Source organism: Pygocentrus nattereri, chromosome 9 (genome assembly GCF_015220715.1).
Source record: "Pygocentrus nattereri isolate fPygNat1 chromosome 9, fPygNat1.pri, whole genome shotgun sequence".
Lineage (NCBI taxonomy): Eukaryota > Metazoa > Chordata > Actinopteri > Characiformes > Serrasalmidae > Pygocentrus > Pygocentrus nattereri.
This window is the reverse complement of record NC_051219.1, coordinates 44,726,944-44,848,839: the sequence shown is the minus strand read 5'-3', so window position 1 is coordinate 44,848,839 and position 121,896 is coordinate 44,726,944. Positions and strand designations below refer to the sequence as shown.

At 45.1% G+C, this 121,896-nt stretch overlaps 5 protein-coding genes across 8 annotated transcripts in view; 4 read left to right on the top strand and 1 right to left on the bottom strand.

The window, feature by feature from the left end:
• The first annotated feature begins 557 nt into the window (after window positions 1-557).
• On the top strand, window positions 558-47,183 carry pdzrn3a (PDZ domain containing RING finger 3a). The gene is made up of 10 exons (XM_017715914.2): window positions 558-1,073; window positions 7,674-7,760; window positions 8,931-9,038; window positions 34,563-34,828; window positions 39,653-39,743; window positions 39,870-39,968; window positions 40,062-40,124; window positions 40,218-40,319; window positions 41,419-41,532; window positions 43,099-47,183. The coding sequence occupies exons 1-10, from the start codon at window positions 558-560 to the stop codon at window positions 44,557-44,559; spliced, it is 2,907 nt and encodes a 968-aa protein (XP_017571403.1). The 3' UTR covers window positions 44,560-47,183.
• A 6,256-nt stretch (window positions 47,184-53,439) lies between these two features.
• Window positions 53,440-65,285, bottom strand: ppp4r2a (protein phosphatase 4, regulatory subunit 2a). Its single transcript, XM_037541453.1, has 9 exons — window positions 65,146-65,285; window positions 63,447-63,528; window positions 60,106-60,276; window positions 59,852-59,945; window positions 59,697-59,734; window positions 58,309-58,383; window positions 58,064-58,201; window positions 56,519-56,823; window positions 53,440-54,497 (listed from the first exon to the last, which is right to left on the bottom strand). Exons 1-9 carry the CDS (start codon window positions 65,177-65,179, stop codon window positions 54,154-54,156), a joined length of 1,281 nt encoding a protein of 426 aa, XP_037397350.1. The 5' UTR covers window positions 65,180-65,285; the 3' UTR covers window positions 53,440-54,153.
• On the top strand, window positions 65,152-83,421 carry rybpa (RING1 and YY1 binding protein a). 2 transcript variants are annotated; one of them, XM_017715906.2, is made up of 5 exons: window positions 65,152-65,353; window positions 69,588-69,713; window positions 78,939-79,511; window positions 79,657-79,749; window positions 82,444-83,421. In XM_017715906.2, exons 1-5 carry the CDS (start codon window positions 65,178-65,180, stop codon window positions 82,691-82,693), a joined length of 1,218 nt encoding a protein of 405 aa, XP_017571395.1. In that variant the 5' UTR covers window positions 65,152-65,177; the 3' UTR covers window positions 82,694-83,421. The 2 variants fall into 2 exon arrangements, with proteins under 2 accessions (XP_017571395.1, XP_017571396.1); XM_017715907.2 differs by lacking the exon at window positions 65,152-65,353 and adding an exon at window positions 68,990-69,125.
• Window positions 83,422-86,825: 3,404 nt separating this feature from the next.
• On the top strand, window positions 86,826-101,645 carry eif4e3 (eukaryotic translation initiation factor 4E family member 3). The gene is made up of 7 exons (XM_017715909.2): window positions 86,826-87,220; window positions 89,558-89,630; window positions 93,443-93,537; window positions 96,220-96,280; window positions 96,953-97,019; window positions 97,115-97,270; window positions 100,286-101,645. The coding sequence occupies exons 1-7, from the start codon at window positions 87,042-87,044 to the stop codon at window positions 100,330-100,332; spliced, it is 678 nt and encodes a 225-aa protein (XP_017571398.1). The 5' UTR covers window positions 86,826-87,041; the 3' UTR covers window positions 100,333-101,645.
• A 1,339-nt stretch (window positions 101,646-102,984) lies between these two features.
• Window positions 102,985-121,896, top strand: part of foxp1a (forkhead box P1a) — a 59,488-nt gene continuing 40,576 nt past the window's right edge. For 2 of the 3 annotated variants that reach the window (XM_037541659.1, XM_037541657.1), the window contains exons 1-2: window positions 102,985-103,136; window positions 118,256-118,410. In XM_037541659.1, coding sequence (XP_037397556.1) covers window positions 118,270-118,410 — 141 coding nt within the window. In that variant the 5' untranslated portion in view covers window positions 102,985-103,136; window positions 118,256-118,269. Of the gene's footprint in view, window positions 103,137-118,255; window positions 118,411-121,896 lie in introns of those variants that run through there. The other variant, XM_037541658.1, reaches the window with a different exon arrangement.

Here is a 121,896-nt window from a genome sequence, read left to right as displayed (position 1 = left end):
TGTTGCCACGACTTAGTAAGGAGTAGGAACGAGATCCTAATGCAATCCTAAACAACTTAAGCCGCGATCTTGTTCCCTACCTTACTAAGTCATGGCCACGCATTAGGATCTCGTTCCCACGCTTTATTTTTATTTATACAGGGTGTCACCAGCGGCGCTCCGTACGTCACTAACTTGTAGCCACAAATTATTTTACAAGATGAAATCATCAGGGCTTCGTAACAGATGATGAAGTCGTGGCCACAACTTAGTAAGGTGTAGTAAGTCGTGGCCGTGCGTTAGTAAGTCGTGGCCGTGCGTTAGGATCTCGTTCCCACACCTTACTAAGTTGTGGCCACGCATTATGTTTACTTATACAGGATGTCACCAGCACGGCTCCTCCGGCCCACAGCGCTAACACGGCCCCAGGGTCCTACCTTACACCGCCCCCCGCCCCGCCCCGCCCCCCTGCTCGAGCTCCGCGACGCTGACCGCGGAGGGAAACGTCTGACTGATGAACGTGCGCCGAGGAGCAGCGCGCGCCTCCCTGCCCGGTTCTGAGCGAGCTGCTGAGGGAAATGGGTTTTGAGCTGGACCGCTTCGAAAGCCCCGTAGACCCGGACTTCCTCTGCCAGCTGTGCGGGAAGGTTCTCGAGGAGCCGCTGTCCACTCCGTGCGGACACGTGTTCTGCGCCGGCTGCGTGACTCCGTGGGTGTCCGAGCGGAGCCGCTGTCCGCTGAGGTGCCGCCGCATCTCCGCCGACGAGCTGAACCGCGTCCTCGCGCTCCAGAACCTCGTCCTCAAACTGGCCGTCAAGCGCCGCGAGCGCGACGGAGCGCCGAAGCCCCGGCGCCTCTCTGACCTCTCCTCGGTCCGCCGCGGGGTAACGCGCCACGGCACAGGGACGTCGGAGCAGCCCGCGCGCGTCGAGGCCACGCGGACGCAGAGAGGAGAGAGAGAGGCGAGGCGGCGAGCCGAGAGCGCGAGCGCACGCGAGAAGCGGCTGCAGCTCGCGCACCTCCACCGTGCGCTTCACGCGACGGCGCGAGGACAGTCCGGGGAGCTCAGGGCGAGAAGCGGCTCTCAGATCGAGGTAGGAGACGCGGCTTGTGCTGCATTCAGGACACGGTTTAGAAAACAGGAGAATTCCACCAACTTTTCGGAATTGCCTGCGTTATTAAACGGTTATGACCTAATTAACCGGTAATTAGCCGGTAACGTCACTCGGAGTGGTTTGGTCTGAAGTGCTTTGCTCTTCAAACCTTCCCACCAGACGTCTGAGGACTTTACCTAACACCTCTAAGCGCTTCATGGCTGTGAAAGCGGGGCCTGATGTTCCGAGACGTTCTGTGATGAAGTTTAGGTCCAAAATGCCCTTTAACCCCTTCATCATGGAGGGATACATCAGGGTGTTCTCAGGCAAAATAGTCCCCAGAGAAAACGTGTCTTTCCCACACTGACCATTATTTTGCTGTCACCAGTGTCACAGAAGAACCTCAGAAGGTTCATCGGTGGTTTCACGTAGTAAATATAGCGGCTGGATTTGTATTGCAGGCATCTGGACACCTGGTTCCCGGATCAAAGCAAAGCTGGCCCGGTGTCTTTTTCAAAAACGGCCCAATACCAGAACTGATCCATTTCACGGATCTGCACCAAAACAGATTTAACGCCAGCCCAGATGAGCAAAGAACAGCCCTGAAGTCTGAATATTATCTTCATATCTGGCCCAAATGTGGCACAGACCCGGTTCAGAAGAGATCTAAGCTCGAGTTGATATAAGCAGCTCTGTCTGGAACGGATCCGGTGCAGATGCAACAAGTCAGGGCCGAATGCATCGCTGTTCTTTGCTCATCTGGGCTGGTTTTAAATCTGTTTCGGTGCAGATCTGTAAAACGGGTCAGGGCCTTTGTGCAATAAGACACCGGGCCAGTTCCGGACCGGACGCAGCAGTACATTTGGCCCTAATAGGGCGCAGTGGACATTTGTTGTGTGGGCAAGATATGGAGCAAGAGCTCCTTATCGTACATCAATATTCGCATATCATTAATAATAATAGTAATGCTTTCAGAATGTCAATTCAAAAAGGGAAACATAATCCCAAATACTTCAACCATTGAATTCCACAGAGATTCCGAGAATTCGGTGGCGTTCCCCTTTAAGAAACGGTTTTGGGTTTGGGTTCGTAAATCAAGTGAACTCATTGGCTGTTCTGGTTCTGGTCTAGCTGTGAGTCCTACAAAGCCTTGTGTTCTGTCTGAGATGGAGCGGAACAGTTTACTGGGTCGTTCCGGTGATGCCGAGGGCAAATATTCACAGATACAACACATACAGACCAAAGGGCCGTTGATTAGGCTGTCGGACCGGGCCGAGGGGAGGACACGTGTAAGGAAGAGCTTAAGCGATTTGCATTTCCTCTTGCGTCTACTTGTACTCAATTATACAGCGGCCCCAAAATATTTGGACACTTGTGCCGCAGTTCAAAACGTACTGAAGGGCCTGAATGACATAAAACAAAATTCCCTTCACTTTTCTGAATAAATGAGTTTAATATGGAAAACATTGTTAGATTTGCACCTGCAGCGTCCACGGCAGCGTCCAGGGTACGAGATCCCCCTCATCCAGCAATCTGAGAACGGCAGAAAATCAGATTCGGTCAGTAATCAGTTCAACACGTTTACATGCACTTGAGTAATGTATAAAAGACCTGGAGTTTCACTCCTGCTAAAGTTAATTTTACTTAGATACTCTTAGATACTTCATCTTCATCTTCATCTTCATTTTACCGAAATAACACTAATTTTAGTTGAGTGTGATTTTGGACTCTGCAAACTGTCAATATATCAGACTTTAGTATTTGTTGTCAGAAGGCAGCCTGGTCATTTCTCGGTTTTTGACGTAATTTGAAAACGTCTGTGGTCTTTTACATTGTGCGTCAATTTCATGAAGGGTGGACCAAAAGAAACGACTCAAAATGACCAGGCAAGACGTCTGGTTCCATTGACTTACATTACAAGTAAAGCAGGTTTTTTCCTTCTCCTGTAAAGTGACCATTTTGGAGGTACGAGGTTTTCTTCTGACAACAGCGATGGGCTAAATATATATATGTAATCTCCAATATAATAACTTTATAGGAGAAGGAAAAAAACATGCTATACTTTTAATGTAAGTCAATGGAACCGGACTTTTCTCCGGGTCATTTTGGGTTGTTTCTTTTAGTCCATTCATCATGAAATTTACATACAACGCAAAGTGTGACGGGGATTTTCAAATGAAATCAAAAAGTCAAATGAAGTCAAAAACTGAAAAATGTCCAAAAAATGGAGATGCCAGGTTTTGTTCTAACAGCGATAAGCAGAGAGGACAAAAGCCTGAACCCAGCTTTTCCTCCATGTGGAAAATGAGAAGGAAGATGCTCGGAGGCTGCATGTTTGCCTAATGTCAGAGTTGTCACTTTAGGCTCATTTCTACTGAAATGCCAAGTGATCCTAAGCTGGAGGAGTGGGTAGAGGATAAATGCAATTTGAGAAAAACTAGAACATCTCCCATTAATTTCAAGTTTTGAAAGAAATCTCCTGCCAGGCACACTGAGTACATCGATATAAAAATGCAACATATGCCCATTTTGAATTTTATGCCGGCATCACATTCCAAAAAAGTTGGGACAGGGGAACAAAAGGTTGGGAAAGTTGTGTAATGTTTAAAAAAACACCTGGTGGCTGATTGGCAGCAGGTCAGTAACATGACTGGGTATAAAGAGCATCTCAGAGAGGCGGAGTCTTTCAGAAGTAAAGAGGAGGAGGGGTCACCACTCTGTGAAAGACGGCACCATCAAATAGAGCAACAACTCAAGAAGAACGTTCCTCAACATAAAACAGCAAAGAGCTTCTGCTTTCCATCGTCTACGGTGCAGAATATCATTAAAGACTCAGAGAACCTGGAGAAATCTCTGTCTGTGAGGGACGAGGCTGAACACCAGTATCTGCTGGCCGTGATCTTTGGGCCCTCAGGCAGCGCTGCATTAAAAACAGACATGATTCTGTAGTGGAAATCACTGCATGGGCTCAGAAACACTTCTGAAAACCACTGACTGTGAACACAGTTCATCACTGCATCCACAAACGCTGTTAAACTCTAAAACACAAAGAAGAACCCAAATATAAACAGGATCCAGAAACGCTGCCACCTTCTCTGGGCCTGAGCTCATTTAAAACGGACTGAGGGGAAGTGGAAAAGTGTCTGGCGGTCCGACGAATCAACATTAGAAATTCTTTGTGGAAATCATGGACACTGTGTCCTCCGGGCTGAAGACCACTCAGCTTGTTATCAGTGCTCAGTTGCTGAGGGTTGCTGTTGGCATCACATTCAAAATGGGCACATATCTTTCAAGAAACGAAAGAAATTCTCAGTTTCAAGATTTGATTTGTTGTCTTTGGACTATTTTCAATGAAACGTAGTGTTTAAATGATTTGCACATCATTGGATTTTGTTTTTATTGACGTTTTGCACAGCGTCTCAACTTTTTTGTGAATGGGGTTGTACATCCATAGAACAAGGAAAGCACTTGCGTCTCCCAGACGAAAGGGCCACCCCTCCAAGTGGGAGAAAGTCGCCTCTTGCGTCTGGGGCTCCTGCAGTTGAGTCACGCCTGCTGCGCTAATCAAGACCTCATGACGCTTTCCTGACTCAACGTGACAAACTTCCCCCTGCAGCGGTTTCCACACGCATGCCATAGCTGTGAATTTGCGATGCGTAACGTCCTCTGCTCGAGATGCTTGATACCCTTACCGAGGTGAGGAGTCGCAGGCTTTATCAGTTTTCCACCCTGTCAAACCTTGTTCATCGCTGCTGACAGGGTGCAGGGAGAGCAGGTTGGGTGAAGTCCCCTTTGCCATTTAGATGTCAATCACACAGGGCTGGGGAAGTCAAGTGGAGATGAGACCTATGGAATTCACTGTAACACAGTATGCTTATGCCTGTTGATTCCTCAAACCGAGTGCCTAATGAAGCTTGGCAACAAAGGAGAGTGAGTGTATCATAGCTGATAACGTCACTCCCCCGTCCTGCTTCACACGCAATAGCTGTGAGCGTAGCTAAGGCTGATGGCTGACACGTACAAAACAAATGTGATGGTTGTGCCCTTACTTGCCCTTTTCCTCATACCACAGTCTGCATGTAAAGAAACTTGTTAAAAATAACCGTGAATGTGATATTCGTGATGATTGCACCACAGTCACAGACCAGGCCAGCTTCTACAGCCATCAGAAATTCTGAGATACCCTGAACTGGGCCGTGAAATCGTAGGTGATGATAAACGGCTACGAAAATATTTGTGAAAAACTATTTAATATCTTTTTGTTCACCATAGGCAACTATTACACAAGCCTAAAGGGGCCAGGCTGATTAGCTCTCTTGCTTCCCGGCTGTCGAGTTGGTAGCTCCCAATTGACGAGCTTGAGCTCGAATAAACGAGCATTACACAGTGCCGCCCTCTAAAGATGTTATAGCAGCGTTAGAAGTTCCAGCTTGTGTTGTTATCATTAGCCTGGCTTGGTTACCTGCTGTGTTTTAGCCACTCACACCTGTTGATATTTTAGATCAGGGGTCTTTAATTAAATTCCAGTGAGGTCCAGTTAGAGATCATTTCCTCAAACGAAGGTTCAGAGCATCATGTCTAACTTGCATCATGACTCAGAGCCATATACTGTTTACTGAAGTAGTTGAGTAGGAATATCAACATCTTATACAGTCGAGAGCTGAACATCAGATCAAATAAAGTCCAGTTCGGTCAGATTTCAACAACATTTACTGAACATCAGATCAAATAAAGTCCAGTTCGGTCAGATTTCAACAACATTTACTGAACATCAGATCAAATAAAGTCCAGTTCGGTCAGATTTCAACAACATTTACTGAACATCAGATCAAATAAAGTCCAGTTCGGTCAGATTTCACCAACATTTACTGAACATCAGATCAAATAAAGTCCAGTTCGGTCAGATTTCACCAACATTTACTGAACATCAGATGAAATAAAGTCCAGTTCGGTCAGATTTCAACAACATTTACTGAACATCAGATCAAATAAAGTCCAGTTCGGTCAGATTTCACCAACATTTACTGAACATCAGATCAAATAAAGTCCAGTTCAGTCAGATTTCACCAACATTTACTGACCATCAGATCAAATAAAGTCCAGTTCGGTCAGATTTCACCAACATTTACTGAACATCAGATCAAATAAAGTCCAGTTCAGTCAGATTTCAACAACATTTACTGAACATCAGATCAAATAAAGTCCAGTTCAGTCAGATTTCAACAACATTTACTGAACATCAGATCAAATAAAGTCCAGTTCGGTCAGATTTCAACAACATTTACTGAACATCAGATCAAATAAAGTCCAGTTCGGTCAGATTTCAACAACATTTACTGCCAGTTTTCTCTTTTTAGATCACGTCATGTGGAATAACTTCCCTCTGACTAACTTTCTTCTCTGACCGCTGTTTCTCTCTTGGTCCCTCCCCTGTGTGGGGTCACTGACTCGAGTCTCAGAGCTCATCGTAATGCACAGATCTGATTGGCTGAGTAGCGTCACATGTGATATTTGCAACACATGTGATTGGTCTGTGAGTCTCCGGCTGCAACAGTCCTACAGTAAAGGCTAGAAAAGCTATGCTGATTAAAATAGGACCACCCAGTCAAAATTCTCTATAGGTTATAGGTCCAGGACCGCATAGGTCCGGATGCAGACCATGGTCCACTTATTAGTGACCTCTGTTTTGGATGTTAAAATGCTTATATCACAGTCCACCTCAACAGCCGTATGGTATATCAGTAATGAAGTTCTGCTTTCCTGTGATGTACATCTATTTACCTCAGTCAAATGGATGAAAAGGCAGGAACAATAAACTTTGGTTATGGAATCAAAGAGCTTCGTCTAAAATAACCGCGGTCAGCTGATTATGTAATAGTTGTGACCGGTTTTCAGAGAATGCATCCTGTGACTTATTTGTGAAGTCATGTTCCGTTGTTGCTTACACCAGATCAGGCGTGACATCATGACCACCTCCTCGTTTCTACGCTCACTGTCCACTTTATCAGCTCCACTTACTGTATAGCTGCACTCTGTAGTTCTACAGTTACAGACTGTAGTCCATCTGTTTCTCTGATACTCTGTTACCCTGTTCTTCAGTGGTCAGGACCCCCATGGACCCTCACAGAGCAGGTACTATTTGGGTGGTGGGTCATTCTCAGCACTGCAGTAACACTGACGTGGTGTGTTTGTGTGTGTTGCGCTGGTCTGAGTGGATCAGGCACAGCAGTGCTGCTGGAGTTTTTAAACACTGTTTCTACTCACTGTCCACTCAGTTAGACACTCCTACCTTGTCGTTGTGACCTTGTGTGCTGCGCTGGGTAAAAGGGGGTGAAACAGATGGACTTCAGTCTGTAACTGTAGAACTACAGAGAGCAGCTATACAGTAAGTGGAGCTGATAAAGTGGACAGTGAGTGTAGAAACGAGGAGGTGGTCATGATGTTATGCCTGATCGGTGTAAGTGACCAGCTAGTTAATGGAGAAAGCCTGGCCTTTGCGGGGGAAAGATGTTTAACATCTTAATATGTTTGAATGTTATTGTAGCGAGGCCTTAAATAAATACAGCTCTCTCTCTCTCTTTCTCTGTCACTCTTTCCCAGGGAGAAGAGACAAGGAGGCTGACTGTCAATCTCTACAGAGCCTCTGGGTCACTTGGCTTCAGTATCATCGGTGGAAGGTCGTGTGAGGTAAGCCTGCAAATGTAAATTTGTAATTGCACACCTCATTCATGCTGTGCAAACTTCACTTAACTTAATCGCATAAATCGGCAGTTGCCTTTGCACAAAGGGGGTTTAGAGCAGAGTTCTGCTGGAAGGGCACAGCTGCAGTAGAGGGGCTGCAGATGGTCCTGTATGTTTTTTTATTTTGGGGTTTTTCGTAGTGATCTTGATGCCGCCAGTACCCGCACACTGTCTAAATCCTCCGAGTTGTACAGCACCACCTAGGTGCTGTGAAAGCAAGCGTGTGCTTCCCCCAAGATACAAGAAGCTTCCCATTATGTCTTCTGAGATTAAAGGCCAGCCAAGCATACCTCTGCTTGCCAGCCTTCTCAACATGCTTTGAAGACAATTGGCCAAAAGAAATTTAAGTTCCTTGAATTCTTTGTAGTCTCAATTTCACAAAGCATGCCACTGGAATTCCTTATTATTCTCTTATTATTAATGCTCAATTACTGGGTTTAGAAAGAAAACCCTGAATGTAAAATAAGACAGAAATGACCTTGTCCAAGTCTTGGTTACCAGTTCCGCTCACATCCTTTGATATTTCAGACTCGTAACCCCTGTCTCGACTCTACCTCAACAGCCCTGTGGTGGAGAGGTGAAAAAACTCTGCCCGGTATCCAAGCCAGGATTAAACAAGATAATTACAGCCCTCACACTGTGATTTCCATGCCTTTCTCATCGGTAAACGCTGTGAAACGCAAGAGCAGAACCTATTAATTCCTCTGATAGATTGGGTCCAAGCGGAAAAAAAAGGGTTTGATGTGGTTGGATAGTGAGCTGTGGGCTTGGCGGTGAAAAGCCCTCGTTTGGCCCCGTCTCTCTCATTGGAATAGGATTGGTCCGCTGGCGGAGGCTGCAGGCTCAGGACCAGCACACTCCACTCATCTCAAATCCACTGGAGCAGCATTACAGGATAGGGTGTCTAGTGAGCAGCCGTTCAAAATTCCAGTCTCTATGAAGTCCAAAACTTCCCATTGCCTTCAACGATTTTAGTTCAGTTAATGCATTTATGATGTTTGCTTTTTATCTGAGTGTTAAACCAGCTCAGACTTCTCTATAGGAACATTTGTATTGTTAATATGCAAAATAATTGTTGTTGCTAAAACTTGAAAAGGTTTGTCTCTTTTCTTAAAGGGATCGGAAGTCTGCCGAGATATGAGTGATGGGATTTATGTGTCCAAGATAGTGGAAAATGGACCAGCAGACAGAGGAGGCCTGCAGATACATGATAGGATCATAAAGGTATGGCACGTTTATTAGAGCTTATATCGCACTGTTCGATCTGAGAAGCTGCTCTTAGAAGCATGTCAACCAGGCTAGAGGCTGACAAACACAATTTAGTATGAGGTACTAGTAGTGAAATACTGAGTATTCATCATCATCATCATCATCGTCATCGTCGTTAACTCAAGGCTCAAACGTGCAGAGTTAACCCAAACCGATTGGCGGTGTTCCTCAACACTGCCACTGGACCTAAGGTAGTTAAGTGACCCTTATTAGTCCCACAACAGGGAAAGTTCACCCATCCGTGCAGTGAAACACCACATACACACTTGCTTGGAGTGATGGGCAGCCCTATCCACATCCCTATCCGGGGAGAAGTTGGGGGTTAGGTGTCTTGCTCATGGTCACTTCAGTCACGTGCTGTCGGTTCTGGGGATCAAACCAGTAACCTTCCGGTCAAAAACCCTCTGTCAATCATTTTGTGTTGACTCACGCACACAGTTATGAGCAGACATCTACTTTTAAATTATATTAATTTATATATTGCTGGTCAGCAGAAAACCTTGTATCTCCATCTTTGTCATTTTTCAGTTTTTGACATGATTTGAAAATGCATGTTACTCTTTACATTGTCTGTAAATGTAACTATGAATGGACCAAAGGAAACGGCCCAAAATGGCTTGGGAAAACGTCTGGTTCCATTGACTTACATTAAAAGTAAAGTAGGTTTTCTCCTTCTCCTGTAAAGTCACGATTTTGAGATTTTTGAGGTTTTCTTGCGACAACATCGATATATATACTGCTTGAATATAAACATTTTTCAGTGCCCTATCTTTACTATTATAATAAAAACACAAACATCTGAAACCACGTTGACAGGTTTGTTATGACGTTGTTCATAGTGCTGACTGAATTACTTCAGTACTACAGAGTATCGAATAATTTACGCTTGTAGTATCAAATTTCAGTGCCTAAGTAGTCGAGTATGTGTAAGACAAGAGGCGTGCTTGTTCTAACATCTAGACTGATGATTGTCTGTCTAATTAGCTTCCTGCAAGCGTATTATTAACCCCTGCAGTCCGATACTGTGCTGTAAACATACCCACATCCAGCACATTCATTCCTGGTTGGAGCCACACCCAGTTTCAATTTGTAATTAAAAAGAAGGTATCAGAAAATTAGGGTTCAGAAATTGGCATCAAAATTAAGGTGTCTGTATTGGTATTGATATCAGAAAATATTGTATCAATCCAGAGGCCTGTTAGGTACAAGACTTTGGGGTCTTGCATAAGGAAGACGTCTGTATACACAGCTGCAATCTCCAAGACGGGAGTAACACAGATAGAGCCTCAAAGAGATAAATATCAAATGGAAAGAACAGAACAAAAGGCAGGAAGTTTTCACTCGGCTAGAAGATAAGGAGAACAGCGTGCCTACAGGAAACACATTCAGTGATAACAGATGAGACTAAATCTAGAAAAGAATGGCAAACAGTCTGTTTTATATGAATTATAAGGGTATTATGACTTTACTCAAAGACAGTGCATAGCTTTGAGTAAACTGACAGCGTAACAAACAGTAATCATATCATTGCTGGAATAGGATGCCATCGAAAGCTTCGTAAACTAAAGGAGGCCCTTTAAGCTCCAAGCTGTAAAATACATAAGTAATGTGTGCTCAAGTTGACTGAGTAATAATATGCATGTCAGCAAAAACATGACGGTAAAAGCAAGGCGGTCTATGTTCATACCTCCCTTTCTTTTCCTAGGCTGTGTAGATAGGCAGTAGGGTGAAAGTAGGGCTGGGAGATCAGTGGAAAAGTAATACCGACATTCAGAACCTCTAACTGACGTAATCTTGCCCATATCAGTTACTTAGATTTTTAAAATTCTGTTCATTCTTTTTCCGTCCCCTTCAAAACGTACTCCCGGGCGTGTATCACGTGACGTCTGTGACGTGGAAGATGAGGCCACGTTCACACAGCAGGTAAAAGTGGCCCAAATCTTTTGGTTTGGCTGTTCAGATGATCTTTTAAATGTGGTCTGTAAGTGACGTCAGTCTGACCAGATCAGCTCCTAAACTGACCCACTGGGTAAAAGACCTGAGCGTCACGCTGCGTCACGCGGCTCGTCCAGAGGTAAACAATCACGACTGCCAACGAACGCCAGTCGCTCCCGGAGGATCAGCTTCATCTTCACCAGCATCGCAGGAGCATCACGAGGCTTCACTGACTGACAGCTGGGCTCATCACCCAGAATGTGTTCGAGCCGTAAAAAGGGCCTGGTCACTTCTTTGGTTCACGTCCTCGGATCCTTTAAACTTCGCTTTCAGATTTTTAACTGTTCTTTGACGCTGCGGCCTCGTTCTCCTGTAACCTTGTTCTCCTGCGGCCTCGTTCTCATGCGGCCTCGTTCTCCTGCGGCCTCGTTCTCTTGCGGCTTCGTTCTCCTGCGGCCTCGTTCTCCTGCGGCCTCGTTCTCCAGCGGGCTCGTTCTCCTGCGGCCTCGTTCTCCAGCGGCCTCGTTCTCCAGCGGGCTCGTTCTCCTGCGGCCTCGTTCTCCTGCGGCCTCGTTCTCATGCGGCCTCGTTCTCCTGCGGCCTCGTTCTCCTGCGGCCTCGTTCTCCAGCGGGCTCGTTCTCCTGCTGCCTCGTTCTCCTGCGGCCTCTTTCTCTTGCAACTTCGTTCTCCTGCGGCCTCGTTCTCCTGCGGCCTCGTTCTCCTGCGGCCTCGTTCTCCAGCAGGCTCGTTCTCCTGCGGCCTCGTTCTCCTACGGCCTCGTTCTCCTGCGGCCTCGTTCTCTTGCGGCTTCGTTCTCCTGCGGCCTCGTTCTCCTGCGGCCTCGTTCTCCAGCGGGCACGTTCTCCTGCGGCCTCGTTCTCCAGCGGCCTCGTTCTCCAGCGGCCTCGTTCTCCTGCGGCTTCGTTCTCCTGCGGCCTCGTTCTCCTGCGGCCTCGTTCTCCTGCAGCCTCGTTCTCCAGCGGGCTCGTTCTCCTGCGGCCTCGTTCTCCAGCGGCCTCGTTCTCCAGCGGGCTCGTTCTCCAGCGGGCTCGTTCTCCAGCGGGCTCGTTCTCCTGCGGCCTTGTTCTCCTGCCGCCTCGTTCTCCTGCGGCCTCGTTCTCCAGTGGGCTCGTTCTCCTGCGGCCTCGTTCTCCAGCGGCCTCGTTCTCCAGCGGGCTCGTTCTCCTGCGGCCTCGTTCTCCTGCGGCCTCGTTCTCCTGCGGCCTCGTTCTCCAGCGGGCACGTTCTCCTGCGGCCTCGTTCTCCAGCGGCCTCGTTCTCCAGCGGGCTCGTTCTCCTGCGGCCTCGTTCTCCTGCGGCCTCGTTCTCCTGCGGCCTCGTTCTCCTGCAGCCTCGTTCTCCAGCGGGCTCGTTCTCCTGCGGCCTCGTTCTCCTGCGGCTTCGTTCTCCTGCGGCCTCGTTCTCCTGCGGCCTCGTTCTCCAGCGGGCTCGTTCTCCTGCGGCTTCGTTCTCCTGCGGCCTCGTTCTCCTGCGGCTTCGTTCTCCTGCGGCCTCGTTCTCCTGCGGCCTCATTCTCCAGCGGCCTCGTTCTCCAGCGGGCTCGTTCTCCAGCGGGCTCGTTCTCCTGCGGCCTTGTTCTCCAGCGGGCTCGTTCTCCTGCGGCCTCGTTCTCCAGTGGGCTCGTTCTCCTGCGGCCTCGTTCTCCTGCGGCCTCGTTCTCCTGCCGCCTCGTTCTCCTGCCGCCTCGTTCTCCTGCGGACTCGTTCTCCTGCCGCCTCGCTCTCCTCTGGCCTTGCTCTCCTGCCGCCTCGTTCTCCTGCGGCCCCGTTCTCCTACGGCCTCGTTCTCCTGCGGCCTCGTTCTCTTGCGGCTTCGTTCTCCTGCGGCCTCGTTGTCCTGCGGCCTCGTTCTCCAGCGGGCTCGTTCTCCTGCGGCCTCGTTCTCCAGTGGGCTCGTTCTCCTGTGGCCTCGTTCTCGTGCGGCCTCGTTCTCCAGCGGGCTCGTTCTCCTGCGGCTTCGTTCTCCTGCGGCCTCGTTCTCCAGCGGGCTCGTTCTCCTGCGGCCTCGTTCTCCTGCGGCCTCGTTCTCATGCGGCCTCGTTCTCATGCGGCCTCGTTCTCCTGCGGCCCGTTCTCCTGCCGCCTCGCTCTCCTGCCGCCTCGCTCTCCTGCGGCCTCGTTCTCCTGCGGCCTCGTTCTCCTGCGGCCTCGTTCTCCAGCGGGCTCGTTCTCCTGCGGCCTCGTTCTCCTGCGGCCTCGTTCTCCTGCGGCCTCGTTCTCCAGCGGCCTCGTTCTCCAGCGGGCTCGTTCTCCTGCAGCCTCGTTCTCCTGCAGCCTCGTTCTCCAGCGGCCTCGTTCTCCAGCGGGCTCGTTCTCCTGCAGCCTCGTTCTCCTGCAGCCTCGTTCTCCAGCGGGCTCGTTCTCCTGCAGCCTCGTTCTCCTGCAGCCTCGTTCTCCTGCAGCCGGACATTTCTTTCGAAATCTCTTCAAACACGGAGGGGGTTTGGATACGTCTGTTCTAGTGTTTGTACAGAAATATCACCCCAAACATTTATGAGTTTCAGCAGCACAAAATGATGATGAATGTCAAGTTGGATTGACGTAAAAGTGCAACAGATTTTTAATTTTCAGCAGTTTTCTCTTCCAAGTGTGTTACCCCTTGTGTGTGTGTGTGTGTGTGAGGGTGGACAACATGGACAGGCTGCTGACTGGCTACAGCTGCTAAAGTAGAACCCTACGCTGGCCACTTGTCATATTTTGAACATCTGGTATTTTTACATAATTTTTTATGCCTGTATATATTTTTAAATAAACAATAACGTGGTGAGTCCACCAGACCACTGAGTACAAAGGCTAAGCTGCATTAGCAGCGGTTTGAAAAAGTGACTGGCTTCATGTGACTCCAACATATGCTATCCTCACCCAGCTCGGTAGTACTGTGTCAGAGGGACCTCACTGTTAATAAACACCCCTCAAAGTCCAATATGAATGTCCTACAGCTCTAACAATAAAGTGTGAGCTGTTAGATTTGATGAGAAAGGATTTCAAGTATGAGCTGCTATATGTGTGAAACTTTATTTTCACTTGTTTTAGTTGGGCTGAATGTTCAAGCTCTGTACCGTTAATATTAACTCTGTTTTCTCTGCTGTGATATTATCATATATATGATGCACTCCCATTTCTCTGAGTTATTTATTTGTTTGTCACTGCAGTGATATGTTTAGCTTGGATTACATTGAAGCAGTTCAAATTCACTGAATTCACTGAAAGCCTTCAAGATATTCTGTAGTTTTGAGGGAAAAGTACGTCAGTCTGATGTTCTGGTGTCAGAAACTTCTATACACCAGCACGACTCGAGCGCTCCCGTCGTGTTCCTCCAGCAGAGAAGGTTATGAAAGAAAAGCATTCCTATTGTGATATTTTCATTAAGAGCACTTTACTGACTTAAAGGTTAAGACCACCAGCTGCAGGGGCCCGTCTCAACATACTGTATCATCAAAACTCTCCAAGTTTTGAATGAACTATCCACATGCCTTGACTCCAGTTTTGTGGGTGCAGGGAAATTGCCTACGTTCACATTACAAGCCTCCTTTCCCAAATCCGGTCTCTCTGACTCAATGGTTCTCACTTGTTTAGGTAAGAGACTCAAATCGGTCATTAATGTGATGAACCGGCCCGAAATGACCCTCATGAGCTCCTCCTACTCAGTGACGTCACGTGACTGAATCACTGCATCATCAGCACAAACTAACGAGCAGAACGAGCTTCGCTGAGAAGATCATTAACTCTGATCAGCTCTCAGCTTCATTATTAGAGCCAGACGGAGGAGGAAAAGGTGAGACGAGCTGCTTTTCCACCGTTTACAGGCTTTGACGTCTGTTCGGCGCTGTTACCATGGTAACGCTGAATGATGGCGCATGCGCGGTGGAAAATAGCACATGAAGTCCGATCTGAGCGTCACGTTAAGGTCGCATGGCCACGAATCGGATACGCATCCGATCTAGGACCACATGAAAATGGCTCAGGTCGGCTTTGAGAAGATCAGATTTGTGTCCACACAGCCCTGAAAACACCAGATCTGAGTCACATTAGGATAATAAAATAGAATTTGTGCCACTTCAGCCTGGAAATGTGAACGTAATTAAAATATTTTTAAAGCACTTATTGAAATATGGCTTCTCTATGGCTCTGCAGTGCCTGCTTCACTACAGCTAATCCTCGCTTCGTTGTCCCTGCGTGCTCTGGCTCCATTGAGGACATGCTTGCAGGCGCCCTCTGCTGTTTTGCAGTCCTGTTTTTGATATAACGGGGGAAATAGGAAGTGGCCAGGCTCTTCATAAACCGGCTGTAGTAACGGTTCAACCACTCAGTAACTTGGTCACCAACTGTGCATCACTTACACAACCTTTATTGTTTCCCATTGGTCCACTCCAGTCTGTAAAACGCAAAGATACACAGTCATTCTAGATGATCTCAGTAGCAAGGCTGTTGGGCCAGAGCCAGCCTATGTTCTGACGCATGCTTTGATACTAATAATTGATTAGGAAGAGAAACAGGTTGTATCAGCCAGACTGGATCGAACTTACCATGGAGCGGTCAACTGAGTGACCTAAAGACATTACTGCCCCTGTTAAAGCACTGGGTGTAGATAGCTGTAGGAATGCATCTTCCTCTTTACTGCCTGCATGCTGACTTAGTTACACTTTCTTAAGTGGCCTGGCAACAGGAGCGGTACTTAACACAGGTCTTGTCTTTGAATCTCAGATGTCAGCCTTGAGCGTTTCCTCCAAGAACCATCCTTCAATTCATAGGATCTCCAAAGCATGTCATTATAGGCTGTTCACCCAGGAGTCTGTAAGGAAAATCAGTGCGGCGAAAGCCTTGAGTTTGTTCTCTCTGATCTTCGTTTTTCCACGGTTAAGAGAGTCTCTGGGGGTTAATAGGCGTCAGAGCAGTACAATACACTCCTGTCAGCTTTCTGTCTGGTTCCCGCTCATGACCTGGACACACTGTTTAAAGGTCAGCCCAGCTCCTTTTCTTACACTCTATCCTTTCATGTCACGCACAGTGTTGTGATGGTTTGCTTTGATCTGTATGATCTGTATCTGTGCAAGTTAAGCCAGTGACACTGTTTCATTTGGTCCTCCTCCCCTGTCTTTTTGGCTTAAAGTCTCAAACTGCAGCTCGGAATAATCACAGTGTTCGGCGAGCAAGACAGATTAAAAGAAACGGAGGAAACATCAGAAAGGATAATGAACAGATTAGAGGTGGGAGAATTTGGGGCCACTGGCAGGGCACTTGGCTGGAAAGGGACTGGTTTCCACTGACTGTGCAGTGGGTTCTCGGGACACTGTGCCTGATAGCATGATTTTAACATTACGTAATGCAAATTATGTAACGCAATTTCAGCTGTTATTTTAAAATGAATGGTTTTGCCTAAAGCAGTTTGTGTCACACGTTAGAATGAGCTGGTTATTTATTCTGGCTGTCTTGTTCTAGTACAGCACCTGCTGACCTATGATACAAGAAATAAAGGGGCATTGTATTGTAATAGCATTGTAACAGAATAGATATTAGATGCAATAGGTTTTAATTCCAGGTAAAGCACATCTGTTATACTGAGAAACAAAGTTTGTGGACCATTTGAAGGACATCAAAAAATTCTAAAATGCTATTCATGCGCTGCCCCATTTCCAAAATTGTTGGGACACAAATGTAAACACAAACAAAATGCATTGATGTGCGAATCATTTAAACCCTATATTTCATTAAAAATAGTACAAAGACAACAAATCAAATGTTAAAACTGAGAAATTTTATTGTTTTTTGAAAAATATTTGCCCATGCTGTTAAACTCTGAAACACAAAGAAGAACCCAAATATAAACAGGATCCAGAAACGCTGCCACCTTCTCTGGGCCTGAGCTCATTTAAAATGGACTGAGGGGAGGTGGAAAAGTGTCCAACGGTCCGACGAATCAACATTTGAAATTCTTTGTGGAAATCATGGACACTGTGTCCTCCGGGCTGAAGACCACTCAGCTTGTTATCAGTGCTCAGTTCTAAAGCCAGTATTCATGATGGTTTAGGGGGGCATTAGTGCACATGGCCTGGGTGACGTGCTCATCTGTGAAGGCTCCATTAAAGCTGAATGATATAAACATGTTTTATCAACATCTGCTGCCGTCCAGACGACGTCTTTTTCAGGGAAGGCCTTGATTATTTCAGCAAGAAAGTCTCGAAATAGATTCTGCATGTATTACGTCACATTAAGCATAATATTAACGTCACATGGCCACGAATCGAATTCGTATCTGATCTAGGACCACATATGAAAGTGGCTCAGGTCCGATTTTAAAAGATCAGATTTGGGTCCACACAGCCGTGAAAGCATCAGATCTGAGTCACATTAGGACAAAAAAAATTGAATTTGTGCCACTTCAGCCTGGAAATGTGAACGTAATTAAATTATTTTCAAAGCACTTATTGAAACTCTATGGCTCTGCAATGCCTGCATCACTACAGCAGGTTTCTGCCACTTCAGCTTGATAAGGAGAACATAGCCAAAAACTCAGCTGGCCCATGGATTTGCTGAGATTTTTTAATATGGCCCTTTTAGTGGTTGATTTTAACACCCCTGATCTAAATGGTCTAATTTAATATGGTATTTATTTTGACTTGGCTAACAAGCTGTCAGCCTGCCTCACTTTTCACTTTCCTGCTTTCAAGACACAGGAGGAGGCAAAGCAGTTGTACTGCTGAGACCTGGGGAAATAAAGTAATTAAAATTAAAAACCTCGCAATCAAGTCCATTAAACACTATTGTTGGAGCAATTTCTGTGTTATTAAATAGGACAGGCTTAGATGAGCTCTCATAGGAATGTCCAAACCCTACATAGCCCCGCACCCCCACCTCACCCCCACCTCCATCCGCCTTTTCTCAACCCAAATCTGTGTCCTTCAGCTGGGTTTAGGAAGACCAGGGGTGTAAAGTAAGAATAGTGCTTCATAAGTGTGGAAGTGTCCTTATTAAGCCGTTTTTAACTTATTTTAGTTTATTGATTTATGGTTGCAGGGACTCCCTGCAGGTAAATGTACTTCCTAAATTTGCTAGCTTTCCTTTGGGATCAATAAAGTATCCATCCATCCATCCATCCATCCATCCTCTGTGTGGGTTTTGCAGCTGGCACATTGTATTGTGATGATGTATTGTGTTGTATTGTATTGTGATGATGAACGTCGGAAAATCTGCACTTTTGTCTCTACTTAAACGGCACTCTATGCCAAAGTGTATCTAAAGAAGGAGGGTTACTGAGTTAACGAGCAAACCCAGCATCCTAACCAGACAAGAATCAGTCTGAAGCAGGTCAAAGGAGATGATAGGGCTGTGAAGATGATGACCTGATCATGGGGAATAAACCTTACCCTCATTCTCACTGCTACATAAAGACAGGGGACAAATGTAAAAGTAAAACCAGCATAAAGTGTCTTAACCCTTGTGTGGTGTTGATGTGTGTGTTACTCGGTGGTCTCCTGGACCCACCACATTGTTATTTTAATCAATGCAGCCATAACAATTGATGTAAAAATACCAGATGTTTAAAATGCCACAAGTGTCCAATGTAGGGTTCTACTTTAGCAGCTGTAGCCAGTCAGCAGCCTGTCCATGTTGTCCACCCTCACACACACACTAACAGCAGGCCATGTAGGAGGAGAACAGAGTGAAGGACAGAGCACCTCCACTCTTTTACTCCCCACAGGTTCAGCCCAACACCACCTCTGTGGGGGTGAACAGCGTGAAGATCCGGGGCCCTGCTGGTGACATCCCATATAAATAAAAATGTTGTTGACTTAGCAAGCATGATTTCGTTCCCATGAGTTAGTAAGGCGTGGCCACGACTTAGTAAGGCATGGTACATTTACATTTATGGCATTTGGCTGACGCTCTTATCCAGAGCGACTTACAGTTTGATCATTTTACACAGGCAGGTGAAGGTGGTGTTGGGAGTCTTGCCCAAGGACTCTTATTGGTATAGTGTAGGGTGTTTACCCAGGTGGGGATTGAACCCCAGTCTACAGGGTAGAAGGCAGAGGTGTTAACCACTACACTAACCAACAATAATGGCAATAAGATCATGCTTGCTAAGTGGTGGCCATGGCATAATCATCTTGAGAAACACTGAAAATGGGCAGTTTTACATGTTCTTCACAGAAAATGAGCAAAGGCCAAGAATCTGAGGCTGAAATAACAATAAAGTGCATCATTTATTCTTTTGGTGAACATTGAAAATGAGTCCCACTGACCTGAACACCACACAAGGGTTAGTAAGGTGTTGGGCCACCACGAGCCATTAGAACAGCTCAATGATCCTTGGTGTGGACTCTACAAGTCTGGAACTGTACCTGCGGGATAGAACACCATTCTTTTAAAAGATGTTCCCTAAACTGGTGTATCGGCGGTGGAGAGGCCGAACACAAACGTCCAAAATCTAAGCCATCGCTTATAATTTACATCATCATTATACTCATCAAACCACTCAGGGACCCTCCGTGCCGTGTGGATGACGTCGTCATTCTGGAAGAGACCAGTCTTCAGTTTTTGCACTTAATTGTAATCTTTGCTATTTTCAGGCAAAATTTTCAGTGGCCGAAATTTTAGTTCATCCCTGGTAACCGGATGCTATTCAGACGAAAGTAAGAGAGGTGTGCCGAACATCACTGAAATCAGAGAAGCTGTATTTGTGTTATTTGTTATTATTTCACTGCCAAATGTGGCTGGCTATTTATATTAAAAATATTTTCTGTTTGCATCACAGAAACAAGCTTATTTAAGCTTATAAGTCTGGTTCCACTGACTAAAGTACGTTTTTATGTTTTTCTTTTTTTAAGATTTTGTTCCGATAACAGTGATTATATATAAAATCTTGTTTTTTTGTCATTTTTTTGTTTTTTGCTATAATTGGAATAATGGAAATGGCTGTTGTCCTGTACATTGTCTGTAAATTTCATGAAGAATGGAGCAAGAGAAACGGCCCAAAACAACTTGAAAAAACGTCTGGTTCCATTGACTTCCATTAAAAGTAAAGTAGGTTTTTTCCTTCTCCTGTAAAGTTTAAAGTTGCCAAATTTGGAGATACGAGGTTTTGTTCTGATAACAGTGTTATATATATATATATATATGTATATGTATATATCATGCATACTACATTACATTATCAATAATATAGCTATCAATGTAGTTATATTAGTATTTAAATGAGGTCTCAGATTAAATACAAACATAACTACACTGATGTCAATAAATGCCCTATAGGTTTAGTCTGAGCTTATCTACAGATATTCCACTAGTTTAAACCCCAGAAGTAGTGAGGTTTGTCTAAAAAGTGTAAAGCTTTGTATTTTAGAGTGTGATTTTCCTGCAGAGGGGAGTTTTTGGCTTAAGGCATCATTATCAGAAAAATTGCCCTTCTGTGTCAAACATACACCAAGCCTCTTTCCAGCGAAGAAACCTGAGTGTTTTATTGCATTAAGCTCCGTGTAATCAGAGCCTCTTATTGTTGCTGTAGTAGTGGTGTTGCAGGAGATCTTTGGTGTTGCATAACTGATGTGACTTGTGGAGGAGAGCTGACATGTAGAGGACTTGTTGTGATGCATCTTACAATAAAAGGAAACGCAGCTCTGTTGATGTGGAAGTGAATTCAGTATATTACGCTGTAAGTAAGTTAACGGTGGCGGTCTGTTGTTTTGGCTCTGTCCTCTGCTCTTGTAACATGTGGCGCTTGTGGTTAGAAGACACAACTGAGGCTTTGCTTGTAGAATCAGGGATGTGGAGTGGTCAGGAAACAGGAACAGGTCAATTCCAGTAAACACAGCAGAGTAGGAACGGCAACCATAACGGACCAGGGCAGATCCGAACGGAGTCCACGAACCAAGCGATGGGTCAAAACCATGAATCCAGCAAACCGGGCAGAAGGTCAATAACAAGATAAGCACCTGTGCAGAAGATGCTCGGTAGATTCACAGGGAAACCAATACCTCGCAATACCTAGTCTGAACTAAAGCTCGGGCTTATATACCAATCTAACCAGTCATATGACAAATACACAGCTGGAGATTTAGTACTTGGGTGTTTTGACACTGTTTTGGTACAAAACAATTGGAAGCAAATGTTAAGTAAAATGATGTTTAAGTGTTTTAATTAAAAGCTTTTCAATGTACATGGACCCAACCATATATGATTCATAGCTCTTTTTTACTGAGTTTCATTGCATTCATTTTGCTTTTTGCTGACTTGAAGGCCAAAACGTCTGAAACACCAACGGTAGTATAATAAGTCTCTGTATAAAAAGTGCTGTAATTGCTACATGGGTCAACCTGCCACATCATTTTATGTCCATTTTACCATCTTGGCTATAAACATGTGTCAGTTTGTGCTGAAGTACAGGCTAAAAAACATAACATTAATATTAAGAAAGAGACTGACTTTACGCTCGGCTGTAGCTGCTTTTCTCGCATCTCTGGCAGGAAAATTTTACTCAAAAGTAGAACAGTTTCTTGTAAAATGTCTCTCAACGTTCGACTTTTTACGAGGCTCAAGTCGCTTTTCATTCAAGCTTCTGGTTCAAATTTTCCTGTTCCACCTTAACTGGTGCCTGTGGTGCCAGGATGTAACTCCTGCACCATTTAAGGTGGAACGGGAAAATTAGAACGAGAAGCTTCGAAACTCTTTCAGTGTTTGTCAGTTTCTTGGTGCAGATTAAATGTAACAGGAAGCCAGATGGAGTCTTTATAAATCAATGTCAGTATTGTTAAGTTAAAACTGATGTTCTGTGCTTTAATTTCAAGTTGTTGAACTTCAAACCCAAAATTCCAGAATTCGCTACTTAGTTATTAATAATAATCGATAATAGTAATAATGATCTATATACAATTCTTCATAGGTATCCAGTCCATGCATTCGGATCCTTTTCGGCTTTGATCTGTTTAGTAGTTTGGGTCCTCCAGACACACCCTTGCCAGGACGCTGTGTGTAGTGGGAATATGTATCACTAGGTCTGGAGAAAGTGCCCCCTGCAGACGAGATGCAGGTTTTCCAATTCCATTCTCAGCCTGTGAAATCGGATCCCAGCGTGCAGTCCGGCGTTGCTGTTCTTGGCATGAAGCGCGCTCTTGTGGAGATGAGGGCCGGCCTGTTTTGGTCCGCTTTTGTCCTTCCTCCTTTGTTCCCTTCATCCCGTATGAAAAGATGAAAGCACACTGGAAGGCCTTACTGCAGTTCCCAGAATGATGTGAATGTTAGATTGGTTTCTGTGGAAAGACTGAATCAGGACTTGGATACATGGATTAGCCTGGTTGGAGAGTAACAGTACAGCATATATGTGATTAGACGCTATCCTACATTAAAGTTTTTAGACAGACAGACAGACAGACAGACAGACAGACAGACAGATAGACAGATAGATAGATAGATAGATAGATAGATAGATAGATAGATAGATAGATAGATAGACAGGTAGATAGATAGATAGATAGATAGATAGACAGACAGATAAATAGACAGATAGACAGACAGATAGGCAAATAGGTAAATAGACAGATAGACAGACAGACAGATAAATAGACAGATAAACAGACAGATAGGCAGGTAGATAGACAGACAGATAGACAGACAGGTAGATAGATAGATAGACAGACAGACAGATAAATAGACAGATAGGCAAATAGATAGACAGATAAACAGACAGATAGGCAGGTAGACATACAGACAGACAGGTAGATAGACAGACAGATAGACAGATAAATAGACAGATAGACAGGTAGATAGACAGACAGATAGGCAAATAGGTAAATAGACAGACAGACAGATAAATAGACAGATAAACAGACAGATAGGCAGGTAGATAGACAGACAGATAGACAGACAGGTAGACAGGTAAATAGACAGACAGACAGGTAGATAGATAGACAGACAGACAGATAAATAGACAGATAGGCAAATAGATAGACAGACAGATAAACAGACAGATAGGCAGGTAGATAGACAGACAGACAGGTAGATAGACAGACAGATAGACAGATAAATAGACAGACAGATAGACAGGTAGATAGACAGACAGGTAGATAGAGAGATAGTACTTTATTGATCCCAGGTGAAATTGCAGTGTTTCAGTAGCGACACATATTGCGCATAAACTTATATAAACTATGCAGAAAATCAAAAGTACAAATAAAGTTAGACAGAAACTAAAAACCATAATTACAGCATAAGAGAGTAGAAATAAAAGTATATCTATTTGTTGTAACAGGTTTGTTGTATTTACGGGCAGCAGGCACTGAGTGGTGTGAGGTCTAAAAGCTCACTGTGCTTTTTTTCCCAGACAGGAAAGTCAGAAAACACTCACGTCATCTGAGACATTGACTTTTTTATTGGACAGTCAACAAAGAGGCTGATGTCACATTGGTAGTCAGCTTCCTTCCCCATTTACTTTTTGATGGGTATCTGCATTAAATCACCAGCTGGCCTTGCTGGTCAGCCCGTGAGAGTAGCTGCTCGATTTGAATAGACGTTTTCCAGATGGTGATCAGTATCTGTTTGAATGCCCTCGAACGCTGCTCCGCCACCTCTCATGCTTTGTTCCTCATGCCGTGCTTAAGGTCAGGATCCGAGCAGAACAAGCTGGTGCAGGAGCAGCTTTGGAAATGTTTACCGCTGAGGTACACAAGGCACCACTTAATGTGCTCGATAACATCGTAAAGTTTAGAGTGATGTCACTCATATTAGTCATGTGATGCTGTCTGTAAAGGCCTGTCTGTATAATAGCCTGTTGGCAGAATCAGGGCGTTTTACTAAAAACCATTACACACCACTAACCGATGTTGTTTCTATTGTGTTTAATCTCCCATAAATGAACAGAGGTTTACTCTTCTTCAGGGTTAATGCTCTCCTCATATTGCTGAGTTGATTACACAGCTAAGCCAGGCTAAGGATTTGAATGATCCTCTGATAAGCCAGTACAAGCACTGCAGGCCATGGCTAAGGACAGTTGATCTCACGCATTTGCAGGTTTGCCGCAGAGACAGCCGAGGCTGTTTGAGCAGGTGCTGTTGGTTTTTATCACACCGGTGCAGCGCCGGGTTTATGTGGATGTTTTGTACAAGCTGTCCCCGCCGTACCCGACCGCCTGGCATGTCTTCACGTGTACAGATCCTAAAAATGTTTACAGCGCTGGCTCGTATGGAAAACCCAAGCCAACGTCCCATCCGTGCAACAGTGCTGCTGTGTTATTATTATAATTGTTGTGTTTTTGCAGAAAGAGGAGGTGAAAGTAGTCCCACTCCAGGGTGTAGCACCCCAGCCGGAAAGTGTAGGCAGAACAGAATCAATTATTCAGTGCCTACATTGTGCCTGGATCAGTTTTATCCATACTGTTCTGTTTGCACGTCATGGGCAATGATGTAGAATCCTCTTTACCTTCCATGGGAATTTTGGACCAAAAGATGACCCAAGCACTTTGAGATCCTCCTATCAGCGTTAAGTTAGTTAAGTGAGCCCACAGCGGGGAAATTTCACCTCCGCATTCGAGCCCATCCGTGCAGTGAAGCATCACATACACACTAGTGAATCCTTGCCCGGATTGGGGGGGCACTCGGGGAGCAGTTGGGGGTCAGGTGTCTTGCTCAAGGGCGCTTCAGTACTTTGAGTGTATCCTCACTGAAAAACTCTGCGTTGTCAAGATTTCCTTGTAATTTTCTGTTTATCCTGACGCTGAAAAACGTGGTTATTTTGCCTGGAGATTAAATAAAAGATAGAGTGGTCTCTGACTTCTGCACGGTTCCCTATGTAGGTCAAAATAAAGGAATAGAATAGGACAGAGCAGCAAGGAAGGCAATACAGTGTCTTTACATTAACAAATTCCCATTAACTTGAACTCATTCAAGTTTAAAGAAAGAAATAAGGGATATGTATGGCTGCGTTGAGCTCGATGGCATTTTTCCATAACCTTTCATCATCCGACAGCAGTTGAACTGTTTTGAAATACTCGGTTCACTGATAATGGCCCTGCTAGAGAACTGATTCAATCAATTATGAATCAGCGCTAATGAACTGCATTAACTATAATTGATCTTGATTGCAGCCCCATTAACACTTGGCTTTGTTTTTTTATTGGATGTCAAACGGTGCGTGGTACATTTTCAAGGTACAACAGTTTAGTTTCAGAACCCGGAGCCCGCTGACCTGTCTTGCATTTTCTAGCTTGAGCACCACAAATTCCTTGTACATTTGACAAGAATCTTTGTTTAAACTGGCCTGGCTCTTATCATTGCATGCAAACGCTACAGCAGGCTGTAGTTCAGCCTCTGGGATTTTGTCCAGTGATATATGACTCACAAGCAGAGATCCTCATTAGGGTAATAGAGCACTGAAGCAAACAAGGCAAGACATTAAACACACTGTTGAGATAAAGCCCTGGAGCAAAGGATTCACAATATGTCTGTCAGCAGGAGATAAGCACCAGCAAATATCAGCACTTAAAAAATAAAATTAGTTCTAATTGCTCAGTGAATTTGAAAACGCTTTGCTTATGCTGGCATTAAGCAGTCACAGTAGCATGCAATATACTTTAACTGATCATTTATAAATCATTTTTTCCACAGCAGCCTACGAGGGGAATTATTTCATTCATATATGTGGAATTAATTAATAAGCATGTAATGAGGGTGGCGGTTGAAGGGCCTAAGTGCCTAAACTGTGCAAGGGAGTTTGATGATAAGAGGCGATCTGATCTTTTTGATTGGCTGACAGGTTGATAAAGCCAAAAAACGTCAATAGTTGTTTATTACTGCTGACTACACTGTCAGAAATGAAGGGCTCTTTGGACTGGTGCCATACAAAGACCTTCAAATCTGGACCTTGAATCCAGTTTCCGGTTCTGGATTTTGGAATTACTGACAGTTCTGATTAGGACTGGGCAATTCATCGAAAACTAATCGAAACCGACATTCAGAGCCTTTAACTGATGTAATCTTGCCGTGTGAGTTATTTAGATTTTTTTTTAATTCTGTTAATTCTTTTTCCGTCCCCTTAAAAACGTACTCCCGGGCGTGTATCACGTGACGCCGCCACGTCCAGTCTGTGACGTGGAAGATGAGGCCACGTTCACACAGCAGGTAAAAGTGGCCCAAATCTGATTTTTTGGTTTGGATGTTCAGATGATCTTTTAAATGTGGTCTGTAAGTGACGTACATACACAATATTTCCAAAAGTATTCACTCACGGATCCAAATCATTGAATTCAGGTGTTCCAGTCACTTCCATGGCCACAGGTGTATAAAGCCGAGCCCCTAGGCCTGCAGACTGCTTCTACAGACATTAGTGAAAGAATGGGTCGCTCTCAGGAGCTCAGTGAATTCCAGCGTGGTGCCGTGATCGGACGCCACCTGTGCAGCAAGTCCAGTCGTGAAATTTCCTCACTACTAAATATTCCACAGTCCACTGTCAGTGGGATTATAACAAAGTGGAAGCGATTGGGAACGACAGCAACTCAGCCACGAAGTGGTCGGCCACGTAAAATGACAGAGTGGTCAGCGGATGCTGAGGGGCATAGTGCGCAGAGGTCACCGACTTTCTGCAGAGTCAATCACTACAGACCTCCAAACTTCATGTGGCCTTCAGATCAGCTCAAGAACAGCGTAGAGAGCTTCATGGAATGGGTTTCCATGGCCGAGCAGCTGCATCCAAGCCTTACATCACCAAGTGCAATGCAAAGCTTGGAATGCAGTGGAGTAAAGCGCCGCCACTGGACTCTAGAGCAGTGGAGACGAGTTCTCTGGAGTGACCAATCACGCTTCTCCATCTGGGAATCCAATGGACGAGTCTGGGTTTGGCGGTTGCCAGGAGACGGTACTTGTCTGACTGCATTGTGCTGAGTGTAAAGTTTGGTGGAGGGGGGATCATGGTGTGGGGGTGTTTTTCAGGAGTTGGGCTCGGCCCCTTAGTTCCAGTGAAAGGAACTCTTAAAGCTTCAGCACCAAGAGATTTTGGACAATTTCACGCTCCCAACTTTGTGGGAACAGTTTGGGGACGGCCCCTTCCTGTTCCAACATGACTGCGCACCAGTGCTCAAAGCAGGTCCATAAAGACACGGATGAGCCAGTTTGGTGTTGAAGAACTTGACTGGCCTGCACAGAGTCCTGACCTCAACCCCATAGAACACCTTTGGGATGAATTAGAGCGGAGACTGTGAGCCAGGCCTTCTCGTCCAACATCAGCGTCTGACCTCACAAATGTGCTGTGCACAAACGCACTCCTAACCCTTGAGGAAAGCCTTCCCAGAAGAGCTGACGCTGTTATAGCTGCAAAGGGTGGGTCGACATCATATTAAACCCTATGGATTAAGAATGGGATGTCACTAAATTTCATATGTGTGTGAAGCCAGGCGAGCGAATACTTTTGGAAATATAGTGTATTTAAAGACTTTTACCATAGAAGAACCACCAGATTCTGTCACAGATTGGCGAGGCTGCAGAAGTGGCCAGCAGATGCAGCTCACTGACAGGCAGTATATCTCACATCAGCGCTGTTAGAAGACCAACAAAGAACGACAACACACTCAGGTTTGTGTGTATGTGTGCGTCTGGCTGTGTGTGACAGTGACCATTCATAAAACCTGCAAGCCTTAATTTGAAAAAATTAGATTAAAACTTGGATTGTTTTGTCTGTAAGAGTTTATGCCGCTTGAGTCGAAAAGAGTATGAACCTTATGATTTGGTTAATATCGCACAGTCAGGGAAAGAGAACAGAAAGAAAACTGCATTTGAGTTTAATGGAAGGGTTAAGTCGCACTTAGGCACCTCATAGACACATGGAATCAGCTCAGATCCTGTCCTCTGTGTGGACAGTGTATAGTTGCTATCCATCCATCCATCCATCCATCCATCCATCCATCCATCCACTAAGCCGCTTCTCCGTCAGGGTCGTGGGGGGGTGCTGGAGCCTATCACAGCAGTCTTCGGGCGGAAGGCAGGATACACCCTGGACAGGTCACCAGTCCATCGCAGGGCAGTGTATAGTTGCTATAATATTCCCAAATGTTTTGCCATCATGTGCTGCTTTCCAGAGCTCAGAGCAGCGCTAGAGAGTGTTGCAAAAGATCTGTCAGGTAAATTGCTGAATATTTAATACTTTCTGAATATTTAATGTTGGTTTGTAGGCCCTGATCGCTTTCTTGATCTAATCTGTGCCACTGTGTGGTTGTTTTGTGATCTTTACTTGTTTTCATTCCCATAGCAATTGTACTTAAAACCAGAGTTTGGTAATAATAATGAAAATAATATAATATTTTTAAATTTATATAGCACTTTTCATGCCGCTGGCAGCTCAGAGTGCTTTACAGACAGGTGATAAAACACAATTATACAAGAAATCATTAGTGTTTATTTAGAATCATTAGTATTTAATAACGGAATCCATTTAATGGCATATGTAATAGACGAGCGGGAAACCGTTACTATTAGAGCTAGGCCTTTGTTAGTCTGGCCTTTGGGCCATAAAAGAAAAATCACGATCAAAATTGAGGAAGAATAACCTCCCTATGTTACGCCCTATGGGGTTTTAGTTGTGTGGTAGCAGAAGGCCAGGGGTCGTAACCCAACTGTGAAGAAAAGCCATTTTGTCCTTTCAACAGAAATCAAACCACTTTGGGAGCCACAACAATTTACATTAATTTTACCTTCTTGGCTGTAAATGTGTCTCAGGATGTGCTGATGTATGAAAGTAGAATAAAAAATATAAACAAGGACTCAGACTTACTTTGCTCGGCTTTAAGCTTCAGCTCAGCTGTAGCCGCTTTTCTCGCATCTCCAGCAGGAAACTTTTCCTCAAAAGTTGATCAGTTTCTTGTAAAACGTCTCTCAGCGTTCGACTCTTTGCGAGGCTGAAGTGGCTTCTCATTCGCCAGCTTCTCGTACAGATTTTCCTTTTTCACCTTAAATGGTGCCAGGATGTAGCTAAGTGCTGCACCATTTAAGCTAAAATTTGAGCAAGAAGCTGAGTTTAGTTTCGTGACTAGTGTTTGTCAGTTTCTCCTTGCAGGTTAAACATATCAGGAAACCAGCCGGAGTGATTATAAAAGCAAATCAGTCCATACATCTCCAAACTATCAATGTTCGTCTTAAATCTCTCTCTTTGCCGTTTCATTATCTACTGACTAGGCAAGACTGTTGTCTGCATTGCTATGGTGAGCAGCAGTCTGCGCTGATCTTCAGGGTATAAGGTTGGTGCTATAGCAGCTATGCATTAACGCCAGTGTTCAAGACCATTTATTGTTGAACTGTTCATTTCAAAACCTCTCATCTCCCAAACGGTCACTTTACAGGAGAAGCAAAAAACATACTTTACTTTTAGTGTAAGTCAATGGAACCAGAATTTTCTCCAGGTCATTTTGGGCCCTTTCTTTTGGTCCATTCGTCATGAAGTTTACACAGGCATTTTTGAACTATGTCAAAACTGAAAAGCGCCAAAAATGGAGATACGAGGTTTTGTTCCAGCAGCAGCGATACGTGTACCTTATAGCAGTTTTACAGTGACTCTTTACGTTTATTCTCTCTCTATTATGTTTAGAACCATTAATCTGAGGGTTAATCTGACACAGTAGGCCTTCGGTTCAGCTTCACGAAGAGCAGGCTTGGCTGTGTCCACCTGGAGGCCTCGAAGGCCCTTAAACTACACACACACACACACACACACACACACACACACACACACATAGTCTACGCCGCTTATCCTTCTGGGTCACAAAGGTAGCTGGAACTTATCCCAGTAGTCATTGGGCAGAAAGCTGGAAACCTTAAACCATATATGTCTGAAATATTTCCATATTTTACTCCATTTAGATTGGGCCATGTTGTTAAACGTGTAGACTACTGGGACGCCACCTTGTGTGTCCTCACCTTCTCCGTGATTTATTTGATGTATTACCAATAAACATGCCTTATCCGAATTCCGGTTAACTCCACCGAAACACTTCATGACATTTTTAAGTGGATGTACACGTTGCACCCACGCAGTGCCCCCTACCTGCTTTTCTTTCATACAGCAGTTGCAGATTTCCTCTTTACCTGGAGTCTTTAATTGTTTTAATAGTAGCTAATGAGATTAGATTATTCTAGATTAGGTTCCAGATTATTTTTTTTGCATTTTTATAACAAGTAATCAGCAATTCGTACAGGAAGACGCATGTAGATTTACCCCTCCGACCCTGCTTACACTGTCCGGTACTACTTCGGTCAGCACTCTGCCAGCATGATGTAGGAATTTCAGAGACTGTATACATTTGACGGGGTCATGATAGGGTCACACACAACTGTGAAAGGGAGGTAATGTTTGTGACCCACACAAAATGCTTGGTGTGTTTGTTTGTTTGTTTGTTTATAAGCTTTAGCTCGTTACAGCAGACACTGATTTACTTACAACCCTTATATAAGTGGCTGCCACTGGAATCTAACCTCGGTTTGACCTCACGTGTGTTTACACCGATCAGGCAGAACACTCTGACCACCTCCTCGTTTCTACGCTCACTGTCCACTTTATCAGCTCCACTGACCGTATAGCTGCTCTCTGTAGTTCTACAGTTACAGACTGTAGTCCATCTGTTTCTCTGATACTCTGTTACCCTGTTCTTCAGTGGTCAGGACCCCCATGGACCCTCACAGAGCAGGTACTGTTTGGGTGGTGGGTCATTCTCAGCACTGCAGTGACACTGACTGGTGGTGGTGTGTTAGTGTGTGTTGTGCTGGTCTGAGTGGATCAGACACAGCAGTGCTGCTGGAGTTATTAAACATCTCAGTGTCACTGCTGGACTGAGAATAGTCCACCAACCAAAAACATCCAGCCAGCAGCATCCTGTGACCACTGATGAAGGACTAGAGGATGACCAACACAAACTGTGCAGCAGCAGATGAGCTGTCGTCTCTGACTTTACATCTACAAGGTGGACCGACAAGGTAGGAGTGTCTAATAGAGTGGACAGTGAGTGGACACAGTGTTTAAAACTCCAGCAGCACTGCTGTGTCTGATCCACTCAGTGTGCGTAGAAACGAGGAGGTGGTCATGATGTTACGCCTGATTGGTGCGTATCAGCAAACCACATCATTCACTTTTATGAGCTACTGTTGACCACTTTGTATGAAATTTAGACTGTTTAACTGTTTATTGACTGAAAATGGCTCTGCGCCTGAGCTCTTCTCTGGCTTAATGATGATGAGTGAATCTAAAGCAGGTTGTTAGCTCACACTGAACACAGGCAGAGTACTGAGTTTCTGTGTTATTACTGTGTGAATCAGTCAAAACAGGCAGCTGATTGAACTGCTCAGTCCCCGAGGACATTGCGCTTGGGTTTTGAGTTTCACAGTAAATTGATAAGTAGGATATTTTCCCATTAGTCCTAACTGGCAGGAATCCGTCTCTCAGTCCTGCATTCAAAGGCTTTTCCATGCCTGATTGATGCCAAGTCAAGCACAAACTTGTGTACTTGCTTGATTAAGAGTGACGCAGCTTCTGTTAAATGATATGTTGATTAGGCTGAAATGAAGCCTGGCCAACTGACTGACTAAACTTCAGCCAAGCTGATGGGTCGCCCTCTTGATCTCTTACAAGCCTCCAGTTTAGCTTATGGACTACTATGGTGAACTAGTTCATCCTGTGGTCCATACAGATAAAAAAATATTTGAAAACAAATAAATATTAATACCTTTGATGTTTACAAGGATTATGTGACGATCAGTTTAGACCTAAGGCGTTAATAAAGATAGTAATAAGATAAATGTATCGCAATTGTTGGAAGAAAACCTCGTATCTCCAAAATGGTAACTCACAGGAGAAGGGAAAAACCTACTTTACTTTCAATGTAAGTCAATGGAACCGGACGTCTTTCCAAGCCACTTTGGGCCGTTTCGTTTACTCCGCTCTTCATGAAATTTGCAGGCAGCGTAAAGGGCGACAGGTATTTTAAAATTATGTAAAAAACTGAAAAATGTTAAAAATGGGGATACGAGGTTTATTCCGACAGCAGCGATATACTCACTCATCATTTATGCTGCACTGTAGGGAGGCGGCTTCACCAGACTCCAGTAATTTTTTAAAAAAGATTTTCAAAAATTCACTCACTCACTCTCTCACTCACTCACTCACTCTCTCACTCACTCACTCACTCACTCACTCACTCACACTCACTCTCACTCACTCACTCACACTCACTCACTCACTCACTCTCTCACTCACTCACTCACTCACTCACTCACTCACTCACACTCACTCTCACTCACTCACTCACACTCACTCACTCACTCACTCACTCACTCACTCACTCACTCACTCACTCACTCTCACACTCACTCACACTCACTCTCACTCACTCACTCACTCACTCACTCACTCACTCACACTCACTCTCACTCACTCACTCACACTCACTCACTCACTCACTCACTCACTCACTCACTCACTCTCACACTCACTCACACTCACTCTCACTCACTCACTCACTCACTCACTCACTCACTCACTCACACTCACTCACTCACACTCACTCACTCACTCACTCACTCTCACACTCACTCACACTCACTCTCACTCACTCACTCTCTCACACTCACTCACTCACTCACTCACTCACTCACACTCACTCACTCACTCACTCACTCACTCTCACTCACTCACTCTCTCACACTCACTCACTCACTCTCTCACACTCACTCACACTCACTCTCTCACTCACTCACTCACTCACTCACTCACTCTCTCACTCACTCACTCACTCACTCACACTCACTCTCACTCACTCACACTCACTCACTCACTCACACTCACTCTCACTCACTCACTCACTCACTCTCACTCACTCACTCACACTCACTCACTCACTCACTCTCACTCTCACTCACTCACTCTCTCACACTCACTCACTCACTCACACTCACTCTCACTCACTCACTCACACTCACTCACTCACTCACTCTCACACTCACTCACACTCACTCTCACTCACTCACTCTCTCACACTCACTCACTCACTCACTCTCTCACACTCACTCACACTCACTCTCTCACACTCACTCACTCACTCACTAACACTCTCTCACACTCACTCACACTCACTCTCACACTCACTCACAGTCACTCACTCACTAACACTCACTCACACTCACTCTCACACTCACTCACAGTCACTCACTCACACTCACTCTCTCACACTCACTCACTCACACTCACTCTCTCACACTCACTCACTCACTCACTCTCTCACACTCACTCACTCACTCACTAACACTCTCTCACACTCACTCACACTCACTCACAGTCACTCACTCACACACTCACAGTTAAAGGATGTATAGTGTCAAAGAAAGCTGAGGTAACAGTCAGATCAGTGGGGTAATAAGGCAGGTGAGTGAGGTAACAGTCAGATCAGTGGGGTAATAAGGCAGGTGAGTGAGGTAACAGTCAGATCACTGGGGTAATAATGCAAGTGAGTGAGGTACCGGTCAGATCAGTGGGGTAATAAGGCAAGTGAGTGAGGTACCGGTCAGATCAGTGGGGTAATAAGGCAAGTGAGTGAGGTACCAGTCAGATCAGTGGGGTAATAAGGCAAGTGAGTGAGGTACCGATCAGATCAGTGGGGTAATAAGGCAGGTGAGTGAGGTACCGATCAGATCAGTGGGGTAATAAGGCAAGTGAGTGAGGTACCAGTCAGATCAGTGGGGTAATAAGGCAAGTGAGTGAGGTAACAGTCAGATCAGTGGGGTAATAAGGCAGGTGAGTGAGGTACCGATCAGATCAGTGGGGTAATAAGGCAAGTGAGTGAGGTACCAGTCAGATCAGTGGGGTAATAAGGCAGGTGAGTGAGGTACCGGTCAGATCAGTGGGGTAATAAGGCAGGTGAGTGAGGTACCGGTCAGATCAGTGGGGTAATAAGGTCTGAGGCGGTACTTCCCGAGGATGGACTGTTGAGAGTGATAATGTATTCCAGTATATTTAGTCGTGCAGCTGGAAAATGTTTGGTGTGTTTTTCTATTTTACCTGTTCGAGAGCGACGGCTTGTGGGAAGAAGCTCCTCTGCTGTCATTGTTCAGCGTTAAGAAATGTATTTCCTGCAATAAACTGAACCAGTTTCACTTCTAATGAGAGAGGCTATGACTGCATGTGTGTACAGCTGTTTGTTTGTCTCGCACCGCCTGTGGTTTCTGAGTTATGGTCAAAATTATGCTAAAATGCTCAAACAGTCACGACCAAAACACGAGGTGAAGTCTCAGTGGCGTTATGCTTGTAGTGTTAGTGACAAACTGGAACATTTAATGATCTCTTTCATTAAAATAAAATAATCAGGGCCGCTCGAGGCAGTAGATTTTAGTCCAGTGTCCGAGTCAGCGAAGTCCCGAATAAACTATACGCAGGTCTCTTAATACAAGCCGTCCTTTGTTTAGGACTAAATTGAGATTTTGTCATTCTAACAAAATTCTTGTTTTATTTTTTGTCTCTGTCTGTCTGTCTGCCCTCCACCCCCTCCACCCTCTGTCTCCATGTGCGAAGGCAAATGGAAAGGAACTGTCTTTGGCCACTCATGATGAAGCAGTGGAGGCTTTCCTGATGGCCAGAGACCGCGTTGAGGTTGAAATTCTGCGCAGGGTTGCCCCCAGTAAGACCTCCGTCACTCCACCGTCAGGTGCGAGAGGGGTGGACAGCAGTACGCAGACAGATGTAACTCTGGAGCACCTAAAGGCGACGGCGAATTTAACCTCTTGTACAACACCTTTATGCACGGCCATGGAGGACAGATACAGATGCCTGCGTACCGAGTAAGTGAAACTCATAATGACCTCAAAACACAAACAAAAACACGCAAACATAAACATCCAACATTCCTTAGCAAATAAATGTTACTTCTTGTCTGTTCCTACTTACACCTATGAGGCATATCAAGGAGTGTGTTGTCCTGGTCTGAGTGGATCAGACTTTTTAAACCCCTCAGCGTCCTGTGGGCAACGTCCTGTGACCACTGACAGATGAGCTGTCGTCTCTGACTTTACATCTACAAGGTGGGCCGACAAGTGTCGGAGTGTCTAATAGAGTGGACAGTGAGTGGACACAGTGTTTAAAAACTCCAGCAGCACTGCTGTGTCTGATCCACTCAGACCAGCGCAACACACACTAACACACCACCACCATGTCAGTGTCACTGCAGTGCTGAGAATGACCCACCACCCAAACAGTACCTGCTCTGTGGGGGTCCATGGGGGTCCTGACCACTGAAGAACAGGGTAACAGAGTATCAGAGAAACAGATGGACTACAGTCTGTAACTGTAGAACTACAGAGTGCAGCTATACAGTAAGTGGAGCTGATAAAGTGGACAGTGAGTGTAGAAACGAGGAGGTGGTCAGGATGTCACGCCTGATCGGTTGGTGTTGTACTTTGTTGTTTTGACCAAAAAGATGGCAGCTTTTTATGATACAGGTAGCAGGAAAGCTTCAGTGCTTTTGAAAGCCTTGGCTTGCCGTCATCGTCAGGCACACATCAGTTAAACCATGAACGCAGACTGTCTCCGTCATGTGTTGCCAACAGGGGAGCCGCAGGACGCCCTCTGCTGGACAAACAACACTCACAGCATGGTTGAAGCCTGCCTCCTCCTGCACTGGTACCGATTTATCTGCAGTTAGATCACACCGGCCAATAATATTGGCAACAAATGCCACATGTAAATCAACTGGAGACCTTTCCGTTGGTTCTCCAATGCATAAACTATTGATTCGCCGGCACATACCTGGAAAAGAAACAAGCAAACAGGCTTTTTTTGATCCATAAAGTGGAGAACTGGGCATAAAAAGACACGTGAACTGCTGAGTATCACATCCATGAATTAAAGCTGCTCTCTACACTTTAAATTCATGACAGTTCTTTCATTTTTAAACCAATTTGCCAAAAAGCCGAAGCTACGCAGATTGTGCCGCTGTCAAGTTACTGACTTCTCCGCATGCGTTTGAAGTAAAAAGGAATGTCTGAGACTTTATTGTACAGCTTTTTATTCCATTAGGTGTGATGTAAAATATTCATGAAATGTCTTGGCACCAGACTGCATGGGGTGAGACGTGCTTTCCCCTAACTAGGACGTATTAGTATGCATGAGTTCGGTATTTTGGGCTGATCTGACGATCAGTTTGAAGTAGGACAGTAACTACATCTCTCAGCTGGACATAGACAGACAGACAAAGCTTCTTTGCTGCCTTACTTTGAAGTGGCATTCATTTGAGGTGTTGATATTTGATTGGAGCCTGTTTGAAGTTGTATTTGTTGTGATCAGAGTTACAGAGGATTGATTTCCTAAATGTTTACGGAATAGTTTTTCCTCGTTTCTGCATGTCGCTGTTGGAAGGAAACCTCGTATCTCCAAAATGGTAACTTTAGTCAATTTTGGGCCGCTTCTTTCAGGCCATTCATCAGGAAATTTACACACAACATTTTTTTTCAAATCATGTCCAAAACTGCCGAAAATGGAGATACGAGGTTTTCTCCCGACAGCAGCGACATGCCGGTTGAAACATGAAACAAGTAAACTAAGAAATGATCTGTTACATTAGTATTTAATGGATTTATGCACCACTATAGTGCACATTTTATCCCGATTACCATTTTCGCCTCAATTGTTTCTGTTAATGAGTGCGAGTACGTGCGCTCAGTAATCTGGTCCTATTCGGATTTCTGCAGTTTTCAGATTTTTCAGTTTTCCGATCTAGATATCTGATTAAGAAATCCGATAAAGAGGCTGGGTTTGAGCTCAGGGATCCGATTCCTCAGTGCATGTGAACTCTTACTCGGTGGACGTCGCGAGACCAAACACAAAATAAAGGATATAAATATTCTTCTGTGAGTTTATCGGCTGATTGTAGAGCAGAAATCTGATGACTGTCTGACTCGTGTTGACCCGGAGTTTCCCCATTATCTGATTACTCAAGTGCATGTAGACCTGTTGATGGGATTACTGACCAATTCGGATTTTCCGCAGTTATCGGATTATTGAGTGAACACGTGAACACGCTCAGTGATTCAGACGTTCAGGTTCTCTCAGTCAGGGCAAGGTGACAGCTTTCACACAAAGTTCTGGATGTCCAAAGTTCAGTCTTCTCATAATCCATAACCTCAGTTCCAAATTTCAGTCATCAGTCCATAAAACGTACTCCACATCACAGATGTCCAGTTTTTGGGTTTTAGTTTTCCTTTTTTCATCAACAGCTTCTTGACAGCTCCATGTATTTTCTGACGTATAACCAGTTCTTCTCACAGTGGAAGGATGGACAGAAACACCTGTGGATGTTTTCAGACCTGAAGCAGCTTGATGTTCTCCTCAATTCATGTTCTCAGAGATGAAAGCTTTACGCCAGGGACCCATGAAGATGTCTGGATATCTAGTTTCCAAAACATAGTTTGTATGGAAAATCTCATAGCCAGGTTCAACACAGCAAAGCGGTTAACGCCTGGTAACCAGGAGAATTTAAATGATTCAATCCCAGAACTTTAGTTTGGCATTGGTTCTATTCTGTGCCTTTGACCTGCATGTGCTCCTAATATTATATCGCTGTTGGAACAAAACCTCGTATGTCCAAAATGGGAACTTTACAGGAGAAGGAAAAAACCTTCTTTATTGTTAATGTAAGCCAATGAAACCGGAAGTTTTTCCAGGTCATTTTGAGATGTTTCTTTTGATAAATTCATCATGAAATTTACACACAATGTAAAGAGCAACAGGTATTTTGAAATTATGTCAAAAACTGAAAAACATTTTCTTCCAGAAGCAGCGATATGTTCCCGTTTAGACCATCTGCACTGCGCATTTTGAGGAATGCAATAAAAAGATGATCACAAAAAAATGCATCGTTGAGCGGAAGCTTAATGCCAACACCGATTCGTATTAATGCTAGAGCACACAGACACGGCAGAGCAGGGAAACTGTCTGTAGGATTAGACAGTGATAATATAGAGCAGGTCACTAATAGATGGTCCATGGTCTGAGTCCGGACCCAGACGGTGTCCTATGCAGACCTAGACCTACAAATGATAAACTATGGAGAATTATTTAATTTCGATGGGGTGGTCCTGTTTTAATCAGCTTTTGCGGCCACAGACCAATCGCATGCGTTGTTAAAATCACAGGTGACGCACTCAACCAATCAGATCTGTGCATTACGATGAGCTCTGAGAGTCGAGTCAATGATGCCACACAGGGGAGGGACGAGGAGAGAAACAGCGGTCAGAGAGGAAAGTGAGCCAGAGGGAAGTTATTCCACATGACGTGATCTAAAAAGAGGAAACAGTAAATGTTGTTGAAATCTGACCGAACTGGACTTTATTTGATCTGATGTTCAGTAAATGGTGTTGAAATCTGACCGAACTGGACTTTATTTGATCTGATGTTCAGTAAATATTGTTGAAATCTGACCGAACTGGACTTTATTTGATCTGATGTTCAGTAAATGTTGTTGAAATCTGACCGAACTGGACTTTATTTGATCTGATGTTCAGTAAATGTTGTTGAAATCTGACTGAACTGGACTTTATTTGATCTGATGTTCAGTAAATGTTGGTGAAATCTGACCGAACTGGACATTATTTGATCTGATGTTCAGTAAATGTTGTTGAAATCTGACCGAACTGGACTTTATTTGATCTGATGTTCAGTAAATGTTGTTGAAATCTGACCGAACTGGACTTTATTTGATCTGATGTTCAGTAAATGTTGTTGAAATCTGACTGAACTGGACTTTATTTGATCTGATGGTCAGTAAATGTTGGTGAAATCTGACTGAACTGGACTTTATTTGATCTGATGTTCAGTAAATGTTGGTGAAATCTGACCGAACTGGACTTTATTTGATCTGATGTTCAGTAAATGTTGTTGAAATCTGACCGAACTGGACTTTATTTGATCTGATGTTCAGTAAATGGTGTTGAAATCTGACCGAACTGGACTTTATTTGATCTGATGTTCAGTAAATGTTGGTGAAATCTGACCGAACTGGACTTTATTTGATCTGATGTTCAGTAAATGTTGTTGAAATCTGACCGAACTGGACTTTATTTGATCTGATGTTCAGTAAATGTTGGTGAAATCTGACCGAACTGGACTTTATTTGATCTGATGTTCAGTAAATGTTGTTGAAATCTGACCGAACTGGACTTTATTTGATCTGATGTTCAGTAAATGTTGTTGAAATCTGACCGAACTGGACTTTATTTGATCTGATGTTCAGTAAATGTTGTTGAAATCTGACCGAACTGGACTTTATTTGATCTGATGTTCAGTAAATGTTGTTGAAATCTGACCGAACTGGACTTTATTTGATCTGATGTTCAGTAAATGTTGTTGAAATCTGACCGAACTGGACTTTATTTGACCTGATGTTCAGCTGTCGACTGTATAAGATGCTGATATTCCTGCTCAGCTACTTCAGTAAACAGTATATGGCTCTGAGTCAGGATGCAGATTAGATGTTACGATGTTCTGGACCTTCGCTTGAGGAAATTCTCTCTAACTGGACCTTCTTGAATTTTAATTAAAGACCCCTGCTATAGAGCTTTGGCCTAAAACATGGTGCAGTTCTGAGTTAACCTCTGAATTTCTGACTGCAGGAGTGAAGTAGCTGGCTATGGCTCACTGTACCCCAGCGGCTTCTTTGAAGGCATGACAAAGGACTCCGGAAGAGAAGATCTTGAGTTTGAGGTATTTCTTATGCATGAGCACACAAACACGTTCCTCTGCCACCTAATAAGAGAGCAAACTGAGCTCCAGTGTAAGATCATTAAAGAAAAGTTCAGTTAAAGGACAAATTCTTTGCCTTGTCTTCAGGAGGTGCATCTGCAGAGAGTGACCTATCAGGACAAGCTCGGCCTGACGTTATGCTGCAGGACCGACGACGAAGAGGAGACTGGTATTTATGTGAGTGAGGTGAGAATCAAAAGTGGAATTTCTTATTCTATTTGAATGAGCCCTGAAGGTTTCTAATAATCTGGACATCAATCACCTAAATTCGTCCCTTAGATTGATCCAAAGAGCATTGCAGCGAAGGATGGCAGGGTGAGAGAAGGTGACCGAATTGTTCAGGTATCATTTTCCCCCAGTTTGCTAACTTTTTCTTGGTTATTATGGAAGATGTGCTTGGCAGAACTCATTTTGCACATTGCTTCTGGTTTCAAGATCAATGGTGTGGAGGTACAGAACCACGAGGAAGCACTGGCCGTGCTGTCAAAGGGAAATGCGAGGCACGTACGCCTCCTACTGGCTCGACTTGAAGTCCAGGTCTGTGTTCTACTGCGCTCATTTCTGCGTTTAACTACACTGAGACCCGGTTTACACCTGGTCGTTTCATGTCTCGAGTCTCAAAGATCAGCTTCTTATCTGAATAGGGAAGTTTAAATGCGCCTGAGATGCGTTAAAAACCTTTTAATCCAATCAGCATCCAGTCGAACCACTTCAAAAGCTTTTTTTTTTTTCCATGTTAAGATGCAGACGCTCTTACCAGAGAGGTAGTGTTAGGAGTCTTGCCCAAGGACTCTTAGGTTGAAATCTTGCCCCACGAAAAAAACGACTTCATTAACATTAACAGCTACTAGCGCTGCTCTGTAGGCGACCCCGCCCATCTTCAGTGACAGCAGAGGAGGGTTCAGCAACCTCGCTACTGGGCTCGCTGATGGACCCTCATAGAACAGGTACTATTTGGGTGGTGGGTCATTCTCAGCACTGTAGTAACACTGACGTGGTGGTGGTGTATTAGTGTGCGTTGTGCTGGTCTGAGTGGATCAGACACAGCAGTGCTGCTGGAGTTTTAAACACTGCGTCCACTCACTGTCCACTCTATTAGACACTCCTACCTCGTCGGTCCACCTTGTAGATGTAAAGTCAGAGACGACAGCTCATCTGCTACTGCACAGTTTGTGTTGGTCATCCTCTAGTCCTTCATCAGTGGTCACAGGATGCTGCCCACAGGAAGCTGTTAGCTGGATATTTTTGGTTGGTGGACTATTCTCAGTCCAGCAGTAACACTGAGGTGTTTACAAACTCCAGCAGCACTGCTGTGTCTGATCCACTCAGACCAGCACAACACACACTACCACACCACCACCACGTCAGCGTTACTGCAGCGCTGAGAATGATAATAAGGTCATAATGTTATGCCTGATCGATGTACCTCCAAGATGACCATGTGCAAAGGTCGCTTTGAAGGGAAACATGATGAAAGTGAATGCATGTGGTTTAAAATCTTGTCAGGATACAGTTTAGAAACAGGTCACATGAAAAGACCAGGTGTAACGGGATCTGAGAGAGCTAAGGATGATCATTACCTACTCTCACTGATTACCAGCGTGGAGGGATTTCAGCTTCCTTCTTGCATGTTCAGGATGATGAGTGGTTGGAGGAAGACAGCCACGGTTTCCTTGATGACTTACACATGGGCGTGCTGGAGCAGCAGCCCTGCCAGGCGATGCAGTTCACTGCCAGCATGCTTCACCAGGTATGTCAAAACAGCAGGGGTCTGCTAGCAGGCTTCAAATGGCAAAGCACTACAGGTGCCTTTTAGGTTAAGCATGAAGATTTCTTCTGTTCTTTACTAAAACCAGTTTCCAAATTCATGTTTCTTGGGGGAAAGAAAATGCCATGTCAAAATACCATGAATAAGACATTAGCGCTGTCACAACGTTACACCAGCTGGCGCAGAAAAGACATTCTTTCTTCAATAAAACTGTTAACAGTTACGTCTTGGTTTGCTGGGTGTGTTGAACACAGTTCCTCACCCTTTACACTTCACTTCACTACAGCTTTTAGTAGTTTGAGGGACAAACCACAGCGTCCTGTGGCCACTGATGAAAGACTAGAGAATGACCAGCACAAACTGCAGCAGCAGATGAGCTGTCGTCTCTGGCTTTACATCTACAAGGTGGACTGACAAGGTAGGTGTGAGGGTCTAGCCTGCACCGCCTGCTGCCAGCAGAGGGCGACGACAGCAAGGCATCCAGCCTGCACCTTCTGCTGGAAACAGAGGGCGATGGCAGCAAGGCACCCACCCTGCACTGCCTGCTGCCAGCAGGGGGCGACGACAGCAAGGCACCATGGACTAATCAGGCTAACCTGACACACCTGTGAGCTCCCCTATTTAAGGCTGCACCAAATGCCAGTGTTCATCACACCTTTGTAGAGGTGTGACCAGTATGGTACTTAGTCTTTGAAAAAAGAAAAGAAACAAAACTGCCCCAAAAAGAAAAAGAGGGCTGAGAAAAGAAATTGCCTCAAAAAATAAAAAGAGAGGAGAAGAGGGCTGGAAAAAACAAAAAGCGAGTAAATGCCCCCAAATCACTCACAAAAAAAAAGTAAAAGATCCAAGCCGTGCAAAAGTGTTTACTCCTCAAAGAGCAAAGCAGCTAAACCTAAAGCTGACCTTCCTCTCACAATCGCAGAGGAAGTGTCTTGTTTTCTGATGACCTTTTATTTCACCTTCTTCTAACTCAGCCTTTGTTTGAGCTCGCTGCATTTGGCATTTCCTTGGTTTGCTGTTTTTCCCCGTCTCCTTATTTCCGCCTTCCTTGAGGTGCTTTTCTCATGGCTGCCTGTGCATCCCAGTGGCGCAGCGGCAATGCCACGGACTGCCGACTGTTACCGTTAAACATGCACTCCGTTGCCCCCATATATCTCCTTATTCCCCTTTTTGCTGGCTTTCAGTTCTGCACTTGGGTCCACCAATGAGTGTAGAAACAAGGAGTATATTTGGCAACTCCTTTAACTCCTTCCCATCTCCCTCGGAAAACTCAAAAGTTTTCCAGGTCTGTCGCTAGAACATGGAAGCGTGAGAATGTGGACTATTATATTGAAAATTTCTTATTTTTCTATCAAGGAAAGTTATCACAATAATTATTGGTATCGCTTTATCACCCAACCCTATTTCTAACAGTTCAGATATGGATAATGAAGTAAATATTGTGCATTCCTAATAAGCCTTTCTATCAAATTGCCATGTACAGAGCAGTAGGATGGTCATAATAGCTGCCTTTAATGCATTGCACTCACAGTTTTCTCATCCATCCAGACAGTACATGAAGATGGTGGTACTACAGACACGGCTACCGTTCTCTCCAACCCCCATGAGAAAGACAGTGGTGTGGGTCGTACGGACGAGAGCACCCGCAACGATGAGAGCTCGGAGCAGGAGAACCTGGCAGATGACCACACTTCAACCTCTGACACTCTTCCAAGATCTGGCAAGAGGTGCAGCTACAGCCAGGACATTCCAGGCAGGGAGTCCTTCCTCTCTGCTGATGGTGGCGAGATCTCGAACATACCTGACATCGAGTGCGAACGCTTCCGTGAGCTGCTTGAGCTGAAATGTCTGGTGAACGAAAACAGTCCCTTGATGATTTTAGGAGAAAGTGCCAGGTCGTTTGGGAACAGGATTAACTTGGACTGTGAAGAACAAGAGATTCAGATGCTCAATGAGGAGCTGAGGAACATTGAGCTGGAGTGCCTGAGCATCATACGGTCGCACAGGTTGCAGCAGGAGGTCCAAAGACAGCAGCCAAGCGGGGATTCCAGTGACCAGCAGAGCTGCACCAGTAAAACCAGCACAGGTGAAGGCCAGAGACAGTATAGCATCACTGCTGATGTTCTCGAGCAAATAGACAGCTCTAGCGCCTACAACACTGGAGAGAGCTGTCGCAGTTCATCTCTCGCTCTTGAGCTTCCTTCAGACATTGATTTATCCAGATTTATGCAGAATGGTGGCAGAGGTGCCGTCATGCACAGAGAGAAGCCCATCACAGAAGCCTCTAGGCTTATGCTGCCCCCTATACAGGAGATGAGTCCCAAGAAGAGTCTTTCTACTCTAACGGAGTCTGAGGCCACAAAACGGGCGAAAGAAAAGGAGCAAAGAAAAGGACACTTGAAGAGTTCTCCTCCTCTTCCAGCGTACAGACAGATCGCCCATATCCCAGTACATGCCCAGCACTACCAGAGCTACATGCAGCTAATCCAGCAGAAGTCAGCTGTGGAGTACGGTCAGAGCGAGGTGAGTTTGGTCAGCCTGTGTCGGACCCCCCAGAGCACTTCCAAGCCCAAAATGGAGTGGAAGGTGAAAATCCGAAGCGACGGAACACGCTACATCACCAAGCGGCCCGCCAGGGAACAGCTCCTGAGGGAGAGGGCCCTTCGCATCCGAGAGGAACGCCGCGGAATGACCACAGACGACGATGCCGCAAGCGAGCTGAAGATGGGACGCTACTGGAGCAAGGAGGAGCGCAAGCAGCATGCCGTACGCGCCAAAGAGCAGCGCCAGCGCAGGGAGTTCATGAAGCAGAGCCGCACGGTCAGCACGACCGAGCAGGAAAGACGAGCAGATGATATCATTCAGCTCAGCCACAAGAAGATGATGAAGAAGAGGAACCGGAAGATCTTGGACAGCTGGATGACCATTCAGGAACTGTTGACCCACGGCTCAAAGTCACCAGATGGAACGCGACTGTACAATCCCCTTCTCTCCGTCACCACAGTGTAAGGGTATTTACTAAAGCTGCACAATGTCTTGTTTGTTAATTGTTATATAATTATATTAATACTGGCCTTTGTGGTGCTCATATCACAGAAGGCTTCGATATGCAAATGAGACTGAAAAGATTTGATATTTTATTGTGGTTTGGGCAGTCAGACAAACTGTATGTGTTCCAGGTTAGTGTCTGATTTGGGGTTGTAACGCCACCTAACACAGATTTAATATTCAGTCCTGACACACTGAGGATTCAGCAGGGTAGTTTGATGATCAGGCACCCCTGCCTCGTAATACCTGGTCCAGGAGATCTACCACACTGCAGAGTTTAGGTCCAACGTTAATCAAACAAACCTGATCCAGGTAATTAAGGCCTTCAGGGGCATCTCACTGTGTGAGCCGGCTGTTATGATGATGATGATGATGATGATTTTATATAGCGCCTTTCTCAAATACAAAACAGTACACACACCTCTACATTTCCACTTCACTCCATGACTATGCTGCATCTCGTAGCCCAACACCACCTGTCCAGGCAGCCCCACAGCTGCAGTGCAGCACCATCCAAGCAGCCAGTCCAAGAGCCACGTATCTGTGAAGTCACAACGATCAGGTCTCCAGTTCAGGCAGCCCTGTAGCCACAATACAGCATCACTCCACCAGCCGGTCCAGGCCACACCAGAGCTGTGATGTAGCATCACCAAAACTGCCAGTCCAAGAAGTCTCTGAGCCACAGTTGGAAAATCGCTCTTGGCCACCGTCTCGATGGAATGATGGCAAATTCCTCAGCTGGCAGGGAAACATCAAATAATAATAAGTTCAATTTATGCAGCGCCTTTCACAAACCCAAGGACGCTGTACATCATCATCATAGAGGGAAAAGGAAAAAAATAGTTTCACACTACAGAGAGGAAAAAAGGAAGGTTTTTAGCCGAGATTTGATGGAAGACAAAGAAGGAGCAATTACGAAGAGTGGAAGGTAGAGAATTCCAGAGTTTGGGGGCAGCAGCTCTGAGAGATCAGCCACCCATAGTAGAAAGTCTAGCTGAGGGAACTGTGAGGAGTCCAGCATTAGAAGATCGGAGAGCACGAGAGGGACGATATAAAGAAACGAGATCAGGAAGGAATGTCGGAGCCAGACCACGTAAAGCCTTGAAGGTAAGAAGGAGTTTGTACTTAATCCTAGAACTAACAGGAAGCCAGTGCAGCTGCTGAAGAACAGGAACAGGAGTGGTCTGAGCCGATCGCTTGGTGGAGGTCAGAACCCCGGCTGCTGAGTTTTGGACTGAAGATGGTTGAGTAGTTTAACTGGAAGGCCATAGAAAAGTGAGTTACAGTGATCGATGTGAGCGAAGATGAAGGCATTGATCATTTTAGCACCAGTGTCACTCAGCGAAGGGTCTAAGCCTGCAACGTTACGCAGATGATAAAATGCAGTTTTGGTGACGAGCTTAACGTGAGACTCGAGAATAAGAGAGGAGTCAAGAAGACAGCCGAGGTTCTTAACAAATTGGGCTGGGTTAATACCGACACCATCAATGTTGATGGTGGAATTCAACCAAAACATTCACACAAAACAAAACAAACAAAAAAAGGTGTGATGGAACTGAACTCTCCAGGGTGGTCGATCTCCAGGACCAGGATTGAGCACCTCTGTTAAGGTTGATCAGTCGCAGTATCGGGCGATTATAATTGCAATATGGAATTTCAGCTGTATTGCACAGTCCTACACACAGTAAAGACTTGGTTTAGAGCTGCAGCACCAGTGTGCAAAAGTCAGAGATTCATTGATTTGATTTCCAGTCCAAATGGTGGCAAAGCACAGCTTGTTCATTTTTCAGCCTCAGGAAAAAAGAGAACCAACATTTTAGTGAAATTTCCATAAGATTCAATTAAATCTAATATCAAATGTCCACCGTTTGCCTTCTGCTCTTCCAGCTTGCGTTCGTTTTAAAGGATTTGTCTTCGGTTTTTCAAAGAAATCTCCAGGGATATTTTTTTTCACAGCTTCAGAGTCGGTTCTGAGTAGTTGGTTGCATTTTCACAATCCAAGTGATTCCACATTCACAGTCACGTTCAGTGAAGTTGAGGTCTGGACTCTTGGGAGGCCAGTCCATTGTTCTGAGAAGTCCAGCAGCTTCTTTGTTCTTTCTTTGTCTAGTTCCTTTTCTCAGAAACGGCTTCTTGACCAAAAGGATGAGGTTTTAGTCAGTAGCGCGCCAACACTGAGCGCGTTTACATGCACTTAATAATCCAGTAACGGCAGGAAATCGGATTTTGTCAGTAATCCGATCAACACGTTTACCTCCACTCGAGTAATCTGATAACAGGTCTGCACCAGTCAGTCAGACAGTAATCAGATTTCTGCTTTACAGCCAAACTCAGACGCGTAAAACGTGAAACTCAAACTTCATGCTGTGGATTTTTTTCAAACATCGAGTCCCATTAGATGAAAATATGAACAGGAGATATGAAGCAAGAATGGAGACTGACCTTCTTTCATCTCTCAAAGATGAAAGCTCTCTATCACGGTTAGCAGGAGTCCCATTTTATGTCTTTTAACCTCTTATTGACCAGGGTGTGTTTTGGTTGGTTCATCTGAATTTACATGACCACATCGTAGGGTCAATTATTCAGTAACTGGATTAAATAAATGTACATTTTTATTGTTTATCTATTTTTTTTTTTTTTTTTTTTTTTGTAAAAGCTCCTCAAATGAACAGAACGTGTGTTTCATGATCTCCACACATCACTACACGCTCACAATTTACTGCTAAAGTCCAAAAATCTCCGCCGCTCTTTGTGTTGTTCTCTAAAAGTGATGTTTCCAGAGCAGATCACTGAAGAGACGCCGTCTGTTTATAGTTTAGAGCCCAGATTTGGGGAAAAACGGGTCGACTTTCAGTAGAAAAACAAACTGAGTTCAGCTTCTTTTATTATAAGGGTTTAAAATGACATCACCGTCTATTAGACTGGAGAGAAGAGCTACAGCCTCACACGACGCCCAGCTTCTGAATGGAGCTTATGGAGTATGAACGTTATGGAGAACATGATGAAGAGCGGTTTGGAACCACCGGTGGTCCCGAGGAGCTGAAGAGGTTAATAATTGTTTTAACTCCAGTTAACTTTGCCTTCCTTATGTAAGAGGATCATCTCATCCAGTCTCTTCAGAATAAAAAGCCATTCCTGACCGTGAATAACTTGTGCTTAAGGTCGTTTTACCTGGAGGTTAAATACTGACTTGTATATACCCGACACTGTTTTAGCAGGTTATAGTCACTACTTTGAATCAATTGGTCTGACAACAAGATTCAAGTATTTTTATTGAAGATTATACTTTGAGGCATATTTACAGCCAAATGTAGCTCAAGGCCACATGTTCCCTGCAACTTCCAACCATCACATAATTGCTGAACCACTGTGATAACTCGCCTCTTACGCCACCCGGAGCTTTGTTTGTGTGTGAAATTCACCAGCGAAGTCCTGCATCGCTGCTCTTCCAACGTGGCCGCTTTTGTTATGTGTTCCAAATTCACAGCTTATGAATATTCACTGTTTTTATATGCAAATAAGACCAGGGCTTTTGCAAACATAATGAAATTAAACAAAAGGTTTTTTTATTCTGACAGCGGCTCGTATATCGGAGTACAGCTTGGAATGTCTGTAAATACCTGTGATTGAATGAAATAAGACATTATTTTAACTGTGAAACTGTTGTGACTACAGCATTTGGGGATTCCTTATATCGTACATGCATATAATCAACCATATAAACATGTTGCATATTTTCCATCACTGCTGTGTCTTTGCCTCGAATTCATTTAAGGGGAACTGAACATAGGAGTAAGTTGGTGGGCTTGTCCCGGTAAAACCTGCACTTGCAGTGAACCTCAGTGTTAGGAAGGACTGCTCAGCACTCACCCATCACTCCTGAATCCAGCCCACAGTGGACACCAGGACTACCTGTCCTGCACAATTTCACATTTGTGCTCAAACCCACTCAGACCACCTCAGAAAGCTCTTCGTAATTGGCTGCTGATTTGAAAACGGAATAGAGCAGTATATCCCAAATACTGGACGGAGAGCCTAATTTCAAATACACAGTGATTCAAGAAGATTCGTCCGATTTTCAGACTGATTCATTTGACCTGTAAATCATCCCAGATCAGTGCAGTGAGCTGTAAACGGTTTAAATGAGCATAAAGTTTATTATGTAGTTCTACAAGGTCTCAGTCTGAACCTCCTCCAGCTGGACGGACGACATCAACACCACAGTGAGACTCATCCCAGACTGGACTGAGCGTGTCGGGCGTCGCTGCTCTCACGGCTCTTTCAGTGGGATTTCGGAGATCATCCAGTGCTGTGGAACCAGCGCCGAACGCTCTGAGCTGCTGGAGCTTCACTGCTGATGAAAATCCCGCTGCTCAGTTCTGACGGATTCACTCTGATTGACGTGGAGAACGCAGAACGCTCTGCTAAGGGGTCGCATCTCCTCTCAGACTGAAGGAGCCGGTCAGAAACTCTATGACCCCCTCTTACAGTTGGAGTGTGATTGGTTCCTCGGCGCCTCACGGCTGTAAAAATATGGGGCTTTGAAATCAGACGAATCTTTAGGAATCACCCTGTATTTCTTTCTGGTTCACTAAGACGATCTTGCTTAACCAGCTGACTTTAACCTAATTTGATCTAACTCTGGATTTTTGTCTGATGATGGACCTTTTTACTAGGCCACAACATCCGATACCGCATGCCTAACTTGCTCCAGGGCTGGTTAAGTTCAGGATTTCGGCTCAGAAACAACTCTTGGGCCAATCAGGTTAAGCTTCTCTCCGGTGACGACTTCTTCATGACGTTTGTGGCAGCAATCACATGAAGAATGTGGCTTTTTAGCAGACGGTGCAAATCATATTACATAGATGTTAACCCTTGTATGGTGTTCAGGTTGGTGGGACCCATTTTCAGTGGTCACCAAAAGAATAAATGATGTTGTTTATTATTAGTTCAGCCTCAGATTATGGGTCTCTGCTCATTTTCAGTGAAGAACATATAAAAAAAAACCCGTTTTCAGGGTCTTCACTCTGTTCACCCCCCACACATTTATATTACACAGGTGGTGCTGGGCTGAACCCACGGGGAGTAAAAGAGTGGAGGTGCTGTGTCCTTCACTCGGTTCTCCTCCTACATGGCCTGCTGTTAGTGTGTGTGTGTGTGTGTGTGTGTGTGTGTGTGTGTGTGTGTGGTTCGATAACATGGACAGGCTGCTGACTGGCTACAGCTGCTAAAGTAGAACCCTACACTGGACACCTTGTGATGTTTTAAACATCTGGTATTTTTAGATGAAACATCATCACACAATGGTTAAGAAGATAAAGCAGTAATTACACAAATAGGCATTAATGCCGTGGCAGTGGAGACTAAATGCTTTAATTTCCACATTTATGTAGTTTTCTTTGGTCTTTCTATCCATCAAAAATTATCGCTGTTGTCAGAAGAAAACCTCATATCTCCAAAATGGTAACTTTACCCGAGCAGGGAAAAAACCTACTTTACTTTTAATGGAACCAGAATTTTTTCCCAAGTGACTTTGGGCCATTTCTTTAGTCCATTTACCCTGAAATGTGCACACAATGCAAAAGGTACCAAACATTTTCAAAAACTGAATTTTGTTCTGACAACGGTTTCTTGTGATCGGCGGATTGTCCTGAACACCACGCTGTCGGTGTGGAACCCTGCGTGAGCAGAAAGCGGTTGATCGTGGCTTTTTGTCAGGTTCAGTGAAGCTGAAACTTGGTCAGGAATTCTCATCTATACTGAACCTGATTCAGCTGTTTGCTGAAGAGCCTTAATCTACTTAATTAATCTATTTATAACGAACTGCTTGACATCCCAATTGCCAGAAATCCTGATCTTACAGCACAAAAGGCAGAACGCATTTTCCTTTACGCTGTGCTGTTAGACGGATTTGGAGGTTGTTAACCAGGACGGGGCTCAAAGACGGTCGTCCTGCTGCACTTCCAAAACTCTGAACTTGCACTTTTTCTGCGGAAAGCCAGCTCATGAATTCCTTTCTTGTTTTAAGAACAGAGAAACATCTCTGCGGTTTCCTCGCTCCGACAGTTCATCAGGGACCCATCACAAAGCCCTTCATGATGCCTGCTGGAGTGAAACCGTGGAATAAAGTCTGGAGTGTATGGACAGAACTACGGGCCTGGATACCTCACAGTAGAGCCACACTAACCAAATGTTTTGGTCAATAACACCAACATTGAGTACGTTCACATACTTAATAATCCAATAACTGCACAAAATCAGCTTTGGTCAGAATTCCGATCAACACGTTTATATGTGCTTGAGTAATCCGATAATGTGGAATCTCAGACAGTAATCGGATTTCTGCTGGTCATTCCTGTGAATAACCTCACAGAAGACGTGACGTAAACGTGAGATATATGAACACGCATCATGTGGAAGTTGAAGAATATTTGGTAGCACTTCCCTGTTCGGTGCTGTTCATAAGGCTACATGACACCCACGTCAGCTTCTCATGACAACTGACATAGCCCTACATAACGGCTTATAAATGCTTATTAAAACAGGCGTCATCAGTCATAAAGGCTACTTCAGCAAACTGATCAAAATCGGCAAATGTGACCTCCATATCCAGTGACACTCGCTATAACAAGCATTTATAGTTATATATACAGTTGGGTTGCGTCAGTTGTCACGACAACCTTGCGTAGGTGTCACGTAGCTTTAAAGTGGTACCGAATATTTAAATCCTTTTATTTCATGTTCGGTCCGGCGACGCTGCTCACTTATTTTCAGCACCGCCGTCTGATCTCGCGCATGCTCAGACTGGGAAATCGGAAAGAAATCAGAGTAAGAGTTCACAGCGCTGAGAAATCTGATCCCTGAGCTAAAATCCAGCCTCTCTATTGGATCCGAGTCTGGTTTCTAGATCCGAGTCTGGCGTTCACGTGAGCATCTGAATATTCGGATACCTGCAGAAATCTGATTGCGATCGGATTATCGAGCTCTAACCCAAAGACCTGAGTTGCAAAAGGCATTGGATTCTTGATCTCCGGGCACAAATGAAACAACCCACCTTTTTAAAACGTTAACATTTATTGCTTTATATGAATACTGTATTGAAAGCTCGGGCATTCGGTTCACAGAGAAATCATAAAATTTTAAACTTTTCACAAAAGCCGTGAGCACTTCATTACGACCTACAAAATCTACTTTACAGAAATTTAAAAACCTCTAAATATCAAAAAGGAGCTGTGGAAATGGGTACAGGTGCGTGGGCCTGTACGAACGTCATCTCGGATGTTGGAGAGAAAGAAATAAGAGGAGACAGAAAGAAAGAGGGAGTGTTAACGAGTGGATCACTGACCATATGAACGACTGGCTTTGCTGGGAAAACAATAAATGTGAAAAGCTCATTAGAAACAGCGAATAAGGACGGCGCAATAGTGGTTAAACACAGACACACGATCAACAAGGAATGCTTCGCCATTGGAAATGACCTACATTCGCAACTGACCGCTTGGTTCTCTAATGCAGGGGGAATTACAGTCTATTTACCAGCACCAGGAAAACACGAGAACGTTAACCCAAAACAAAAAAGACCAGAAATAAGAAAAGAAAAAAAAGGAAATCAACTCCTGATGATCCTGTGCACATGACCACAGACCACCCCCACTTCCATTCACAGATGATGCTCTAAAAACCACTGAAAATGAGGGGACGAGGGAGGCCCAGTCCCATTTCTCCCCTCGCCCCTACCACTGAGCCCTTAGCCCTCTGGTTTAGGCGTTCTCGTCTAGGGGTGGGGCGTCTCGATTTCTTGCTGAGATAGAGGGGTGGGGTGAAGTGTTGGGGCTACGTGACCCTCCAAACGGAGGTTTTTCAGAGACTCCAAACAGAGAGATATGAGAAAAACAGGCGAGACGGAGAACAAGAGACCAAAGAAACCCACAAATGTGAGAATAAAAAAAAATAAATAAAAATTACAATAACCATTATTTTAGATTGAAGTGGTTTCTGTGTATTTTGGTCATTTTTTTCTTCATAACAAGCATTTAAAAAAAATTTATGTTAATGTCTCGGTAACTTTCCCGTTCCACCTTAAATAGTCCAGCAGTTCTGACACCTGAAGCGCCAGAATGTAACTGCTGCTCCATTTAAGGTGGAACAGGAAAATTCTCAAGAATCTGGAGAATCTCTGACTTCAGCTTCACACCACTGAAGAATTAGGGGGGGTGATAATAAATAACTGCCCCCCTCTTTGAAGGCGTATGATCCCTAAATGTAACTAAAGCCCAGCAGTGAGGAGCTGAACTTTCCCCTCCTCTGCTGTCCCTGCAGACGGGCAGGGTCGCCTACAGAGCGGCGCTAGTAGCTGTTAATGAAGTGATGCTCTTTTATTAGAGGGTCTCATTCAAGATCAACCACTGCCCTGTAGCTCAGGAACAAGGGGCAACACTCGAAAACAAGGGGTAGGGGTGAAAAGGAGGAACGGGACTGGACTGGAATGTAGACCGATACAAATTTTTTGCAAAGATTGTGGAAAAACACCTGTATAAACTCCATCAGAGGGCGAGATCAACAGTGAAGGCACACGCCGCTCAACTCCACCCCAAACAGGGACATTCGCACTTCTAGGAGATCGAAGGGAAGAGTGAATGAAAAGCTGGCATTTATAAAAACCACAACCGAGCCAGTGGAGTTAAAGCGATACTACGTAAAATCTGAAGAAGCGCTGCAGAGAGCCCAGAGCAGCACACGCCAACTTCACACCCGATTTATTTCTGTCCATAAATCACGTTTAGAAATGCAGGAGTTGGTCCATTAACCATTTGCTTGCTTAAAAAAACCTGAAAATGCAGATTTCACCATTATAAAAAAAAGCTTTATTTCAGTGATGTGTGTTTACATGAGAAATCTCTGTTCCGAGAGTGTGAGATTAGGAACGCTTCACAGTTTCTAGTGGTTTAATCCTACCTAGTATCGCTTTAAGAGGAGGCATGCCCCTGGAATGTTTAACTCCTAATCTGTAGGTTAGAGCTTCTTTCTGACTGCATTAGTCTCGGTCTATCTCAAAGCTAAGGGGATTAAACGAGCTCTCTTACGCTCACACACACACACACACACACCTCCGCCACGCACTTCCATACCGAGACGTTTAATGAAACGTCGCACTGCAACGGATGCAGAACGTGTGGCGATGCGTGATTAGATGAGTACAGAACGTGCCGCGGACAGACACGACTTGCCGGTGAATCCAAAAGCTTCCCAAAAAAAAAATATCGGGGAAATCGACGAGCCTTAAAAGCGTTCTCCAGAACAGTGGACCAGTATGAGACAGTGTGGTCTGAGGAAAGGGTCACACGAGGTGTGGAGAGACGTGAAGGGTGGAGGGGGTTTTGAGGTTCTCTGGGTTGCCACAAGAATGCCCTCCTCAGGTGTGACAGAGATCCACTCTTTACAGAACGGGTGGTTCAGGGCCGTTTTGGTGTGGTTTTCTTTAAAAAAAACAAATAAAACAAAACACAAAAGAAAGAATGAAAGAAAGAAAGAAATTCAGTGTCAAGGACCCCATCTTCAGTCTTGCTCCATGGGGTCATCTGCAGTCTCTGAGCTGTCTGAACTGTTCTCTGCGCTGCTGCTGCCCTCTGCTGTCAGCTCTGTGGAACTGCTCGAACAGGCAGACGCAGGCTCTGCACTGGACACTCCCTCCTCGCTGCTGCTGCTGCTGCTGCTGCTTACTGGGTCGTGCTTCTCCGCATCTTGTTCTTCTGCAGGTTCTTCCCTCCCTGGCTGAGAATTCTGCTCCAATATGTCCGATTCTCCGCCGCCTGTCGGGCTTTGGGAAGGACCTGGAGAATCCTCCGTCCCTGATTTGTGGCCATCTTCGTCTGAAGACTCCAACTGTGTGCTCGAGGGCTCTGCGGAGAGAGGAGTAAATATCAGACCACCAGTTTAATTCTGAGACACTGTCTGGCAAAAAATCCTTCCACGTGAACCCAATCAGATTGAAGTGTTTATATTCTCACTCTACTCAACAATCTGATGAAAACCTCATCCTGTTTACATGCTCACTACAAGCAATCAGATCCAAAATGCTGCGCATGCGCAGAGAACCGCCTAGTGTAGACGTTACCATGACAACCAGCCTCACGTGAGTCCAGTCAGAGTGAGATGAGCAGCAGTGAGCAGTGATTGTGTTTTTAACTGCTTTAAAATGACGTCAGACTCAGGAAAACGTCCTTCACACGTCCTTATTAAAGAAGGCCGAGAGGAAGACGTCGTGCTCTGAGACGCATAAGCTGGACGTCCGTCCCACCGCCGTCTTTTAAAGATCAGAGCATGAACTTCGTCTCCTCTGCAGACCAGTTTCTGCTCCGCCGTGTTGAACGGTATAAACTCTCACTGTGACGCGACGCACAAGCAGAACTGACTGAAACTTTCCGATAGGGAATGTAATCGGATACAGACGCTTACACGGATATTATTCTTCTATTTAACTGATTATTTACAGGATTACCCACCTCGATCCATTGGATAGACACTGTATTCTGAAGGGCCTCAATCGGACTAGACTATTCCGACTGAGGGGTTTACAGGGACGTTTACATCTTTTAAACTTGGTCAATGTCCTGAATCAGCCTTGAATGTTTCCTGGCTTTAAGACTTTCTGTAGCAGCACAAGGTGGATCTTCTTTTCTATATACACATATATAAAAAACAACTGTGAAAGTTTTAGGCATCTAAGCAAGTTTTTAACCAGTTTCCCTCAGCAGTGAGTTTATCACAATATACATTAGAATAAAGTCGTATTCATAATTCAAATAAACAGAAAAACTATAAAAAGTAACAAGAATTTCTTGGGTCCATATTTTTCCTGGACACCTTCACAGCCGCCACAGAGACTCGTTAATATCATCAATTACATCATGAGCTCAATTTACTGAGCACTGATTGGTCAAACCAGGAGCTGCTTTTTAACTACATATAATACTGGACTTCCTCCAGGAGAGGCTTGGAGACGGGTAAACAAACACACCAACATCCAGAACATCACTAGTTATTAGTATATATTATATATTATAATATATAATCGTTTAATTAATAATGTATAAATTTAGTTTATTTAAATATTTACACTTTTCTCAGCAAATAAACAGATTCTGAAAACGTGTCTTGGGTGCCTCAGACTTTCACACAGTGCTGTATAAAAATTAACATTAACTGTAAAACTGTAACTTTTCTGTAAAATAGTACAGAAAAAAAAACCTACTTTACTTTTAATGTAAGTCAATGGAACCAGAATTTTTCGGGGCCGTTTCTTTTGGTTCATTCTTTACAAATTTACACACAACCGATGTTCTCAAATTATGTCAAAACTGAAAAACAGCAAAAGCAAAAGATGCGAGGTTTTCTTCCGACAGCAGCGGAACAGTCAGGATCAGCTTTCTCCTTATCCGACAACGTTTCAGCACGTTTTTCTCACGCCGTCGTTTTGGACACTTGCTGTAAGGAACAACGAATAAACGAGTAACGTGTCTGTTACAAAGCTGGTGGTGTAGCGTAGTGGGCAACACATCTGCCTTGCACACTGTGGAATGGGTTTCAGTGCCCTGCCTGGTAAACCCTACACTATACCATGTCCTTGGGCTAGACTCCAAACTCTACCTTCGCCTACCTGCGTAAAAATGATCAGATTTTAAGCCGCTCTGGGTAAGAGCTCCTGCCCAATATGTAAAAAAAAAAGAGCCATAAAATCAAAAACTGCATAACAATTTAAGAAATATAAAATTTTTAATGAATAAACATTATTATGATTAATTATGCAATGTAAATAGGGAAGCACAGACAACAAGTATCTGCATACTAGTTTAATAGCACAGCTACGGCATCAGTAATAAATCAGCCAGTGTGCTCCGCTAAGCTACAGTGTACATCTCACCTTGGTCTTCAGCAGCTAGACCGTCTGCATCCTTCAGCTCCGTACTGACGTGCAGCGAAGGCTCCGGCACGTCCGACGAGCTCTCTGCTGGAGCAGGACAGGGCTGCTCCTTCACATTCTCCTCCACGTCCTTCTCCTCGTCCTCCACCTCCTCCTCGTCCTCCTCCTCATCTTTTTTGTTGTCCTTATCAAATTTAAGTCGTTTTGCGTCATGCCTGGCCTCTTCCTCCGAGTCCTCATCCTCGTGGTGCTTGTTCTTCTTCGGCCCACTGCTTGAGCCCGCAGCTTCCGACGTCAGGGAGTCGCTGAGGGAAAACAAAGGTGGGTTTGAGAACAGGCATAGAATGGAAAAAAGGGTCCGAGTATCTTTTGGTCATTTTTATTTCAAACCCAGGATTGAAAAAGAGGGAAGAGTGATTATTATGTAATAAATTAATTAAAAAATAATAATAATAATAATAATATTATTATTATTATTATTATTATTATTATTGAGAAATAGCCTCGTTTTACAGTTTCACAAACTACTCATAAAATCAAAAAAATAGAGGAAGAATAAAGGGTCATCTTTTATTTATCCAAAATTAAACATTGTTTATCACTTGAACTGAAAATAGTGTGAAGTGTAAAGTGCCTATGTGGTCTCAGAAGCTCAGAGTCCTAGTCCTAGCATTCCGGGAGGCAGTGGGACATTTTTATAGGTGTTTGAAGATCTGATTCAAGATGCAAGAGGTTTATTGTCATATGCACAGCAGAACAGGCAGTTACACTGTACAATGTAATGTAATCTGATGTTGCTGTTCTATCGGTGCAGCTCTAACGTGCCTCTAAAGCGCCTTTCCCCTAAAACCGGAGGCAGCGCCACCGCCTGAACACAGGACAGCGCACATGACGGGAGTCGTGTCGCTGGTCAGCGCGGTTTATTTGCTAATAGAAGAAAATCAATAAAACACACAAAACATTTATAAAGCCTTCCTTAATGCCGGATCTAGGCTGACCTTTCCATACTCATGCTCGAGCTTTCCTGGCCTCACCATTTTTAACAGCCACAGCCTGATTCTGAGCTCCTGCCTCCACGGGTGCACTCAGCACGATTAGCTTTCTTTAATTTGATTGAAATCGACCGCAAATTCCATTGCTGCTTGTTTGTTAATTGTATTTTTGATTTGTTTGTAAAATGAACCTATTTCTTGTTTCCCGAGCGACAATAACAGAATTAAAAATGAGAATTGACCCATTTGGAAAATCAAACGAACCGAACCGAAGATACACGGCCCAAAAAGACACGGCCCAAAAAGACACACAACACACTGATACTTTCCCTTCCGTGGACAAGCAGCGTCTCGGCTGCAGGAGATGTAGAAACACTGAATGAATAAATAAAAACAACACGTCCCTCATCACGAGACGCACTCCAACCGCTTTACCTTGGAGTTGGTTTGTCCAACACGAATGTCTTCACAAGAGGTGGTGAGCTTCTGATCTTCATCAGATCCACAAGATTGCTAAAAATGTACTGAACAGGGTCAGATGTGTAGGATTTACCCGACTGTTCTGTCCGACGGCTCGAACGCCTGCTCCTTGTTTTCTGTGCTGTCAGGAAGGCCGTTGGTAGCTACACTGCTGGACAGAGGGAGCTTTTGTCTGTTTAACGGCCTGGGTGTTCCGGGACCGTTCACGTTCCTACGAGAGGGACAGGGAGAGAATATTACATAACTGCTCACACTACTAGGAGGACTCAAGCTTGGGCCTGACTTGCGCAACAGGCTGTAAACCTGGTGAACTCTCACCTGTCTGAAAAAGCAGAGGCGTTTCCAGGGAACATGACTCCATTCATTCTGTTCACACAAGTAGATCCATTTTTCCTTCAACAAGACAAAAAGCGAAGGCCATGTTCAGATGCCAGGTACAAATGGTCCAGATACAATTTATTGCCCAGATCTGGTTTTATTGTGTGGTTGGTCACATTAAAAGATAATGTGACCATATATACTGTGTATATACACACACACACACACACACACACACACACACACAGAAATAAAGGTACTCTCTCTACAGTGTAGATGTTCCCTCAAAGCTCCAGCAGTGGGTTTAAGGTCTGATTGTGGAGCTTAAATCAGTTCCTCCAGGTGAAAAGTTGGTGTTTGTTCCTTTTCATAACCGAATGTTTTAAAACAGAGCAGTAGAGTAAAAGCCTGGAGGCGAGGCGAGGCGAGGCGGGGCGTGTGGAGTCAGTCCAGCTTAGAACAGATCATTTCAGTGGATTATGGTTCAGTTATGTTCCCTGACTGAAGGTGCTGAGATGGAGCCCTGAGAGGACTCACAATGACACGAGCTGAACTGCCTGCAGTGTGTATGGGTATATGTATAATGTATATATTTCTCACTGTTGTCAGAAGAAAACCTCCTATCTCCAAAATGACAACTTTACAGGAAAAAGAAAAAACCTACTTTACTTTCAATGCAAGTCAATGGAACCAGAAGTCACTTTGGGCCATTCCCTCATGAAATGTACATAAAAACGTAGAAAAAAGTGCAACATGCATTTTCAAATGAACGCAAAACCGACAAAAAGGGAGATATGAGGTTTTCTTCTGACAGCAGCGAGATGTATACATACACTCACCGGTCACTTTATTAGGTACAACTGATTAACACAAATAACTAATCAGCCGCAGCTCACTGCATTCAGGCCTGTAGAGGTGGTCAAGACGACTTGCTGAAGTGCAGACCGAGCATCAGAACGGGGAAGAAAGGGGATTTAAGGGGCTTTGAACGTGGCGTGGTTGTTGGTGCCAGACGGGCTGGTCTGAGTATTTCAGAAACTGCTGATCTGCTGGGATTTTCACGCTCAACCATCTCTAGGGTTTACAGAGAACGGTCCGAAAAAGAGGAAACATCCAGTGAGCGGTCAGTTGTGTGGACGAAAATGCCTTGTTGGTGTGAGAGGTCAGAGGAGAATGGGCAGACTGGTTCCAGATGATAGAAAGACAGCAGGAACTCAAATAACCAACCAGAATCTCTGAGGAACGTTTCCAACACCTTGTTGAAAGTCTGACACGAAGAATTAAAGCAGTTCTGAAGGCAAAAGGGGGTCCAGCCTTTTACTAGCACCTAATAAAGTGGCCAGTGATAAATATATACGTAAAAACCTAAAGGACAAAGTTGCACTTACTCTGAGGTAGGATACACACAGCTGACCACCATTACATTCTGCAGTAAAGAGAACAGCAAGGTTAATTCTTCTGGGAGAACGCACTGAACAAACTTTCCAACTCCTCCACAGTGTGAAATTGGTGGCTGGCCATCAGCCTCAGGAACACGGCCTACCTTCTCTACGCCTCGGAGGAACTTGTCTGTTCCTGTGTAGTTTCTCTTGGGCTCAGTAAGCAGCTCACACAGACGCTGGATTGTGAAAGGAATCCTAGAGCAAAGCAACAAGCCAAGAAGATCACAAACTCAAACGAAGAGGCTTTACTTTCCATTTTGAGCCACGCACCACCCGACAAGGGGTACCGTCAACTCGCTTAAGAGACACAGAGATGAGCAGTGCATCTAACATGACCAAAGCAACTGTCTCTCACCCATTATAGCCGTCCACAATTTTAAGTATCCTTTCCTTCATTTCCTCAAAGGGAATGTACTCAACGTTTGGATTTGCAGGTCCACGCTGATCAGGAGACGAAGCTTTAAAGTCGTCCATTACTTTCTCCAGTTTGAAGAGAAAGTAGCTTTTAAATTGGGACCACTGAATCCTGAGAGGACAGAACACAGATATAATAAATATTAGAAACAGCACAGCAGTGGAGTCACAGTTACAACATACACCGGTCAGGCAGAACATCATGACCACCTCCTCGTTTCTACCCTCACTGTCCACTTCATCAGCTCCACTTACTGTATAGCTGCACTCTGTAGTTCTACAGTTACAGACTGTAGTCCATCTGTTTCTCTGATACTCTGTTACCCTGTTCTTCAGTGGTCAGGACCCCCATGGACCCTCACAGAGCAGGTGCTATTCGGGTGGTGGGTCATTCTCAGCACTGCAGTGACACTGACGTGGTGGTGGTGTGTTAGTGAGTGTTGTGCTGGTCTGAGCGGATCAGACACAGCAGTGCTGCTGGAATTCTTAAACACCTCAGTGTCGCTGCTGGACTGAGAACCAAAAATCAGCCTTAGTCTGTCTGCACAGGAGGTTCTAGACACTGGAAAGCCGCTGGGTTCACAGAGAGGCCTGTGTGCACCTACTGAGCCAGGGAAGAGGGGCAGGTTGACCTGGAGAGGTGAAGCAGGCTGGTAAAAACCAGCTGAGACCAGTTTTTAGGAGCGAGCTCATCATTCACTCCACTTCCTGCCGTCTCGAAGATATTTTACTGACGCAGCCCACCGCCTACGAGACCACACCGCGTGCTGCGTGGACGTCGACGGCCACTGGATCTTATTGGCAGCAGCGTCTCACGAGCTCCAAACAAGAGCAGCGAATGAGAGCCTTCCAGTTCACTCGCCTCATCACTTCCATTTGATGTGTTAATTAAAGATATTGGAAGTAAATTCATTATGGATCATTACAGATACGTCGCTTTACAAGTGCCAAGTCCTGACACAGTGAGAAAAAAAAAAAAAAACATCTGAAGAGGAAACTTTTCGGCTTCGTCTTGGTAAGACAGGGCCCGTTCCAAACCGCGTACCAGCTCACTAAATAGTGTGTAAAAATATACCTTTAGAAGTGCACTCAGTGTGGTGTGTGAAGTACACAAGTGTGTGATTTGGGACGTGGCGATAGTTGCGCCAGTGAGCTAATGTTGACGTTAAAAGCCGTCCGACTTCATGAGCTGCTCTCTGGAATCCTCAATGTGATTATATTTACATTATATTCACGGAATTTGACCAACGCCGTCATCCAGAGCGACTTAAAATTAGATGGTTTTAAACAGGCAGGCGAAGGTGGTGTTAGGAGTCTTGCCCAAGGACTCTTGGTGGTATAGTGTAGGGTGTTTACGCTGGTGGGGGATTGACCCCCAGTCTACAGTGTAGAAGGCAGAGGTGTTACCCACTACACTAACCAACCACTAGTCGGAACAGAGAAGCAAGTAACTATTATCCACAGCGGCCCTCGAGGCCACCGGTGCGTTCAAATTCGTCGAACTTAAGAAAACTTCCGTAAACAGTTCCGTTTTTCCTTTTGCCGCCCCTCGCAAACAGTTTCAGGAGGTAGTTCTCAGAGAGATGAAGCGTTTACACAAAACTGTTCGAATTTAACTGTTCATAGAGAAGTTCGCCACAATCGTTCGTCGTTTTCCCATCCGCTCCATCGGAGCGCGTCTCCTCCGCGGCGGGGAATATCTGCTCAGAGGAGAGCGAGACGCTCACAGGAGAGCAGACAGATGCTGACTGTCCTCCGTTTCACTCAAGACCTGTGGTAGTAGAGCTGAGCTGCAGCGAAGTGTTGGCAGACAGCAGAATGCACAGAGCACAGACCGCTGCACGGTTTAGACTTCCAGGTTTAATTTAGACTTTAGACTGATGTTTCTACTTACTTGATTGCTGCAGGAAAATTTGGTTGGTTGGTGTAGTGGTTAACACCTCTGCCTTCTACACTGTAGACTGGGGTTCAATCCCCCCACCTGGGTAAACACCCTACACTATACCAATAAGAGTCCTTGGGCAAGACTCCTAACACCACCTTGGCCTCCCTGTGTAAAATGATCAAATTGTAAGTCGCTCTGGACAAGAGCGTCAGCCAAATGCCATAAATGTAAATAAATGTAATTCTGGCGGTTTTTTAATCTTTTGTATTAACAGGAAAGTTCATGAAAACAGTGAATTCTTGAATGTTATTCATCTTTACTGTCTTCATTCGTAGTTAGTAAATGCAGAACACAGCCTCAAGCTAAACACATCTACATAAAGGTTATTTGGTAACGTAGCCATTCATAATCCGAATAATCAGTCGGGGCATAATCGAATAATCGGGACGGTCGTGGGCTGGATGTTAGGGAACCAGCCCTGTTGGCGCCGATTCGATCCCCAGAGCCAACAGTACATGACCGAGGTGTCCTTGAGCAAGACACCTGACCCCCAACAGCTGTGGATAGGGCTGCCCACCGCTCCGGGCAAGTGCTCTCACTGCCCCCTAGTGTGTGTATGTGGGTGTTTCACTGCACGGATGGGTTAAACGCAGAGGTCTAATTCCACAGTGGGCAAACACAGTGACGAAGTTAAGGAATACTTTTTTTAATCCCACAACCGGGAAATTCCACCTCTGCATTTAACCCATCCATGAAGTGAAACACCACATACACACTAGGGGGCATTGAGCACACTTGCCCAGAGCGGTGGGCAGCCCTATCCACGGCACCCAGGGAGCAGTTGGGGGTTAGGTGTCTTGCTCAAGGACACCTCAGTCATGGACTGTCGGCCCTGGGGATCGAACCGGCGACCTTCCGGTCACAGGGCCAGTTCCCTAACCTCCAGCCCACGACTGCCCCCAAATGGTTCTAGGTTCTAATTGATTACTCGTCAGTAATCGATCAATCATTTGCAGCCCTAGTCACCAGTGGTGACTTAAATCAATGCAAATTAACAACAGTGGCTGCAACTGCAATCATTTTTATTCGAACCTTCCTCCTGTCGCAAAATCGGAGACCCATGGAAACGCCAGGCGTAAGCGGCTTTCCTCACTGTACACTTACGGTCAGACGATGCGAGAAAGATGTTATCACCAAACGTGGACAAGGCCTCAGTTCGAGGACCGACTCAGAGTCCTCCAGTGAACTGAAATGGACCATCTGACCATATCGTACCATCACTGTTCTTAGAAGCCAGTAATGAAGCGGTGCATCAAAACCAGAACAAAAACAAAAGCAAAGTCCACATCATTGATTTATTAGTAAGAGAGAAATAAAAAAAAGGGAAAATAACTCACATCGTCTCTCCGGTTTTGGCGATATGGCACAAAAACTGATCCAAAATCGGACAAGTTTCCTTTTTTCCTTTCTTCTCGAAATCTGGAATGAGCAGCAACATGGCAAATTACATCGACTGCAACAAGGAACGTTACAACAACGGTGGCACCCAAAGACATCGCACTGGCACTGACGGAACGACATCAGCGGAGAACGTCGTACTGGACATTGGACGTAAAAAATATAGATATTATTCCGATTCGGCTCTAGAACGAGTCTCTCGGAACTGCACTCGCGCTGTGTGATTTGAAGCGATGTGTATTCTTCCTGCGGGGAAATCAGAGCGTGAGCCATCAGGATTTCAATATCGGTATCGGACAATAAAAATCATACTTGACTGTTCGCTGCTACACACACCCATCGGGCGTGACATCATGACCACCTCCTCGTTTCTCCACTCACTGTCCAGTTTATCAGCTCCACTGACCGTATAGCTGCACTCTGTAGTTCTACAGTTACAGACTGTAGTCCATCTGTTTCTCTGATACTCTGTTACCCTGTTCTTCAGTGGTCAGGACCCCCATGGACCCTCACAGAGCAGGTACTGTTTGGGTGGTGGATTATTCTCAGCACTGCAGTAACACTGACATGGTGGTGGTGTGTTAGTGTGTGTTGTGCTGGTGCGAGTGGATCAGACACAGCAGTGCTGCTGGAGTTTTTAAACACTGTGTCCACTCACTGTCCACTCGACTAGACCCTCCTACCTTGTTGGTCCACCTTGTAGATGTAAAGTCAGAGACGACAGCTCATCTGCTGCTGCACAGTTTGTGTGGGTCATCCTCTCGTCCTTCATCAGTGGTCACAGGACGCTGCCCACAGGACACTGTTGGCTGGATGTTTTTGGTTGGTGGACTATTCTCAGTCCAGCAGTGACACTGAGGTGTTTAAAAACTCCAGCAGCACTGCTGTGTCTGATCCGCTCAGACCAGCACAACACACACTAACACACCACGTCAGTGTCACTGCAGTGCTGAGAATGACCCATCACCCAAATAGCACCTGCTCTGTGAGGGTCCATGGGGGTCCTGACCACTGAAGAACAGGGTAACAGAGTATCAGAGAAACAGATGGACTACAGTCTGTAACTGTAGAACTACAGAGAGCAGCTATACAGTAAGTGGAGCTGATGGAGGAGGTGGTGGTGTTGATGTTGTGCCTGATCGGTGCATGTGGAGCATAATCGGGTCATCTCGGCAGCACGTGAGCTAATGTTTAACTCCAGCTTCTGTAAGCGGGGGTAGACACTGCAGATATCTGGGCTGCTCGTCTTCTAACCTGCTTATCGATCTTCAGGACCAGTAAGTTCATTTACCCAGCCCGGCTAACTTTCAGGGGAACCGAGCCGGGGCGAGACATCCGAGCGGTCGCATAAGCGAAGTTAGCCGGTACCACACGGGACCGTGTTTACAGGGCTTGGACGACCTTTTCCACTAACTGAGCGTCAATAACGGGGCGGAACCGGACCGGCGGCCACACAGAACCACCCAGCGGGTCAAACATCTCGCCTAACTTCCCCCAGCTAGGCTAGTTAGCAGTAGCTGGTTAGCTACAGTCTGCTAGCGGACCGGTCCGGCCCAGTCAGCCGGCGGGGGTTAAACAGCAGGCGGACACACCGCGGAGACTGTCCGCCTCGCTAATGAGAACCGAGGGCCGACGTACCTCTGAAAGCGGCCAGCAGCGAGTCCGCGTCCATGGTGGAGGTCCTGCTTCACCGGCTCCTCCGTCCAGCTGCGAACACGACGACGGCGACGGCGGCTAATATGGCGCCGGTGGCGTCACTACCTGCCGCTGAAGCTCCGCTCGGCGCACAAAGGAGCGCAAAACGCACCGCTACAGACCCGCCGAACCGGGTTAGCCCGGCCCAGCGGTACGGAGCCCCACTGGGGACATTCTGTATCCATAAAAATAACGCGTGGGAACGAGATCCTAACGCGTGGCCGCGACTTGGTAAAGCGTGGGAACGAGATACCAATGCGTGCCCACGGCTTAATCATCTCTTTACTAGGCGTGGGAACGAGATCCTGACGTGTGCCCACAACTTAGTAAAGCGTGGGAACGAGATCCTAACGTGTGGCCACAACTTAGTAAAGCATGGGAACAAGATCCTAATGCATGGCTGTGTCTTATTAACGCGTGGGGACGAGATCCTAATTTGTGCCTGCGTCTTAGTAATGCGTGGGAACGAGATCCTAATGTGTGTCCACAACTTAGTAAAGCGTGGGAACGAGATCCTAATACGTGGCCACACCTTATGTATGTGTGGGAACGAGATCTTAATGTCTGGACATGTCTTATTAACGCGTGGGGATGAGTTCCTAATTTGTGCCCGCCACTCAGTAAAGCATGGGAACGAGATCCTAATGTGTGCCCACGACTTAATCATCTCGTTACTGCGCGTGGGAATGAGATCCTAATGCGTGGCCATGCCTTATTAACGTGTGGGAACGAGATCCTAATGCGTGGCCACGACTTAGTAAAGCATGGGAATAAGGGGCCTAATGTGTGGCCACGACTTAGTAAAGTTCGGGAACGAGATAATGTGTGGCCATGACTTAGTAAAGCATGGGAATGAGAGCCTAATGCATGGCCAGGGCATAGTAAAGTGTGGGAACGAGATCCTAATGTGTGGCCACGGCTTAGTAAAGCATGGGAACGAGATCATACAGAGCCCTGATGATGATGTCCTGTATAACTAAAAACAATGCGTGGCCACGCCTTATTAACATGTGGGAACGAGATCCTAATGCATGGCCACGACATAGTAAAGTGTGGGAACAAGATCCTAATGTGTGGCCACGGCTTAGTAAAGCATGGGAACGAGATCATACAGAGCCCTGATCATGATATCCTGTATAACTAAAAACAGTGCGTGGCCACGCCTTATTAACATGTGGGAACGAGATCCTAATGCATGGCCGTGGCTTAGTAAGGCGTGGGAATGAGATCCTAATGCGTGGCCACGACATAGTAAGCCGTGATCTCATTCCCACGCCTTACTAAGTCGTGGCCACACATTAGGATCCCGTTCCCATGCTTTACTAAGTCGTGGCCACGACTTAATCATCTCGTTCCCACGCCTTACTAAGTTGTGATAAGTTGGAGAGTGAGCGTAGAATCAGGGAGGTGGTCATGATGTTACGCCTGGTCAGTGTAGGTCACAGTATGGTAGATAAATGCCTTGTGATTTCCAGATTCACGTTTTCTTTAATATTTACACGGCGGCTCTGAGGATTACAGGACTCTATGCAGGCCTACTTATCTTCATGCTTCCACTGTAATATTCCCCACGCTGTGTCTCTGCCGTTTTCTTCTGGGTGAGTACATCTCTCAGGCTGATCCCACGGGCTGTCTTGGTTCATTAGACTCTGATAGTCTCCTAACAGAAGCCCCGAGCGATGGGCTCCGGGAGCCGCCAGATAAGACATTAGCTCTGGTTGTCCTTGTCCGCTTGGAGAGAATTGTGTCTTTGATAAGTGCTTCTCCCTGTGCTGAGACTGAGCCTGGGGATTTTCCTGTTAGGCCTACATAGGAGAGAACAAATCACCGTGACATGCTATCAGTTCACGACTTGTTAGCTGCTTTCATATGCAGCCTTTTCCAGATCTGCGTTCAGTAAATTCTTTCGTTAAGAAATAGAGCCGTATTCACAAGTCACCCTCAGGTGTGAACGTCTGAAGTCAGACTACATAAAAAATCAAACAACTAAATAATGCACTAGACAAAATGATGGTCGTGATTAAATAGCTGTCTTAAAAATGATGAATTGGTCAGTTTATTAATGCACAAAATTATGTCAAAATGGGACCTTAGGCTGGCTTTGCACTGTGAAACTCTCATGCAACTAGTTGCATGCAACTTGATAGTGACACAGACGTAACGTGACAACAAAGTTGCATGCAACTTCCACCCATCCATTTTCTAAGCCGCTTCTCCCTCAGGGTTGGGGGTGGTGCTGGAGCCTATCCCAGAGGTTGCATGCAACTTGATAGTGACAAATGTAATGTGAAAACAAAGTTGCATGCAACACAATTGATTAACATTCTGCTTTTCAAAATAAACCATCAAAATTTTTAATATTCTTGTCTTTTGATCTGGAGAAATCAAGTGTGGATGTGGTCACGTGACGTGTTATCCGCATTTTGATTGGCTGTTTCATTAAACTTGTTGCACAAAGCCGAGATGCAGCCGTTGGCCGTTTCAAATGAGTGGCAGGGTGCTTTATGTTATCTAGCTCGAGTTTATGCAATTACAGTATAATTTCTCATTATTGAATCATCTGAGCTGAACCACATTACTGTATCACACACACACACACACTGTGCAGTATATCATAACGGCTACTGTAATGACTCTCACTGCACACTTTACACTGCCATATCGCGGCTACTCCTAGTTACGCCTGTACTCCCTGCTGTTAGACCTCACACCACTCAGTACCTGCTGTCTGTAAATACAACACGTCTGCCTCATACGCCACGTAAATATGCAAATCGATATACTTTTATTTCTACTCTCTTATACTTTAAGTATTTGTCTATTGTTTTATTACTGCCTAATGTATGTCTACTTTGTATTTCTGTTCTTTATTTTTAGTTTATATACGATTATGTGCTATTATACGTGTCGCTACTGGAACACTGCAGTTTCCCTTCGGGATCAATGAAGTTCTGTCTGTCTGTCTGTCTGTCTATCTATCTGTCTGTCTGCCTCCCTGTCTATGTAGCTATCTGTCTGCCTGCCTGTCTGTCTATCTAGCTGTCTGTCTGTCTATGTATTTGACTGTCTGACTATCTGTCTGCTTGTCTATCTATCTGTCTGTCTGCCTGTCTATCTAGCTATCTGTCTGCCAGTCTGTCTGCCTGCCAGTCTGTCTATCTGTGTGTCTGCCTGTCTATCTGTCTGCCTTTCTATCTGTCTGCTTGTCTGTCTGTCTATCTAACTGTCTGTCTTCTCTGTCTGCCTATCTGTTATTATACTGTCACTTTATACTGTTTCTACCGACCCCTGCTGGTGACATCCTGTATGAATAAAAATAATGCGTGGCCACGTCTTATTAACACGTGGGAACGAGATCCTAATCCGTGGCCACGACTTAGCAAAGCGTGGGAATGAGATGATTAAGTCGTGGCCACGACTTAGTAAGGCGTGGGAGCGAGATCGCGGCTTACTACACGCACTAGGATCTCGTTCCCACGCGTTAATAAGGCGGTGCCACGCATTGTTTTTATTTACACAGGATGTCACCAGCGGGCCTCCGTAGGAAACGGGCCCTTTAATTAGAAACGTGGGTAATGAGCAGGACGTCCGGCTGAATCCTTCGTTTTCGCCGAGTCGGATTCAGTTCAAAGGAGTCGGCTCAGCGAACGGCAGCGGACTTTGCATCGCTGCCTCACCGATTGGAAAACCGTTGGCTCTTTTCTCAGCGCGGCAGGCCCTGATTGGCTGCGGCGTCGCTCACGTGACCCGTCGCTGCGTGGGTGGGCGACAGCAGCAGCAGCTCTGCAGCAGTGTGTGTGTGTGTGTGTATGTATGTGTGTGCATGAGTGTGTGTGTGTGTGTGTGGACGGACCCCGCAGTGTGAACCCGCTCTGCAGCTCCGTGCCGCTTCCCAGCATGGGCGACAAGAAAAGCCCATCCAGGTACTTCACTCCAACGGCTTTTTCCCAACCCGTGTAGCGGGACGGCGGTCCTCGTCGACGGCTCGCAGGCTCCGCGGCTGTTCCCGTTCTTGTGGAAATAGGGGGGGGAATAAAAGCGCAGCCATGGCGGACCCACAGCCTTGCCTTATTCCCAGTAGCTGCCCACTTTTAGACAAAGGAATTTCAGGATACGCCTCGCCTCTCCTTCTCCTTTGTGCTTTGCGCGCATTCGGCGCTCATATTCGCGCTGTCTAGACACTGTGATGCGGTTAGCGTCGGTCCAGTCGTCGCCTTCGGCGTCGTAAGTTGTGCTTTAATTGGCGCTAAGGTTACGGTACTTTTCTGTGCGGCGAGCCGGTCCGTCTGTTGCGCTGGTGAGGGGAGGTGGGTGCGGGTGCGGGTGCGGGGTCTGTGTTTTTGCCACAGCTCATGATGGAAATTCTCTTGTGATCCTCTCAACAGGCCAAAAAGACAAGGCAAGCCCTCTGCAGACGACGGACTGTGGGACTGTAGCGTCTGCACGTTCAAAAACAGCGCGGAGGCTTTCAAATGCAGCATATGTGATGTGCGCAAAGGCACATCGACCAGGTAAAGTTTCCTCGAGTTAGTGAGCCCCAGAATTTGACTTGTTGATTTATTTATCTCCCTTGCCTTCTGATCAGTGGCCTCCTCGGGTCACGTGCTTGTGCACAAGTCAGAAAGGTCCAGCCAGACAGACAGACAGACAGATAGACAGATGGGCTGGAAAACAAAAGGACCACATATGGACTTAAATCAGTGTCACCAGAACCTGGATTTGTGGTGTCGAGTCACTTGTTATTCAGGGCCATTCGAAAAAGATTCATCCGGTTTCAAAATGATTTATTTCAGGTGTAAATCATTAATCGGGGTGTTATGCGATTCTACAAGGTCTCAGTCTGAACCTCCTCCAGCTGGACGGACGACATCAACACCACAGTCAAACTCATCCCAGACTGGACTGAGCGTGTCGGGCGTCGCTGCTCTCACGGCTCTTTCAGTGGGATTTCGGAGATCATCCAGTGCTGTGGGACCAGCGCCGAACGCTCTGAGCTGCTGGAGCTTCACTGCTGATGAAAATCCCGCTGCTCAGTTCTGACGGATTCACTCTGATTGACGTGGAGAACGCAGAACGTTCTGCTCAGGGGTCTCAGCTCCTCTCAGACTGAAGGAGCCGGTCAGAATCTCTATGACCCCCTCTTACAGTTGGAGTGTGATTGGTTCCTCGGCCTAATAAGAAATCAGAAATATAGGCATCAGCTTACATCTGTACGAAAAACCAGTAAATACCAGCTCATATAAGGAGAAGGGAGAACTGGAACTGGAAACGTTCCACTGACCTGCTCTTCTAACGTGGTCCTTCATCGGCAAGTACTCCGTGACGGGGATGTTTAGGTGGGAATTCGATTACACCCTGGATGTTTTTCCATTAATTTCAAGACCTGAATTTCTCAACCCAAAAAAGTATCAGGAGTTCAGGTTCAGGTTCTGGTGACACTGGTTTAACTCCATAACTACAGCCAGGGCGAACGTGCAGCGGAATGATGCTCGTGCATTTCTGTTGTATACTTAAGCAGTAGAGCACTCGAGGAGTGAGTTATCACCAGATAACATCACGCCTGTGATCTGGTGTCCGTAGATCATCACAGCCGTGACGTTACTGGTGATAACTCCCTCCTCGAGTGCTCTACTGCTTTAATACAGCAGTTAAATAAATACAGTAAGAAATGAATAAACTGGCCGTGAACGCGGCGTTTAATATGTTTTAATGTTCAGCTCCTTCCTCCTTCCTCCTAATTATAGCTCCTTAACGAGCAGCTCGTTGCTACGTCAGAGTAACGAGCTCCGCCCACTCGCCGCTCAGCTGGCAGTTCGTTCTCCAGCTCCACACAGACCGACACATTAAGCTCGTTTCACACTGTTTTTTCCTTGTTTGCTTCTGTTTCTCCTCTCGCTCAGGGCAGCTGTCTTACTTCTTGGTTCATTATATGACATCATTCCTGTCTTACTTTGGTTTTGTGTCAAATTAAACCAGCTTTAGTTCCTTTTACTGTGCTCTAAAAAAATGTACTGATGAAAAACTTTGCACTCCTAAAGTAAAGAAAAACATAGAAGTAGAAAATGCATCAAACATTTGATCTAAATGTGGTTTAACATTTAAAAAAAAAAAAGTCTGACTTATTTCACTGGTTCCACCGTGTCTGACCAAATCGGCTGCCGGTCAGATGTGGTCTTAACAGCGTCCGTTTTCTGTTTGTGGCAAAGTGAGAAGTGAAAACGTTCAAATGGCCTGAGCGTCTCCTACAGCTGTCAGAGTCGTTGCTTAGCAACAGCGTTGTGATGGTGTTTGTGATGTTATGGTGAAATAACAGCGGTTAGAACGCCTCTCGGCCAATCGGCTCGCCTGGCCGGATCCATGGTATACCATGGCTCTGAGTCCCAAACGACTCCGTACTCACTAACCTAAGTAGTTCTAGCTTCTGTTCTTTTAGAACCATCATCCAACTGTGTTTTTGCACACTGTGGAATTAGACCTCCAAATTCAACCCATCCGTGCAACATGCACACTAGTGAACACACACTAGGGGGCAGTGAGCACACTTACCCGGACCAGCGAGCAGCCCTATCCACGGCTGTGGGGGTTAGGTGTCTTGCTCAAGGACACTTCAGTCATGGACTATCAGCCGAGGGGGTCGAACCGGCGACCTTCCGGTCACAGGGCTGGTTCCCGAACCTCCAGCCCACGACTGCTTCTGCGGTCAGATAGTGTGTATGAATGTGTATGAATCCCAAATGACCATCTCTAGCGATATTTTGCTCTGCTGGGCTGCAGGACTCAGTATTTAAATTCCTATGTAGTGCACTATGTAGGGAGCAGGGAGCCGTTTGAGATTCGGCCCCAGCGAGAGAAAAGTGGCGTCGTCAGACTGGCAGACGACTTGCTTGATTTGTTGACCAAAAATTACTTAGAAACTGAAAGTTGTTGCGTTAAACAGTGCTGTTATCATACGTTCACTGCTATACGGAAAAAGGAACTACGTTTCTTGGCGGAATACTTGTTTATGTCGCTTATTATTAATAATGACTTACACGATGTTTTAGATAATTATTTATCTTAATGTATTTTATGTGTCTCGCCGTTTTATAACAGTAATAATCCACTGGAGGCAGTGCGATACTGCGATTGTATCACGGGGAAGGGGGTTTCACTCCGCTTCGCGTCGTGCCTAACAACACCCTTCCCCGTGGTAAAACCGCAGTGACCTCTCGTGGCTCATTGCTTTAATATATTTGTGATGTTGCCGTTCTATTTCATGGACTTGACAGCCAACCTTGATGTTCCATCAACCATTCGCCAAGTGCTTCATATTGCTTCAGAAGAACAGGTTAAACTCCACACACGTGAAATAAACAGTAGGTTAGTGTTAACTTTCATAGCACCAACCGGTTATGTTTCCTTGATGCCGTGATATTTTGAACATATCATATTGAATTTCATCCAGCCGGAGTTAATGCAGTAAGAGAATCTCATTGCCTGTCCAGCATGAATTATGGGTCACCCTCTCAATCTTCAGCCATGTCTTGGTGTAGCGCTTGGGCTGAAGGAAGTGGGGTAGAGATGGAGTGAGGCTGTCAGGCTGCTGTCTGCAGGACTAGTTGTTGGATGAGGCTGTGCTTATGAGATGAACATGTCATGACCAACGTTACAGACTAGAGGGATCACCTGTCCCGCGATTGGCTCACGGCCTTCTGTGTTTACAGTGCACCGCTCACCATATTGCGCTCGGGTATCTCACCGATTCATCTGTGGCCCTATTTGCAGAGCAGGTCTTGCATATGGTGCTCTCTCTCTCCAAATCCCTGAAGCTAGGTCTTTTATGAAAGTCATAATTAGGGTCCAGCTGATTGTTTGGCTGATAACATTGGCTGATATTGAGATCCTGCAGTTTATCTGTAGGAAAATCGTGCTGAAAAAGCACCAATACACCCATCAGACATAACGTTATCCTCATTTCTACGCTCACTGTCCACTTCATCAGCTCCACTTACTGTATAGCTGCACTCTGTAGTTCTACAGTTACAGACTGTAGTCCATCTGTTTCTCTGATACTCTGTTACCCTGTTCTTTAGTGGTCAGGACCCCCATGGACCCTCACAGAGCAGGTACTGTTTGGGTGGTGGGTCATTCTCAGCACTGCAGTAACACTGACATGGTGGTGGTGTGTTAGTGTGTGTTGCGCTGGTCTGAGTGGATCAGACACAGCAGTGCTGCTGTGGGTATTAGCCTAGAGCAGTTGGCTCTAGCCCTGGAGCGAAGGAGTAAAAAGTTCCACTCTGGGTCCCGTCGACGGCCGTGAACTGGAATAATAGTATCATTAATAACGTCATTTAATTAATTAATAACGTTTGGCTGAATAATTTCGGTTACCGAATATTCGGTGCATTTTATTTCATTTGTAACCCTCTGCAAAAGTTCTTGTTCTCTGTGATGGTAATCCAGGTGGATCTGGGCCCATATTCTACGTTTCATAAATGATTAGGTATTGTTAGGCCTGTACCTGGTGACAGGTAATTGAGTTTCTGAGGTAACGGCCCCCAGTGGCTATAAAAACTCATTTATTGATTTGTTTCATGCAAACCATAGCGAGACAGTCGCGTCCTCGTGCATGAACGTAACTGAAATTTTAATTGTTAGATGTGATATTGTACATTAACACCACCTTTATCGTACCTAACAGATAAGATTGTTCTAGAAAAGCAGCTGTGCTGGTTAAATGTGGTCTGAGCTGCCTCTATGGTACAGGTTTGGGTCATCCACTCACCGCATGCACTTAATAACCCGATAACTGCCGAAAATCAGATTTTGTTCAGTAGTCCGATCTACACGTTTACATGCACTTGAGTAATCAGATACTGGGGAAACTGGGTCAACACGAGTCAGACAGTCATCAGATTTCGGCTTTATAACCAGTAAACTCAGTGAAGAAGACGTGACGTAAAACTTCATGCCATGGCCTTTTTTTTTTTTCTCTAACATTGTTTTGCCCTGAAAATATGAACGTGTCATCTAGAAGGTGAGGAATATTCCAGTCCCTTATTTCGTGTTTTGCTGCGTCTCGTGACATCCACTGTCTGATCTTGCGCATACTGAGGTGGTTGGTTAGTGTAGTGGGTAACACCTCTGCCTTCTACACTGTAGACTGGGGTTCAAACCCCAACCTGGGCAAACATCCTACACTACACCAATAAGGGTCCTTGGGCAAGACTCCTAACACCGCCTTGGCCTCCCTGTGTAAAATGATCAAACTGTAAGTCCTCTGGATCAGAGCGTCAGCCAAATGCCGTAAATGTAAATGTACTGAGAAATCCGATAGAAATCAGAGTAAGAGTTCACATGCACTGAGAAATCTGATCACTGAGCCTCTTTATCGGATGTCGTGATCAGATTTATAGATCGGCGTGTCAGACTGAATAACGGCTTCAGCCTTGGGTAAAGCACACGAGTAAAAACAGGTCTCGGCTCTTGTTTAGCAGGCGAGAAGGCCTTGCCTTCAGAGAAGAAAGCAAAGGACTGAGCTAAGCAGCCACAAAATCTCAGATAGTAAAGTTTGTGTCATTCATAATTGATTTTTCTTACTAGATTAATTAAAGTTTTGTGTCCAAATTAAAGATGATGATGTTGTACAACATGGGCTGCGTTCACATTGACAGGTTGAAGTGGCACAAATCTGGTCTTTTCAAATCCGATCTGATCTACTTTCTTACACTATATTGCCAGAAGTATTCGCATTCGTATTGTGCACTGGTGTGCATTCACGTTGGAACAGGAAGGGGCCGTCCCCAGACTGTTCCCACAAAGTTGGGAGCGTGAAATTGTCCAAAATCTCTTGGTGCTGAAGCTTTAAGAGCTCCTTTCACTGGAACTAAGGGGCCGAGCCCAACTCCTGAAAAACAACCCCACACCATGATCCCCCCTCCACCAAACTTTACACTTGGCACAATGCAGTCAGACAGGTACCGTCTCCTGGCAACCGCCAAACCCAGACTCATCCATCGGATTTCCAGACGGAGAAGCGTGATTGGTCACTCCAGAGAACACGTCCCCACTGCTCTAGAGTCCAGTGGCGGCGCTTTACTCCACTGCATTCCACGCTTTGCATTGCGCTTGGTGATGTAAGGCTTGGATGCAGCTGCTTGGCCATGGAAACCCATTCCATGAAGCTCTCTACGCTGTTCTTGAGCAGATCTGAAGGCCACATGAAGTTTGGAGGTCTGTAGTGATTGACTCTGCAGAAAGTCGGTGACCTCTGCGCACTATGCCCCTCAGCATCCGCTGACCGCTCTGTCATTTTACGTGGCCGACCACTTCGTGGCTGAGCTGCTGTCGTTCCCAATCGCTTCCACTTTGTTATAATCCCACTGACAGTGGACTGTGGAATATTTAGTCGTGAGGAAATTTCACGACTGGACTTGCTGCACAGGTGGCGTCCGATCACGGTACCACGCTGGAATTCACTGAGCTCCTGAGAGCGACCCATTCTTTCACTAATGTCTGTAGAAGCAGTCTGCAGGCCGAGGGGCTCGGCTTTATACACCTGTGGCCACGGAAGTGACTGGAACACCTGAATTCAGTGATTTGGATGGGTGAGTGAAAACTTTTGGTGATATGGTGTATCAATTATGATAAAACTATTCAAGCTTGTACCACTATGGGTAGATGAGTCAGATTATAGTAAGAAGTGTTGGTTAATTTCCTCCTGAAATTCAGATGAGAGTTGGCTGACGAATGTTTCCACTCTGGGAGACATGAAAATCTTTTTTTTTTTTTTTTGTCAAATCTGTTATTCTTTTTTTTGGCTGTCATTTCTGTTCCATGTGCCGTTCCTAATCCTAATCCTGGACTGAAAGTAGTCACAGCACTCTACACAAAGAAGCAGAGTCTGACAGCATCCATATAAATGAAGTCTGAATACCAAAAATACTTCTGACTCTTTGTGGCGCGGGAGGCAGATGCCAGTATGAACTCAGGGGGGCAGGCTGGCTCACAAAGCATAAGCACTTAGCAGAAAGTGAGGCATTTCAGGGAGAACTGCTTTGGCTGCTTGGAATGATAATACTCAACAAAGTATGTGCTCGTTTATGGGAGGTTGAAAAACTTTCACTTTTCAAGAAAAACCAATGTGTTTGAAAAGTTGGGGCATTGCTGTTTTTAGCCATGTTCCAGAGCCTCGGCTACAGCCGGGTCTTCGGTAGGACTGTCCTACGAAGACTTCTCCTCGGTAGCCGATCGGTCACACTAATGAAGCTGCACTAACGAGGCTGCCAGAGCGGCGCCAAAGTCACGAGGGAACCGGTGAGAGAAAATGGAGCTGCTGCGTTGTTTATTGCTTTTTCATCTCATCACGGTAATCTGAATAAAATATGGACGAATGCTTTAATTAATCAGTCGTTTTATACTTATAAGGTAACAAAGATGAATTGAAATGAAATGAAAACGTGCGTTTTAAAACCCGCTCTGCGTCAAAGGCTTTGTTTTCCGTCATTTTCATGGTACTGGTTGTTTGTTTTTTTTCCCCCCTTGGTGTCATTCGTGCACAGAGAACTGTGGGTGACTGAAGACCGGGAAGGAAACATCCGTCCTTGAAACCATTCCGAATGTTGGCTGCATTTCTAGGCTGTATATGAAGGATCATTCACTTTGGAGCAGCCTGCTTTGGCGTAGCGGCCGAGAAATGCAGCCTAGGCTTAGGAACACAGCAACCGTCTGTATTGTACGTGTGCTCAGGTACTTGAGTACTCAGTCAACCTTTCGAGGTGTCAGTATTCAAATACTAAAATTAAAATCTATTTGGGTGTTTGTTGCGTTTTATTATTTTATTTATATACTGTGGCAGTGGTTGTGCTTACATGCAGAGATTTTTTTCCAATCTGATTGAACACATTCCAGTTACAGATTTAAGACAGAAAAGACAAGAGTTTTAACAAGCGTGTAAAAAATGTAACCCCCCCTACCCCCCCGGCGGGCAAGCCAGGGGCAACAGTGGCAAGGAAAAACTCCCTCAGAACCGAGGAAGAAGCCTTGGGAGGAACCAGGCTCACCAGGGGGGACCCATCCTCCTCTGGTCACACTAACTTTACTCAACAATCGGATAAGTCTTTGTTTACATGCTCACTACAAGTAATCAAATCCAAAATGACACGAATGTGCAGAGAACCGCTTAGTGTGGACGTTACCATCACAACCAGCATCATGGGAGTCCAGTCAGAGTGAGATGAGCAGCAGTGAGCAGTGCTTGTTATTCTTATTTATCAAACAGGTCATTTTTGGTGTCTGTGGGTGACGGGATGTCTGCCTCTGCGTTTCTCAGCAGTGGGGTGCCTCAAGGGTCTATCTTGGGTCCACTTTTATTTTCTCTATATATGCTCCCTTTAGGTGATCTTATTGAAAGATTTAATGTTTCTTTTCATTTTTATGCTGATGATGCACAGATATAACTATCTGTCAAACGAAATGACACGGGTAGATTAGCCAATCTTACCAACTGTCTGACAGCCATTAAAACCTGGATGTCTCAATTTTCTTAAACTAAAGGACGGAAAGACAGAGGTTTTAATTGTGGGCTCTGAGGAAATGTCCGGTGTGACTTTTGACTCCCACCTCAGTTTCTCCTTCCACATCAAGAAGCTTCTTCAATCCTGCTTTTTTCAACTTAGAAATATTAAGTAAAGTTAGAAGTTTCCGGCCCTTTTCTGACATTGAAAAAAAATTATGCCTGCTTTTGTCTCCACCCGTTTGGACCACTGCAATGCCTTATTTACTTGTCTGAGTCAGAGAGGTGGCTCGTCTACAGCTTGTTCAAAATGCAGCTGCTCGTCTTCTCACTAGGACAAAGCGCAGGGAACTTATCACACCAGTACTGGCTTCTCTACACCTGGTTGCCTGTAAGCTACAGAATAGATTTTAAAATTTTTATGCTTACTTATCAGGCTGTTCATAACGAGGCTTCAGCATACATCACTGAGCTCCTACGTCCTCTTCATAGTGCGAGAACTTTAAGGTCTTCAAGTCAGGAATTATTAACTGTTCCATGTCCCAACTTGAATTAAAGGGGGACCGGGCTTTTCCCATTTATGCCCCAAAATATTGGAATAATCTCCCTACTCATGTCAGACTCTCTGATTCAATCCAGGTTTTTAAAAAACGTTTAAAGACTTCTTTTTATTCTCTTGCTTTTGATCAATGTGCTTTATAGGTCGGTTTGCATTAGTATTTATGTGTGTATTGTTTGAGTACGTGATTATAAAGATCTTAATTGCCTTGTATTTTATTTGTAAGTATTTTGTAAAGCACTTTGAGTCACTCTGGAAAAGTTTTACTTACTTGTGCTTTTAATTGCTTTAAAATGACGTCAGACTCAGGAAAACGTCCTTCACATGTCCTCATTAAAGAAGGCCGAGAGAAAGACGGGCAGTTTAAGAGCTGATCTGTTCAGACTGTCGCATACAGACCACATTTAAAAGACGATGTGAACAGTCAAACCAAAAAAAATCAGACTTGGTGAGAAAATCAGATCTGGGTCACTTTTACCTGCTGTGTGAACGTGGCCTAGTTTTTGAGGGGACAGTACGTGAACGCACAGCTTGGGGAAAGGATTGACAGAATTACAATGACATGGGCATGATTGTCGGTTTTGATCAATCGCCCAGCCCTGTTTGTGCGCCGAGAGATGTACACCCCAGTTAAATTACCGCTAAACCAATCCTACTTGAACACGTGTTTTATTCCTTCTTCAGGAAACCTCGGATAAACTCTCAGCTTGTGGCCCAGCAGGTAGCTCAACAGTACGCCACTCTTCCCCCAGCCAAGAAAGAGAGGAGGGACAGATCTGACCGAGACCTGCCTGACGACGATCACTACGATATGGACAACTCCGACTCGGACAGGCTGAGCAGCGTCCACCCTGACTCGGACCAGCCGGACAGACTGGGCCTGGAGAGCAGCCAGTCAGACAGGGGACACGTGCACAAAGACAGGAGACAGGAGCGTGTTGGACTGGATAAGCATCAGCAGCTCCATGTGGACAGGAGGCCTGAGAGAGCAGGCCTAACCCAGGAGCTGCTGCAGCACGAAGCAGCGCAGAGGGAGAACCCACACAGAGAACTGATGGACAAGCTTCAGCCGCAAAGGCAGCAAATAGATAAGGATCTTCCTCAAACGGCGGGGGCCGGGATACAGCCGGCCGACAGGATGAGGGCCGAGAAAGAGGGACTGAAGAAGGGCAAACTGGAGAGGACGATGGCGGACAAACAGAAAGAGAAGGAAAAAGGTCTCGCGCCAAACAAGAAGCCGACAGCTAAGAAGATGAAGTAAGTGTTGTTGCGCAGCAGCAGAACTGCGCGCAAAGATGACCTTCAGTTGTGCATCATTGACCTGATATGGTATCTTTGGGGCCTGTGGTGTTTGCAGATGCAGTGATATTTGGAGTAATTCAGTTTTTCTCAATATTCGCAGACCCAAGCTCACTCATAAAGGTCCTCCGAGTGAAAGAAACAGCACAAAGTCTGGCAAGTCGGTCACTAAGAGCAACAGATCCCTCATTTCAAGGTAAGTCCATCTCCACTGTTCCACAGTTACAGACTGTAGATCATCTGTTTCTCTGATACTCTGTTACCCTGTTCTTCAGTGGTCAGGACCCCCATGGACCCTCACAGAGCAGGTACTGGGTGGGTGGTGGTTCAGTCTCAGCACTGCGGTAGCACTGACATGGTGGTGTGTTTGTGTGTGTTGTGCTGGTACGAGTGGATCAGACACAGCAGTGCTGCTGGAGTTTTTAAACACTGTGTCCACTCACTGTCCACTCCATTAGACACTCCTACCTTGTCGGTCCACCTTGTAGATGTAAAGTCAGAGACGACAGCTCATCTGCTGCTGCACGGTTTGTGTTGGTCACCCTCTAGTCCTTCATCAGTGGTCACAGGACGCTGCCCACAGGACGCTGCCCACAGGACGCTGCCCACAGGACGCTGCCTACAGGACGCTGCCCACAGGACGCTGCCTACAGGACGCTGCCCACAGGACGCTGCTGGCTGGATATTTTTGGTTGGTGGGCTATTCTCAGTCCAGCAGTGACAGAGGTGTTTGAAGCAGCATTGCTGTGTCTGATCCACTCGTACCAGCGCAACACACACTAACACACCACCACCACCATGTCAGTGTTACTGCAGTGCTGAGAATGACCCACCACCCAAACAGTACCTGCTCTGTGAGGGACCATGGGGGTCCTGACCACTGAAGAACAGGATAAATGGGGGCTAACAAAGCTTGCTGGTATACAGTGTGAAACTGTAGCCTGAGGGTCTCAAACTCAAAATATCTGGGAGCCTCTAGCCGGGTGGTCTTCTCTACTTTACTTAATGTTGTAAATTAAAATATCGCTGCTGTCAGAAGAAAACCTCGTATCTCCAAAATGGTCGCTTTACAGGAGAAAGGAAAAACCTGCTTTACTTTTAATGGAAGTCAATGGAACCAGACGTCTCTCCGAGTCATTTTGGGTCGTTTCTTTTGGTCCATTCATCATGAGATTTACACACAATGTAAATGTTAACAGGCATTTTCAAATTATGTCAAAGTGAAAAACTACATAATTGAGAAGGGAGATTTTTTCGGACAGCAGAGATACGGTGCTTTTAAATAATGTCCTATATTTGTGCGTGAATTTTAACTACATGAGAGATGCGCTCATTTAAGTGCATGTCAGTCTGCGTTTATTAGCAATTCTCCCATCATCAGAAATATTAGTAGCACGTTTCATCATGTTTTAGTGCTCAATTAAAAGTCGAGTAGTTAATCCTGTGTTCTAGGTGAACCATCGAGTCTCTCTGACTCGTTTAGGTCAGTGACTCAAATCTGTCATTAATGTGATGAACTGGTCTGAAATGACCCTCATGATCATTAACTCTGATCAGCTCTCAGCTTCATTATTAGAGCCAGACGGAGGAGAAAAAGGTGAGATGAGCTGCTTTTCCACCGTTTACAGGCTTTAACGTCTGTTCGGTGCTGTTACCATGGTAACGCCAAATGATGGAGAAAAAGCACACGAATCCCGATCTGAGGGTCACGTTAAGGTCTCATGGCCACAAATCGGATACGTATCCGATCTAGGACCACATATAAAAGTGGCTCAGGTCTGATTTGAGAAGATCAGATTTGCCCTGAAAACACCAGATCTGAGTCACATCAGGGCAGGAAATCGGATTTGTGCCACTTCGGCCTGGGAATGTGAACGCAGCCCATCTGTTGCCACTCAGTTTCTTGCCATCCTCTAGTCTTTCATCACTAGTCATTTTCTGACCACAGAGTAGAGGTCTGCATGGGACTGCTCTCACCTGCTCCCGCAAGATTTCCCATGGAAAATTTGCACCGTTTGTCCGGCTCCTGCCCACAGCCTAAACATTTCTTCCCGCTCTTGCCTGCTTTTCCTGTAGCTGGCTGATTAGTCTGCGTTAGTCATGACTGAAAACGACTGCCGCATGTCAGACTTGCCTTTAGTCAGCTTAGTTGTGTTTGCAGTAAACCCTGTATTGTGTTCGCCTTCCTGAGGAGCGCTTCTCACAGCTGTGGCCGTCTGACTCTCTGAAGCTCCGTCATCTCCAGAAAAATGCTTTCATTTTTCGGGATCTTGCTGCAGGACTTCGCTACATGCTTGTGTTGTCTTGCTCCCACCTGCTCCCATTCCTGACGCTGAAAATGATGCCCCCCCCGCCCCGAAAGATATCGCGGGTCCCAGGTGGTAATGCGGACCTCTACCACAGAGCAACTTTAGGTTGGATGCATTATGTTTTTGCGGACCTCTTTTAATCTAACAGTGACACGGATGTGTGTAAAAAAACACCACCAGGCTGCCATACGCTCGTTCCGTACCGCCGCTGTGTCATGTTGGGTTTGGAATGATCCATCACCCAAATAACATCTGGTCAGCAGCAGTCCTGTGGTCAGAGACTGACCAGTGATGAGTAAAGTAGACGGTGACTGGCAGTTTGTCCATGACAACAGCTGCTCTACACTCTAATTGTACACCTTCATAGTCGAGCTAGAAGGTAGGTGTAGCTCATACAGTGGCCAGAGAGTTGAAGTGGGTGTTTCCAAGCGGATGGTGAATGCATGTTTTAGTGGTTAGAAGTCCGTCTGTGTTGTTTGAGAGCCTCGGACACTTAGTAAGGGTTGTTGTAATGCTTAAAGGTGTAATGCAGTTTCAGGTGTGTAATCTTGCCGCCTCTGCTCTCCCCTCTTGCCTTCCAGGCCTAAGCTGAAGAATATAGACCGGAGCTCGGCTCAGCAGTTAGCCATAACCGTGGGCAATGTGACTGTCATCATCACAGACTTTAAGGAGAAGACTCGTTCCTCCTCCACCTCCTCCTGCACTGTGACCTCCAGCGCTGGCTCCGAACAGCAGCATCTGAGCTCCAGCTCCGAGAGCACGGATAAGGGCTCCTCCCGCGCCTCCACGCCACGCCGAGACCTCTCCTCCGGACACAATGAAGTCCTGTGACAGGGTGGAGGTCCAGAACCCTCGCTCTCACCTTTACGATGCACACATATAACTTATTACTCACCATAAAAGGATGAAGGATCATTGTCATGCATGGAGACCGTTTCCATCTTGATATTCTGCCACAAGCTGCTCTGTGGTTTGACAAACATTTCCCTGAGAGAACTGTAGATTCATGTCGTGGAGTCAGCGTTATTGAGTGGAAGAAGTTGAACCCCACTGTATATGTTGAGCCTTAGATCTCTGGTTTTGCATATTTGCTTTTTTTTCTCAACTGGAAAAGTCGCCCCGTATGGCTTAGATGATTCTCCAACACTCGTTCAAACGATATTTGATGTATATGTTGGTTAGACGGCTTCACAGTTGTGAGAGCACCATACTGTAGCAGCGAGAGGCAGGCGTTTGCTCTTTATTCCTCTTAGTAATCCCTGTAAACATAGCCTGCCGTAATAAGGACAAATTATACATCACATGGTAGTAATAGTAACATACATGAGAAGTCCCAACTAGATGGGTCAATTGCAAACATTTTGGGGACATTTTCACCTGGAAAATGTTTACATATAAATTTGAATCAGTGACGCCAACATTTAACAGCATTTTCTAAATACAACCCCATTTCGAAAAAAGTTGGGACGCTGGGCAGAATGTAAATAAAAATAAGATGCAAAGATGTGCAAATCATGTAAATCATATTTTTAAAGGAAAATACTACAAAGACAACATATCTAATGTAGCAACTGAGAAATTTTGTTTTTTGAAAAATATGTGCCCATTTTTAGTTTGATGCCAACAATTTGTTCCAAAAAAGTCGGGACGGGGTCTGTTTACCGCTGAGTTTCATCTCCTCTTCTTTAACAGCTCTGTCAGTGTTTGGGAACTGAGGAGACGCTGCTGCAGCTCTGAAAGTGAAATGTTTTCTGTTCTTGTCTGATTCAGGATTTCAGCTGATCATCAGTTTCAGGGGCTCATTTTTCATGTTTTTCATTTCATAATGTGCCAAATGTTCTCAGTGGTGACCGGTCTGGACTGCAGGCAGGTCAGTTTAGCACCTGGACTCTTTTAATACGGAGCAGTGCTGCTGTAATACATGCAGAATGTGGTTTGACATCGTCCTGCTGAAATAATCAAGGCCTTCCCTGAAAAAGACGTCGTCTGGACGGCAGCAGATGTTGATAAAACATGTTTATATCATTCAGCTTTAATGGAGCCTTCACAGATGAGCACGTCACCCAGGCCATGAGCACTAATGCCCCCTAAACCATCATGAATACTGGCTTTAGAACTGAGCACTGATAACAAGCTGAGTGGTCTTCAGCCCGGAGGACACAGTGTCCATGATTTCCTAAAAGAATTTTAAATGTTGATTCGTCGGACCGCCGGACACTTTTCCACTTCCCCTCAGTCCATTTTAAATGAGCTCAGGCCCAGAGAAGGTGGCAGCGTTTCTGGATCCTGTTTATATTTGGGTTCTTCTTTGTGTTTTAGAGTTTAACAGCGTTTGTGGATGCAGTGATGAACTGTGTTCACAGACAGTGGTTTTCAGAAGTGTTTCTGAGCCCATGCAGTGATTTCCACTACAGAACCATGTCTGTTTTTAATGCAGTGCTGCCTGAGGGCCCAAAGATCACGGCCAGCAGATACTGGTGTTCAGCCTCGTCCCTCACAGACAGAGATTTCTCCAGATTCTCTGAGTCTTTAATGATATTCTGCACCGTAGACGATGAAAAGCTGAAGCTCTTCGCTGTTTTATGTTGAGGAACGTTCTTCTTGAGTTGTTGCTCTATTTGATGGTCCAGTCTTTCACAGAGTGGTGACCCCTCCTCCTCTTTACTTCTGAAAGACTCCGCCTCTCTGAGCTGCTCTTTATACCCAGTCATGTTACTGACCTGCTGTCAATCAACCACCAGGTGGTTTTTTTTTTTTTTTTTTTTTTAAGCATTACACACCTTTCCCAGCCTTTTGTTCCCCCGTCCCAACTTTTTTGAAGCATGTTGTTGGAATGAAAATCAAAATGGGCAAATATTTTTCAAAAAACAATAAAATTTCTCAGTTTCAACATTTGATTTGTTCTCTTTGTAGAATTTTCCTTTAAAATATGGTTCAAATGATCAGCGCATCGTTGCATTTTGTTCTCATTTACATTTTGCACAGCGTCCCAACTTTTTTGAAAATGGGTTGTAAGAAGACACCTCAGTAATTTTCAAAGCGTTTTCTGTAAATGAATCACTAATCAAAACTCCGTCTGTGTATCGGGAAGCATCCTCGCGAATGCCATTGCTAATTGATTGGCTGTCACAGAGCTTTTTACGTGACACTTGGTCACGCTCGACTTTTATTAGTAAGCAGCAGTCAGACCTTCGTCCACTTCTTCATCGCCTCAAAGCATCACGAATCTATTGATGTGATCTTTTTAGATGAAATGTTTTATTAGTGTATTTATTTTGTGCAAGCAATTCTGTTCTTGTGTACGATAGGTAACCTTAATTTACTATGTAAAGATGGTTACATATAATGAATACTTGTCTTAATATGGATTATCCCTTTGTTATTTTGTGGTGTATTGTATTTTACACAGTTCCTTTCTGGTACCTGGCATATATCAATAATTGTGTGTTAAAACATAATAGCTTATCACATGCACTATTTCTCTCAATGCTGCTTGGTCATTTCCTCAGACTTCACGTCTGTACTGATGAATTCTGCTTGTAGCCTAGTCTTCATTTCAAATAAAGTTACTACATTTGTTTGATCCGACATCTTCCAGACTCTCTACCTGTTGTCACGTGACGTTCGGGTCACTCTGAAAGCCAGTATCCTGACGTGGCTGCTGCTGTTGACCCTGAAGGAATCTCACATCGCCATCACCAAGAGATTTCTTCCGAATGGAAGGGATATTCAAACCTGTGAGCTGCCACATCGCAGCCCAATGCTTGTGCCTAGATCTGAAAGAGAAGATACTGTCCTGGGGCGGTGTGTATACGGGGCTACACAACTTCGGTCCTGTAGGGTCCAGCCCAGTTTGGAGCTTTCCGTGTTTAAACACACCCACTGAATTGAATTCCGAACCATCAGCCAAATGTGTTTTGCACACAGAGGAATTAAGGCTTCCGCATTCAACCCATCCGTGCAGTGTAGTACACACACACACACACACTAGGGGGCAGTGAGCACACTTGCCCGGAGCGGTGGGCAGCCCAATCCGGCACCTTAGTCACGTGCTGTCGGCTCTGGGGATCGAACCGGCGACCTTCTGGTCACAGGGCTGGATCACTGACCTCTAGTTACCAGGTAAATGCAGTCAGGTGTGTCTTAGTAGGTAAATCGCCAAACTCTGCTGGACACTGGCCCTGTAGGACCTGGTATAGTAGAACCCTTCTCAGCACACTCAGGGTGCTTAATTAATCAATACAAATGTAAATGATGAATTATTTTAAAATAACTAGAAAGTTCTATTTTGCGGTTTAACTCGACTACAAACGTAAAAACAACATTTGTTTCACCGTGCTAGTATTTTGAAATCGCCTGACCTTGAAAACACCCCCCATTCTTGCAGCTGCCCACTTCAGTCCTATCACCGTTGGGAAGTTCGATTCAGTTTATAGAACCGATTCTTTCGCTTAAGCGAATCGAGCGTCCGATTCAACGACCATTTACAGCTAATCTAACTTATATGGCTACTCCTGAAGCCTGTGTGGGCTTACTCTTCGAATTTCCCCGTTCCACCTTAAATTTTGCAGCAGTTAAATCCTTAGGCGCCAGAATAGATAGATAGATAGAAAGATAGATAGATATAGATAGATATATACTTTATTGATCCCGGAGGATGTTTAGCAGCCAGGATCAGACGCACATAATGACCACTGAATGAATAAATATGTGCAGATTTTGGTACCAAATACAGTGTCCAGCTGCGCAAGATGCGCAATAAGGTACGCAGAAAGAGCAGCATGTGCAGCACTCTGTCTATGAATGCACCCCCTGCACAAATTAAGAAGCTGACGTCTAGTACATGTAGATATTATCCGACGCGTAGCTACTAGAGTCGTTTGGCCCATATGTAGGTCAGTAAACACCGCTGGCTCCACAAACAAGTTGAATTCATTCGGGCTGAATCGGTTTGACCGATTTATGGAAAAAGAGTCGGATCAACTGAACGATTCGTTTGGGAGTCGTTCGCTCCAGCGCGCCTTTGTTGCTGCTGCTGCTGCTGTTGTTGTTGTTGTGCGGGTGACGCGGCGGACTGGCCGGCCCGAGTCAGCGCCACTGTAGAGGTCGCTCGCTTCGGATGTGGTCATTAAAAGCGATTTAACCCGGGATAAGTTCTAGCTATCTTCAGTGCGAAACCATGGCGGCCCCTGCAGCCCCGAACCTGCAGCTGAACGCGGGGAGACAAAGCGGCAGCCCGGTCAACTCCTCCGAGAACAACATCCACATCGACGAGAAAGAGCTGGAAAACATCACGAACCACGTCGAGGACGGCACCTCGCTGCCCCTCCACTCTCCATGGACCTTTTGGCTGGATAGGTAAGGTCACGCTGCCGCCAACACGCCTCACCTTTGCTGCGAGAGCGAGGTCTGAAGCCTCCCCGGGTTTAGTTCACCCAAAGCCCGCTAACAAAGGCCGCGGAGGCCCGGCGGCTCGTCGAGCAGGCTAATGTTTTTAGCCTTAGCTCGCTAAGCTAAGCTAGCCAAGTCATCCGAGCTCCTCAGACGCTTTGCGCTGCTATATAAAGCGATAGAAACCCCAGAAGGGGGGAATTGATGTACGGGTGACCCACTGACAGCCAGGTCTGTAGAAAGACCGCGTTATGGCTCGTTTCTGACTCCATTCGCCCTCTCGCTGCCAGCCGGCTACCCAGCCAGCGTCGTCCGTAAAAGTAGGTCGACTTGTTCGTCACCCAGCACCTATTTACTCAGCTAGCTGACCCCCCACAGCTTCTCTGTGCTCCAGGACGAAAGCCGGGCACCCGACAAACACATATGACCACTTTCTGACCCCCATAATAGCGCCAGCTTTCCACATTTCTGGAACACGTAGCGTGTAATGTGATCTACGCTGTATAAACAACAGCGTTAACCCACATTTTGACCAGGGCTGGGCGATTAGACGGTATTTATCGTGATCAGTTACATCATCGTGTGCCATGATGTCCTTTTCTGGGCCTACAGGTACTGTACGGTACAACATTTATAGAATATTAATAAACATATACACTCGCCGGCCACTTTATTAGGTGCTAGTAAAAGGCTGGACCCCCTTTTGCCTTCAGACCTGTCTTAATTCTTCGTGGCAGACTTTCAACAAGGTGTTGGAAACGTTCCTCAGAGATTCTGGTTGGTTATTTGAGTTCCTGTTGTCTTTCTATCATCTGGAACCAGTCTGCCCATTCTCCTCTGACCTCTCACATCAACAAGGCATTTTCGTCCACACAACTGACCGCTCACTGGATATTTCCTATTTTTGGGACCGTTCTCTGTGAACCCTAGAGATGGTTGAGCGTGAAAATCCCAGCAGATCAGCAGTTTCTGAAATACTCAGACCAGCCCGTCTGGCACCAACAACCACGCCACGTTCAAAGCCCCTTAAATCCCCTTTCTTCCCCGTTCTGATGCTCGGTCTGCACTTCAGCAGGTTGTCTTGACCACCTCTACATGCCTAAACGCAGTGAGCTGCGGCCGTGTGATTGGCTGATCAGCTATTTGTGTTAACAAGCAACTGAACAGGTGTTCCTAATAAAGTGTCTGGTGAGTGTGTATATAATAAACAGAGATGTTCTGGACGTCAGTGCGTTTGTTTAACCATCTCCAAGCCTCTCCTCGAGGAAGTCCAGTATTATATGTAGTTATAAAGCAGCTCCTGGTTTGACCAATCAGTGCTCAGTAAATTGAGCTCATGATGTCATTGATGATATTAATGAGTCTCTGCGGCGGCTGTGAAGGTGTCCAGGAAAAATATGGACCCGAGAAATTCTTGTTACTGTTTATAGTTTTTCTGTTTATTTGAATTATGAATGTGACTTTATTCTGATGTATATTGTGATAAACTCCCTGCTGAGCGCAGTGCTGTGTATTGGATATCGGCAGTACCTCTGTGTGATTAGAACCAGCGTTGTTAGCCCTGTTTGACTGGGTTTAGTACTGAAAGTATTTGGCATTTTTTTTAAAACATGCCAGTTTCGTCTGTTATTGGAACGGAAAACACGCCAGAAAATGATTAAATCATTAAGAAGAAAAACTTACTGGAGTGTTGTGATGTTGCATTTTTGCCATGTCACTTATTTCTGTTATTAACCCACTTTTGTTTACTAGTTTGTTGTTGTTTTTGAATACGTCACACACTGCTTTGTCACATTAATGCCCGTTTTGTAATAATTCTGTAATCTTTTCTTCCTTCTAGGGTTTGCTTTCATTTGCATTGTAGTTTGGCTGTAATCCCTTGTAATATTTGTCCTTGCGCTCAGCTGGGGCTGCAGAAACGAGGTCGTCCATCACAGAATGTTGCAGAAATCTTTATTGCTTAATGTTTACTGCACTGGCTTTTAACTCAGAAATGAGGGATGCGAGTAACAGCTGAATTAAATCGATGTCCCTACAGACATTTGGCCAGGAAGGTTATTAAATGGCAGGGGTTGAAGTCCTGTTTGCTTTTTGGATGAGCTGCTCACAGCGGTGAACAAAACGGCTTCTGTTTCTCAACAATTTCGACAGGACAGATTATGCAAATTAGCTGATTACGTCGGTCTATCAGTTATTGCAGGGATGATGCCATAAACTTTTGTCTACTCATATCACAAGTTTGTACGTGGTGTTTTTCCAGCACTTAAACATCTGTTTGCTTATGTTTTTATTTCTGACTTCCAGGTCATTACCAGGGACGACGGCAGCCGAGTGTGAATCAAATCTGAAAAAGATCTACACAGTGCAGACGGTTCAGGTGGGCGCTGTTAGAGAAACTTGATATTAGAAGCTTAGAGATTTCTTGTTTATTCAGAACCATCAGCCAACTCTGTTTGCACACTGTGGAATTAGACCTCCGGTTAACCCATCCCACATTCACTCACCAGCCACTTTATTAGGTACAGTGTTAGTAAAAGGTTGGACCCCCTTTTTCCTTCAGAACTCTCTTAATTCTTCTTGTCAGACTTTCAACAAGGTGTTGGAAACGTTCCTCAGAGATTCTGGTTGGTTATTTGAGTTCCTGCTGCCTTTCTATCATCTGGAACCAGTCTGCCCATTCTCCTCTGACCTCTCACATCAACAAGGTGTTTTCGTCCACACAACTGACCGCTCACTGGATATTTCCTCTTTTTCGGACCGTTCTCTGTGAACCCTAGAGATGGTTGAGCGTGAAAATCCCAGCAGATCAGCAGTTTCTGAAATACTCAGACCAGCCCGTCTGGCACCAACAACCACGGCACGTTCAAAGTCCCTTAAATCCCCTTTCTTCCCCGTTCTGATGCTCGGTCTGCACTTCAGCAAGTCGTCTTGACCACCTCTACAGGCCTCAATGCAGTGAACTGCGGCCGTGTGATTGGCTGATTAGCTATTTGTGTTAACAAGCAACTGAACTGTACCTAATAAAGTGGCCAGTGAGTGGACATGCACACTAGTGAACACACACACTAAGTGGCAGTGAGCACACTTGCCCAAAGTGGTGGGCAGCCCTAACCATGCTGCCCGGGGAGCAGTTGGGGGTTGGGTGTCTTGATCAAGGGCACTTCAGTCATGGTCTGTCAGCCGAGGGGATCGAACCGGCAACCTTCCGGTCAACCATTCGCCAAACTAAACGGGCTGTAAGAAGCTTCACAGACCGGCTGGAACAAAACAACATTAATACTGATCTGGACAAACTGACCAAACTGAGCTGAACCTGATATTGGGTCAGTTTTACGGGTCAGTCTGATTCGGTCCGACTCTGAAGATCAGACACGTCTGGCGAATGGTGTTGGGTTCATTTCTGGCTGATTCCAGGTTGTTCAGCTGTTCTTCTGTCACAGCTGCCGACTGACAAGCTGCTCAGTGGAGACGACAGTTTGGGAATTTAGTGTAAGGAGCTGGAGAACGAACTGCCGGCTGAGCAGCGAGTGGGCGGAGCTCGTTACTCTGACGTAGCAACAAGCTGCTCGTTAAGGAGCTCTAATTAGGAGGAAGGAACTGAACATTAGAACATATTAAAGCCGCATTCACGGCCAGTTTATTCATTTCTTACTGTATTTATTCAGCTTGTGCCTGTGACCAAATCACAGTCGTGATGTGTTCGATAAGGTCGTTATTGATGCTGATAGTGATATAATATTTCTGATTTACGCTGAGACATCCTAAAAAGACGCCTGATGTATGGTTGACTCTGCTATAGGACGTTAGCCTCTAATGAGTGTGTGTGTGTGTGTGTGTGTGTGTGGTCAGGGTGTGAAACTGATCAACTGAGCTGTTTTTTTTAAGCTGGTCATTTAAGGAACTCAGACTTTTTTAATGGCATTTCACATTGCTGTGTGTCATCATAGGAATTCCAGAATGATGAAATTCATGTACCTGTAACATGCTGAAGTCAGCATGCCGTGATGGTTAAATATGCAGAGAGACCACATATACAGTAGCGCTTGATGTTTCCAGTAAAGTCAAGAGGCTTTGTCATTCCATCTCTGTACAAGTTCACCGTGGAGTGAAATTACGTTCCTCCAGGAACATCACGGAGCAGCAAGGAACACAAAGTGCAAACGTGCAGACATGGTGTGCAAACAGAAACGTTCACTAGAAACAATAAATACGATAAATTAAACAGACGTTAGACACAGTAAACAGACCGGACAGTGCAGCACCGACACAGCGCCCGGTTCTGGACATGAGGTCGTGGAATAAGGTGCAGAGATATTAACCTGCTGTGATCTGAGAGTCACGCAGTCAGACGACGGACAGAAACGCAGCAGGTAAAACAAAAAAAGGTAGTAAAACAGTGTAAACAGTCGTTTTCTTGCTGCCAGCCATCTTAATAAAAGTGGAAACCAAATTCCAAAAAAGCTTATCTGGGTCCGGGTCGCGGGGGCAGCAGCCTAAGCCTCTCCCCTTCCACCTCCTCCAGCTCTTCCAGAGGGATACCGAGGCATTCCCAAGACAGTCGAGAGATATAATCCCTCCAACGTGTCCTGGGTCTTCCCCGGTGTCTCCTCCCCATCGGACATGTCTGGAACACCTCCCTAGTCAGGCGCCCAGAGGCCGTCCTTACCAGATGCCAGAACCACCTCAACTGGCTTCTCTCAACGTGGAGGAGCAGCGGCTCTACTCCGAGCTTCTCCCGAATCGCCGAGCTTCTCATCCTATCTCTAAGGGAGAGTCCGGCGACCCTGTGGAGAAAGCTTATTTCGGCCGCTTGTATCCACAATCTCGTTCTTTCGGTCACTACCCAAAGCTCGTGACCAGAGGTGAGAGTCGGAACATAGACTGACCGGTAAATTGACAGCTTCGCCTTCTGGCTCAGCTCTCTCTTCACCATGACGGACCGGTTTAGGGTCCGCATTACTGCAGACGCCGCACCAATCCGCCTGTCAACCTCTCGCTCCAACCTTCCTTCACCCGTGAACAAAATCCCAAGATATTTAAACTCTTCCACTTGGGGCATGGATTCACTCCCAACCTGGACAGAGCATTCCACCCGTTTTCCGACCGAGGACCATGGTCTCAGATTTAGGGGTGCTGATTTTCATCACACTGCTGCACACTGGTCCAGAGAGAGCTGGAGGTCCCGGCCTTGTGACGCCAACAGGACCACATCGTCCGCAGAAAGCAGACGTGATTTGTAAACATATGCTTATTCCAAATATAATGCACATTGAAACAGGACCATGTTCACCACAGTGTTGCATCACTTTTCCTTTGCACAATTGTTTGGGCAATAAAGACACACATTGATCCCGTTTCACAAGTGGAATATTTTGCCATTCTTCAGATCTGTGCATCCTCAGCTGTGCAACTGTACAAATCCTTCATAACTATTACTTATATGTATATAGTCCACCTGTTTCTCTACATACTTTGTTGGCCCCCTTTTACCCTGTTCTTCAGTGGTCAGGACCCCCATGGACCCTCACAGAGCAGGTAGTATTCGGGGGGTGGATCATTCTCAGCACTGCAGTAACACTGACATGTTGGTGGTGTGTTGTGCTGGTCTGAGTGGATCAGTGTCGCTGCTGGACTGAGAATAGTCCACCAATCAAAAATATCCAGCCAACAGCGTCCTGTGGGCAGCGTCCTGTGACCACTGATGAAGGACTAGAGGATGACCAACACAAACTGTGCAGCAGCAGATGAGCTGTCGTCTCTGACTTTACATCTACAAGGTGGACCGACATGGTAGGAGTGTCTAATAGAGTGGACAGTGAGTGGACGCAGTGTTTAAAAACTCCAGCAGCACTGCTGTGTCTGATCCACTCGTACCAGCACAACACACACTAACACAACACCACCACGTCAGCATTACTGCAGTGCTGAGAATGATCCACCACCCAAACAGTACCTGCTCTGTGAGGGTCCATGGGGGTCCTGACCACTGAAGAACAGGGTAACAGAGTATCAGAGAAACAGATGGACTACAGTCTGTAACTGTAGAACTACAGAGTGCAGCTATACAGTAAGTGGAGCTGATAAAGTGGGCATGTATCTTTTATCCCAAAATATTTTTTATTCCATCATTCCAAACAACTTGTTCTGTTAAACATGTATTTTTTTTGTCCTTTGTACTTTTTTAAACAGAGCTTCTGGAGTGTGTACAACAATATACCCGCAGTGTCTTACCTCCCTTTGAGGTGTAGCTACCACTTAATGCGAGGAGAACGAAGACCACTATGGTAAAGTTTTAAAATCTTTCTAAATCTTGCATGTTGTCGCTGTCAGAACAATACGCTACCGTATATGGCCAGAAGTTCTGTATGTGGCATCCCTGCTAACGATCTATTTTGGGGGCCGTACTGCAGAAACTTCTTAACTTCTGAACTCTTATCTGTTTACTCACCACGATGTCTTCGGTTAGGACTGAATTTAGGACAGAAGCTATTGCAGAACAACAGGTTCATAATCTTGTCCGAACTCCAGATACAAAAACAGTACTACAGAAAATTCCTAACTGGACTAAATGTCCTAAATTCTGTCCTAACTTTGAAGACAACTCTAGAGGTGTCTCAACATCTGTTTTGACCATCTGTTCCTATTGTTTTATGTAGTGATTTGCTGCACAGATCTCTATAATTAGTGTAATGAATGTGTGTTTATCTACAATGAAAATGCTGCTCTAACTTGTGTATTAACATTGATAAACTCATCAAATGACATTGCAGTGATGTGGCTGAATAGAGGAGACAGATCAGCGTGTTGACGTTTATTAGAATAATGTTAGCGTGGTCGGCCCAAGTATTTGGGAAACTGAAACTGAAACCGAGATTTGGGGAGCAGCGAGGTCCTGATAAACGGCACGAGGCCCTGTCACACAATTTCTGACGTCAAGTTTATCGTACTTTAGTATGGTTTGACCCTTTTAACATCAGATAAAGGCACCAGAGTAATGCTACTGCCTTATTTTGTTTACGTGTTTACATTTCAGCTGTGCGCTTATGGGCGGTTGCTAGGCGACAGACACGAGTTGATTGTCGAGTAGGTTAAGACAGATGAGATTTGCTTCTGTAATACGAGTTTGTACAAAATCTTATCTCCACCTGTCAGATCTTAAGACAAAAAGATACCCTGCCAGGTTTTTAAGCCACACCCTTTATTAGCAGGTGTATAAAATCAAGCACATAGCCATGCAGTCTCCATAGGCAAGCACTGGCAGTAGAATGGGTCACACTGAAGAGCTCAGTGACTTTAAACGTGGCACTGCCATAGGATGCCACCCAAAGTCAGCCTGTGAAATTTTTTGCCCTGCTAAGTCTGCCCCAGCCAACTGTAAGTGCTATTATTGTGATACGGCATCATCTAGAGCATGGGGTATTTAATTAAAATTCATTAAGGTCCAGTTAGAGAGAATTTCCTCAAGCGAAGGTCCAGAACATCATAATGTCTGACCTGCATCACGACTCAGTGCCATATACTGTTTACTGAAGTAGCCGAGTAGGAATATCAGCATCTTATACAGTCGACAGCTGAATATCAGATCAAATAAAGTCCAGTTCAGTCAGATTTCAACAATATTTACTGAATATCAGATCAAATAAAGTCCAGTTCGGTCAGATTTCACCAACATTTACTGAACATCAGATCAAATAAAGTCCAGTTCGGTCAGATTTCAACACAATTTACTGTCAGTTTCCTCTATTTAGAGTCACATCCTGTGGAATAACTTCCCTCTGACTCACTTTCCTCTCTGACCGCTGTTTCTCTCCTCATCCCTCCCCTGTGTGGGGTCACTGACTCAGGTCTCAGAGCTCATCGTAATGCACAGATCTGATTGGCTGAGTAGCGTCACCTGTGATATTTACAGCGCAAGCGATTGGTCTGAGAGTCTCCCGGGCCGCTAAATTTGTACCATAAAGGCTAGAAATGTTGCACAGATTAAAAAAGGTCCACCCCTTCGATTTTTCCATAGTTTAACGGTTATACGTCCAGGTCCGCATATGACAGCGTCTGGGTCCAGACTCCGCCTATTAGTGACCTCTGGTCTAGGAGCAACAGCTCAGCCACAAAGCGGTAGACCACATCACAGACCGAGGCTGCGGAGCGCTGAAGTGCACAGCATATAAAACGGTCAATTCTTTGTTGCGAAATGCCTCTGGAAGCAACATCAGCACTAGAACTGATATTTTTGTAAGTGTAAGTTAAGAATATTGTGACGGCGCCTGAGATCACTATGGTCTGGAGCGATGATTCATGCCTTACAGGCAGTTTCATGGACAAATGCATGGAATGCATAGTACCAACGGTAAAATTTGGTGGAGGAGGGATAATGAAACGGTCTAGAGTTGCTTCACAGAGTTTTTGCTAGGCCTTTTAGGCGTCTTTTCCATTGCAGGGCCAAACTGTTCTGAGCAACCGTTCCTATGGCATTTCCACAAGGAACGCTTAAAAAAGCTCAACGTAATTGGTTTTACGTTTACGTTGGTATTGTGCCACCACATCCTGCTAGGTTCAATTCGCTCAGACAGAACAGCAAATAAATTAAAATTTAAGTCCACTGTTCAATAAACGGTGAAGCTTCAGTCTAGCACCGATGTCTTAATGTTAAACAGAGCTGCTGTCCAGGAGAGAGTAGCTTAGCTATCTCTGTTTACCACAGAACAGGTTCTGATGAACATTTTTACTGACAAGTTTAAATGACATTGACTCGAGTCTGAGGAAGCGAAGTAAAGCGGCTGGTGTTAGAGCTTCCAGCAAACCTAATGCTAGCCGGTTCCTCAACTAACTGGCACGATGTCATCACAAGTATAGATGATTAAAAAAACTGAACAAAGTCGACTGATTGGTGTTGGAGTGCTAGAAAGCCTAATTTGGTTCAATTCAAATGATATATCATAAAAATTGTGTCTCTCTTTGACCTGCAGGGAGGAGGAAAGTAATGCAAAGGGAGGTGTGTGGAAGATGAAAGTACCAAAGGAGAGCACGGTAAGTTTTGTTTGCTTATGCAGGGAGATTCAGAAAGATTCGTCCGATCTCAGAGTCATATTTTTATAACCGTGAGGCGCCGAGGAACCAATCACAGTCCAACTGTAAGACGGGGTCATAGAGTTCCTGACCTGCTCCTTCAGTCTGAGAGGAGCCGAGACCCCTGAGCAGAACGTTCTGCGTTCTCCACGTCAATAAGAGTGAATCCGTCAGAACTGAGCAGCGGGATTTTCATCAGCAGTGAAGCTCCAGCAGCTCAGAGCGTTCGGCGCTGGTTCCACAGCACTGGATGATCTCCGAAATCCCACTGAAAGAGCCGTGAGAGCAGCGACGCCCGACACGCTCAGTCCAGTCTGGGATGAGTCTGACTGTGGTGTTGATGTCGTCTGTCCAGCTGGAGGAGGTTCAGACTGAGACCTTGTAGAACTACATAATAAACTTTATGCTCATTTAAACCGTTTACAGCTCACTGCACTGATCTGGAATGATTTACAGGTGAAATGAATCAGTTTGAAATCAGACGAATCTTATTGAATCTCCCTGTATTTCTGATGTATGGAGATCACACACTGAACAGTACATTGATCCCTCTGTTTTTACCTAAAGTTATGTCATATGTCTCATCATAACTGTATTGATCTGGGTACACATTGTCTCTTTGTTGTTTGCCAGTCTGCTGTATGGAAAGAATTGCTGTTGGCTACTATTGGTGAACAGTTCGCTGACTATTGTGCGTCAGGTGAGTCGTGTCTGTGACTGACAAACGGCTTTTATAATGTTTACCTTTGAGTTCGTTCACTGAGCTCATACCATTCCCCACTCGCTTTCTTTCAGAGGATGAAGTCGTTGGTGTCAGCGTCAGCATGCGAGACAGAGAGGACGTCGTCCAGGTTTGGAATGGAAACGCTTCTTTTGCTAACGAGGCGAACATCTTAGGAAGAATCTACGAGCTACTTCCACAGATCTCCTTTAAAGCAGTATTTTATAAGCGTAAGTTTTATACTCCTGCAGTGTAATTTGTCTTGTTGTCGTTGCCTGTGAGTTTGCTTTTGTTGCTTAATAGTGGCCGTTACAGTGCCATTAAAATTGTGCACAGGGGATTAAAATGGATAGATTGATGGATGGATGCATGGATATTGATTGATGGATGGATTGATGGATGGATGCATGAATATTGATGGATGGATTGATGGATGGATGCATGAATATTGGTGGATGGATTGATCGATGGATGGATAGATATTGATGGTTGCCTGAATGATGGATGGATATTGATGGATGGATGGATGCATGGATATTGATGGTTGCCTGGACGATGGATGGATGCATGAATATTGATGGATGGATGGATGGATGGATATGGATGGATGGATTGATCGATGGATGGATGCATGGATATTGATGGATGGATATTGATGGTTGCCTGGACGATGGATGGATGGATGGATGGATGGATGCATGAATGTTGATGGATGGATGGATAGATTGAGTGATGGATGGATTGCTCGGAGGAATGGATGGATATTGATGGATGGATGGGTGGATATTGATGGATGGATGGCTTGATATTGATGGATGGATATTGGTGGAATGGTTTGATGGATGGATACATGGATATTGATGGATGGATGGCTCGAGGGATGGATGAATTGAGGAATGGATGGATGAATGGAACTTAATTGATCAGGAAGGGATATTCCAGTGTTACAGTAGGAAGAATATAATTGCATGTTAATTTACATAAACTATGCAGAAATAAAATAGGACTAAAAAAACAACATAAAATAGACAGATGGGCATGAATTAGAGTAAAAAAAAGGAATAGGAATAGAAGTTTCTTTGCCGTTTCGTAGCTACTAGCTGGGCGAGACTGTTGTCTGTGTTGCTATGGTGACCAGCCGTCTGCGCTGATCTTCAGGGTTAAAGGGTGAATCAGCAGTTCTACATTAACTCCAGCGTTTAAGACCATTTACTGTTAAACTGAGTTGAAGGATCAGCAGAGCTTTATTTTACTGTAGAGGAGGATTATTTTATTATTACCTACTGACCTGATTCAGCTGTGGAGCCGCGACAGGGCAGTAAACGAGCCGCATGTTGCTGACCGCTGCCCTGTGACATCGTTCTTAAGGACCCTTTATTTTTTTAAGAATAGTAAAGTACAATGCCTTCATTCAAATGGAGAAGTTTAAGGGGTGACGGTTAGTTTAGGCTTTGTTCACTCAGCAGGTAAAAGAGGCCCAAATCCAATCTTTTTCCTCATCTGTGACACAGATGTGTGTCTGAGTGTCCGTGTGAACAGGTAAACACACTGAATCTGACCATTTCAGTTCCGATATGAGACGCTTTTAATATGTGGGACTGAAATCCGATCCGGTCTGGGCGACGTGACTCCGTCTGAACAGCCCGATCGGAATTCATGCGACTTTTTTACGTCAATCCAACTCGACATTCATCTTCGTTTCGTGCTGCTGAGACTCAAACGTTTATGCTGATGTTTCTGCACCACAGAATTAGAAGACACTCCTTCGCAGCCGCTCCGAGTTCAGAGATTTCGGACTAAACGGCCGAGCGCGGTCGGAGGAGACCGAGGCCGCAGCGTCAAAAACAGGCTAAAGAAGTGGCCGTGGCCGAATACCGCGCCCTTTTTGAGGCGAACACGTTCAGGGTGATGAGCCCAGCTGTCAGTCAGCGAAGCTTCATGATGCTCCTGCGATGCTGGTGAAGACGAAGCTGATCCTCCAGGAGCGACCGGCGTTCGTTGGCGGTCGTGATTGTTTATCTCTGGACGAGCCGCGTGACGCTCCGTTCTTTTACCCATGTGGGTCAGTTTAGGAGCCGATCTCTTCAGACTGAAGTCAAAAACTGATCACGTTTAAAAGATAATCTGAACAGCCAAACCCAAAAATCGGCTTTGGTGAGAAAATCAGATTCGGGCCACTTTTACCTGCTGTGTGAACGCAGCCTTGGAGTATTGAACTGCCACATTGCAGTGTTTTTACTTATTTTTACTTTTTTATTTATTTATTTTTAAATAATAGTGTTGAAGTCTTTCCATGAAAACAAACAAAAGGTACAAGCTGTATTCTACAGTCTACATGAATAAGCAACAAAGGGAATCCACTTTAAAATAAAAGTAATTGTAGCATTATAAAAATAAATAAATAAAAATAAATGAAAATGATGTATTAGACAGATCATTATACACATACATGCATAAATATAAAATATATATTTTAAAATAATTCCCATGTATTAGCAGATCTCCAACAGGCCCCCATCTCTTATTAAATACATCTTTTTGAATTCTTAATAAATGTTACTTGTTCCATTTGGTAGACGTGTCATACCTTTTGGATCCATAAATTATCAGTGGGAGGGTCGGGATTCATCCATTTAATTGTAACACGTTTCAGAGCTACTGTTAACAATATTCCTAGAGGGTATGTCTTAGATCTTCCCTCTAGGTTCTCTGGTATTGCTTCCAGAATCTTCTGCTGAAGCATCAAATACTTCCTTCCAGAACATCTGTAACTTGGGGCACAACCAAAAATGTGTGAATATGGTTTCCACAATTTCTCCAACATGAACTATTATGTTTGACCATCTTCGACACTATTTCTGGCGTTCGGAGATATGATATCCGTTTGAATCCTCTCCAGATGTTTGGGTTGGTCACTAGACTTGCTCCGGTGCATATTTCATTCCAAGTGCTCCGTGCTATATCCGCATTTAATTCTCATTCCCATCTCTGCTATTTAGATTCCTAGACATGAATGTTTGATACAGTTTACCAGTAATTTTCCCGTTCGATCTTCGTTTGTTCTACAGTCCAGTCCAGTCCAGTCCATTGTCCAGTCCATTGTCCAGCTCCACGTTGCAGTATTGAAACAGTATTCAGCTTGGAATGCACCGAGCGGTTCTGTACCCGACCCGTTAATGTGAAACCATCCCGTCCAAACGCTTGAATGAATTTAATGTTTTGCTTTTCTTCTTCTTCTTTTTCAGCACACGAGGAGCACCATGCGTTCGAAGGTGGTCGTTCGAGACATTAGCAGGCTTTGCACATTCGTCGGCTGGTATCCTCTCACTCTTTCGTTCTTGGACTGACCATAGAAACCGGACTGGAAACCACCAATTAAACTTCTTTCGCCTGATGGGGAGTGTGCTGCCGTTTGACCCCGCGGGAGCTGAACTGTCTCACGGTCTTATCGGTTTTTAGGTATTGCGGATGGACCCCTGTGTGTTCTCGGCTAATGATTTTCAAGAGATTATTAGGCAATATCGATGTAGTTCACACGAAAGTAGCCAGTGTAATAGACACACACAGCAACGTTGCCATGGCTTTTTTATTGTATTTTTTTATTATTGTTATCATTTTCCCCTTTTCGGTTCAAACGTTACCCAGCGAAGTAATTGCTGCTCGTCAGGAACTTGGCATCTCCACGACCGCAGAGTTTCGATGTCCAAGTCCTTTAGGTTACTTGTAGAGTAGTAGCTCTTACGTCGTCTCGCGGACATGTTGCACATTATTTTAGAGGAAATTTCTGTTTGATTTTAAACCTGAAGCGTTTGTGTGTTTGCCAGTGACTCCGTGACTCCGCGCCCCCTGTTTTTTCACAGCTCGGGCCGGGTCAGGATCGTCCGAGAGGGCAGTTCATCGTCTCAATGCAGTCAGAAGATTTTATTTTTTTTCTGAAAAATACTAATCTGGAGGAAAATAAGCGCAGGGTGGATTTTTTCCAACCACGTTTTATGCATTCACGCTCATCAGCCACGTTTTCTTCAATCACTCTCGTCTTTTTGCGTCAAGGGTTGCTGTCCGAGTATTGTTTGATGCTTCATCATGTCTGAAATGAATGTTTGCTGGTGAAATGTGTGTTTTATGAGGGGGGGCCGGGGGGGGGGGGCCGGTGTGGATGCTGTCAGATGACGACGCTGACGAATACCCATGTAAACATCTGGGCGCTGGATGAATGTGTTCAGTTCTTTCTGTACCAAAGAGACTCACCTCCACCCCCCCAAACCCCACCCCACCCCACCCCACCCCACCTGTGATACAGCGAATACGTCTAATTATGTCCATTTAAGTGTTACGGTCTTTTTGTATATCCTGCCCGTTTTAAGCCGTCGTCCTTTCTAGGTGTTTCTCTTGCTGTTAGTTTGTTCTTTTAACGTTAATTTGTCAGATTGAATAACAAGCCACAAGGCGTAAGTTACGACTGGGGTCTTTCAATGTAAAAATGCACTAGAAGCACAACTGTCTGTCCTCCTGATGGGCAAGGATGCAGGAAAGAGTCTGTACATGCAGCTGACCTTTCATATAGCAGCTTTTCCTATGTATTATAAATCTTTTTATGAGACGCAAGTCCTGAAATGGATATTTTTATTTTTCTGAGCGGGTTTTTTTTTTTTTTTTTTTGGTTCTTGTTGGTAAATCCAGGGCTCCCAGTCAGGATGCGAGACCTCAAACTGATTGTCAATCTTCTGGAACGGTGCCTTGTGTTCTCCCAGGGTTTCACTCGTAGAATATTCTGTTTTATCTCTACATATTTAATCAGTTATGATGGAAATTGTTTTTTTTTTTTTTTTTTTTTTTTTGCTTATAGGTTTTGAAATATTGAATAAATAAGACAACTTTGGAGGACCTTGAATTCTTCCCTTCACATATACACAGTTCATATGTTCAGTAATAACTTGTACAGTTTAGATTGAACATTCTGACCACCTCCTCGTTTCTACGCTCACTGTCCACTTTATGTGGAATGGTTGGTGTGACTTTCGCGACAGTGGTGGTGATGGGAACCAACCTGGGTCATAGTTTAATCATAGTTTTGTGACCAGATCATCAATATTACATATAAATCCTCAAAAGACCCGTGTAGCTTCGCCGGTGGTTTGGGACAGTAAATAAAATGTTCAAATTGGCATTGTGGACGTTGCTCTTCTGGTTCCAATCACCACCACTATAGAGAAAATCGGTGTTAAGGTTCCACTACAGTGAACTCTCTCACACCAAACCACCCTGAATGCCTTAGTTTACATCTCAGCGACTGAATTGTGCAGAAATTCTGAAAAATCGGTGGACTCCCCCTTTAAGGCAGTGCATAGACACGACACGCAGTTCTCACCTTCACCACAGGGTGGCGCTCAACGCCGTTTTCCCCGCGTGTGGTTCATTTTTACAGCTTGTTTAAGGCGATTTGTTGAAGAGGCTTCACCAGCTTCTTCCCCGAACTCTCCCGTTCCACCTTAAATGGTGCAGGAGCTGCACTGCGGCGCCCGAGGCCACACCGCAACTTGCGGCACCATTTAAGGTGGAACGGGAAAATACCATCAGTTCCCAGATCATTTACAGCATCTCCCACAGGTCAGTATACACGTTAGTGTGTATGTTAACTGTCCGTTCTCCTCGATATGATGGGATGGTTTTCCCGGACGCTCCAAAGTTCCTCCTCAAAGGCTCCTCAAGCAGGTGGCTGTGACGTCACGGTCTAACCAACTCGCAGAAATAGCGAGAACTAAAGTTCGTGTTTTCTTCGTAAGATAGAAAATCTCCCCAGCTGACGGTCTGGAGGACTGATCGTGCGGTAAACACGCAGACAGCGCGGTTTTTTGGCGTAAATCTGAGCCGCTCCGAGTATAGTCCCTTTAGTACCTGGAGCGGAGTGATACCTTTGTTTACATTGTGCTGCGGCTCTCGGAGGCGAGCGCGGTGCGGGCGCTCACAGCAGAGCGGAGCAGCGCCAGCGGCGAGGCAGCTCGGGTCGCCGCTGTTGCTTTTTGTCAATAGAAATTGCATTTCATCTGCTTTTTCGGGGGTTTTCGGTACCGTCTGCGCTGGATAAGCTTCTTTCGGGTGAGTTGGACCCATTCGGTGCGGCTTGGCTCTCCGAAAACGTTGTTGTCGAGGCGGGTTTCTCCCAAGCCTAGCGGGGCTAGCCGATGCTACAGCTGGCTAATGTTATTAGACGGCGGTTTGTGCTAAGCTAAGTTGCTAAGTTGTTAGCCTACTGGCTAAGTGCCTATTTTGAGGTAGGAGAGTGAGACAAAACTCAGCCTGTCAGCTTCGAGCATTTGAGTTACGTTAAAGGGGCTGATATTAGATTTAACTAACACTACCCGCGGTGTTTAAGCGGCGGAGAAGCCGCCGTCCGTCTGCCGTCCACCGTTGTCATCTCGGTAACTTGGCTGGTCCATGTGCGTCCAGCTTTGGAGAAGTTGGCGAGGTGAAGTTGGAGAATTGTGGACGGCAGGACAGACTGTCCGGTCTGATCGCTCCTCTGCTGGTGCACAGAGACTCGTAGTTTCAGGGGGAACTGTTTCAGTAAGCCGCAGAAGTCGTAGGACCCCCAGCAGTGCGTCCAGCTGGAGAAGCTTCCAGGTTAACTTGGTTAATTCATTCGTTTTCTGCTTTTCACGGGCTGGTGTTTCTCTCATGTGTTCACAAAGTCAGGGCAAGGCAGTTTTGGGGCTTGTTTGATCATATTGACCCCCTGCGGGTCCGCATGACAAAGGCTGATGAAACGAGAGGGCTCACTTCTTCATTTTAGCCCACAGAATTATGGCCGTGAGGTCATGAAGTGCACTTTAAATATTTATATATTCTAGAACAACTGTGGAATCAGACCATCCGTGCAGAGAAACACCCACATGCATGCACACTAGTGAACACACACACACACTAGGGGGCAGTGAGCACACTTGCCCGGAGCGGTGGGCAGCCCTGTCCACGGCGCCCGGGGAGCAGTTGGGGGTTGGGTGTCTTGCTCAAGGACACCTCAGTCATGGACTGTCGGCCCTGGGGATCGAACCGGCGACCTTCCGGTCACAGGGCTGGTTCCCTGACCTCCAGCCCACGACTGCCCAGCTATAAACACAGGGCACCGCTGGGATTCCAACCTAGGATCTCCTCTTTACTAGACAGGCGCTTTGACCACTTTCTTCTGCATAATTAAACGACCAGTTAACGAACGAAGCCATTCGGGGTGGTTTGGTGCTAAATGGTCCGTCCTGTGGAGTCAGAACCGCTCGAAGCGGTAGTGATGGGAACCAGACGTCTGAAGAGTTTAATCCCTCTGAAAGCTACATCACAAAAAGTTATTGCATTAAATGTTCATTTTATTCTTTTATTTTATTTTTCAGATTTTCTGCGTATTTATTGTAAACAAAGTCGTTCAGGGCGGTTTGGTGTGGAATGGTTCGGCTGGTTTTCCCGACAGCGGTGTTGACGGGAACCAGAAGAGCAACGTCCGCGACGCAGATCTGAACATTTTATTTACCGACCCAAATCGCCGGTGAACTTAGACGTGTCTTCTGAGGTTTTACGTGGAATGATGGTGAAATAGCCGTAAATCTGTGGCTCTACAGGAAACGAGGGCTCGCTTCTTTGTTTTAGCCCACAGAAGTGTGGCCGTGAGGTCCTGACGTGCACTTCAAATTCTCTTTTTCTGCTCAGCTTCATGTCTGTGCTCCCAACACACCTGGTCCAACTAATCAGCTCATCAGCCACCTCTTTACCGAGTTAAAGTGGGTAGTTACAGCAAGAAGAGCGCTGAAAGGTACTGTTGAGAGACCTCGAGCACGTTGGCATGCATTTAATAATCCAATAACGGCAGAAAATCAGGTTTGGTCAGTAATCCGATCAGCACGTTTACGTGAACTTGGGTAATCAGATATTGGAGATGCTCCGGCTCTGCATGAGCCGGGCAGTAATCAGACTTCTGCTTTGCAGCCGGCCGGTAAACTCGTGTAAACGTAACGCAAAACTCGAACCTCAAGCCGCTTTACCTGAAAACATCAGCATGCATCGTCGAGAAGATGAAGAATATTTAAATGCTTTATTTTGTGTTTCGTTTCAGCAGCGAAGTGTTCTGCTGAGACATCCGCCGTCTGATCTCGCGCATGCTCAGACTGGGAAATGGGAAAGAAATCAGAGTAAGAGTTCACAGCACTGAGAAATCTGATCCCTGAGCTTAAACCCAGCCTCTTTATCGGATTTCTAGAGCGGAGCGTATTGTTGACATGGCCGTTTGAATAATCGGATGACGGTAGAAAATCTGATCATGATCAGACTGTTGAGTGCGTGTTTACGCACTCGCTGTTATAGACAGCTGTGCACCCACACCGTGCGGTTCCTGGGATTTGAATGTTTGGGAACCAGGTGTTAACCGCCCTGAGGGCCTCGGGTCTCCGAGCAAGAGCTCGTACCTTTAAAGCATTCCAAAGATTTGCCTTCTCAGCAAAGCTGGGCAGTTTTTCTTAACGTGATGTTCAAATCAAGGCGTGACATCATGACCACCTCCTCGTTTCTACGCTCACTGTCCACTTCATCAGCTCCACTGACCGTATAGCTGCTCTCTGTAGTTCTACAGTTACAGACTGTAGTCCATCTGTTTCTCTGATACTCTGTTACCCTGTTCTTCAGTGGTCAGGACCCCCATGGACCCTCACAGAGCAGGTAATGTTTGGGTGGTGGATCATTCTCAGCACTGCAGTAACACTGACGTTGCAGTGGTGGTGTCTTAGTGTGTGTTGTGCTGGTCTGAGTGGATCAGACACAGCAGTGCTGCTGGAGTTTTGTCCACTCCTACCTTGTCGGTCCACCTTGTAGATGTAAAGTCAGAGATGACAGCTCATCTGCTGCTGCTCAGTTTGTGCTGGTCATCCTCTCGTCCTTCATCAGTGGTCACAGGACGCTGTTGGCTGGATATTTTTGGTTGGTGGACTGTTCTCAGTCCAGCAGCGACACTCAGGTGTTTAAGGCTCCAGCACAACGCACACTAACACACCACCACCACGTCAGGGTTACTGCAGTGCTGAGAGTGGTCCGTGAGGGTCCTGACCGCTGAAGAACAGGGTAATAAAGTATGAGAGAGACAGATGGACTGCAGTCTGTTCGAGTGTAGGATGCGAGAGATTCTTGCGCTGGTTCTGCTGTTTTATTAAGGTTCCTGTGTGCGTGTGGACTTGTGGTTACATGTCCTGGAGTGTTACAGTAGGATTGGCGCTGAAGTTAATGAAGCATTTATGATAAATGGCAGTTTAATCATAACATCCATTGTTCCCTGGGCCTGTAACAGTAACTCGAGGCGTGATATGATTCACATCCTGAAACAGACTTCATGATTAGGATGTTCTGAAGATATTCAAGGGTGTGGCTTCGCAGTGTCTGTGCAAGGGTTTCAGGCGTATAGGGTATTGTTTTAGTATTGTTTAAGGGAGTGTTTGATGACTTTGCACTGTTTACAGTGTGTGTGTGTGTGTGTGTGTGTGTGTGTTGGGATTGCGAGAGTGTGCTTTTTCATTCGTGTCTGATTTCATGTCGTTACAAGTTTTGTTTGCTGATCAATTTCAGTCACTCCTTTGGTTCACATTGTCTTCGGCCCAGTCCCATTCCTCCTTTTCACCCCTACCCCTTGTTTTCGAGTGCTGCCCCTTGTTACTGAGCTACAGGGCAGTGGTTGAGATCTTCCCTCTGAAATGAGACCCTCTAATAAAAGAGCATCACTTCATTAACAGCTACCAGCGCCGCTCTGTAGGCGACCCTGCCCGTCTGCAGGGACAGCAGAGGAGGGGAAAGTTCAGCTCCTCACTGCTGGGCTTTAGTTACATTTAGGGATCATACGCCTTCAAAGAGGGGGGCAGTTATTTATTACAACCCCCCCCCCCAATTCTTCAGTGATATGAAGCTGAAGTCAGAGATTCTCCAGATTCTTGAGGATTTTCTCGTTCCACCTTAAATGGAGCAGCAGTTACATTCCGGCGCTTCAGGCGTCAGAACTGCTGGACTATTTAAGGTGGAACGGGAAAGTTAGCCAGATCGCTACAGAGACATTAGCATGCTATTAGTGATTTTTTTTTTTTATGCTCGTTATGAAGAAAAATGACCAAAATCCACTGAAACGACATTAAAGTGAGATAAAACAGTGATTATTGTGATTTATTAATGGAGAAAATTCCCACATTTGTGGGTTTCTTTGGTCTCTTGTTCTCCGTCTTGCCGGTTTCTCTGTTTTTCTCGTCTCTCTCTGTTTGGAGTCTCTGAAAAACCTCCGTTTGGAGGGTCATGTAGCCCCAACACTTCACCCCACCCCTCTATCTCAGCTAGAATCAGGACACCCACCCCTAGACGAGAGCGCCTAAAACAGAGGGCTAAGGGCTCAGGGGTAGGGGCGAGGGGTGAAATGGGACTGGGCCACAGTCAGTATTTAAAAAGCCATTGCGCTGATTTGTTTGAGATTTGATTATTAAGACGATTCAAAGTCGTTTATTCTAAATGCGCTCTTGAGAAACGTGCTGACTCAGAACTGTTCATAACTGTGGTGATAGGAACCAGACATCCGGAGCATTTAGTGCGTCTACAAGCTTTTTCACAGAAAGTTATTACATGAAACGAGTATGAATATAGTGTGGATAAGTACAGCTTCATTCCCAGAGAAGTTGGGACCTTGTGCAGAATGTGAATTAAAAACGAATTACAAATCAATTAAACCATATTTTTAAAGAAAAGTAGTACAAAGACAACAAATCAAATGTTGAAACTGAGAAATTTTATTGTTTTTTTTTTTTTAAATATTTGCCCATTTTGAATTTGATGCCAACAACATGTTCCCAAAAAGTCGGGACGGGTCTGTTTACCGCTGAGTTTCATCTCCTCTTCTTTAACAGCTCTGTCAGTGTTTGGGAACTGAGGAGACGCTGCTGCAGCTCTGAAAGTGAAATGTTTTCTGTTCTTGTCTGATTCAGGATTTCAGCTGATCAGCAGTTTCAGGGGCTCATTTGTCATATTTTTCATTTTGTAATGCACCAGATGTCATCAGTGGTGACTGGTCTGGACTGCAGGCAGGTCAGTTTAGCACCTGGACTCTTTTAATACGGAGCAGTGCTGCTGTAATACATGCAGAATGTGGTTTGACATCGTCTTGCTGAAATAATCAAGGCCTTCCCTGAAAAAGACGTCGTCTGGACGGCAGCAGATGTTGATAAAACATGTTTATATCATTCAGCTTTAATGGAGCCTCCACAGATGAGCACATCACCCAGGCCATGTCGTCGGACCGCAGGACACTTTTCCGCTTCCCCTCAGTCCATTTTAAATGAGCTCAGGCCCAGAGAAGGTGGCAGCGTTTCTGGGTGTTTATATTTGGTTCCTTCTTTACGTTTTAGAGCGTTTTAGACAGAAACACACTGAGCCTGTGCAGTGATTTCCGCTCAGAATCGTGTCTATTTTTAATGCAGCGCTACTGGGCATTTATATTACGTGAAAATATGACTGAAAAATTAATTGTTTATCTCGATCACAATTTCAAATAGTGCAATTTTCAAATGGCAAGTGCTGCAATTTTTATTTTTTTGTTCACAACTTTATTTTTTTTATTAGCAATACTGCCTCAACTGTGTAATATTAACCTAATATCAGAGCTTGTGAACTGCCTGTAAATGAGTTCAGCCAATCAGAAGCAGCCAAACAGCCACATGCAGTGACGTTTTCTACATAAGTAGCATAAAAAAATCACTAATAGCATGCTAATGTCTCTGTAGCGATCTGGCTCACTTTCCCGTTCCACCTTAAATAGTCAACAGTTCTGACGCCTGAAGCGCCGGAATGTAACTGCTGCTCCATTTAAGGTGGAACGGGAAAGTTTGAGCAAGAATCTGGAGAATCTCTGAGCTTCAGCTTCACATCACTGAAGAATTAGGGTGGGTGATAATAAATAACTGCCCCCCTCTTTGAAGGCGTTTGATCCCTAAATGTAACTAAAGCCCAGCAGTGAGGAGCTGAACTTTCCCCTCCACTGCTGTCCCTGCAGACGGGCAGGGTCGCCTACAGAGCGGCGCTAGTAGCTGTTAATGAAGTGATGCTCTTTTATTTCAGGAGTTTTTACACTAACAGGTGTCACTGCTGGGGGCTTCTCTGGCTAATAAGTAACAGGTTTTCTAAATGTTTGCAGAATTGCCGGGGGGCAGTCGTGGGCTGGAGGTTAGGGAGCCGGCCCTGTGACCGGAAGGTCGCCGGTTCAATCCCCGGTGCTGACAGTCCATGAGCAAGACACCTAACCCCCAACTGCTCCCCGGGCGCCGTGGATAGGGCTGCCCACCGCTCCGGGCAAGTGTGTCTATTCACTAGTGTGTATGTGGTGTTTCACTTCACGGATGGGTTAGATGTGGAAGCTGAATTTTCCCTTTTGTGGGAAAACGAAAACGAAGAGTCACCGTTGGCTTTGCGACACGGTCCAGGACTCGGCTTAATCTACACCTGGAAATCCAGATACTCAAGTCTAAAACTTTGCCCATCTAGCAGTTCTTTCGCAATCAGGGAAATTAAGGTGGGGTTTGTCCCCTCTCTGCTGCAGTATTGGTCTCTTCTGGGAAGGTTGTCCAGTAGGTGTTTGCTGTGAGAAACTGATTGCATTCAGCCACAAATGCCACTTCAGTCTGTGATGGAGCTCCTTCACTCCAGATGATGCCGTTCCAGTGCTTCACAGATCAGTACCAGCAGGTTTTTTTCAGGGGTGTCAAACTCAACGAGGGGCCTTATTAGAAAATCTCAACATATCTTATAACTTATTATAGACCTTAGAGTATAACATGAATATTTAAATGAGCTCATTATATCTGCTTGAATTGGGCACCAGATGTCTTTGCTCTGCTGCGAGGTCGTCGTTAAGACTTGGGCTCAGTTTCTGAGCTGCTGAGCTGATGTTCAGTGTTTATGTTGGTTGAACGGCAGCCAGTGTGTTTAGTGACGTGACCGGTGTGGAATTGTGTAGAATTGTGTAGAACTAGGCTAATTATAGCCTCTTCGGAAAGACGTACGTGGTCGTCGATGTTTGTCTAGTGCTGACAGTATTCACGATATTCTCAGAGGGAGTGTGTTATCATGGAATACCACAGCCGTGATGTTACTGGTGATAACTCCCTCCTCGAGTGTCTCTACTGCTTTAATACAGCAGTTAAATAAATACAGTAAGAAATGAATAAACTGGCCGTGAACGCGGCGTTTAATATGTTTTAATGTTCAGCTCCTTCCTCCTAATTATAGCTCCTTAACGAGCAGCTCGTTGCTACGTCAGAGTAACGAGCTCCGCCCACTCGCTGCTCAGCCGGCAGTTCGTTCTCCAGCTCCTTACACTAAATTCCCAAACTGTCGTCTCCACTGAGCTGCTTTTCAGTCGGCAGCCGTGACAGAAGAACAGCTGATCAACCTGGAATCAGCCGGAAATGAACCCAACACCATTCGCCAGACGTGTCTGATCTTCAGAGTCGGACCGAATCAGACTGAGCCGTAAAACTGACCCAATATCAGGTTCAGCTCAGTTTGGTCAGTTTGTCCAGATCAGTATTAATGTTGTTTTGTTCCAGCCGGTCTGTGAAGCTTCTTACAGCCCGTTTAGTTTGGCGAATGGTGTTGGGTTCATTTCCGGCTGATTCCAGGTTGTTCAGCTGTTCTTCTGTCACAGCTGCCGACTGAAAAGCTGCTCAGTGGTGACGACAGTTTGGGAATTTAGTGTCGTCTCGTCTTCAGAGTCGGACCAAACCGGCTGTCGGTCAGATGTGACCTTAACAGCGTCCGTTTTCTGTTTGTGGCAAAGTAAGAAGTGAAAACGCTCAGATGGCTCGAGCGTCTCCTACAGCTGTCAGAGTCGTTGCTTAGCAACGGCGTCTCAGCGGAGTGGTACAGTGTTTGTGTAGAACGCCTCTCAACCAATCAGCTCGCCTGGCCGGAACTAACTGTTGCATGATTCCTGCTGTATGTCGTACGATTCCAGCTCTTTCTGTGTGTTCAGGCCCCTCAGTGGCTCTTCGTGTCTCTCCCTGCTATCGGTTTTGTATTTATGCAAACGCTGCGAATTATTTTGCCGTATCGTGAGTGTCACACGCCTCTCCAAATAATATTTAAGAACAATAGGGCTGTTATGCAATATCGGTTTGCCCTCGAGATTAGTCTAGGTATGTCAACACACCGCTGTAACCAGGTGAATCCAAATGAAGAGCATGTAGGAGAGCAGGAGCAGCGTTTTCAGAGCAGAGAGAGATCGTGTTGATTTTAAAATATACGAGTGATTAACTTGTTTGCTCGTGCATCATCATACTGATTGAATACATAAAACGGGGGGGGGCCTTTGTTTCAGACTAGGTTGTTAGTGCCTGTTTCGGTGCTGGACTGCTGGATCAGCAATCCCCTTATTCCCTTATTATCCCCTGGTTCCTTATTTTTCCTTTTGCTTCCATTTATTTTAGTTTATTAATCATATAACGTTATTTTTCTCGAGTGATTCCGGATGTACTTTTATCACAAGTGGTGTCGGCCGTATTGTTCTGGTTGTTGTGTATACGCTATGAAAAAGGGCCAAACCCTGTAATTGAAGATGCACCAATCTCTATCTAACCTAACTCACCTGTAACTCCTGATATCTATACAAATTACTTATTTAAAATATTTTATTTTTGTTAAAATCTGTGTTCTACCTCACAAATAACACACTCGGCTTGGCTAGATGGTATTCACTTGTTGGAATATGTTTAGATGTTTAAGAAAAGGTATTTTGTTTATTTGCTGTATCTAATTAGTATTTACTATTATATAAGCATTAATGGGAACCATGAAGCGACGGGATGCGAGACCACGGACGTGCACTGCAGGCGAGGCTAGTGGATCCACACGCCCTGCTTGCGGGCTGCTATGCTAAGGGATAAATTGAGGCTAAAGACTGTCACACCGCATGTTTAAGTGCCAGTATTGGCACCAATAATGATACAGTATCGTTATCGCTGCAACACTGCCTGTAATATCAATATATTGATTGCGTAAACCCACAGTTTCATTGGTATCTGGGAAAAAATTGCTATTAAAATAGAGATTGTTATTTTTATAGTGAACTAAAACGATTGGAGTCTGTATAGTGTGTCCATCGTACATTACATCGACTGATATCATTGCTTATTGGAAGTTTTAGGCCTTTAAAATCAGCAGCTGTGTTGATCACGAGGTTTTACACTGGATGGGACCTAAACACTGAAAGATGATCACTGTTATGGGACCCAAGCCTCAGCTTAAAAAAGGAAGTTCTTTAATGAAATCATGCTGTAGAGGATGGGCACCAACTCCCCTCAGCTCGGGTTGATCATGCCTGGCCTACACTACAGGACTTAAAGTCCTAACCAGTGTTGAAACCCCACACATAATAACAGGTTCTGCTGATTTTTTGTTGTTGTTTATTTATTTATCCTTATTTGTCCTTCAGTCATTCAAGCTCCCACACTGACCGAAACACCACACACTTTTGGGTTATGGTCCTAAACCACTACTAAAACAACTTGCGTTGACCAAAGTGGTGTACATCAAATTAGTACACATACTCACCGGCCACTTTATTAGGTACACGTTCAGTTGCTTGTAGGCGTGTAGAGGTGGTCAAGACGACTTGCTGAAGTGCAGACCGAGCATCAGAACGGGGAAGAAAGGGGATTTAAGGGGCTTTGAACGTGGCGTGGTTGTTGGTGCCAGACGGGCTGGTCTGAGTATTTCAGAAACTGCTGATCTGCTGGGATTTTCACGCTCAACCATCTCTAGGGTTTACAGAGAACGGTCCGAAAAAGAGGAAATATCCAGTGAGCGGTCAGTTGTGTGGACGAAAATGCCTTGTTGATGTGAGAGGTCAGAGGAGAACGGGCAGACTGGTTCCAGATGATAGAAAGGCAGCAGGAACTCAAATAACCAACCAGAATCTCTGAGGAACGTTTCCAACACCTTGTTGAAAGTCTGACATGAAGAATTAAAGCAGGTCTGAAGGTGAAAGGGGGTCCAGCCTTTTACTAGCAAGGTGTACCTAAACAAGAGGCCAGCGAGTGTACTCTACACATCTTTTGATGCTCTACTTGCACAATCTGGAAGTTTTACTACCTCAGTAGCTGCTGTTTGTCTGACTCTGTGGTGGAAAATAACATTGTGGTGATGCTGCCTTCTAATATCAGTGAAAAGGACTTTTCCCCCAGTTAAGTGCTTCTACAGAACTGTTATCTGCTAAAGTGCACAGAACTGCTGTTTTATGCTATTAACCTACTTTATTATCAGTGTTGGACAGTAACTGAGTAACTGAGTAAATGTAATTAGTTTCTGTACTTTAGTATTTTTGGTGTATCTGTACTGAAGTTTCTCCGTTCTGGGCGACTTTTTCCTTTCACTCCACTACATTTCAGAGTCTAATATCCGACTTTTCCCTCCTACATTTTGAGAAATCTGTCGTTCCTTTTGGTTTCTGTGTGTATAAAAACGTAACATGTCAAAACGAAAGAAGCGCAAAGCCAGAGCACCAATCAGGGCCCAGCGGTCACTTTGTTTAGAGCTGGTTTTGACCTGTTGGTCATACCGACCCAGTGCAGCACGCGGTTCAACGTCAGCGCAGCAGCGTAAAACTTTGGGAGAGTCTGTTCAACATAAATGATGAACTAACCTAACTTTGTGTAAATAGAGCTCAATATAGAAATATGTCCACATATGCAGTCGAGACTGACGCGGCTTTTTTCTGAATTTCTACAAACACCATTTCATTTTATAGTAAATGAGTTTGGGCTGGTTTATGTTTATGAACAGACGCCTACAGATCAACATAGTAAAGGAGCTCATCTGTGATCCTGAGTTTAAAGCCAGTTTTTATTCAACTTAAACTTGGAACTAAGTTGTAAATAAATCTGAAACTGAAACTTTGCTTGTGTGTAAAAAGTGATTTCAGAGCCACTCGGTTCTCCCTGATGGAAACTGTTTACCTTCAGTGTTTTGTGCTTCTGATCATTTTAATAGACGTCAGCGTCACTAATTAATGACGTTCTATTAAAAGACTGGTTTACCAAGAGAGACGCTGGAGGACTTTCACCTGAAATGAGTTCATGAAGCCAGTCTGGTTATAAAAATGATAACAGGACATCAGAGCCAGAATTCCTCTTTTAGTACTTTTACTTTATACTTAAGTACATTTGAAGGGAAATACTTTAGTACTTTTACTCCAGTGGAGGTCTAAAGGGAGGAACTTCGACTTTTACTGGAGGAATATTTTACCTCGGGGGTCTCGACTTTAACTCAGGTACATGATTTGTGTTCTTCGTCCACCGCTGTTTAAAAATCACCTGCAAATTAAACGCTTAATGCTGCTAATCTGTTGTTTTAATGGTAGAGAATTACACTGTTGGTGCTAATTTGTTCTCTGTTCCAGGCAGAAAGGACTGCTAGTGTGTTCGCACCAAATAACGAGCTCTCAAATCCCACGAGCTCTGTTCTGGTTCACATTCATGTCAGGAGAGGGGCTGCTTGTTTGTCTAGAGATTTTCTCCACTGTTTACCCGAGCAGTGTTGCTTTTTGAGTCGCTCCCCCCGCCCCCACCAGCTGTTTACATAAGGCCCTCCCAGTGTATTATGGCACCTGCCAGATATGCGGATCGTACCACCTGGTTAATGTTAAATTGCTCCAGAAGCAAGATGTGTTTGTTAATAAACACCGAACCTCGGGCTCCTTTGTTTACTGTAGTCATGGTGGCAGTCAGTTATTTAGAAAATACCAGCTCTGGCTTCCTTGTGTGGGAGAGTGATTAACCATGAGAGGACTGATGGAAAATGAGCTGTGTTGAGAACACAAGGAAAAAAAAAAGAGGGAATAGTTGTGGAAGGACTGTTTCGTGTGTTGTAGGTCGGGTTGGGCGGTTTGGCAAACGTATGGCGATGGGATATCTCAGACTTTTCTCGATATGCAATATGCATCGCAAGATTGATCTTCTCTGAGGTTTAAGAAGTTGGAGCAGACCAAAAAAGAGCCAGGGGTGCCACGGAAGCATGTGTAGTCCACCAACTCCCGTTAAACAGGACTAATTGTGCTCTCTTTTATAGGGGTGGTTGCTCGCTCATAGGGCTGGGACGATAAAACGATAACGGTAATTATTGCGATATAACTTGTCCTCGATAGAGCGATCAGACCTGTTCGGTATAATACACCGATCTCACACTTCCACCTTCTAGCGACAGCCCTGGTGACGTTTTCTACCACTCAGCCGTCGCCAGGAGAGGGCGCACTTCCGAGTTTTTCAACGCGATTTAAACGGAAGTGAACTGAGGAAGCTGTGAGGCTTTGGAGAGCAGCCTGTAACGTACACCGATCAGGCATAACCTCATGACCACCTCCTTGTTTCTACATTCATTGTCCATTTTATCAGTTTTTAAACACTGCGTCCACTCACTGTCCACTCCTACCTGGTCGGTCCACCCTGTAGATGTAAAGTCAGAGACGACAGCTCATCTGCTGCTGCACAGTTTGTGCTGGTCATCCTCTAGTCCTTCATCAGTGGCCACAGGACGCTGTTGGCTGGATATTCTTGGTTCTCAGTCCAGCAGCGTCACTGAGGTGTTTAATGACTCCAGCAGCACTGCTGTGTCTGATCCACTCAGACCAGCACCACGTCAGTGTTACTGCAGTGCTGAGAATGACCCACCACTCTAACGGTACCTACAGAGACATTTGATTTCGTGCAGTCATGTTGACGGCTGGCTCTGAATTCCCGTGCGTTCGCTTAAGACGACAGATAGTCGGATTAAAAGGAATAACGGCTAAAATAAATGGTTTGAGTTGTTTTTGCTTTTTTCCGTGGTAAATTGTCGTCTCGTCTCCCCGTGGAAGAGGAATCCCATTCGACTAGTGCTTTAGGAAGATTAGCCGGTTGTAGTGAAAGTAAAATGAAGGATAACGTTTGTACACATACGTTGCAGAGCAGGCCGACAGGTTAGCCTGCATCACTTAGGAGGGCTAGAAGTGTGTTTTGTTTTCACGTCGGTTTGTTTGGAGACGCGCTGATGCCATCAGGACTCTCACACAGATGTTTGTTGACGGAGCTGGATATATCTGCTCAAGGGCAAAGAGACATGTCGTTCATTTCACTCTGACGTTTCTTCGAGTTACACTTGTTTGTGCCCCCATTAAAACATTAACGCAATACTGTACCAGAGAACTTGTTCCGCAATGTCTTCTCAAACACTAGAGGGCGCTCCCGAGCGAGTCCGAAATGAATGGGTTGATATGGAGCGTTTGGGCAAAATCGTAGTTTATAAATGCTGAAACATTTTAATGTAAAGTAAGTCATTCATTTCCTGACCAGCAGGAAACTTTTTAACACCGCTGTTATATTTTAAGCGTTTTTAAACTCGAGTAAAAGAAGTTTAAAACAGCGCCTCATGTAGGTCCACAACGTCAATGAGCGCAAACAGCCAATCATCACGCTCTAGCCCTAATGCCCGCCTTCTGCTGCCCAAAACCCATTTGTCGTAAAAAAATTAATGAATAAAAATGGAAATATATGAGCAGGTTTTTTTCTTGTTTAAGGAAAAACATCCTTCTACTTTCTAAAATTAAAGAAACGTTCTGGTTCAGTGATTTTAGACTTTTTTAACTTTTCGTGTTTAGCCATAGAGCGCTATTCACGCCCATTCATTGAGGACTCGCTCGTGGGCGCCCTCTGCTGTTTTAGCAGTCTTGTATTTGGTATAACGGGGGAAATAGGAAGCGGCCAGGCTCCTCATTAACCGGCTCTGACTGTACCACCAATTTCTGGCTTCGCTGCTCCACGTGAAGGTGAAAGATGGCTAAAAAAATATGGCTCTCTTTACTTTGGAAGAGAGGAATTGTTACCTCAACAAAGTCGATAAAACCGGCTGTGATCCTTATGCAGTTTCCCCTGAACTCCTGGTCCCACTCAAACTGGCGGAAAGTTTTCCTGACGTTTATATTTCTCATGCTCAGCCCCTCTAACTGTTCTGGAGAGTCTCTCACAGTGTTTAACAGCGCAGAAGCCCACCGGCTCTTCACGTCTGGGTGGGTAAAGGATCCCAGGGTGTTTCATAAAGAGGAGATAAACCCTGTCGTTATAGGAGGGAAATGACGCCAGCTAATTAACACTCATGTGATCAGTGCTGGCCTTTAGAGAACTTCAGCAGATGTTAACAGCCGAGAGATGAACAGTCGTCCCCCCTAATGGAGCTGCGGACCGCCGGTATAGCTTTACTCTCTGTTTGTAGAGATTTAACCTTTTCAGCTCCTCGGGACCACCGGTGGGTCCAAACCGCATGTTCTCCATAACGTTCATACTCCATGAGCTCCATTCAGAAGCTGGGCGTCGTGTGAGGCTGTAGCTCTTCTCTCCAGTCTAATAGACGGTGACGTCATTTTAAACCCTTATAATAAAAGAAGCTGAACTCAGTTTGTTTTTCTACTGAAAGTCGACCCGTTTTTCCCCAAATCTGGGCTCTAAACTATAAACAGACGGCGTCTCTTCAGTGATCTGCTCTGGAAACATCACTTTTAGAGAACAACACAAAGAGCGGCGCAGATTTTTGGACTTTAGCAGTAAATTGTGAGCGTGTCGTGAAATGTGGAGATCATAAAACACACGATCTGTTCATCTGAGGGGAACGTTTACCAAAAAAATGCCTTTATTTATGCAGTTGCTGAATAATTTGCCTTACGATTTGGGTATTGAATGACGTTTGAACGGAGAAACATAAGCACTCCAGTCCTGAAACCCCTGCACTGCATAACTGTGGTTTGCTGGTTAAAATTCCTGATATTATTAGCTGATTAATCCCTTCTGGAGCTGATCGAGGTGTGAACATCAGAGAGGAACACTGAACTGTGCAGTGCAGCGGCTCCAAACCTGGAGTGAAAACACTGAATTAAAGGTCTGTGTGTCTCGTCTCTCGGCTTCTGTCGAGTCTTCCAGGTGAATCGTTCACAAAGCACAGCAGATTAAAGGCGTCGTGCAGCGCGGTCAGTCCCTGATTCGGTCCTCAGAATGGAGGTGACTATGCAGTGTGACGTCACGCGAAACGCGAGAATATCCTGTTCTTATGTTTTGTCTTTGTTTAGCTTAGAATTTTTTTCATCGTGACAAGATTATTACATTTTATTCTTTTACTAATTTGTATTGTACGTATTCCTTTAGGTTGCTACGACGACATGCAGGAATCCAAGACCGATCAAGCAGCCAATAGCAGCCCAGCTGGCCAGGAGGGACTGAGCTCAGAGGAGGAGCAAGTGGCCAGCGAGACTTTGTCAACGTTTAAAACATCTCCGGCCAGTTTGCAGCAGATACAGCAGGTACTGTGATCCATCTCATCGTTGACCTGACTGTGGTCAGTCACTATGGGAGGCAAATCCAGCTAAAAAGGACATTAAAATGAAATAAAATGCAAATGCAAACCTCTTCTTGCCATTTCTCTTTCCAAACATCTGCGCAAATATCCTGTCAAGATTGAACATAAAATTAAATACCTACATTTGAAATTTCATTATTTCTTGAGTCATTTGTGACAGAAATAAAAAATACGTTTATGACGTTTGTCGTTTCATTTTAGTCGTTACTCTGCTTTTTCGTAGCCAAATCTAAAATGAAAAGCCTAATGGAGAAAAGAAAACGTGTCAAAACTCAAATCAAAATGCACAAAATTCACGTTCTTCTTTCTTTTTCATAGCAATCGGCTGCATATCTGACCAAATGAAGACGTAGAATGGAGACTAACTTTTCATTTCACGCTTTGCTTTTTCATTTTCAAACTGACCAACATGTAAGTGTATGTTAACACTAGAATGACTAAAGCTACGAAAACTTTTTCGTAAGGGAGACCAGCCCCCATGTAGCCCCCTCCCCTGCTGTAGAGCGATTAACGCCTGTTGTCTTGGTAACGATAAGGAATGCGTTGGAAGCACCAACCCCCACCCACCCCCACTGAGTCGGAGGTTAAATGTACCTGTAGCCCCGCCTACTGCTAATTAACATACATTTACATGTTGGCCAGTTTGAAAACGAAAAAGCAAAGTGTGAAATGAAAAGTATCTCCAGCAGGTGGCGCTGATATTTGTTTGCATTCGCCTTTTCATTCTGACCCTGAAAAACGCCGAAGACCGAATCACAAACCGTCACTTCGCTGTTGGTTTATCCATTTTTACATTTTCATTTTAATTGTCAGATATGCCACCGATTCTGATAAAAAAAGAAAGAAGAACGTAAATTTTGTGCGTTTTGATTTTAGTTTTGACACGTATTCTGCATTTCATTAAGAAAAGCCGAATCCAAAGTGACGCTTGGATTTTCTTTTCTCTCTTAGCTTTTTCGTTTTAGATTTAGCGACGAAAAACCAGAATAACGACTAAACGACACAAAGCTGTTTTAAATTTATTTATATTTTTGTCTCGTGCTTATGTGGAAAAAATTGAATTGCAAATGTAGGTATTTAATTTAATTTTTAATGTTTGGCTGGATATTTGCGCAGATGTTTGGAAAAAGAAATGGCAAAACGTTTTGCGTTTGCATTTTATTGATTTAATTTTATTTCTTTTTTTGCCTGGATTTGCCTCCCGTAGTCACTGCCGCCCTCCAGCTGAAATCAAAGAAAAGAGGTCTCACGTCTGGGTTAACGTTTCCAGTGACGGCAGGTCAAACTCTGTTTGTGAAATACAGTAAAAAGGAATATTTAAAGGAAACAGTTGCTTAAAAATGATGATTCCGACATTCCAGCACTGGTTGCACAGTCGTGTTGTTGAGCAACGAGTGTTGAGCAAACTTTGCCTAGCATGACTAATAAACTCATTTCTGCCCGTTTTTTTAGCATTGAGTGTAATTTCAAAGCGAGCTTGTGTGTTAAAAGCCTAGCGTTTGCCAGAATCTAGTGTATTTATGTCTACCTGGTTCCCAGACGCCACACGGTTCTGCTGGGATCACCCAAACACTGCCGCCCATTCCCCGTGCCCCACACTTAGCTTCCCGGCCAGTGATGTCACCGCAGTCAACCCTTGGCCTCTGAAACGCAGGCCAGACAGCTGTGGGCTTCGGGGCAGCCCCCCTCTCAAAAACACTCAGCTTTCTCCCTCGTCCAGTATCGCTCTCCTCTCCCTCGGGCTTCTCTCGACACGATCCGTCTGCTTCCCCTGTCACTTTTCCATTGAAGTTTTCCATTTCCCCTCATCTCCCATCCACCATTCTTCTCTTTCCTCCATGCTCCGTATGGGGGAGTTCCGGAGGGGCCAGATGCGTGACCCCACAGAGGTGTGAGGGGTCAGAGCAGGGAGGACGCTTCTCTTTGCTTGGCTATTTTGTTTTCACAATTGTTGAATTCCTGTTTCCTGGATTTCTCTCTCGTTTGGGGCTTTACAATGGAAAATGAGCACGTATGCAGGAGACGCTGGAAAATGTGCTCCGTGAAATCCACAGCCATGTTTGTGGCTTTCTGTTATCGTTGTGAAGGTTGTTTTTTTTTTTTTTCTTTCTATATGATTGAACGTTCTTGTTTGCTGTTGCGTCTAAATAGCTGCTTCTCCACTGATAAACACAGAACCAAAGGCTCCGGGACCACAGACCTGTTATTGCATTGTGTTTTAACGTTCTGGGGAAAGCAGAAAGCTGCAGTGTTCAAAGTCAGTTTGAAAGCAGTTGAAACAAAAATGTTATTTACAGGATTTTTTTTTCCTTTTGTGAAAATGTGGTTCTTGTTGGTTTATTTATGCTTTGTCTTTGTGTTTTACTTGTCATGAAAACTTTGAGGCGCTGCCTTTTATTGAAGCCTTCAATTATAATCCTCTGCAGCAAGTATCCATTCCTGGGAGCCCACGGATGCGCGGTTCCTCCTGCAGTTTGAGTAGATATTTTATGTGTATATATATTTGTGTGTGTGTGTGTGTGTGTGTGTGTGTGTGTGTGTATATATATACACACCTGTCTGTTGCCCTTTGCATTGTCTGCAAATTTCATGATCAATGGATAAAAAGAAATGGTCCAAAATGACTTGGGCAGACGTCTGGTTCCATTGACTTGCATTAATATTAAAGTTACCATTTGGAGATGCGATGTTTTCTACTGATAACAGCAGGCCATATATATATATATGTACGTGTGTATATATAAAATGGGTCATTGTACAGAAACGTCCACTTTTCTATTCATCCATAGGAGTCACTGGTGTTACTGACCGTCTCTGGTGTTCCACATAATAAAGGAACCACCAGAGACGTTTTTAATGATCAATGCATTTTACAGAACATCAAACCACACGCTGTCCATCAGGGAACGTCCACTAAAATACGGAATTTAATCCATTTGTGTTTCTATTTTTCCACAATGATCTCAGAATAAAGTCGGTCACACCAGTGACGTCAGCTAGAAGCTTCGTATGAGATCCTGAGCTGAATGAGAAGATCTCTGAGAACTGAGAGACACAGTGGACTCACCACGAGCTTTTCTTCAGGTCGAGGAAAAGGAGGAGGTCGAGTGACGTCATCAGTGTGACTTTTATTTCAAAATAATAAAATAGGCTTTATTTTAAAATAATAAGGTTTATATGTGTGTGTGAGGTGTGAGATTTTTGTACCATCAGTGACGCGACTCCTGGAGAACTTTCATTATATATTATAATATTTGTTTTCTTCGTCATTTAAATTAGTTAATTTAAGTTAAAATTGCAGAATTTTTTTTTCTTCTTCAAAATATGGCCTCACCTATCACACACGACTGTGGGGACAAGCTCTTCTGTGATGATTGGAATTCTATGTGATTGATTTAAAAACCAATATTGATAAATTGAGGCTCAAGGT

Bases quoted from the DNA above. Each gene is read 5' to 3' on its own strand.
- pdzrn3a (XM_017715914.2), top strand. From the start codon at position 558: ATGGGTTTTGAGCTGGACCGCTTCGAAAGCCCCGTAGACCCGGACTTC. The intron at 39,969-40,061 runs GTGAGAATCAAA...TTCGTCCCTTAG, and splicing joins CTGGTATTTATGTGAGTGAG to ATTGATCCAAAGAGCATTGC. The intron at 41,533-43,098 runs GTATGTCAAAAC...TCATCCATCCAG, and splicing joins CTGCCAGCATGCTTCACCAG to ACAGTACATGAAGATGGTGG.
- rybpa (XM_017715906.2), top strand. From the start codon at position 65,178: ATGGTGGAGGTCCTGCTTCACCGGCTCCTCCGTCCAGCTGCGAACACG. The intron at 69,714-78,938 runs GTAAAGTTTCCT...TTCCTTCTTCAG, and splicing joins CGCAAAGGCACATCGACCAG to GAAACCTCGGATAAACTCTC. The intron at 79,750-82,443 runs GTAAGTCCATCT...CTTGCCTTCCAG, and splicing joins AACAGATCCCTCATTTCAAG to GCCTAAGCTGAAGAATATAG.
- ppp4r2a (XM_037541453.1), bottom strand. From the start codon at position 65,179: ATGGACGCGGACTCGCTGCTGGCCGCTTTCAGAG. The intron at 60,277-63,446 runs GTGAGTTATTTT...CTGTCCTCTCAG, and splicing joins GCCAAAACCGGAGAGACGAT to GATTCAGTGGTCCCAATTTA. The intron at 54,498-56,518 runs GTGAGATGTACA...CTCTCTCCGCAG, and splicing joins TCTAGCTGCTGAAGACCAAG to AGCCCTCGAGCACACAGTTG.
- eif4e3 (XM_017715909.2), top strand. From the start codon at position 87,042: ATGGCGGCCCCTGCAGCCCCGAACCTGCAGCTGAACGCGGGGAGACAA. The intron at 96,281-96,952 runs GTAAGTTTTGTT...GTTGTTTGCCAG, and splicing joins AAGTACCAAAGGAGAGCACG to TCTGCTGTATGGAAAGAATT. The intron at 97,020-97,114 runs GTGAGTCGTGTC...GCTTTCTTTCAG, and splicing joins CGCTGACTATTGTGCGTCAG to AGGATGAAGTCGTTGGTGTC.